Source organism: Brachypodium distachyon, chromosome 1 (genome assembly GCF_000005505.3).
Source record: "Brachypodium distachyon strain Bd21 chromosome 1, Brachypodium_distachyon_v3.0, whole genome shotgun sequence".
Classification (NCBI taxonomy): Eukaryota; Viridiplantae; Streptophyta; class Magnoliopsida; order Poales; family Poaceae; genus Brachypodium; species Brachypodium distachyon.
In genome coordinates this window covers 55,541,561-55,672,786 of record NC_016131.3, presented here as the reverse complement: position 1 = coordinate 55,672,786, position 131,226 = coordinate 55,541,561, and the positions used below count along the sequence as shown (strand labels likewise).

Here is a 131,226-nt window from a genome sequence, read left to right as displayed (position 1 = left end):
CACCATGTTACCTGTAGCAAAGATATATACCGTGTAGGTATCATGTAGAAATGTGGGCTGACATATACCATTTACTTGTCCCCTTCAGCTATGATATGTACATTTGAGGTATCCGTATGCCATGTGCCTTTCATACGATGCAGCATTGGGGGCATGTAACATGTGGCATTCGTGCAACATACCGTTGGTACCATGAAGTGATTCCATAAACGTATGACGTCACGTCGCCGTACACGTCATGGCAGTATAGGCAGATACCGTTGAAAATTAACCTATCATCGGCCGTAGATGAAGTGGTACCATTGACGCTATGCCATGTCCCATTAAGAGCATTTAGGTATCGTACCATACGGTATGTGGTATAAAATAGAGCACCGATATGACGTTACGTGAAGTACCGTTTAACAGTAGCATGTACTAATCACATACCATTCATACGATATGCCATTCATGCCATTTCTCATTGAAACGATATGGTATTCATACTAAATGCCATGTGCCATCCGTACGATGTACCAGTACGTGTTCTTCTATGTGGTATTCATACGATACACCAATAATACGTTATGACATATAGCAGTATAGCAAATACTGTTTGGACTTACTATTTCGAAATCATATGAGGCATGCGTATGCCATATGCCATTCAGACCATACCAGAACCATGTTCCATTGGTACCATAGGACATGACATACCATTCCGAAAGGTTCATATGCATGTTCTCAGGTCATTATTGCCGTGCATAGGACATTCAGAAACATGTACGTCGGAAGTACTCATAACATCGGAGAGGAAGCTTTGTACGGTAGAAACAAGTACAGCCATAACTTCAGTGCAAACACAGAAAATAGAGAGTTCCTATGATTACTAACATCATATGCACCTCCGAAATTCATCCTTCCCCATCACTGCAGTCAAGCGTCTAGATGTTCGCTGAATCCAGGCTGAAACTCATGCCTCAACGGGTTGTAGTCATTGTACCGATGGTACATGAGGGTATGACACAATTCCTTCCTGAGAGCAGGGCTTGACATCTGTGCAGGGTTATGTTGGAGTGTGCACGAATTCGGTGGGTGAATAAAACTGTACGGAATGGGAATCTGACAGTCATTGACATACTTGGCCGTGGCCAATAAGATTTTTGCCATTGTGGCATTGGAGCAATCTAATGACAATGAACCCACAGTCATGCCTGCAATTGCCAGCGATGGAAAATTAGAATGAGTCTTTCAAGAACAAGCGACTTTCATATTGGCGCAAAAGACATGAGAGGGCATGATAAAACAGTACATGTTCTTCTGCAGCAGAATCTGTTGATAATGCTTCTGGAAGCTGTCATGCAGTTCTCCTCTGGCAGCACAAAGAACGCGCTGCAGATTCTGGCCCTACACACAGAATTCAGTAGGTGATGTAAGTGAACGAAACTTGTGCTGTTGCGGTCAGGTTATTTAGGGGGTGTGGGGTGGGGGGTGGGGGCTTGCTGGTGTTGGAGGTTACAATGTTCTCCCATAAGACGATCTTCTCCTTTACGCACAGTCAGCAATGAATCAAATGTCTCAATAGTTTCCGGCGGGATGTTTACGATGATTAGGATCCAATGGTGGTCCTTGCATGTAGGTAGGTACAGCTGCATGCATCAATTAATTGATGAAAGTAGGATGAATAGTGATGTCTACTGCATCAATTATTAAAATATGACGTATGCAGAGAAATGTAATTACGGGGTTCGTGGCAATGGACAGCAATGGGAAAGAAGGTATCAATCAGATTGAACAGAAAATACCATTGGTTGAGTTCTCTAAAACTGTTTGTAGAATCATTGTGTGATTGTGTCTCCTTGATCTGTAAGCAAAATCATTACGCATTTGCAATACCTGTTCGAGGTCTCTGATCTGCCGATTCCTGAGACGCGCGACCAAGCATTCGTGGTTGCATTTGTTCACAGGTTTCATTAGCTCGTTCTGCAACATAAGACGAAAAGACCATGGTCAGGCATATGGCATTTGGTCGGCACATGAAATAAGTTTGTAGAAGGTATAGCTTACTATTGTTGGTTGATCAAGAATTAATTTTGTTTTTGATTCCCAATCTTCCATTATTGCTACACAGCGGTGTCGCACCAGTGGCACCCGAGGTACCATCGTTGCACGACGCGTGGGTCGCATCGCTTGGTCCCTGGGAGGATCGCACCCCGGGTAGCAACGTGCAAGCTGCCCGGCAAGCTACCAGCCCGGCGGCTAGCGGGGCTTCGAGGAATAATCTCGCCTGGGCGCTTCCCGGGAGGAGGCGTTCCCGGGCGCAGGTTCTTGCTGCGAAGGCGGGGCCGAGCAAGCAGGGCAGCAGCGCCACGTGGGCACGCGGCAGGCGCCCAGTGTGCAGGGCCGCCAGGACGAGGAGTGTAGCGCATGACGCATTTAATGAGCCGACAGGAGGGGGGTTATTCGTCTAGTCAGGCAAACAGTGGCTGCCTAGAGCTAGTTAATAGGGTATTAGACCCCTAGTCGCGGGGCTGGCGCTCTTGCATGTCCGCCAGCGCACCGAAGAGGAGCTGCCCAAGATCCCTGCTCGCCACTTGTAATTCATGCACCGTGGCACCTGTGGAATCCCCTTGGCTATAAAAGGAGGACCCCCACTAACGGTCAAAGGGTTCGGTTCAGTTCTGTTTTTTGGTTGGACCAACTCATAGTTCTGTACTAGCAGTAGCTCAGAGTAGCCAGGACCACTTAGCCAAAAAGAGAGCACCCGGGGACCCTCCCCCGGCAACTTGTAAACACTCAATCTTTCGATAATACGAGCTTAGACAAGATGGACGTAGGGTTTTACACCTCCGGGTGCCCCGAACCTGGGTAAAACGTACGTGCATGTGTTCATAGCGGTTTTTGTAGGCCACGCATCGGCCCGCCAGCGATCGCCGGAGCGATCCCCGTCGCCCTTTGCCAAACCTAAAAGGGGGTGCCCGCACACCCCCGGTGTCAAAGCCCCGTGCTGCGACATCTGGCGCGCCAGGTAGGGGGCGTGTGAGGAGACCTCGCCGGTGACCGCCGACGGCAACGTCTACACCAACATCGGCCTCGTCTTCCTCGACGACAGAGCCGGCCACCATGCCCCCCAAGCGGGCTGGTGACTCGAGGATCGACCCACGTGCGGCCCCAGCGGCGCACACGCGGTCGCACGACGTACCACGCGCGTCACAGGAGCAGGGTGATCCTGAGCCTGCCCGGGCGCAGCAGCCACCGTCGCAGCTGCCGCCACCGCCGCCGCCTCGACCGTCGGCTGACAACCGGCCGAGAGGACCGGCGGCTCCCAGCGCCCGCGCCCTACGACGGGCCGACGAATCGCCAGCGGCAGCAGCTGCACGAGGAGCACGGAGCGTCGCGGGCAACGCCAACCGGCTCGCGCCCGACTCATCCGAGGGCGTCCGGGGATAGAGCGGAGGGCAGCCGCTCGGGAAACCGGCAGCCCCCTGCGCAAACCCCGGCGGAGGCCATCATCACCGCGCGCGTCATGGTGCGCTACGAGCCGCCCCAGGGCACAAAGGCGCACGAGGCATGGAGTGCGGAACTGCAGGCGCTCCTGGCACTTGCCGCCCAGCAGCCGCAAGGTGAGGGCGTCCCGGTTGGCTCAAGCCGGGGATAGAACCCGGGACGCGGAGGCGTGCCAGGACCCGGGAGAGCGGGAGGATCCTCCCGTGGGTCTCGAGGACGGCTGCACCGCGTTCACGCGCGAGCTTCGGCGGGTGACATGGCCTCGGAAGTTCTGAGCGCCTGCGCTCGGTACGTACGACGGGACCATAAATCTCAAGGATTTCCTCCTGACCTACACGTTGGGGATGCATGCCATCGGCGCCGACGACAAGGTCAGAGCCAACTGGTTCCCGATGGTCCTCAAGGGATCAGCGAGGACGTGGCTGCTCAACCTGCCTGCCGGGTCCATCGCCACTTGGGCAGACCTGTGCGAGTAGTTCGTGAGCGCGTTCCAGGGCGGCTACAAGCGCTCGGGAACCATGACAGAGCTGCACACCATGGTGCAGAAGCCGGGAGAGACGTTGTGGATCTTCGTCAACCGCTTTTCCAAGCTCTCCTACTCCATCCCGGAGGCGGAGGCTGCTGCCATCGTCAACACCTTCGCCATCAACGTCCGCGACCCCAAGATGCGCGAGAAGCTGAGCACGCATCGGATCCGGACGACGCAGGATCTGTATGCCCTGGCGCACAAGTGTGCCATGGCCGAGGAAGGGCGCTTGGCGCCCGAGCTCGCAGCTAAAGCTGCCGCGAGCCCAGCTGAGGGCTCGCAGAAGAAGAGCTCCCGCAAGCGTAGCGGGAAGCAAGTTCTCGCCGCAGAGTCGGGGGCGACCGTGAGGCCTGCGAAAAAGGCCTCATCGGGTGGCAGGTCTGGCAGCAAGCCGGGCGACACGTCCCGCTGCCCCATCCACCCCAACGCCTCCCACGACGCGCAAAACTGCCGAGTCCTGCAGGGTATCAAGCAGCGGCAGGAGCAGCGCCACGAGGAGCGCCGAGCGGCCAGCGCTTGCTTCAACTGCGGGGACATCGGGCATCTCTCCCGGGATTGCCCGAACGAGCCCAGAGTGGGGCCAAAGCCTGTCGGCGACGGAGCCGGCAGGGAAGAAGCTCAGGGGGGACGCGGCCAGGCCCGTGCCGGCAAGGAGTGTCCTCCCCGGGGATGGGACAGGGCTCGTGCTGAGGAGCAGCGCGAGTCCGACTGCACTGGCGGCGACGAGCCGGGCTTCCAGGAGCCCCGCGGCATCGCCTGCATCCATGGTGGAGCTTACGCTCTCCCATCTCATGCCGCGGTGAAGCGCCTCACCTGCGGCGTGTGCGTGCTGTTGCCGAACGCGGAGCCGCAGCAGCCGCCGAGGTGGTCGCACGTGCCGATCACCTTCAGCGTCGACAATCACCCAGCGTGGCAGCTGGGTTCAGGGGTCATACCCTTCGTGGTCTCACCGATCATCAACAACGTGACGGTGACCAAGGTCCTGGTGGACAACGAAGCGGGGCTGAACCTCCTGTCCGCCAGGTTAGTGGAGAAACTCCAGTTGCCAGTGGAGCAGCTGAAGCCCATTGACCCGTTCCGGGGGGTAAACCCCGGTATCGTTCGCCCCTTGGGGCGCATCACGCTGCCGGTAACCTTCAGGTCCCGGGAAGCGTTCAGGACCGAGCACGTGGTGTTCGACATGGTGCACACCCCGTTGGCCTACAACGGATCCTTGGTCGGCCAGCGCTGATCAAATTCATGGCGGCGATGCATTGCGCCTACGACGTGATGAAGATGCCGTCCGTGTACGGAGTCCTCTCCATCAGGTGCGACCTCAAGGACGCAGCCTGGTGTGTGGGCGAGGTCACGAGGGCCGCCGCCGCAGCCGCCGCCGGTAACAAGGACGTTGCCAGAGACGAAGGCTCGCTGGGCGACGACCCGGCAACGAAGAAGGCCCGCGCTGCCCCGCAAGAGCTTGCCGGGGGAGGCGCCAGCTCAAGCTCGCGCCCCAACAAGGGCTAGAAGCTCAAGGAGGAGGCCACCAAGGTGAAGAGGCTGCCCCTCCAGGCCGGCGATGAGGAACGCACCGTCACTGTCGGTGCGAACCTCACCGCCAAATAGGAAAGCGCCCTCATCACTTTTCTCCGGAAGAATGCCGACGTGTTCGCTTGGGAGCCGTCGGACCTTACCGGAGTCCCTAGGGAGGTCATCGAGCATCGACTCGCGGTGCGTCTGGACGCCCGCCTCGTCAAGCAGAAGATTTGGCGGCAAGCACAGGACCGCATAGACTTCATCAAGCAGGAGGTGAACAAGCTCAAGGCTGCGGGGGCTATCAGGGAAGTTTTGTACCCCGCTTGGTTAGCTAACCCTGTAGTAGTACCCAAGGCGGGAAATAAACTTCGCATGTGTGTAGATTTTACTGATCTTAACCGTGCATGTCCCAAGGATCTTTTTCCTGTACCCCATATCGATCAAATAGTTGATTCCACTGCTGGGTGCGATTTGTTGTGCTTTTTGGATGCTTTTTCCAGCTACCATCAAATTAAGATGGCAGTCGAAAACGAGGAGAAAACGACATTCATCACCCCGGTTGGCTGCTACTGTTATGCATGCATGCCATTCGGGTTGAAGAACGCGGGCTCAACATTCCAGCACGCGCTGCGCGAGTGTTTGGGACCCCAGCTAGGCAGCAACGTGGAGGCCTACATGGACGATATAGTCATCAAGTCAAAGCACGGGGACTCACTGATTGATGACTTGCGGGAGACGTTTGATAACCTCCGCAGGACCAAACTCAAGTTGAACCCTGAGAAATGCACCTTCACTGTAGACTCGGGCCAGCTTCTGGGTTTCTTGGTTTCACACAGGGGGATACAAGCCAACCCACAGAAGATAGAAGCTATCGAGAAAATGGAGGCTCCCCGCAAGGTGAAGGATGTCCAGCGCCTCAACGGTTGCGTTGCCGCGCTGGGCCGCTTCATCTCAAGGTTGGACGAACGTGCCCTGCCTTTCTTCAAGGTGATGAAGAAGAGGGGTCCGATTGATTGGACCCCCGAGGCCGAGGCGGCGTTCCAGCATCTCAAGCAATACCTGAAGTCGCCGCCCGTCCTCGTCGCCCCCAAGCCGGGCGAGCCGCTGCTACTCTACCTAGCGGCGACTGACCAGGTGGTTAGCTCGGTGCTGGTTGCCGAGAGGGAGGAAGATGTTCCGGGGACTGAGGCTGCGGGGCAGGGGGCTGAACAGCCCTCGGCAACCGCCTCGGACCCAGGGACCACCCCCGAGCCGGCAGCGTCGGCACCGCACAAGCGGCTCGTGCAGCACCCGGTGTACATCGTCAGCACGGTGTTGCACAACGCCCGTACGAGGTATCCGCAGGTGCAGAAGCTCCTGCTGGGGATTCTGCTCACGTCCCGCAAGCTGCGCCACTACTTCCAGGCGCACCGCATCACAGTGGTGTCGGGGTTCTGCCTTGAGCGAGCCCTCACCAACCGTGAAGCCACTGGGAGGGTGGCCGAGTGGAGGATGGAGCTGTCGGAGTTCGATCTGCACTTCACACCCTCCAAGAGCATCAAGAGTGCGGCCCTGGCGGACTTCGTCGCGGAGTGGACACCGACGGGTGTAGAAGAGGAGGAGCCGAAGACCAGCCTGCCAGGCAAGCTGGACGAAGGCCATTGGGTCCTGTACTTCGACGGCACGTTCAGCCTTCAGGGAGCCGGCGTCGGGATCGTCATCGAGTCGCCGACGGGTGATCAGTTGAGGTTTGCCGTCCAACTCGATTTCCTGAACTCCACTAACAACATGGCAGAGTACGAGGGTTTGCTCGCCGGGTTGCGGGCAGCAATCGCCCTGGACATCAAGCGCCTGGTCGTTCGCGGGGACTCCCAACTCGTGATCAACCAGGTCAACAAGGACTATGACTGCCCGCAGATGGCACCGTACGTGGAGGAAGTCCGCAAGCTAGAACGCAGGTTCAAGGGTTTGCGATTCGAGCACGTCAAGCGGAAGGACAACTTCGCGGCTGACGAGCTATCCAAGATGGCAGCAGAACGCCAGAAGCCTCTGGCAGGGGTGTTCGGCCACAGGCAGGCGGCGCCTTCAGTCGCCCCCAAGCCGGTCGCCGGGGAAGCCCCTCCGGCAACCGAAGGAAACCCCGCAATAGCGGAGGTCCATGCCGCTGACGTAGCGGCATGCGTTCGCAGGGAGACCCCTCCCTGGGCGGTGGAAATCGCCCGTTACCTAAAGGGAGAGGCCCTCCCGGAAGACGACGTCACCACGGAACGAGTGGCCCGGCAAGCCAAAATGTACACCGTGATAGACGGGAACCTCTACCGCAGGCTTGCAAATGGAGTCAAGCTCCTCTGCGTGCCCCAAGACGAAGGGCGCGCACTGTTGGAGGAGATACATCGAGGCACATGCTCCCACTATGTGGCCTCCCGGGCGCTGGCCAGCAAGGCGTTACGGCACAGTTTCTATTGGCCCACGGCCCTGGCCGACGCGGAGCAGATGGTGAAGACGTGTGAGGAGTGCCAGTTCCACGCGAAGAAGAGCAACCGGCCGGCGCAGGCCCTGTAGGTCATCCCGTCCTCGTGGCCATTCACGGTCTGGGGGCTGAATATCGTCGGCAAGCTACCGAGAGAAGTTGGCGGCTGCGAGTATTTGCTCGTGGCCATCGACAAGTTCTCTAAGAGGGTGGAAGTGGAGCCAGTTCGAAAGGTGACTGCTCAGGCGGCCATCAAGTTTTTCAAGGGCATTGTGTGCCGGTTTGGTGTGCCTAACGGCATTATCAATGACAACGGCACACAATTGACGAGCGCGGTGTTTCAGGCCTACTGCGAGGGTATGGGCACCAAGATTCACTTCACGTCTGTTGCTCACCCGAGGAGCAAGGTGCAGGCGGAGAGGGCCAATGCAGAGGTGCTGCGGGGGCTCAAGACGAGAACCTTTGACAAGCTCAAAGGCCACGGGAAGCACTGGATCGAGGAGCTCCAGCCCGTGCTGTGGTCGATCAGGACCACACCTAGTCGGGCAACGGGCGAGACTCCTTTCGCCCTTGTCTACGGGGCAGAAGCGGTGCTGCCCCTCGAGCTCAAGCACGGATCTCCCCAGGTACGCGCGTACGGCAACTCCAGCCAACACGAGCAAAGGGTTGATGATCTGAACTTCATCTAAGAGCTTCGATGCCGGGCTGCTGTGCGAGCCGTGCACTACTAGCAAGGACTCCATCGTTATCACTACAGGCGAGTCCGTCTCTGGGGGCTCGAGAACGGAGACCTTGTCCTGCGCCGGATATAAGGAACGAAGGCCGGGAACAAGTTGACTTCGAAATGGGAGGGGCCCTTCCGGGTAGTGCAGGTGACCAGGCCGGGGGCTGTCCGGCTAGAAACTGAAGAAGCCTTGCCGGTGCAAAATAGCTAGAATATTGAGCACTTGTGCAAGTTCTACCCGTGAAGCGGCGGAGCCCGACCCTCAGGTGATGCCGCCGATGCATACCTCTCGAACTAGTGTGGCCGGGCAACCCCCGTTTGTAAACCACTAGTTGCTGTGAATAAAGATAAGTGCTTTTTCTCAAATTTCAAGATTGCCTCGTTTATTTGCATGTTCCTCCCCCTTCTGTCTCCTGCTCTAGGTGCACAGAAGTCTCTTTCCATACTTGGTTGTGAGCAGGGGGCTGATGGAGCCTCGAAAACGTTAACCTGTTGTCGGATCACTCCGGCACGGGGCATGCAGTTGCCGGGCTTCCCGCAACGTGCATCACGCAGTCACTGCGTCTGGGACATTCAGTTCCCGGGTTTCCCGCAACTTGCATCACGTAGTCGCTGCGTCTGGGAAATAAAAGTGCTCACATCCAAGTTTGGCATCGACCTTTCTATGCCCGGGGCCTGGGAGGCAAGAGAGTTATCCATACTGCTCTGTGTTTTTGTGAATTTCGAAAAAAAATTGCAGCATCTCAGGCTTGGTAAGAATCTAATGTGCAGGGTAAAGGAGGAATCTTGCGCACTGTAATGCTCGTGGACCGCCCACGGGCCGTGGTGTGGAGTGACCGCATCACGAGGGACTCGCCGCACTTCGAGGCCCCTGATTCAGGAGGAAGCCGCCACGTGTGCCGCGGCGACTTGGCATGCAGAGTGGTGAGGACCGTACCGCACTTCAAGGGGCGGGGAGCCGCGTGTGTTGCAGTGATTCGGCGTGCGCGGTGGCAAGCCCCTCCCCTGCGCCTATAAAGGGGGCGCCCCGGCCATGGAACAGCGCAGAGCGAAGCCAAAGAAGAGGCCGCGAAGGCGAGTGGTGCCGCCGAGGCGTGATGGTGGTGCATCCCACCAGCGCTCACCGCCGGCGGGTGCACTGCCATCGCGTCCTTGTCGCATCCCTCCACCGAGCCCATGCTAAGGTGTGCCGCAGAGACACGGTGGTGGTGCATCCCACCAGCACTCGGCGCCGGCGGGTGCACTGCCACCGTGTCCTTGCCACACCTCCTCAAGCGAGCGGCTCCAGGGTGAGGGTTGCCGCGGAGACACTATGGTGGTGCATTCCTCCAGCGCTTGGCGCCGATGGGTGCATTGCCGTAGTGTCTCTGCCGCATCCCTCCAGGGGGTATCTCCCCAAGCAGCGAGAGCTGCCGCGGGGACGCCGTGATGTCTTCGCCACCCGCGTCTGCCGGTGGTGGCGAGGATGTCATGGCGTCCCTATTGCACCCCTCGGAACAGGTTCCTCCGAAGGCAAGGGCTCTCCCGAAAGCGAGGGTTCCTGCGGAGACGCGGCGGTAGCATCGTCATCGGCGCTTGTCGCCGGCGGCGATCCTGCCGCAGCGTTCCTGCTGCATCCCTAAAACGGGCTCTCTCAAGGGCGGCGTTCCAAGCGCACCCCTCCGGCAAGCATACCGAGCACGGGACCGAACGAAAAGCTAAGTACTTGAACCTGAACGATAGACTCTCTGAAAACTAAACGTAACTGAACGTTGCCTCGCTAAGTGTGGTCCCGAAACCTGCGTGTGGCCGGGGTCTTAGAAGGATGCTTGCAGGGGGAGTGCGCTCCCGTGCGGCTTCCGGGTCCGTCCGGGAGGGCATGCCTGGGAGTAGTTATCCCGCAAGCGGAGTGGCTCGCCGTTGCTGCTTGGCCCCAGGTCGGCACTGCGGGTCCGTCCCGGGTCCCTGGTCCGGTTAAGTGTGTGGCGCGCGAGTCCCCGGCAACACAAAGCACAACACACAAGGGCGAAGGGATCCACCCCGCGAGGTAACCGCGGGAACAAGGAACAAGGATCAAGCAGAACTAAGGAACTGGATTAACAAAAGTAGCAAATGATTACATGGACTAATCAGACAGTAATAGTTCAAACGGCGCCAAGCGCCACACTTGCAGGGAACGAAAACAAAAGAAGATAACACAAGGAAACGGCAAGGGCCAGCAGGGGGCTGCGGCGACTAGTGGCCGGCGTCCTCCGCCGAGGACTCCGGGGACGGCTCGGGGTCCGTCTTCCGTTGCATCCGCTCGACCACCTCGTCGACGAACCCACTCACCGCCTGAGTGTGGGTGGGTTCGTCCTCGCTGTCCGACCAAGCGTCCAACAGTGTCTCGAAGGGGAACTCAGGGTGCCGGAGATGCACCCTCGGAAGGATCGTCCCGGCAACCTCCCGGGCGCAGTTGGCGATATCCTTGTTGCAGAACTTGGAGATCCACACGTCGAGCGTCGCGAGCTTCCCCACCAAGTCGGAGAAAAACGGGATCAGCGTGGAGACGTCCGTGCCGTCCACCTCTGTGACCTGCAACTCGAACCAAGGCAGCAGGTCGCGCAGCGCTTGGGCGATCTTGAGCAGCTTCTCAGTCTCCAGCTGCCGCTGCCCGATCACGTGCCGTGGTGGAGCCGGGCGTCGAGCGCGGCCTTCTTGGCCTTGCGGAGGCGGCCCGCCTGCGACACGAGTTCCGCGGCCTTGGCCGCATTGTCCTCACCAGCCTAGGTGAGCTCCTCCCGGAGAGCGGCCAGCTCGGTCTCGAGTCGGGCCACCTTGTCCTTGGTGGCGTTGAGCTGGATCTCGTGCCGGGCTGCCGCGGTCACCGCACTTTCGGTGGCCTTGGTCTGCACCTCCAGCTTGACGCGCAGGCCCTGGATCTGGCCGACGTAGCTGGTGATCAGGTCGCTCTTCTCGTCGAGGCGGGCCTGGACCGTGGCGAGCGCCTTTCTATGCACCTCCTCGGCCTTCGCCTACGCCGCCTTCAGCGAGTCCAGGGTTTCCTGGAGCTCGGCGCGCCGAGCCTCCAGTCGCCGGTAGAGCTGCTCTTCAGGAACGACTGGCGTGGTGGCCCCTTCCAGGGCTTCCCGGGCGAGGCGCGCTTTCTCCTGGGCGAGGCGTGTCTCCTCCCGCAGCTGGGAGAGTTCCTGCCGCTCCTCCTCCACGGCCAGTCGCACCTCGCTGACCTGGCTCGTGGTGCTCCCTCACCTGGTTGAAGGAGGTGACGAAGGCCAGCTGCTGGTCCTTGACAGTGTCAAGGAACCGGTGCCCCCGGTCGAAGACGCTCGGATCCCAAGTGATGGGATTCCAAGCCACCCCGGCAAGGGTGCCGAGGTCGGTGCTGAAGGTGGCGGCTGACGACGAAGAAGCCGCCGCCGCCACCGTCTGGCTGGGCGGGGGGGTCGTCCGCTTGCGGCACAGCATCCTGCTGATCCTCCTCCGCAACCTCCCCCTCACCCGCGCCTGGGGTCTGCGGGGCTGGTGGGGTTGCCGCGGCCCCGGCAGGGACCGCCCCCTGCTGGGGAGCAGAAGAATCCGCACCGGCAGCGTCTGCGGCCGCCGGCGCGTCGTCGGACGCCATTCCGGTGGCGGCGGTGGTCGCCGCTGCGGCTACGGCCGGCGCAGCAGGGCTTGGCGCGGGGATTGCCTCCGGCTCCTCCGCCATCCTCGTGACCTCGACGTCGAAGTCGAGGGCAATCACCGTAAAGCCCGCTTCCGGTGCGGGCGCGCTTGGGCCTGCAACAGCGGAAAGGGTGAGAATCGAGAAGCTAAATGAGTTGCCCGGAGGCAGACGCGGGTGGCTGGATGAGTACCTTGCGGGCCCACTGGGCTTGCGGGCGAAGCCTCCCCCTCCTCCTCCACCCCGGCAGGTGTCGCCAGGGGGTCTGTTGCGGGCGGAGCGTCGCCTGCGGAAAAAGAAGGTACAGTTGAATGATTAATTGGCAAATGGAAGTGCAGGTAAGGAAGCGGGGAGGGTGTCGTACCTGTTGCCGGCGCCACCTCCATCGGGGCTGGGTCGCCGGCAAGTGCAGCAGCGGCGCCACTGGTCCCCGTGTCGGACGGGTCGGCGCCGCTGCCGGCGTCCATACGCGCCTTTGTGCTTGGCGCAGCAGGCGGAGAATCGCCCCTCCCCCTCTTGCCGGCGTCTGCCGGCAAGTCGGCCTTCGGGGGGTTGCGCCGGAGCGCGAAGAGCCCTCACACGGGCGGGGCTGTTGGCGCCCGTGGGGTCGCCGCTGGAACCGTCGAAGGAGCCGCCACGGTGCCGGCAGCCACTGCGGGTGTGGCTGCCGCCGCGGCCCCGACGACTGCTGCTAGGGCAGTCGCCGCCAGGTCGCTGTGGTCGCTGCCGTGGCGCCGACGACCGCTGCGGGGGTGGTCGCTGCTAGGGTGCCGGCGACCGCCGCCGGGGTAGTCGCCGTCTTGGAGCCGGCGGCCGCCGCGGCGGTTGCCACCGCCACCGCCGCCATGGAGGTAGCCGCGGCCGCTGCGCGCGCCCTTGATCTGCACACGATCAGCAGCACGTCATCGTCCTCCTCCTCCTCCTCCTCCTCCTCGTCCACGGGCATGGCTTCCTGGGCGGCGGCGACCCGGCCTGTCTCGTCGTCGGAGGCCGAGTCATGGGGCTGGACGGCCTCTGACTCGGTCCCGCTCTCCCCCTGCGGCTGCTTCCCGCGGGGTACGGGCGGAGGGGAGCACAGGGACTGAGTGGGGGAATCGTCCATCAGCCCCCACTCATTGCAGGGTGCGAAGGAACCGATGATGCTGCTCAAGTCAGGGACGCCGCGCGTGGAGGGCGAAATCCCCCGACGGAAACTTCGCAAAGGGAGCATCCTCGCCGGAGATCCCCCTCACCCACACCTGGAGCGACTCCTTCTCCACGCCCTCCTCGTGGAGGCGCGTCCTGTCTCCAGCCCCCGTGTATGCCCACGCGAGGAGGGAACGCCGCTGAAGCGGCGCGATGCGCCGGGTGATGAAGACCCATGCCACATCGAAGTCGGAGAGCCCGGCTAGCCGAAGGGCCTTGATCTTCTCCACGATGGGGAGGAGGTCGACGTCACGGTGGTACCAGTCCCACCAGCCGGGGGCCCTCAGCGGCAACTCGGTGGGCGGAAAGATGAACTCTTCGGGCTCGTCCACACGGACCCAGCACCAGTCCGTGTGCCAGTCCTTCTCGATCTTCTTTTCTGACCGGACGATGAACTCGGACTTCATCCGGTCGCGGACACAGAACACCACCCCCGACGACATCGCTTTCTGGTTCTCGATGCGGGGGTAGAAGTAGTGCCGGAACAACGCCACCGATGGCATCACTCCAATGAATCCCTCGCAGAGGAAGGAGAAGATGGCAAGGAGGCAGAGGAACGTAGGGTGGAGCTGCGCCACCCGCAGTTGGTACGACTCCATGAGCGCATGGAGGAATAGAGAGAATGGAGGCACCAACCCGGCGAGGATGAAGCGCCCGAACACCCGGAAGTCGGTGGACTGGACGTCGGCGCCGGCGGGGAAGATCAGGGTCTTCCCGTGCTCGTTGAAGTCCGAGGCAACGGCGTGCTGGAGTTTGCCCAGCGCCTCGCCGTTGTAGCCGGGCCGGAATTAGGCAAGCGTGGCCCGCATCTCCTGCTTCTTCAGCTCTTTCTCTTCGGCGGCCTTGGCGGCCGCCACGCTCTTGCTTTTCGAGGGCTTCGCCTTCTTCCCTTTCTTGGTTGTGGGGGGGCCCATGAGAGCGTGGGTGGGAGATTGGCAAGGTTCTCGGGCGCAAGAGGCGAAAAGGTGGAAGAAGAAGGCTGGGAGGTTAAGTGTTTGCCCCTCAGCGCAGCGGTGAAGCTTTATAACACTCCGCCGTTCGGTAACGGTCGTTTCCGCACCCAGCAGGTGCGCTGGGATAACTACAGATCGTGGGGATAATGCGGTAAGTGGCCTTAACTTCCCTGTTTAAGGGGAGGTTACGGCGGAAATCTCACACCCACCCCTTCGCCCGTAACGGCGGGGTCACTAGAAAACGAAAAGACACGGTCCCGAGACGGATCGGGACCCACGCGTCGGTTGGGGCGTCGCCCGGCAACCGGCCAGGGAAGGGTTCGCCTGGGAACAGGTGTTGCCGGCCCACGCTCGGGGGCTACTGTCGCACCAGTGGCACCCGGGGTACCACCACTGCACGACGCGTGGGTCGCATCGCTTGGTCCCTGGGAGGATCACACCCCGGGTAGCAATGTGCAAGCTGCCCCGCAAGCTACTAGCCCGGCAGGGCTAGCGGAGCTTCGGGGAATAATCTCGCCTGGGCGCTTCCCGGGAGGTAACTTGCCGAGAGGAGGCGTTCCCGGGCGCAGGTTCCTACTGCGAAGGCGGCGTCGAGCAAGCAAGGCAGCAGCGCCACGTGGGCGCGCGGCAGGCGCCCAGTGTGCAGGGTCGCCAGGACGAGGAGTGTAGCGCACGGCGCATTTAATGAGCCGACAGGAGAGGGGTTACTCGTCTAGTCAGGCAAACAGTGGCTGTCCAGAGCTAGTTTATAGGATATTAGACCCCTAGTCGCGGGCTGGCGCTCTTGCATGTCCGCCAGCGCACCGAGGAGGAGCTGCCCAAGCTCCCTGCTCGCCACTTGTAATCCATGCATCGTGGCACCTGTGGTATCCCCTTGGCTATAAAAGGAGGATCCCCGCCAACGGTCAAAGGGTTCGGTTCGGTTCGATTTTTTGGTTGGACCAACTCATAGTTCTGTACTAGCAGTAGTTCAGAGTAGCGAGGAGCACTTAGCTAAAAAGAGAGCACCCGGGGACTCTCCCTCAGCAACTTGTAAACACTCAATCTTTCGATAATACGAGCTCAGACAAGCAGGACGTATGGTTTTACACCTCCGGGTGGCCCGAACCTGAGTAAAATGTGCGTGCATGTGTTCATAGCGTTTTTTGTAGGCCACACATCGGCCACGCTGACGATCACCGGAACGATCCCCGTCGCCCTCTGCCGAACCTAAAAGGGGGTGCCCGCACACCCCCGGTGTCAAAGCCCCATGCTGCGACAAGCAGAGCCACATGAAATTCAAGTCAACTTCGCCGTTTTGCTTCAAAGCATTGACAAATTCCTCTTCGGTAACATGGGCTCTCCTAATTCGTATCTTCACTGTCCCGGTGGTCATCTTACGCAAGTTACATGTTTGTCCGGTACCTCTAAACCGCGATGTCTCCACATGCTCATGGTAAGTCTTCACAGCAGAAGGGTTTGTTTTCGACGTGGACTTGACCAGTTCCTGTATACCTTCAAGCTTATCGTCAGTCTTCTTGTAACGCTTCATCCTATTCTTCACAGCAGTACTGACACTTCCAGGATCAACAAAGCTCTCCCCTCCTGTTACTGGCAGCGTGAGAGCAGGCAGATTGCAGACATCTAGGGCAGCGACAGTGCAGGGAGAGTCAGCTATTTGTATAGGCTGTTGAATCAGATCTGCAGTCGCTGTAAAGTAGACATGTAAAGATCAGTGATATTACTATGGCGTCCGGTACATAAGAAGTGCAATGAAATTAGATAATGGAGCAATGATCATATGTGACTTACTTGGAGTATAACCTGCGTAATGATCGTAGATAGCATCATCGAAACGGATCTGGGTGTCATCTTCAAATGTTCCCAGCGATGCTTCCAATTGGTCTTGTGAATCGACATGTAATCCTGTGAACGTGTCATCAACTGTGGAAGCGTTCAGGTCCAATGAAGCTGATGCGTTAGGCCCATCGTTTGATTCATGATTGGGCGGCAATACTGGGGATCGTGCGGACGAAATTCTTTCTATATAATCATCTGTGAGAGACAGCTGACATTGATCTGACACTGGAAATGGTGTCTGCATCCGTAGTTCTGGCTGCCCACTACGAAGCTGTCCAGCCAGGTGGGGTGGGATCAGATTTTGCAGCTGTGGTTCCGTAAGGACATCCATGGATGCCGTTGGAGCTGCTTGTCCCGCTGGGTCGGTGGCATGGACAGATGATGTGTGAATCTCTTGTTCGGACATCTCGTATAACTGTGATGATGAGTTTTCAGGATCTTGACGCTCAAATGTGTCAGCAACAAACATAGGTTGCATCCCTTGATCAGGTACATGCGGCTTTGGTGTGTTGTTGGTGACGGTTTCTGGTTGGACCATGTGTTGCTGCTCCCCATTTAGGTTTTGTCCGTGCGTCTCACTCGGAACAGGTGAAGTGTTCTGGGGCTCGCGTATGGCGGCAATCTTTTGCTGCAGGACAGCAGCATCCATGTCGTGAGCTGCATTTTGTTCTGCCTCTTTCGAAGCATCATCGGCAATGGACAGAACTTGTGCCATCAGTTCTGGGGTACCTAGATCCTGGAAAAAAGAACCCTCAGGGCCTCGATCAGTCTCCAGGTTCATTTTAGGTTGCTGCCCTTGTTCTCGTACAGTATTGTCGGATGACATATTGTTTGGGATAGGGGTCTTGTCAAAGTTAGGTGGATAGATCACAGCTGGATCGCTTGAACGTCGTAACGGGCATGCCGTCGGGGCGTCCGCAGGCGTGGCATCGAAATGCGGAGAGCTGCAGGGTGGCATTTGCTCCGTTCTGGGCGACTGTCGTAAATCTTCAGAACTGTACTGTGTGCGCACATCATCGTGAACACTACCCGATCCTCCTGGATCGTTGGTTCTGGTTGAAGCCTTCACTCTTCGCAGCAAAGACTCAATTGCAGCAGCTCTTGTAGCGTTGAGCTTCTGGATTCTTCTCTTCATATCGGTCATACATTCATCGATGATGTGCTCGCGGTCCCGTTTGTACTGCTGATCTATCCGCGTGAGCTGCAAGTTGGCACGGGGCAATTGAGAGATTAAAAACAATGGGTCAACATGAATGGTGGAAGACATGAGTTCTATGACATGGCATGTAGCATTGAATTGTCACGTCCTTATTGAATGGTACGGGGCATGGGTATCATGAAGTGGTGCATGAATGGTACAGGAAAAATAATGTGGAGGTACTGGAATGTGGAAATTTCATGAGGTCTGTGTAATGTACCCCCTGAGAAGTGTCATCGAGGGGAACAGAATCATGACGTCCAGGTTGACGGGACGCATGTTGTTGCGGTCCCGTGGTTTCCGGCAAGTCAGCTGACTGTTGCGTGAATTCGGGGCACGGCACAGGCTGCGCTCGGACAGGCACGTCCAAATCGGCCATGTCCATTCCATATAATGTGGTAAACTCGTTGAGCGACCGATATCGTGCCTGATGTCATGACGGAGTGATACAGAATGTTTGAAGCGTTCATATTAGTAACGCGTCTTCCGAGGAATGTATTTGAACGAGCATTGAGCAAGAAAATAGCACACCTGTGCTGTCGGGTGGATCGAATCCAACTGCTTCAGTACCTCGGGGGTACACGCTTGAATCCGTGGGAATTGGAGGGTATGGTCCGGAACAGGTCCTTCCAACAGATCAATGTACATGAGCTGTGTCACATATTTGGATTGAAACTTGGTTAGATTCATCAGAGGCAGACGAAAGGAGGGTTGCTTCGGATCAGTCTGTATGTACAAGTGTTTGGGGATACCGGATAATTTGCTTACCACAAGGATGTGTACACACCCATGCACAAAAATGTTAGCAGCGCCTGACTCGTGGTAGTCCCGGATCCCCTGGATCAGGAAGTCCGCAACATAATCACACCAATTCATGTCGGCTACTAATGCCATGTTTTTCAGGCATTCCAGGTAGGTCCGGTTGAGCAGGTATCCACTTCTCGGCGCCAGGTATATAGAGAGCGCAACAACAATGAACTTTTTCTGGAATTTCAATTCTTCGTGACAGTTGACGAGCTCATCGAGCACCTCATGTATTGGCCTGCCCCGACCACCTTTCAGATCTGTGAATTCCTTGTGCTCAGCTGTAGGCTTCATGACCTTTGTCTTGCCCCGGACAGTGAACAGAGGAGCCGTGACTGGGCTCTTACCATTTGGAATGCCTAACAGCTTTCTGACGAATGGTTTCATTGGGACGGAGACACCATCTATTTCTAGCGCACCAGTATGATGATTAACCTTGTTGATGAGCATAAGCGTCAGTTCTCTTGGCAGCTGGCTGTCACATACGTAGTACAGCACTCCAAAACCAGTGCTGTTGACCCACTTCTTCTGCTCATCATCGAAGCGCAAGAGAAGCTTCTTGAGCATGGAAGGCGAAAATTTCCATCCGACAACCTGAGAATGGACTTTAATTTCGGTTAAGTCCGGACACCATGAACTCAGCTCTACAAGCAGTAAGTCTATTACGTATGGAAGCTACAAAAGTGGATGCTGTAAAGAATTAGCACCTGCTTTGGCGTTGCATCGTTCCGAGGCTTCTTCCTCTTCGTCCCGGTTCTGCGATGTTCCATCTTATCGTGTGCGGTCGAAGAAGAAGAACTGACATCCTGGAATGAACGTCCGTTCTGAGTTAGGTGTACATGTGAGGACCATCCTATGAAATGGGCAGGTTGAAAACGTGAGGACTGGCTTATGAAATGATAAGCACCTGTTTCCGCTTTCGACACTTCTTGTTCTTCGGTGGTGTTCCCTGCTTCTCCGTATCCTCTTCTGAGCTGAAGGAAGCAAAACTTGCATGATACCAGGTTTTGATACCAGCGGCTTTTTTCCGTTGGAACCCCATGGTACATTGGTTCTTGTTCCTCCGTGCTAATACCTTCTTCACGCGGCTCCGCGGCGCATCGTCGTTATCAGTATCCGTTAGGGCTCCTGTGGCAATAATTAAGAAAATCATGAAAGTGAGGATTCATTACACTGTCTGTGATACCCTTGATTGGGCTCATGACATTCGGGCATGAGGTCAGGTACCATTCGGACGAACGAAACAAAACTTAGAACAACACGCGGCGCCACATCTAATACCAGGGGCGATTTCACCAGGTGGGCTTCGTCAAGCTCTAGCCTACCCTCCATTTTTGACAAAAAAAATGTCAAATATAGGTGCAGGGATGCAGGATCGCTTCAACAAAGGAGTTCATCAGCCAGGGAAGAAGAGAACTCCCGTAACAAAACAATACCGACTAATATACTTAACTGGGCCTTGTGGAGGTTAACTTGAGGCCTTATAGCGGCCCAAGAGGGGGGGTTACGGGAGGAATCGTGGTCAGATCGATCAATTCCCAATTTACGAGCCGCAGACGAACAACAGATTCGATCGATTCCTCTGGTCTCGCTCGCGCAGCCGCCGCGGCACACACCAGCCAGGATCGCTAATTCGCCACTTCGCCGGTCAGATCGTGAGCCTGAACGGAAGTTGAAGGCAGAGGCGGCCGACGGCCAGCTTCCAGGAAAAGTCGTGGTACAAAAAGCATGCAAACGCTAGTAAACTAGCGACTACTGATGTCTGCTGGTGTATGTAATTACAGTTTATTTCGTACTAGCTTGTTTGATCAATGATGTAGTATATTTTTTATTTTTTGAAATAGATTTTCAAATGAAGAAACGTTCTGTGTCATCTGGTGATCGCAGTACAGGCGATTTGCGTCGGGATTTGACGAAAAAATCAAGTGCTCCACCAACTGATGGTGGCGTCGATGAGACTGAGAGAACAATTCCAAATCCCCCGAGAAATGAGAGCGGTCCAATTCCACCAATCAGCGAGAGCACAAATCCTGCAACCAATGTGAGCACAAATTCCACAGTTGATGAGAGCACACATCGACCTAAGAGGCTTCGGCTGGAATTTGATCCTAATCACATTATTCCTGACCCCGCTCTTCGGATACCCATCGAAGATTATGCTAATGAAATTAGAGATGAAGTGAGGAGGGCATATTTATTGAAGGGTCGAACAGAAACAAATGGGCATGTCTTTGAGCAGACACTTGATGGTAAAGTATGGAGATCGTTTTCAAGAAAACAGCACAACCCAACACATTTGGAAATGATGTGTTCTCAAGAGATGGGTATAGTCGTTGGAAGACCGCTACTGCTGCTTTTAAAAAACATGTTGGTGGTCCAAATAGTGTCCATAACATTGCAAGGGGTAAATGTGAAGATTTCATAAATCAACGATCAAGTGTGTCTAGTAAAATACATACTTACTCTAAAGAGTCTGAAATAGAGTACAAAATCCGTTTGACGCCTTCTTTAGATTGTGCAAGATATCTCATAGCACAGGGGGAAGCTTTTCGTGGACACGACGAATCTTCTACTTCCATCAACAAGGGAAATTTCAAAGAGTTGTTAGAGTGGTACAAAGATAAGAATAGTGAAGTGAAGGAAGCATTTGAGAAGGGGCCAGGAAATGCACTTATGGTTTGTTCAGATATTCAAAAGCAACTTGCAAAATGTTGCGCTCAAGAAGTCACATCTGTAATTAAGAGTGAAATTGGAGATAGGAACTTTGCAGTGCTTATTGACGAGGCTAGAGATTCATCAATAAAAGAGCAAATGGCTGTGATTGTGAGGTTAGCTTCACATATTTTGTCTATCTTTTATAAAATTATTATGCCATGAGTTCTCCTAACACTTAAATTTTGTGGCACATGTAGGTTCGTGAACAATCAAGGGAAGGTTATGGAAAGGTTTCTTGCAATGAAGCATATTTCAGATTGTACATCTGCCGCGTTAAAGGAAGCTCTGCTACACCTTCTTGCATTACATGATTTACCTATTTCTAGGCTACGTGGACAGGGATATGACGGAGCTTCAAATATGAGGGGGGAATTTAATGGTTTGCAGAAACTGATTTGAGACGATAGTCCACATGCCTTCTATGTCCATTGCTTTGCTCATCAATTACAACTGGTGGTTGTAACCGTTGCTAAGTGCAGTAAGTGTATTTCTGATTTCTTCAACCACGTTCCATTGATAGTTACTCAAGTGAGTGCATCTTGCAAGAGAAAAGATACACTAATTGCAAAGCACCAAGATGTCTTGTTGGAAAAGTTAGAAAATGGTAAGATCTCATCTGGAAAAGGGCTGCATCAGGAATCTGGCCTAGCAAGACCTGGAGATACTCGATGGGGCTCACACCTAAAAACCTTGCTCCGTATATATCAGATGTGGGAGTCGGTAGTAGATGTGCTAACAATTGTAAGTACCGATGCTCGTGAACACTCTAGTGTAGGTGGAGCTGGTGGTTTGGTAAAGAAGATGGAATGTATGAATTTGTTTTCATTCCGAACTTTTTAATAGGCCTGTTGACCATCACAAATGATCTCTCACAAGCTTTGCAGAGGAAGGATCAAGATATTGTTGAAGCTATGGGTTTAATCTCAGATGTGAAAACACGCTTGCAAGATGTCAGGGACAATGGGTGGGAACCATTACTTGACCAAGTGAAAAGTTTTTGTGAGGAGTATGGCATAAATCTGCCAAATATGGATGATATTACTGTACCAATGGGTGAATCTGTTCGGTCGAAGAATAAAGTGACTTGCGCCATTATTACAAGGTCGATATATTCAATGTTGCTATTGATGCGACTATGACTGAGATAAATCATCGCTTCAATGAAGTTTCCTCAGAGTTATTGGTATGCATGTCTTGTCTTAATCCAAGCAACTCCTTCGCTATGTTTAATGTTGATAAACTTGTTCGACTTGCTGAGATCTATGAAGCGGATTTCACCATCTCCGATCGGTTAATGTTAAGAAGTCAGCTACAAATCTTCATTCTTAATATCGGGAGAAGTGAGAAATTCCATGGATGTTCTGATATTTCCAAACTTTCTCAATTGATGGTTGAAACAAAAAAAGATAAAACATTCCCATTGGTTTATCGGCTTATTGAGCTTACATTGATCCTTCCTGTGGCTACGGCATCTGTTGAGCGAATATTTTCAGCAATGAGTATCATCAAGACAGATTTGCGAAACAAGCTATCAGATGGGTGGCTCAATGACTTGATGGTGTGCTACATCGAGCAGGAGATATTCAAAAGTATTGATGATGCTAAAATTACGAAGCGATTCCAATCGATGAAAGATCGCAGAGGACATTTGCCGAAAGAAAGAAACGTAATAACTTAGAGATATACATAATTATTTTGAATTTAATATAATTTGGAGCCTAGCTAGTATTCACTGATTTTGCTTATTTTGACGTGCAGGTCACTTGATAGCCGATGCATACTGTTATGTGGGGACTAATTCTCGTTATATTAGCAACTTAGCAAGGTATCTAATTGTATTTTTGTGTTTTTCAATACTATCACACATTGATGTATAAATCTGAATCACATTAGACGATAGTCCCTCTTTCGAAGTCAATTTAGTACAGTGTTTTGTCATTTTGAGCCCACCCTCATTTGAGGTTCTAGAATCGCCACTGGTACTAAAGGAACGAATCACATTCCAGCGAGACCGGTATAGCGCTTCGTACATACAGGTTCGTACCGCGAAGGGGCATGTATACCTGCGCGGAAATTGAAATACCGAAATCCCGAGCTCGGATCCCCTTGCGGAAATGGACGGCTGAATCGGTGCCGGTACGGTGCCGGTACATACCGGCACCGTTATATTCGCCGCTTTGTATATAAGACGGCTCCAGGTTGCTAGTAAACATCATCAACAACATATCCTTTCCTTCCTTGCCTCTCAGAGCACCCTACGCCTAAGATCCGGACATGCCAACCATGCCGGCCGCCGGCGAGAGCCCGCGCGACGATGACGTAGTCGTGGAGAACCTCTTCGGCCTCCTCCGCGTCCTCAGCGACGGCACCATCGTCCGGTCGCCGGACCCGCCGGCGTTCTGCCCCAAGACGTTCCCCTCCGAGCACCCCTCGGTGCAGTGGAAGGAGGCCGTCTACGACAAGGCCCGCAACCTCCGCGTCCGCATCTACAAGCCCACCATGGCGGCCCATGCCGAGAAGCAGAAGCAGAAGCTCCCCGTGCTGGTCTACTTCCACGGCGGTGGCTTCTGCCTGGGCTGCTGCACGTGGGCCAACACCCACAGCTTCTGCCTCCGCCTCGCCGCCGGCGCCGGCGCCCTCGTGCTCTCCGCCTGCTACCGCCTCGCCCCCGAGCACCCCCTCCCCGCTGCGCTCTACGACGCCGCCGCCCTCCTCACATGGCTCTCCGCCCAACAACTACACTCCTCCGCCGCCGCCGGAGACGACAACGCGGACACGTGGAGCCTCGCGGAGGTCGCCGACTTCGGCCGAGTGTTCGTCACGGGCGACTCCGCCGGCGGCACCCTGGCGCACCACCTGGCCGTGAGCTCCGGCCCCGGCGGAAAAGCCGCCCTCGTCGTCAGAGACGACGTCACGGTCAACGTCAAGGGCTACGTGCTGCTGATGCCGTTCTTCGGCGGCGAGAGGCGGCTGCCGTCGGAGGAGGCGGAGTCAACCCGGCTGATGAACCGGGACACGCTGGACCGGTTCTGGCGGCTCGCGCTGCCGGCGGGGGCCACCAGGGACCACCCGCTGGCGAACCCGTTCGGGCCCGACAGCCCCGGGCTGGAGCCCGTGGCGCTCCCGCCGGTGCTCGTCGTGGCCGCCGGCCAAGACATGCTGCGCGACCGCGTCGTCGACTATGGCGAGCGGTTGAAGGCCATGGGCAAGCCCGTGAAGCTCGTCGAGTTCGCCGGCGAGCCGCACGGGTTCTTCACGCTCGACCCCTGGAACCACGCCACCGGCGAGCTCACCCGCCTCGTCCGCCGCTTCGTCCACGACGACGACGACGTCGCGCCCATGGCCAAGGCCGCCGCTTGATTAATTCCTCGGTTGTACGCGCGACGACACGTATGCATGTTGGATCCAACGAGACGGTCAACGGCCGAGACCGTCTACAGTGTTTTCAGAAGTAGAACTGCGTCAAGATCCGGGTTATCTGCGTTGTTTTGTTTAGTTTTATTTTGTCGAGTAAAACTAGCTTCCTGCTATGGTATGTCTATGTGTAAATTACGTGCAATGACGTTGGCCATTGATATATGATCTTCAGGTTATAACTTTGGCAGCTAAGTTTTCACTGTATTATTATTATGTGTATAATATCTATAATAAAGGTACAATATTCTAAAAATACGTTTTGAGACAGGTTTATACTGTACATGTGATTTCTGAGTCTTCAATCAACTTTTATAATGATGTCGACAGTCAAAGTTTTAAAGGTTGACAAAGAGGATAGACATGTGTCAAACGTCACTTTTTTCGCGCTTTTTTGTGAACCGGAGCGAGTAGCTTCTGTAGCTTCTTGTGTCTTGTTCTTTCGCGTGTATTTTATTATAAAAATTTTGGTATACTTCTTGATAATAAATGCCACTATATCTCTCTAAGCCCAAGTGGCACAGAAATAAGTCCAAGCTGAAAGACCGCGTCCATCTTGTGTCACGTGAGAAATTCACTGCATTATAATCATGATTATTATTTTTTCACTCCTGATGCTTTGAGATTTGTTTAAAGGCTAATCAGTCCACATGGCATAACATGCAGAGGGCCTCTCGAGAGACCAGGTCTCTTAAGATTATTTTCCGGAAGAACCCTCGCCTCATCGGCAACAGAGGTTGCAATGCTGGCAGAAATGGAGCCATGGGCGGAGGAAAATGGCGACGTTGCCGCAATGGAAAAGAAAAAAAATGTTTTCCTTTTTAGGAATTGCCATGTGACAATATTTATACAGTCTTGCTATTTCTAAGACAACTGAGAAATAACTGTACTTCGTCCGACCCATATTACTTGCCGTTTATTTAGTACAACTTTTTACTAAATTTGCGACAATTAATATGGGTTGGAGGGGAAAAAAATAGAAAAGGAGAAAACTCCTCAGCCTCTGCACACGGTTATACTGTAACTCTGTAACTACTAGTAGAGAAAAGTCAAGAGCAGGTTATCAAATAGTACTCCGTAACATTAACATATATGAAGAAAATTTATTTATTTTGCAATCACTGCAACAATTCTGCTCCTGGATCAACGGTCCAACAATTTAGTTCTTTACTGGAATAGTTCTTTTTTTTATCGGGAAAATAAAGTTCTTAATTGCAGGGGTAACATGGATCTGGTGTCCTCCACATTCTTTTTTTATAGAATACTTGTGTCCTCCGTATTTACCCTGTTCTTCAGTGATCTTCGTGGCCGCACCTAGTCCCTTCGATTTACATTTGTTTGTCCACAACTTGAGGTAAAATAACTCTGTAAGTACTAGTAGAGGTTGACTTCTCAATCCGGACGCAATGTTCATGTCAAGACAATTCTGCTCCTGGGTCAACACTCCACACTAAGTGACGAACTGAAGATTGATTCTTTGTCCCTAGACTAGCAGAGTCCAATTTCTTTTGACTTGTACCATGTAAAGACAAAGCAAGTGTTACTTTAAAACAACAGGTAAGAGTGCTGACTTGGCTAATTAATCTTGATTAACTATTTCCATATTACTCGTGTGATCAGTGCACATGCCAGACTGCCAGTGAGTTGAACCTTAGCAAGGGAGTAAGTATATATGTTACCCAATGAGGACATGCACCGATTTCCATTTTCCATTTGACAATGTCACTAGAGTAGCTATAGAAGATCTCTTCAGAGACAAACGGTGGATATGTCGGCAGGGAATCAGCAATAACTAATTAAGCTAGCAGACGAGACAAGTACATGTATATATATGTTGAAGGGCAATCCCTCTCGCTATGTCGAAGAATGAAGACAGCGTATGTATGTATACACAATAGTACATGAGCCAAAATTCCTGCTTATCTTTTTTTTTTTAGAGTTCCAACTCCAACATCCTGCTTACCTGGGGTTACTTGATCACACGGTTGGGCTCGGCAGGCTCGCAAAGCTTCATTAAAGCTCAGTTGGGCCTTTCAGGGCCCATTTTGAGGTTTTTTTCCTTTTCTGAAGGGAACCCCATTTCGAGGTTGGTGCGCTTGAGGAGGCCTGTTTAGCCTGACGTCTCGATAATGCGTCTGCCTCTATCCTTCGTTGGCTCTCCGGTCGGACAATCAGTCGCAGCAATCAAGGCAAGAATCAATAATCAGCTCAATGGCCACGCCCTCGACGATCTCCTCTCTAGCATAAAACTAAACTCTTTTGTGTTGAATTCCAGTGAAATATCTGCGTTCCAACGCAAGCCTTCAAACAGTTCTAAGTTGTAACCATACACGGATCGAACCGAGCACCGTCACCTGCTCAAACCAACAAGGCATACGCAAAAAAAAGGACGGCACCGTCACGCGCCCCTCGGCCTCCCTCCTTACCATAACATGATTTGCTCAGTTCACTTCAAACCTGCAATACCTGGATTCGTTTATCCATTCCGCAGCAAACAGGGCCTGCTCAAACCAAACAAGGCATACGCAATATAGGTTTCTTCACAAAGGGTACTCTAGTAAACAAAAAAGAAACGAGTCCGTAAATTGGGGGTTTTAGCAGTTGGGATGTACGAGTATATATACTCTGTTTTCTAATTGTCAAAAAAGATAGTACTCTGTTTTGTTTCTAAAAAATACACCTAAATAAGAGCTCTACTTAGCACGCCTTTTCCTCGCCTGGAAGGCAACAAACTCGATCGTACTCGTACCGATTTCCCAGCAAATTAGGCTCGTTCTCCTCCAACAAATCAGATGAGCGAGCCGATAGAAATACGGCGCGATCCCCAACAAATCGAACCTGCGGGACATGAAAACCCGACCGGATCACCAGGAACCACCACCCGATGGCGATCCTTGGCCGGCCGCTTCTGCTCGAGCAGTACCGGCGGTGCGATGATCCCGACGCCCGCGTCTCCAGCGGCCACCTCGCCCGGGTCTCCGCCGGCGCTGTCGTCGACTACCCGCACGGGATCAAGGTCGAAACGCTCGTCTTGGCGGCCCACGGCGACTCCGTCCTCCTCCAGACATGGGCTGCACGGTCGATTTCTTCGTGTACAGCGCCCGCTCGGCCGCCGTCGCTGTCGTTGTTGCCCCCTTGCTACCACGCCGAGCGAGAGGACCAGTGGGGGCGGAAGAAGAAGGAGCAGCGCTACATGGATTCGAGATCCACGACGCTCCTGCGCCGCGAACAAGACAAGATGGCGGCGGCGCTCGATCGCTGTTTCAGGGACGACGACGACGGGGAGGAAGGGGAAAGGGCGGCGATGGAGGCCCAGCTCTGCCTCCTCCCACGACGAACGCATTTCAACGCCTTCTCCCACGACGAACGTACGGCGGCGAGCCAAAGGCAATGGCGACGTGAAGACGATACTCTTGGAGCACCAAAGAAACCAAGCTCATCAGGCTTGACGCCCATGGCCTCCCCTGAAGAGGCGTTGGCGTCGACGCTACATGAGATGCCTGACTTGGCGCGTGACGACATGCTGCAGAGAGCATACAACATTCTTGGGCCTGGCGAGGAATGGTTGAAGTTCAGATCTCTTTATTTGGCCCTTCCCATCGACTTGCGCAAGGATTAAAAAGCTGTGCTGTCGTTCCAATATGTGATCTTTTGTAGCTGGTCGCGGAGCCAAAGAAGGGCGGCGGCGGGGGACGGACGATTGTGCCGTCGCTGAGCACCTGCGGCATGCCGGCGCTGCGTTGTCCGGATGAGAGGAGGGAGCTGGAGGCATTGATGCCATGGTTTTCTCGATCTCGAATTCTCGACCTCGTCGTGCTAAATTTCTTGCTTGGACTCTGGAGTCTGTACTGTGCTGCTTTGCGCTCTCCTCGTGGCAATGGCTTGTGCAAGTAAAAGCAGATTACTGACTTGTCAACGGAAGGACGTCGAGAACTATCGAGGGCATTGGGCCATCGGACATTACTAGTAAAGATACCCTTGCGTTGCCACGGCCTAGGTATTATACTCCAACAGTACACCATGAGCTAACATAGTACACCACCATGCAACAAACACTCCACAGTACACCATGAGACTAACATAGTACACCACCATGCAACAAACAGAGATCAAGAAAACTTCTTGCTAGTTATTATACTTCAGCTAATTAACAGAGGACAAAAACGGTGCAATCCATAATGACATAACGATACAAGCTTAGTTTACTCTAGTGGATTGAACCAATTATCAATCATGTCTTAGGATTTCCTGGCCACAGATTACACAAGTAAGCAAAATATCAGATTTCGGCAAATTAAGACAGAGCAGCCATTCAATTTAAAAACAGTGAATAACCAGTAAAGCTAGGTGTGCATTGTGAGATTATTGCACTCCTCTCGACGTGCAAGTGCATCCAAATCAACACCGTCAGAGACAGTTTTTTTCTCAGCATGTGCATTCCCATCAGCACAAGGTAAAAGGAACAAAATGCTTCTTCCCAAATCTACCAGGTCCTAGAACAGCCTCATCTATATCATCAATGCTGCACCAGAAAGGTGGTTGTGGTATCAATCTTCACCTCAGGTATAAGTATGTAAAAGGAGCAATGCTGACAATACCTTGCTATGTTGCTGTAAATAAGTCAAATGCTGACAATAAGCTATGTTCCTATGCCGCACCATAGGACAGCCAAACTGCAAACCCTCACCTTATCCACCTCGGCGCCCTCCTGCTCCAGCGACGCTGTGCCTCCAGATCCAGGACGGCCGCTGGCTGCAGCGAGGAGGACGACAGCAGAGGCGGCTGCATAAGCTTCGGCGGCGGGTCGGGATGCACGAGGCAGTACAGGACGTGCACCACCTCATGCATCGTCGGCCGGTCCGTCGACTGCGTCTCTGTCTGCAACGCCAGCTGGAACACCGCGACCGGAGGATGCGAGAGGAGGGGGGAGGACCGGATGAGGGGTGCGGGGTGGCTCGCGGACGTACCAGGCGGACGGACGACGGAAACAATCCTGGCAATCCAGACGACGATGCGGTCGTCGGCGCCGTCAATGCAGAGAGGCAGGAAGCTGGTTGGCTTGGCGATGCAGAGAGAGGAAGGAGGCGCAGGAGGTGGACTTGGCCCGGAAAGAAAAGGCCGGCCCAAAAAACGGACGAAAACCAACTACTGCTTTTATTATTAGGTACAGAAGTACAGCTCCTACTTGTTTTTTTTTAAAAAAAACAGAGTATTTTTAGAAAAACAGAGTTTGTTGTTGGGCAGGGGCACGCCTTCTTCGTCTACGAGCCGTGGGGCAAGGCCGCCGACGAGCTGCTCCGAGTCCTGCGGCAGTTCGTGTATGGCACGCGCGGCGGCGCGACGCTCACCGCCGGCTGATCTGTAGCGGATGAGTACTCCACGCGGGCCGCCCTGTCCATAACCAGGGCCGTCCCTAGGGAACAAGGCCGCCAGACTTGCCTGGGCCGCTTGTTTGGTGCAGCCCAATTCGTGCATCTGAATTTTTCTAAATCTATCGCTGCCTCCGTTCCGTAATAAGTTCTAGATTTGTATGAAGTCACCTTCTTAAAGTTTGATCGAGATTATAGGAAAATAAACCAACATGAAGTCTTAACTGCTCCTTGGCATTAGAGTTTTTTATTCAGAAACCGGTCCTGGATCCGAAACTTATCCAATGAGATGCCCCTGAACCTAAAGTTCAGACTCCAGAATCATGAGCCCATCCAGAAATACACATTGCATCTCTCGAGTCGAACATTTACATATCTTTTTGTTTCCAAAACGCCCATTAGTGGCATAACGGAATAGCAGTCTGTAAGTTGAACATTTGTATTTCCCGAGGTGATTTACAGTCAAAGACAGAGCGAAAGAAGAAACACGACCATTCATGTGTCATCAAAGATTTTTTTTTTCAAACCGGAGTCTGAAGACTCAATCCATTGATCAAGAAGAAATAAATTGGCCAGTTAATTAAACGGAAAAACCGAGCGAAAACCGTTACAATGTTCATGGCGCAAATAAAAAGACCGCACACAGACACGCTGGCCGACCCGGCCACGCACTCCACGCGCTACAAAAAGGAGATTTATTAAAGGAGACAGAAATAAGCTCATCAAAGATTTATTTGCCTGGATACAACGCATACAATCAAACTGCATCAACACGCAGCAGCAGCAAGATGAGATGCAAACGCCATCTCCCCGGCGAACACAAAGGAGATCAACATCACAACAACCAAACCCTCTTGCCTACCTGAAAGGAACAACAAACTACCAAGAGCCAAGAAGTGACTAGAGCCAAGAAGTGAGAATGGGGGAACTCCATGCGAGACGACAGCCTGATCTCCTCCTACAGCTCAGGGAAGAATGGCATCATCATCCTGGCTTTCAGAGATGATGCTTCTACAAAGCTACTTATACCCTCCCAAATATCCAGATGCCCTTTCAGAGGCTCAAAGCTCCGTTACCTGACCTGCTCTGGAACTTGTCATCTGGGTCTTCAGCTTTGAACGGTGTCCTTCAACGACCGGGATCGCGTGCATTGAACCTGGACACCTTCCAGTGCCTTTTGCTCGATCGTGTGGTGGTAGGAGTTGCCATCAGTGCCCCCAACTTTTCTCCTGGCTTTATGCGGCCTGCCCATACAGTCACGCGGAATGACACAACTAGCCCATTGGGTTGCACAGATTCTCTGATGGAAAATGCCAGATTAGGTAGCATCGTTTGTGGGCATGGTTGCTAAATGTATCTGTGTCACTACTTGCTGTCATCTGGTGATTCCTTTCGTTACATAATTTTGTCGAAATATTACGTTTTTAAAAAATAAATATATATAAGAATTATGAAACCTAGTGAGGAAGTAATAAACACTGCTGGACATGCAAGCTCCACCGACTACCGACATGCGGAAAAGTTGAATGGCACATGGTACCACTGCACCACGGGGTGGATGCCGTCGGTCGCCTCGGAGGAGATTGGTGCTAGTCAATGCTTAAGCAACAGCATGCATCATTACATTAAAGGTAATCTTGGTACAGGTTCTTCCTGGCCTTGAATGGACGGATGTAAAAGTAATAATAACTGGGCTTGTACAGTAGGCTTGTGTCAGAAAGCAATGAAGCATGCATGCATGGTGATGGGATGCATATTTTAATGCAGGTTCGTCACATGCATGTATGGATGGGTGTTTAAGTTTTATTCTAATTTTAAACGTCTGAATCTTTTGAAGCACGTATATCTATTTGAATCTTCATGTTCCGAATGGTGAGATCTTGAAAACAAGACCGATACTGAATATATTTTGACAATTTGAATTTTAAAAATTCAAACTCTTTTGATTATTTTGGTGAAACTGTAATGAAACATATTGATATTTCATTATTATTATTTTGCCTTTTTTCAATTACACTAAGATTTCACAACATACGTATTCCATTGAGGTTACAAAATTAAAAAAAATCAAAATATATTCAATAATGGTCTTATTTTAAATACCATGCCACAAGAAAAACTTAGGTCCAAACAACTGTAAATTGGATTTTTGGTTCAAAAGTTTTTGAGTTTTTAAATTCAAAAGGATTGATGTATTCTTGCGAGAAAAAGATTGATGTCTTCTCGCGAGAAGGTAGTTGCAGGTGCACGCATGCTGGAGAGAGAGAGGTGCATGAAGAGAGGGAGAGAGAGAGAGAGAGGGGAGAGAGGGGGGGAGGGAGGGAGCGAGATTGAGGCTGGTCCGCTGGTGTCACGCATGATGGAGAGAAAGGAATTGAGAAACAATTCTGTACCACGCAACTAGGGTAGGGGAGATTAGCCCCGTCCAAATCACCTTGCATTAGCGAATAGCGCAGCATTGAATTTGGGTCAGACATCTGGCATCTTTTTGGATCCAACGGGAGCTACCCCTGGTGCACTGGTACCACTGAGCTCTCCATCTGCGGGTGATAAGGAATTTGCATGCAACCACCCTTGCTCCATCACCTCCATGAGCTTTTTTGCGATTCGGAGCTGCAAATCTAGCTGAGTAGTGCCGTCAACAAAGGCCAAGATTCCCTTAGCTCTCTAGCTAGCTCCGTCTAACCTAGGCTGCATCACGGCTAGGTGCACTGCCCAGGTTCATCAATCCAGCGGCCAAGAGGTGTCCACAGGAGGAAACAAGCTTGTTGCGACTAGATATTTCGTCTAGACTTATAAATAGCTGCCGCCGATGCGCTCATCATCTGCAGCCATATTAAACAAGTGAAGTTGGTCCACAGAACATGAACAGGAGTCTTAGACTCCTAGCTTTGGTTGGTTGTCACCTGGAGTTCTCCTCAAATCACTTCAGTAGCTAGCTAGCTTGTGACTCATTGTTACATTGTCACTGTTTTATAAGTGTGCTTGGGGCAGAGAGTTATGCATAGTGAAGTGTTTGGGGGAATTCTAGGTCACAATCAGCATTTTCGGTAGGTTTGCAAGTGCTTGTGCTTTCAAAATTATAATGCTAGGTCTAATAGTGAATCACGTTTGGTGATGTCCGGAGTTTCCCGCAGACACTTCACGAGTGCCTATTTTCATGGGTTGTTGTGAAGTGTTTGGGGAACTCTTGGTTCTACCAAGCTTTTAGTCGTGATGCCACTCAAAACTTGAACATGCATGAGACCTATACAAACCACACTTGCCTTTGCCAAGAGTTTCTACCAATTAAGCACTTCATGTGGCACTATTAATTTCGAGGCCTGGCATTGAGTGTTTGGGGAAACTCTTGGTGTCACCAAGTATTTAGTAGATGTTGGTCACACAACACAAGTGATATATTGATTGATGGCAGATCATGTTTGGTATTATCATGAATTCCCTACAAGCACTTCACAAGAAGCTATTCCTAGGGCTATTGTGAAGTGTTTGGGGGAACTCTTGATGTCACCAAGCTTCCATTTGTAGATGTTTCTCTCAAGCCAAAAGAGATACATCAGCCGGCATCGGACCACGTTTGGTATTACCATGAGTTCCCTGCAAGCACTTCACGAGGCCCAATTATGATGGCTACTGTGAAGTGTTTGGGGGAACTCTTGGTGTCACCAAGCTTACACAAATAAAAAGAGATACATCGGCCGATGGCAGATGACATTTGGTATTACCATGAGTTCCTGGCAAGCACTTCACGAGGCCCAATTCTAAGGACTAATGTGAAGTGTTTGGGGGAGCTTTTGGTGTCATCACCAAGCTTTCGCAAGCAAAAGGAGATTCGTTGGCCAACGACAGACCATGTTTGGTATTACCATGAGTTCCTTGCAAGTCACTTCACGAGGCACTATCCTAAGGGCTATTGTGAAATGTTTGGGGGAACTCTTGGTGTTACCAAGCTTTCACAAACAAAAGAGATACATTGGCCAGCGACAGACCATTTTTGGTATTACCATGAGTTCCTTTGCAAGCATTTCACGTACGAGGCACTATCCCAAGGGCTATTGTGAAGTGTTTGGGGGAACTCTTGGTGTCACCAAGATTTCACAAACAAAAAGAGATACATTGGCTACCGACAGGTCATGTTTGGTACTGCCATGAATTCCCTGCAAGCACTTCCATGAGGACTGTCCCAAGGGCTACTGTGAAGTGTTTGGGGAAACTCTTGGTAATGTCACAAACGAAAGGAGATACCTCGCCCGGTGGCAAACCACATTTGGTGCTACCATGAGTTCACTGCAAGCATTTCACGAGGCACTGTTCCGAGGGCTAGTGTGAAGTGTTTGGGGAAAATCTTGGTGTCACCATTCTTTTTGTCAAACGATCGATGCTCATCAAACTTGAGAGACAAACGGTAAAAAACGGTTGGTATTATCTTCCAACAAGCACTTCATAAGGTATGTATTCATAATGATGTCAGGGGTAACCGTGAGTTGTTTAGGGTTAACTTTGGGTGCCTCCAAATCAACTGACTAATGTTTGATCGAGCACATTAAATAAATATTCAAGCACTTGAATATTTACTTGAATATTTACGTGAGTAGCATGATACTTAATGTCAACCACTTCATCATATGACACCAACAAAACAACTGTTGATGAGTTTAGGTGCAATGTGAAGTGTCTGGAACAACTCATGGTGACCACCAGGCCAACATTTGTGAGGGGTTTAAAAAATAAGTATCACTACTACAGAAAACCCCATCCGTGATCCCCCTCTAGTGGCGGTTAAAACGGACCAAAAAACACACCGCCACTGGAGGCCTCTCGAGGCATCCACGAGGACTACCAGTGGCGGTACCGCCACTGGTGCTACACCAGCAGTGATTTGTTTCGGTGAACAAAATCACCGCCACTACTGCTGTATCACCGCCACTGGCGCTGCTCGTGGATGCCCCATATGTTAGCAATGGCGGGCACCTGAAAAAACCGCCATTGGTGAGTCCGCACCTGATGGGTTAGCTACTCGGCCAACCGTGACCTTCCCTTGACCGCTGCAGCACCAAACTGATCGCGTTTCGTACTCCAGCGGCCTGGGAAGTCACTGTTGACTGGTTAGCCATCGATAGGATGGACGGCCGAATCCATTTTATGTTGGTCAGATCGTTTGTAAACAAGCGAGGTGGGACTAAATTTCTCAACAGTGGCGGTTGTTTCTTTGTCACTGCCACTGGCTGTCTTCCATTTAAATGACCGCCACTGGTGAGTCGGCACGTTATGGGACTACCCGGTCAACAGTGATCTTTCCTTAGCCGCTGGAGCACCAAACTGATCGCGTTTGGTACTCCAGCACAAGGGGAAGACACTGTTGACTGGATAGCCACCGATAGGATGGGCGACCGAATCCCTTTTATGCTGGTCAGATCGTTTGTAAACAAGCGAGGTGAGACTAAAGTTGGGGAACTGGTGGGAGATCACCAGTGGCGGGTATAATCTTACCCGCCACTGGTGAGGCCTCCAGTGGCGGTTTATTTGTCCGCCCGCCGCTGGAGGTCACCAGTGGCGTTATTCAGTTTGCCCGCCACTGGAGACCTCACTATATATAACCCCTGTGCGAGCCCGAAGCTGTTCGAGCTCGCGCATCTGTTTTCGACCAGCTGCGGCTCTGCTTCTCACCGGTGGCGAAGCCCTGCCAAAATTTGATGGCGGCGGCCGGAAGGTAGCTCTCCCCCCCTTCTCCTCCCTCTTCCTCTCCCTTCTTCCTCCTCCTATTCTTCTCCAATTTTGCAAAATGGCCATTAATGGTGCCTTGGTCGCCAGCGGGAAATTCGGCCCCGATCTCTCTCTGGCGGCTCTCCCGGGCTGCCCCCGCTGTCTCTCAAGCTCCCCCTCACCCTAGTGATGATCCTCCCTCTCTCTCTTGCTTTAATTTTGCTCGGATGAGCTCCCTCTCTCTCTAGATCTCTCTCTCTAGCTCTCTTTCTCTGCAGCTCTCTCTCTAGCTCTCTCTCTATATATAGCTGGTATGGAGGAGCTTAGCCCCTGGGGGTTAGCCCTAGGGTTAAGCTTAACCTCGGGACCGGTGTACGTGCATGTTCAAACATATTAAATGTGTATTGACACTGGCCTTCGTGCCGTGTATTTATTATGTGATGTGATACCGGCCGTCGTGCCGATGTGGATGGGGTAATTTGTTTTTGATGCAGGCATCGAATTTCGTAGTGCAAAATGCTATTTTTTTAGCAAAGGTCATGCCGAAATTTTTCATTTTTGTCGAGCAAGCTGATTTGTTTATTTAAAAAAAAATTATTGTGTAGCTCGATGGGCCGTGCTTGGATGTACGACGACAGGTTACGTGTTGAGTGGATAGAGCGGCTGAAGACTTTTATTGATGCCGGCGTGGAAGATATGCATAGGAAAGGGGGTGATAAGATGTGTTGTCCCTGTGTGAGATGTCGGAACAGCAAGCTATACGAGGCAGAGGATGTGGAGAGGCACTTGCTCATGCGGGGATTTGTGTCAGGTTATTCAAGGTGGACTTCTCACGGGGAGGATGGCATTGAAGCCGATGGCGGCATTGAGATGGAAAACAAGGAGTCTGACGACCAGCCTGGTGAAGAAGCATACCGTGGCCTGGATCCAGTACAGGACGTTCCAACCGGCAGGATGGTTGAAATGCTGGACGATCAGCATCTGCAGAATCAGTTGGATGACCCCGAGGATGAGAGGGTGTCCCGTAAGTTCGAGAAGCTGAGGGAGGATGCCGAGACACCGTTATATGAAAATGCCGGCGTGGATAACAGTGTGCTAGAAGTAACGCTCGAGCTTTTGCGTATAAAGGCAAAATACAACATCGTGGACTCTGGATTCACGGAGATTCTAAGTTACCTACGTACGGTATTTCCTCCGGGCAACAAGTTGGCTAAGAGCACGTACGAGGCGAAGAAAGTTACATGCCCACTCGGGTTAGAGGTCATCAGATACCATGCTTGTCCGCTGGACTGCATCATATATAAGGGCGACTACAAAGACATGCACAGCTGTCCAGTATGCAAAACATCCCGATGCAAACCTGCGTGTTACAGTCTGAGCAAAGCCGAGCTGCATAAAATGTGTGAGTGTCTCCATGGCATCAAAGTTCCATCGAACTACTCATCCAGCATCAAGAAACTCGTTGACATGAAGAGCCACAAGCTGGTTGGCATGAAGTCTCATGACTGCCACGTGATTCTCACGCAGCTACTTCCGGTTGCAATAAGAGGCTGCATGGAGCCATGGGTGAGAGAGACGGTCATGAAGCTCTGTGACTTCTTCGACACGATCGGCCAGAAGTCCATCACGGTGGTTCGTTGCTTGCAACTGAGGGACGCAATGATACATATATTGTGCGAATGTGAGATGTTCTTTCCCCCAACGTTCTTCGACATTATGGTCCATCTGATTCTCCACGTCACCGATGAGATCTTGTTGTTAGGGCCATCGTTCCTGCACAACATGTTTGGGCCCGAACGGTACAACGGGGTGCTGAAGCGATATGTTCGTAACAGAGGGCGTCCCGAAAGAAGCATCATGGAAGGCTATCATGCAGAAGAGTGCGTTGAGTTCTGCACTGATTGGTTGGTGGACCGCAAACCCATAGGGGTCCCCGAATCACGACATAAGGGGAAGCTAGAAGGTGAAGGTGGGCTTGGCCGGAAGGAGCTTGATGTGCATGCCCGACAAAGAATGGACGACTTTATAAGAGCACACACAATGGTGCTGCAACTCACGCCAGAGGTCGAGCCGTTCATCGACATGCACATCGAAGAACTTCGAAACCTCAACCCTAACAGGAATGATGATTGGATCCAGCAAAAACACAATTCTACATTCGCCATGTGGCTGAAGGATCTTTGGTATCCGAGGGCTGCGGCGAATGAAGATAAGAAGATTGTCCAGAAGTTGTCACGGCTTCCCGACCGCAACGTCGTGACATACTAGTCATACGCAATGAATGGGTATACGTACTACACCAAGGCTCAAGACCGTAAGAGTACGTACCAAAACAACGGTATAGTGCTCGTAGCTGAGACGGGGACCGACAGCGAAGGCCAGACTGAAGCATACTACGGCGTGGTCGAAGAGATCTGGGAGCTTGACTACACCTTCACCACCATCGCCATGTTTTGCATCAGATGGGCTTGCGATGTCAGGCATGAAGATCATAGGTTCACAACAATGATTCTGCCAAAAGAGTTTCCTCGTCATCAGGTGAACGTCAAAAGAATCTCGGCACTGCATGAACCATGGCAGTTTGCTTCCAAATGCAAACAAGTCTTCTTCGTAGAAGACCCGAAAGCGAAAAACCGCGTAGTCATGAGAAGAGATAAAAGGAGCATCGTTGGGGTCGACGGAGTAACTTCACAACAAGACTATGAAGGTTTTCCCGATCCCACGACCAGGCAAGAAGAAGAGGTGGCAAGATGAACGATCCAGACAAGAAAGAAGTCAAAATTACCCACACAAGACGGGGCCTACGCCAGAAGCAGCCACGATGAGATCCAAACGTATAAGAGGAAAGAGAAGACAACAAAGAAGAAAGACAAGATTGTCCAATAGTTCACTATTTGTGTAATTTTCAATGTAATTTGAATTCTAACAAAGTTCGAATCTTAACTTGTTCAAATTTGAAAACAAATGCCGTAAATTTGTTCGCTATGCTCGTTGATGATTTTCAATGTAATTTCAATTCTAACGAGGTTCGAATCTTAACTTGTTCAAATTTGAAAACAAATTTATAAAAGTTTTTAAGCCCGCCCAGGTCAACTAGGCTGTTCGGGTTCGGGCCCAGCCAGGCGAACCCGGGAGCAGCCTACTACCTACTAGGCCAGAGCGGACACGAGCCCACGAGGTAGTTATCCGAGCCCACAAGGAACAGTACAGGCACCGGGCCGACAGGCCAGGCGAGGAGCACAGGAGACAGGCGAGATGATTAATAGGAAGCTGATGGGAGAAGGGAGGAAAGCTTATATGCTGGTCGAACCGCATGTAAACTAGCGAGGTGGGACTAAACTCCCACCTCTCCTCGCGCGGAGCCCGCAGAAGGACACCAGTGGCGGTTATTACAAGGAAGACCGCCACTGGAAGGGGACCAGTGGCGGTTATTACTAGGAAAACCGCCACTGGACGGAACAGCAGTGGCGGTGATTTCCGTGAAACCCGCCACTGTTGCGTTCTACCAGAAAAGGAGGCAAAAAAGTTTTTTAGCCCGCCCGGTCAACTAGGCTGTTTCAGGTTCGGGCCCAGCCAAGCGAACCCGGGAGCTGCCTACTACCTACTAGGCCAGAAGAGCACGGACCCATAGGGTTATAATCCGTGCCCACCAGTGCACACAGAGGGTACCGGGCCCACAGGCCAGGCGAACGGGAGTAGAGGAGAGAGCGGCATTTGTTTTTATTCGGAATCTACAAAGGTAAGGGGAGGAAGCTATTTATGCTGGTCGAACCGCTCGTAAACTAGCGAGGTGGGACTAAACTCCCACCTCGCCTCTTCTGGCAGCCCGCAGAAGGGGATCCAGTGGCAGTGATTACAGGTAAACCCGCCACCGGAAGCATCCACCAGTGGCGGTGATTTTGCTGAAACCCGCCACTGGTGTCTGCTACAGGACTTGGGATTTCTCAAATCTTCTCCAACTCACTAGTGGCGGTTATTTTCTTGAAACCCGCCACTGGTAATTATTTCAGAATGCACTATTATAATCCTATTATATTCTCTGCGTTCCCAAAAAATATAACAGTTGTACTTGTGGGTGTATAGTAATATTGTTTGTTCCTAATACTAGTTTTAGACATTAATTCATAGTATTTCATACAAATTTATGTGATTATGTGTGGCTTTGTTGCTAATTTAATTCCATAAAATTCAATTTTCATCAAAATGAGCTGAAACTTGGCATGGGAACACCTCTCAGTCCAATGAATCCACATGGAAAAAATCAAGCCCAAAGTTGTTATAATGTTACCATTTGGATGTTGGCTTAGAAGGTATCAGAGATATCTACCTAGATGATCCCAATATGTTATTCTTATGGGTTTCATTTGGAATTTTGACACTAAACTTCATATACAGGCATATTGTTGTGTGAGTAGCCTCCATGCCAAATATCAGATCATTCTGAGCAATTTTGTAATTTATAACAATTTTTAACCATAGTAAACACTACAAAAGCATAAATACTTGAATTTCAGCAATGGATTTAGCATTGAAATATTTAGTGAGACAAGAAATAATCATTATACACTTGAAAGTACAGGTGGCATAATTTTCAGAGAGACACAGAATATGATAAGAATATAATACTAGAGCCAAGATAATAGCCAGTGACGGGAATATCCAATACCACCGCCACTGGTGCGTGTAACAGGGATGTGGCTAACCCTCACTTCTGTTGCAATTACCAGTGGCGGGGATTTCACATACATGCCACTGGTGGTTCAACAATGTCGGGTATCCGGAAATACCCGCCACCGGTGGTTTCCCGCCACCGGTGGTTTCCCGCACCGGTAACCCTAGGAAGGGTCTCCAGTGGCGGGTATCCGCGAAATACCCGCCACTGGAAACCCTCCCCATATATATTACAGGGGGAGACTTCACGAAATTTTTATATCCAAGACGCACGTCTTTCTCACAGACCAGCAGCGCTCATCCCTGAAACCCTAGGCGAAGCCCTGCCGGATTCGAGCGTCGCCGCCGCCGCCGCTGCCGCAGCCCTCCCTCGCCGAAACCCTAGCCGCCGCCACCACCATGTTTGAGTCGCAGAAGGGCACGAGCGCGGGGTCGCAACGGACGACGAGGAGCAGGAAGCCCCTCGCCCCGCAGGCCCCCCCGCCGGCCGCCGGATCCGGCAGCCCCACCTTGCCGCCGCCCGACCCGCATCGCCGGGGGCATGGCCGGGCCGCCTCGACGCCGCCGCCTCCACCAGCCGCCTCCGCCCTCGGCCGGGTCTCCGTTGCCCCGACCGTCTCCGTCGTCGTGACCCCCGCTCCCGCGGACCCCACGGCCGCGACCCCCGCGGCCGCCGACCCTGCCCCGACCGACGCCGCCACCACCATGCCCGCTACCCCGACTCCTCCGCCGGCTGACGAAGCCCCTGTCCCGGTGAGTCAAATTAGTTCTATAGTTAATTAGGGTTGAATCTTGCTGTTTTCTTAATTAGGATTGAATCTTATTGTTTATGTTTACTTAGTGTTTAAATATTGTTGTTTATGTTTACTGTTTAGTTCTATAGTTAGTTAGGGTTGAATCTTGCTGGGTTTTTTTAATTAGGGTTGTTGTTTATGTTTAGTAGCCGTTTAAATATTGTTGTTTATGGTTAAGTATTGATGTTATTGCTGTTTATGGTTTAATGATACGTGCATGTGATCCAGACCATCGTGTCGGTTGATACGAGGAATGTGGGCCCGGCCATCATGCTGGGTCGTTGAGAAGGGTCCGGCCATCGTGCCGAGGGGGTATATGTGGGTGGGAGTTTTTTTTATGCAGGTATAACATTCGGGTAGACTCATTTGTTGTTTTACAGCAATGGTCATGCCGAAATTTTCTTGTTTTACAGCATAGGTCATGCCGAATTTTTCTGTTTTTTTAAATTACTTTTATAAGTGTTGGATAGGAAGCTCAGGCTCGCGTTGAAGAGGGGGCATATTCCTCGGGCTCGGAAATTGCCATGAGTGAGGAGCAGCTGTTCCTGGAAGGAGCCGAGGAGCAGCTGCTCCTTGGAGGAAGCCCAGGCTACGGAGGCAACTACTCAGTTGAAGTCCAAACCCATTGTTGGCCGAAAGTAGAAGGTTGGCGATTGAATACCTCACTTAATTCATCTTGAAGCACAGAGACTGCCATTTCGTATTGATATTGTATCATCTACAGTAAGTTGTTTTCAATTCGCGTGAATACATAAATCTTTCTCCGTCGGAAGACATGCTTGTTATATTATTTGGCTAATACAATGTGCGTCTTTTTGTGAAACAGCGGCCATTGGGTGACAATCGACATCTGCCTCGATATGGAAGGGGTCACATATTTTGATCCACTAAGACACAAGGGGAATGAACCACAACGCGACTTTGAGCCCATCAAATATGTCATCGACTCAGCCTATCGCGACGCGGTGAAATGGTACGGGATGACTGGCTTCAGCCGCAATCCTGACGCTCCTCTCAGGCACAATTTCAACTTCCCCTGCGAGCAACAGCCTCAAGGATCCGTCTACTGCGGTTACTACTGCGCGCACACTATTCAGCAGTTCATCAACGACTTCCAGCCGAAGGGGAAGAAGACCTTCGAAGAAGTGAGGAATTGGTTTCTGGCCAACGCCGAGCTAGGGCACAACTCTAAAATTCTCGTGTACGAGATCCAAAAGGACATCGGCGAAATCCTCAACAAGGAGGTCCTCAAATCGAGCGGGGATTACTACGGCGGCGGGATTGTCGCCAAAAGTGGCTAAATTGTGTGGAATACTTTTATTTGTGGCTCATTCTTTCAAACACTTTGTATACACATGCATGTGACTTGAATGTTTAACTCGTGTGGAACTTTGTAATATATTTGCTGCTATTTATGTTTCTTTGGTGTTGTATATTGTGCTGCTGTTATTATCTGTGCTGTGCTGTATTCCTGCTATTTTTGTGCTACAGGAATATTTATTTTTATAAATAACTCATTTTTTTTCGGGAAAAAATAATACCAGTGGTGGTTAAGAACCACCGCCATTGAACACATAGCATTGGCGGTTAGGATGGACCGCCACTGGAAAATGTCCAGTGGCGGGTACTTCGCCCGCCACTGATGTACTCCACGCACTTTTCAGGTGGTGCCGGAGGGATTTACAGTGGCGGTTTGTGAATATTCGGTGGCGGGTATTTTATCCGCCATTGTTGATCTCAGAGCGGCAGTGGCGGGTATTTTACCCGCCACCGGTGCCGAAATCTCCAGTGACACAGAGTTGGTGGCGGGCGTGATCACCGCCACCAATCCCATTTTTTGACCGCCACTGGAAGGGTTTTCTGGAGTAGTGTATATTATAAAAATATATATCATGATGAATACTACCTAGAATCCAAAATGTTGGTATATTTTTCTATAAATTTGCTCAAATTTTAAAAGGTTTGAATTATAACAAAGTTATGGCTTCTTAAATTAGGAAAGGAGGGAGTACATCTGGGTAGGCCTGGCAATGGTTCGATAACTGAACTGAACCCAAACCAAATCCATCCGGATATTTTTTGCCAGCCAAGTTCAACCAAACCCACCGTGCATAGCTTCCAACCAAACCAAACCCCACTATGATGCTATCTCCAACTGAACCGAACAGGAACTTAAGTTACAACCCATTCTTCGTTATGGGTGCAGACCAGTTCTCACCCGTGAGATGTGGATCTCGGCCGTCTGGACCTGAACCGATCTCCACCTACACTGCAAACCTCGCCCCCATGCTCACCAACGGCCGCCGCCACTGCAACACCTCCTTGGTGAGTTGGTGTGGTCATCTTCCTCTCGCCACCAGCCCCGTTCAGCGCGGGCATCGCCGCCGGCGAGCCGGACGACGCGGCGGAGATCCGTGCAGCCGTCGCCCGCGCCGCCGGGATCCCGGTGCCGCGCCTCGACGGCGGCGAAGACGTTCGAACAGCTGGTCCGCCATAGCAGCCGCGCCTCGGGCTCCGACATCAGCACATGCGGGCCACCGGCCTGCGTCCCCATCTCCTTGCTGCGCGCCCGGCCCGCATCCATGTCTCCTCGCGGTGCGGCCACGAGGAGCGCGACGAGCTCGCGATCCGCCCACAGTTGGATCTCCCACGCGCCTGCTCCTCTCCTCTCCTCGCACTGCCGCCACCGCGTCCGCAGCTCGCCGACGACGAACCCCTTGCCGCCTCCTCCGTCCAGCAATCCGACGAACCATGAGAGAGCTCTAATCCTCGACAGCAAATCGGCGGAGCGCAGAAAGATCAGACTTCTGAGGAGGTGGTCAGCGCTGGCCTCGAGCCCTCGAGTGCGAGAAGCGTCGGGCGGCGTCGCCGCCCTCGTCTCCCCCCTCCCCTTCTCGGCGGCCACATCGAAAACTGCCCTTTTCTTTAGCGAATCGAGAACTGCCAGAACTGACTGTTTCCAGGAACCGGATAATACCCATGGGCTAAACCATTTTTAACTGGTTCATTTTAAAACTGGAACCAAACTGTTCCAATCTATTCATGCTTCACAACCAAACCAAACTAATCCATTCGGTGGCCCAGCCCCGTTTGCATCCGAACCAAGTCGGTCTAAATGAAAAACCAAACTATTCCAACCGGTTAAACCTAAACTATTGCCAGGCCTACATCTGGGTACTGAAGAAATTGTAGGACGACATGGTCGGAATAACATGTCTAGTGTTAGGCACCTCTAGTTTTTGTTGGCCGCACGCAAGCTTCAATCTCTAGCGATGACGATGCGAAAGGGGTGGAAGAAGGGTGTCGTTGTGGTGGCGACTAGGGTTTAGCGCTCGCGATTACCTCCGAGAAGACACGTGAATCAAATTTGTTTTCTGTGGTGCGAGAGATCTGTGAGACTGCATTTTTTTTCTTTCTTTTCTCGGCACAATACACAACTAGCATGCTGCAAAATGTAGTCCAATTTCAAACCATAATTTGATAGCTTATGATTTCCTTATTTCTTTGTTGAGGCCTAGATCATTTTTTTATAAGACAACACAATGTGTTATTATATTGCCAAGAAGGTTGAAACGAGTTCAGCCTGCAGAGTTCAAAGTAAATTGGATTTGAAGTTTCGTGCCACGGTAGAAACGTGTTGTGTCAGTGTTGTTAAAAAAATAATCCGAAGACTTCCCTTAGTTTGTTTAGTGATGAATATTGATTTTTAATCAAAATTCAAATGGGCATTCATCTTCTCTTCAAAAATAAACCCTGATCATCTTCTTTCTCACACGAAGCAAAATACGTCCATGTGTGTTGCACGTTGTAGCTCTCTGGCAGGCCCCGTCCCAACAGTAAAGATCGTGCCAGCTCACTTAGGCCCCCCTATTGGTAGTGGAATACCATTCGTAGTAGGGTAGAGTACGTGACAGATTTATTGGCCTATCATTGTCTCACTGTGGAATCTGGATTTTAAGCGAGCATCGCAGTAAGACAGGGACGAAAGATATGCATGACAAAGTGGCTACGCAAATTGGATGACAAAGTGACTAATTTAAAGTGGAATCAGAGCATAAAGTCTATGCAAATTGGAGACGGTATACGTGCACTAATTCCTGCCAACAGATCGAGCTGTATACCAGTATAAAAAAAAACTTCCATTGCTTGCTTGGCCATTGCTACTTGAAGAAGAGATCAAGCAGTACAATTAAACGAAGAGATCGAGCTCGATCGAGCCGACCAATGGCATCAATGCCAGCTCCCTTCACTCATCCGGACGACGCAGCGCCGTACGTCGTGGAGGACTGCGGGCCCGACCTGCAGGTGCTGAGCGACGACACCGTCGTCCGTCCCCCGCCGCCGCCCATCCCGCCCAACGACGACGACCTCGTCGAGTGGAAGGACGCCGTCTACGACGCCGGCCGCGGCCTCGGCCTCCGCATGTACAGGCCTTGCCGCAGCATCGCGGCGGCCGTCAAAGAAGAAGACGAGGAGAAGAAGCCGCTGCTGCCGATCTTGGTGTACTTCCACGGCGGCGGCTTCTGCGTGGGCTCCTACGCCTGGCCCAAGACCCACGCCGTCTGCCTCCGCCTCGCCGCCGACCTCCCCGCCGTCGTGCTCTCCTTCGACTACCGCCTCGGGCCAGAACACCGCGTCCCCGCCGCCCACGACGACGCCGCCGCCGCCCTCCTCTGGCTCCTCGACCAGCTCCAATCCTCCTCGGACCCGTGGCTCCACGTCTCAGCCGTCGATGCACACAAGGTGTTCGTCTCCGGGACGTCGGCCGGGGGCGGCCTGGCGCACCACATGGCCGTGCGGTTCGGCACGGCGGCGGGGCTCTCGCCGGCCATCGCCATCGAAGGGTACATCCTGCTGATGCCGGGGTTCTTCTCGGGGCAGCCGACGCGGTCGGAGCTGGAGACGCCGGAGACGGCGTGGCTGACGCGGGACATGTTCGACCGGTTCTTCCGGCTCGGGATGCCCGCGGGGGCCACCAGGGTTCGGCCCGAACAGCCCGAGCCTCGGGCCCGTGCAAGTGGGCCGGATGCTCGTCGTCGTCGCGGGCCGGGATCTGTTCAGGGACGCCAACGTGGAGTACGCGGAGCGGTTGAAGGCCATGGGGAAAGACGTCGAGCTCGTCGTCTTCCCCGGCGAGGAGCACGGCTTCTTCGGTGCCTCGGACGCTTCCGACGGCGAGGTAGTGAGGCTCATCAAGCGTTTCGTTGAGCGGGATCATCCGTGATGGGTCTACCGGCCGGTCCGAGTGTTCTTATGTTGTCGCTCCGTCTCATATTAACTCACAAAATATCACAAAATATTACATGTATCTAAATGTTTTTTTATATAAATACATTCATATTTGGACAAATTTGAGTCACTTAATATGTGACGGAGGGAGTAGTACTCTCTCCGTCCTGAAATAAATGACGTGGATTTGCATTGAAATACATGTCTCTTATTTCAGGACGCGGAAGTGCTACTATTAACTATACGTATGTATATCGTGCCATTTCTAAAGACGAAATTTAAATCTTTAAGTTCAGAAATAAAGATGAAATGTTCGTATCGATCAAAAGACGAAAAGAAAAATCATATAGTTTCATTTGGGGTTCTACGATAAATTTACGTTCTGGATTGAACACGAACGTCTCAATCTCATTCTGTCCGATAAATATTGAATTTCGTGTCTATAAATGTTTCCTTGAGTCAGGAACTGTTGTTTTGAAAGTGGGAATGTACAAAAAAAATGCCATATGTTGGAGACGTAGTGCTATATAAACGTGCAAATTTTCAAGTTAATAATCAAATTCATTTGGAAAAAATTAAAAATAGAAATCTACGACTAAATAGTGTAAAACAGTGAAGGTCTAGTACCGATGCTGGATTTATTCTTTTGCTGCCACCAAACACAACTGAGTTTGGACTTCAAAGTTTACACATATCTAACACAATTGATTTTGCTGCCACCAAACATCACTTCTCTAACATATCTAATTTTAGAGAAACGTGTGAAGTTTTTCGATGGAGTTTGTACTGTAGATGTGATTTTCACCGGATACGCCGCCAACTTGTTTAATCGGCTCGGTTGATAGAGATCGATTGCCTCAAAAATTTATTGGAAAGACTTACGACTCATTTGGCTACCATCATTTGATCCTGCAATCTTCGATTTCAATTTGGATTTCAGAAGTCAATTCGTCTGGCTAGCATGGAATTGAGTGCAGGAAATCTATATGAAATTTTATGGAATCACACTTGCACACAAGGGTGACTTGACCGGGGCAACCCATTTCGTCCGTATGCGTCTGCTTCTGCCCGCCCAACACTTATACACAAGGGTGACTTGACCGGGGCAACCCATTTCGTCCTGATGCGTCTGCTTCTGCCGGCGGACAAAACACATGGCCCAACGCGATGACCCATTTTCTAGCCTGTCCATTTTGTTGTCCCCTTGGACCCAAATTTGGGCCTGGATTGCGTCTTTCGTCCTACAATCCATTTGCCGGACGAACATTATTTTGATACGTAGAATTCAAATCCCGTGAGATGAAAACTCTAGAATTCAAATCCTGTCAGATGAAATCGTATCACGTATGAAATAAAATTAAGAGTAAAATACACCATTAGTCCATGGACTCGGCAGAAATGAACACTTTAGTCCACGAACTCGGAAAACGCACACTTAAACCCCTAAACTGGGACTACTGTGTCACTTTAGTCCAAAAACGGTTCGTCAAGACTTAAATACGCCACGTGGCCACCACGTCAGTTTCGGCCAAGACCGTGGGCAGTTACTCGATTTTCTCAGGATTTTTTTGCAAAATCACCATGCCCGAACTGCGCCCATAACAGGGATCCTGGGGCCCTGAGAACCGCACCGTTGCAGCCGCCGCCTCGCCTAAGGTTGCTATCATTTCCACAATGCTCAATTTTGATGAGAGGACGCAGGTGAAGGGGTCACCCAAGCTGACGTGACGGCCACGTGGCGAGATTAAATCTCGCCGAACCGTTTTTGACTAAAGTGACACACTAGTCCCGGTTTAGGGATTTAAGCGTGTGTTTTTCGAGTTCGTAGTAGATTAAAGTGTTCATTTTTACTGAGTTTTTTACTGAGTTCATCGACTAATTGTGTATTTACACTAAAATTAATTAAGTGCTACCAAACGTGGGCGGCCCAAACGTAGTCCTCGGTAGTTGGATTTGGATTGGACTGACATGCATGAACGTGCGACTTTCATTTTCTCGGTGGTTGGATTGGACTGACATAAACGTGTGACTTTCATTCTCTCCGATAACAACAAGCCATTAAGTATGCATAAAATTATGCATAAATGCACGAGGCATTTTTACTCGAGACAGGGCACCACGAAACGAAGAACAGACAGCACACCCAAACGGCACCTCGTACGCGCAGCTGCAGCGCAATGGCGTCCTCGGCTGATCCGCACGTCGTGGAGGACTGCCGCGGCATGCTGCAGGTGCTCAGCGACGGCACCGTCGCGCGCTTCGAGCCGCCGCCCATCCCCGCCGGCGACGACGACGGGCGCGTGGAGTGGAAGGACGCCGTGTACGACGCCGGCCGCGGCCTCGGCCTCCGCATGTACAAGCCCGCCGCGGCCGAGAAGAAGCTCCCCGTGCTCGTCTACTTCCATGGCGGGGGATTCTGCGTGGGCTCCTACGCGTGGCCCAACTTCCACGCCGGCTGCCTCCGCCTCGCCGCCGAGCTCCCCGCCGTCGTACTCTCCTTCGACTACCGCCTCGCCCCCGAGCACCGCTTCCCCGCCGCCCACGACGACGCCGCCACCGCCCTCCTTTGGCTCCGCGACCAGCTCGCCTCTGGCACCACCAACCCGTGGCTCGCCGACGCGGCGGACGCACGCAGGGTGTTCGTGTCCGGAGAGTCGGCCGGCGGCAACCTCACGCACCACCTGGCCCTCCGCTTCGGCAGCACCCCGGGGCTGCTCGACCCCATAAACATCGCCGGGTACGTCATGCTGATGCCGGGGTTCCTCTCGGAGCGGCGGACGCGGTCGGAGCTGGAGTCCCCGGCGACGGCGTTCCTGACCAGGGACATGTGCGACACGCTCTCCCGCCTCTTCCTGCCCGCCGGAGCCGACAAGGACCACCCGCTGATCAACCCGCTGGGGCCGGAGAGCCCGAGCCTGGACCCGCTACTGGACGTTCCGGTGCTCGTGGTGGCGGCCGAGCGCGACTTGCTGCGGGACAAGAACGTGGAGTACGCGGAGCGGCTCAGGGCGTTGGCCGCCGCGGGGAAGGGGAAGAAGAAGGAGGAGGAGAACGTGGAGCTCGTCGTGTTCCCCGGCGAGGAGCACGCCTTCTTCGGGGTCAAGCCGGAGTCCGAGGCCGCCGGCGAGGTTGTCCGGCTCATCGGGCGGTTGGTAGCTAGGTCGTCGGTCAGCCGAATGAGTTGAGCCGTCCAGTCGTCCGTCCGTTGGGCCATTGGGTGGAAGTGGAGGTCGTCAGATTCCACTCCTTTTTTACCTCTCTGCATACAATAATTGATCGAACACGATTTGCTGATTTGCCATTTGCAGCCAGACATTGCTCGGAATTTGCTACAGAAAAGGTGAATAAAGCCAATTTGCTTTTTGCGAAAATGACATTTTAGAGAGTGATAAACAATGCAACTACAATCCTGGTACTAGCAGGTTTCATTTAGGAGTGATAAACAAAGCAACCTAATTCTTAAGGTTCAATAGAATATTGAATAGCTCTAAATCGAGAAGGCACGGGCTTCTCAATGTTCTACTACTGTACTGTAATTCTTAAGGTTCAATAGAATATTGAGAAATGGCGGGTCTAAATTCTTCAACGGCATGTGTTACGAGATCCGGATAAACAATAATTAAAGAAACCAGTTGAAACAGTGACCAATCCCGTGTTTCATAATTGCATATCACCAAACAAGGACTGGACTATAATGTAATCATTTCTGTCTTGTTAATTTGCTACAAGGTTCTCCTCATTTAAATTTTAAACAGGACTACCACATCGAACGAGTCCAACTATCGAACTGTTCTCATTTGCCAATTGTCTGATTAATCATCGCAAGAACAGGAAAAAAAAAACTACTGGTATGTAAGAGCTAGGGCACTGCCGGCTTGGTGCGTAACTCTTTGGCTCTCACTCAGGTGGTAGCTGGAGGAGTTCACGGATACCTTCACATACCTGCCCATAAATCACCACAAACATGTAAGAGCTAGGGCAGAGTGGCATATAAATGTAAGGAGATGATGCCAGGGGTGTATCATTTATCTCATCTAGTATTCCATAAAGGGAACATATAGTTTTGTTGTACATACCAACTTGATCTGTGCTTTTATGCTCGCGATGAGGTGTGTGTACTCATCTATTTGTCTGCAAAAACATGCAAAGTTTGCAGCATTAACATGTGAATGAATGTTAACTGCAGAGTCAAGAGCATCAAAAGAAGATAACTACAGAGTCAAGACTCAAAGAGCATCAAAGAAGAAGGGCCATGTTAAAGCATAAAAGTAAAAATTGTAACAAGCTGTGGATGATATTACAGGGAACCCAACCATAGCAAGAATAACAAGACCAGGCAGGTGGCGAGTGGCGGCGCTCTACGGTAGAAACTTCAGTGGACTATATATACTATCTCCATTCAGGCTTTTATTCAATTGCAGAACTAGATGTTGATGCTTCTATTCTATTAGATTAGATCCAGGCAATCAGTACAGGCAGGTCAACCTATTTCTCCCAAGTTCCCAGCATCAACAATGACTATCACCGTGGTACAAGTACCTGGCAACCAAGCATGCCAGCCTTACATATCCCACGCACAGAATAGACAGGATTGAGCCCTTACTGGTATAACCAGGCTTATACAGCGATAAGCATAAACACATTAAAGAGTTGAAACATCTATTATAATATAGAAATGGTATCAGCTACAAGTGAGTTGAAACATCTATTATAATATATAAATGGTATCAGCTACAAGTGAAGTTCATCACTCTACGGTCTGAAGTGTCAATAACAACACTTTATAGTGCTAACAAATGCTTTCTCTTAATAAAAAAAACTGTCTGGAATATTACATGCAGACCAGTAGCATGCCAGAATCAGCTTTAGCTTTGTACAATACCCGTAATAGCTTATGTCAAATAAGAGAGATCTATTCTGCATTTCACGCTTGACGGCTGAGCGAGCATTAAACTCCAACAACAATATATGGATAATAGGTGAAAATCAAACTCTGTAAAAAACTAAGAGCCAGTACATGGCTCGAATATCATCTCTTTGACTCTGATAAGTGTTCCTTGCTCACAAGGAAAATCAATTGAACCAGAATTTCCACCACAAGTATAGTAACAAGGGAAAACAAAATAGATGATCTCTATGCTAACTGTGTTTAACAGAAGCATAAAACATCAGAATTTCCCTCAACCATCCACAACCCTTTTGCATATCTACAACAAAAAATAATGCTGCAGGGAAGCAAGATCTCATATTCAAATGCTGGAATTGAGTTACCTGGCCAACCTTGCCTCTCTCACAGATATAAACTGCAATGCTTCTTGCCAAGTAAATTCCACATGAAAACCTAGACCAATATCCACAAAAATGTGCCTCGTATCTGGCCTGTGGTAATCATCACAGAAAAGAAACTAAATCTCAACACTTAAAGAAATCTGACTAGGTGTGAATCCTCTCTTCCAAATAGGCAATTTTTGTTAGTACTTTATAGTAATGCAGCGGTCTGCAACTATTTGAACTTTAATGCGAAGCTAACAGCTTGTTGAAGAATGGTAATTAAGATGCATTTCAAATAAAGAAGCAGCATAAGGATTTGTGATGGAAGCAAAATGAAAGTCATCTGCAAAGTGCAAACGCATTTTTATGTCTATCCTAGTGCAGAAGCTCCATCAAACACAAAGCTACTCCAATTGAAATAAATGATCACCACACCCACATAATTTGATTGAGTAATGCTGATGTAGTGTCTAATGGCCCCTAAATGGTGATGATAAACATCAGAGCAAAGCCATAAGAACTTCAGATTATTATTTCGCTTGGACAGGGGGAGTGAGGGGCAAAGGGATGTTTACACTTCTGCCTGCATGTACACCTCTGATCCAAGATTGACCATGGAGCGCATGCTGGTTACACCATTCTTTTCCAAATTCTCAATGTTCATCTTCAAATCCAAGCTGCCATCATCCAACAAAAAGTTCTATCAGAAGACCGAGCAAACAAATTTGAACAGTTAGAAGTGAGAGACCAAAGTGTTTAACACATGGGTGAAGACAGGGAGTAGTAACTTACAAAGTCTTCTGCTGATGGAACAAGGTATCACGCTGGGCAATGGCATTTAAGAGGTCGGGCTTGAGTCGGCGGTCGACAAAATCCTCGAACTTCTTCACCTTCTCCTGCCGGAGCCGCGCCTCCACTGCAGCCATAGCCATAGCACCTGCCGGTTTCCTTTGGGATTTGTGAACTGTGAGATATTATCTTGCCGTGCCAGACAACGTGTGCAGCCGATTCCTGTGTCATTTGCAATGAAAATGAAATCTTAAGCTCTGTTTGGTTGCAAGAAATGGAACTGATCCATGGATTTGAGGTGTAAATTCCAATTCAACCTAAAATGGAAATATGCTATGATTGCAATTCTGTTGTTTTGTTAACCATTGGAATTGCTTGGTGGAATCCATTCATCTTTTTCCGGTCAAAAAAAAAATTCCATTCATCTTGGCAATTACAATTCCTAATTGGATGCACAAATAGTTGCTTGTTTAAAATTTAGACATATATGAGAGAACGATGTTATGCACCTTCCTTTTCGATGAACTCGAAGAATTAATAGTTACACACTTATTCATTTCTTTACGATAATAGATGCATATTTTTATCACTTAAAAATCCAAAACAATGTAGTTACCAATGAATTCCAGACTAATATTTTGCACCGACAACAACACAATAATATACAGCATCAACAAGTACATGAACACGAACCATCACCTGCACGGTGCATATAAGAAGGTGCATAGTTCAATGTTCCAGCCAAGGTAAAAGTTCATATTTAAACTCTATATAGAGATATAGTCCAGAACAAAACTATCGCTTAAAAGAGTTAAATCTAAAGACCATTTCGACTTGGTCCAGCTACACATACTCACGGGCGGAGGACCCGGTAGGGCAAGGTAGGGCGGTCGCCCTACCTTGATTTTTGCCTCAGTTACGAATTGGGGTGATTAAGGAGATGAAACGGGGGGCTAAAGGGCGTAATTCATTCGTGAGGTGATGGGAGGAGAAACGGCCGGGAACGAGAGAATCCGAGAGATCAACCTGGTGGCGAGCGCTTGCGCGAGGAGGAAGACGAGCGACGGAGCAGGGGCGCTCGTCAGTGGGATGGGGAGGGAGGGGTGGCGGCGCTAGCTCGAGGAGGGAGACGAGCTACGGGGCTGGGGCGCTCGGCATCGGTAAGGGGAGGGAGGGGTGGCCGCGCTCGCTCGTTGAGGAAGACGAGCGACGGAGCGACGGGGTTGGGGCGGTCGGCAGCGAGACGGGCCAGGGCCGAGGGTTGCCGAGGAAAAAAAAAAGTCTCGTGGTGAATTGGTGATAGTCGTAAAGCTCTCTGCAGTTTGCATTCAAGCAAGATGACTCTCTTTATTTTCATGCAAACTATAATAGCGCTACAGTTAATAAGGTCGACTGACTATTTGATATACACATATTCACAACACATTTGAAGAACAAATTTTATCAGAAACTGTATGTTGAGAAAAAATCTGTTTATTATGTCAAATATCTATGGTGTGTTTATATATCAGATGTCAAGTTTTAAACAAAAGTTTTAAATCTGAGTTGATAGTATAAAAGCCGTTGGATCAGTATCTGAACGTCATCCCTACTCTCCTCTCTCCAAAGTTCGCTCTGTATCTTGAAGCACAATCTAAATCCAATAGCTAAAAAATCTACTTATCCCTAAATAAAAATCAGATGACTTGGATCTAACAAATCCGAATATCGATTTGATCTTTTAAGTATGTAAGTATAGAGATATTTCTAGATATAAAAATATAACTATATACTTACTCTTATAAAGTCCTGACTTTATAATCAACCTTTATGTGTTTTACTCTCGTGTGAAACATACGATTCTTTAAAAGGTACATGTCAACAAGATTATTACACAGTTTATACTTGTATGTGCTGCGACCTTATACTTGCATGGGACGTAGAAAATATAAGAGAAAACATTTCAAATATCAAGTGAATCCCAAAAAACAAAACAAATCTATGTATTGAAATATTAAATGTTTCAAAAACAACGTTAAACACATTAAAATGCATTTTTGAATGAAATAATATTGAATGTTATATTTGTGCTATACAAATTTGCACTACTTCAAAATATTTTCATCTTTCGCCCATACACATACTTGAAGAAGTTGAGTGATCACGGGAATTTTGTATAACTATGCAGAACAGTTTTACTGGCAAAGAAGATAACACAAGGGAACAACAGTAGCAGAGAAAAAAAAATCCTGCCCAAAAATGATTTATTTTTTCATGCAGATTACCTAAACCTTGATACGGTGACACCCAGATTTTCCCTAAAGCTCCAAATCGATATGAAGGCAGCATGGAATCAGAGTTCTTACTGCCGAGAACGTGATTTGGGGTTTAAAAGAGATTGGCCAATTTCTAGGGTTCCCAAGGGAAGGTCAGTAGAGCCGCCATAGGGGTGTGGAAGAGAGGAGCCATGGGAGGGATAGGTAGAGCCGCCATGGAAGGAGAGGGGTCATGGGTGGAGGAGGCGGAGCTCACCTGCAGGCTGCGTCGCAGGTAACATATATGCAGAGATCAAATTTCGGCCCAGATGGAGGGCCGGACCGAGGAAACGGGCCAAACAGCTCGCACGTGCGCGCCCAGGCCCAGGACCAGCCCATACCGTGCGGAATTTGACCGTGTTTGCATTTCCAGATTTCCAGCTCGAAGTGTATCCAAACGCTGGTTGCAGTCGGCCGATTCTAATTCCAGAATTTCAAGTTGAACTCTTGCAAACAAAAGAAGCTTACAAAAATACAAAAAACCTAAAGAGGCCACTCAGAGGAAATAGAAGGGATTACTCTCGTGGCAAGATCAGCCCTAAGTGTCGAGCACTCACATAAGCCCAAAAGTTTGCCTCCTGCTTGATTTTTGCTACAATGAAAGCCGGCAAAGTTAAAGCATTGCTGAAGACACATGCATTTCTCTCCATCCGCAGCTCCCGAACCAGAAGCATGATAATTAAAGTTGCCATTTAGCAACGGAAATTTGTAACAGAATCTAGAAACTGACAAGTTGCTGATGATCGGTCTGACATGAGATTCTGTGCTAAGAGCCAATTGGAACATTTAATACACCAAGATTATGAAACCAGCCGTGCAGCAGAGGCAGGTTTCCTCAAAGAAATTGTCTTTTGGGTTCGTCTAGGTAAGTACCTTGGCAGATCCATGTTTTCAATATTAGACGGAGACAAACACACTTCAGTACTACTTCTTTTTTAATAATTTGTATTAACAAAAAGAATTTCGAAGTGAACCGTGCCCCACCCAAACACACGGCTCGATGCGGCAGAGCCAGAATTTTTTTAGATAATCATGCTTCTGGCGGAGCCAGAAATTGCTCACGCCTCAGGCTTCCAAGACAATTGACAAAAATTTGGACACAATTCAATTATTCGGTTTCCAAGACAAATGAGTCATCTTTCTCTTACTCATGTTGTGCTACTGTAAAATTAAATTGAAACAACAACAAATTACGGAAGGGTAATAAGATCAAACAACAGGGTATTGAGAGAGAAAAGAGGGAGCAACAGAGGGAGGCAGGGGGGCTACCGCTTGGGGATTTCAGTATTTGGGGGCAGAGGCAGACGGTCGCCTGTCGGGGTAAAGAGACGGTCGCCGGTCGGGGCAGAGGCGGACGGCGAGTTCCTGACGCCCAGCCCAGCGTCTGCTGACGCCTGACGAGACGAGCTGGGACGAGTTCCTGACCTAGCACTAGCAGGCGGCGGGACGGGGCAGCGGGCGCTGGGCAGCCGGCCAGCAGCGGGGGAGGCAAGGCTGGGAGGAGGCGGACAGAGGGAGGCAGCCAGGGCCTAGGCGGCCAGCAGCCCACGTCCGGCGGCGGAGCTCCGTGCGCTTCCTCTCTGGCTCTGTCGACGTCTCCCCCTCTCCCCCTCTCCGTGCGCTCCCTCGTAACGTGCGTTCTTCGGCCAAGGCGAACCTGGGCTGGCAGACTGGGCTAAGCCCAGGCTGGTAGCCTGTGACTTTCCAGGCCGAACCGTTTTTTTTCCCTTATACGGGCTAAAAAAATTGCCCGTGGGCCTGGATCCGCTCCCCGTGCGGCGGCGGTCGTAGCTGTAGTGTTGACAATGTCCGTTTGGCGATACCACCACGATGGACGCATTGGGTGTCTCTTGTGCAAGGCAGTGATGTCGATGTGCGGCAACCTCCAGTGCAAGGCCTCGATGAGAGTCCAAGATGTTACTACTGTCGAAGCTCAGTCCTGATAGTCTGATACCAACTTGAGTTGCACATGTAGCCATCGATTTACCAAAAAGCCAAGTTAATAAAAAAAAGGGAAAACCATAGTTGAACATCTCACGTGTTTAAGCATAAATTCCAACGAAAAGAACAAAAAATGCTGCGACGACACAAATCACAGCTTGCTCTGCTCTACTTATTATTGAACCACCAAAGCAGTGAAATGATCGATCACGCACGACGTTCATAAAAATGAACAGAGAGCCACGCTGCGCTAAGCAATGCCGCCGTTGACCCGGATGACCTGCCCGTTGACCCACTCGGCGGCGTCGGTGCAGAGGAACCCGACGACGGGCGCGATGTCCTGGACCTCGCCGAGCCGGCCCATGGGGTGGCCCTTCCGGAACCTTTCCACGGCCTCCTCGCTCTTCCCCTCGAAGAAGAGCTCCGTCGCCACTGGGCCGGGCGCCACGCAGTTCACCGTCACCCTCGCGCCGCCCAGCTCCTTGGCGGCCACCCGGACCATGGCCTCCACGGCCGCCTTGGACGCCGCGTACGCCGCGTACCCCGGGAGCAGCGTGGCCGCCAGCGTCGACGACACGGCCACGATCCGGCCCCCGCCGCCGCGCGCCAGCCGGTTCGCCGCCTCGCGGATGCAGAGGAACGCGCCCCGGGTGTTCACGGAGAAGACGGCGTCGAAGTCTAAGGTGGAGGTGGTGGCCAGGGAAGGGTATGTGCCGATGCCGAGGCCCGCGCAGGCCACGAGGATGTGGGCCGGGCCGTGGAAGGCGGACTCGGCGGCGTCGAAGAGGGCCCGGACGCCGGCCTCGGAGGAGACGTCGGCCCGCACCGCCACGGCCCGCGGGATCAGCTCGGCGGCCAGCGCGTCGGCGAGGGATGAGCTCGAGGCGTAGCCGATGACGAGGCTGGCGCCGAGGGAGGCCAGCTGGGTGGCGATGGCGCGGCCGATGCCGCGCGACGCGCCGGTCACGATCGCCACGCGGCCGGCCAGAGGGAGCGTCGCCGTCGCGGCCGGCGTCGGGGCTTGAGCGGAGGGCGTGGCCATTGCGCTGGTTCTTCTTGCTCGGTGATCACCTTGAATGCTGCGAGTGATTGTACTGTATAATATTGTTGCGACTGATTGTATGGAGTTCACGGTATAAATAAGGCGGAGGAGCGGGGTGAGCGTCATTGGTGACGAAAGCAATCACCCTTTCCCCTTGACAATCTAATCGAGAGATGTCAGCAAGCATAAAATGAATTTAAGTCCACCTCCCTGCATACTCTGAAAGGGGAGAATTGAAGCCTGTTCGTGCAGTTACGTGGGCTAATGTGTGCCGTTGTTTGCAGCGGCGGATGTAGGATTAAATCACGAGGGTTGCCATGACGACACCCCCCTCCCGCGTCCCCCGTTCCATAGAACTCCCGATTCCCCTTTCTGAACACGCCTCTCCCCCCCCCCCCCACCCCCCACTCCCCCCATATACCGTTCCTATCTTCTCTCTGTCAAACCATAGGGTTTGCTCACTGCTGCTGCCACTGCCCAGCTCCACGCCTTCACCGGTCGCCTCCCTTACTCCCCCACCTGCCGACATCTCCCCAGCTTTGCTTCTGCCTGCCTTCGTTCGAGGAATCGCTTTTGATCCCCACCTTTGACCGTGGCTGCCTTCAGCGTTTCCCTAATCGAGGGTGGAACTATTTTATCCTCTGAATTTCAAAAAATGGGTAACTAATCTTTAAACTTTGTAAAATGAAACAAATCACCCATAAGATCAATTTAAGCAGTTTTTGGAGGCAATTTTGATGACGAGGCGACTGTTAAATGTCATGTTGTCAATTTACGGGCCAGAATCCCTTCGTTTAGGCGGGAAAACCGTCCAAACATTCCCCTTCCCCTCCCCCTCCCCACACGGTCCATACCAAATGCTAGGGTTCATACTCATTGGCAAAAATTGACAGCGGTGGTAACTCGAACTCATCACGGGGCTCAACGGTATCTAGTTTCTGTGTAAAGATGCATTGCAATGGCCCTATCCAATCCTATACAAGGTGATTCCCGAGCCGGCCTATGGGGTTACCCCCTCCTCATGCCACCCTCTTATCATCGATTCATACCAGTGATCATCCAGTCAACACAACGTCGTCATCGTGATAGGGAGAGAAAGACGAAGTGAACGGGGGAGAAGAGCGGTAGCTCAAAGAGTTAAAGTGCTAATAACCCCAAACTCGAGTCTAGCATGTCACAGATGAGTTCTTTTTCTTTAACTACCGGTTGGCACGTCAGCAAAACCGCCTCCTAAAACAACTTAAGTTGGTCTTAGGGGTAATTTGTCTGAATTTGCAACGTTCCATGGATTAAGTACCCGGTTATGAAAGATAGAACAGTCCCACCATCGTAGTTCCGAGGTTATATGAACCTAACTCAGCATAGAATGTTTGCACAAAACAAAACAAAAACTCAGCATAGAATGAACTGACATAGTGGTTAGTCATTTCAATTATCTTCTTAATAGTATTCTCTTCATTCTCTCTTACAACATATATTCTAGCTTTGTCTTATCAGAGTACATCAAGCCAACACTCTTGTGCAGTATTCAGATTTAGCGCTACAGATTCATGCTCCCTCCGTCCCATATACCTTCTATTACATGTATCTATACACATTTTAAGCATAGATACATACATTTTTAACAAATTTGAATCACTTAATATGGGACGGAAGGAGTATATACTTGTAAAAAAAAGGTTCGAGCTGAAAGATCAGTGGTCGGAAATGGACAAACCGCGGGAGACCTTTGGCAAAAATCAAATCTCAAAATAAAATAAAATCAAACATCCTACGTCTTAGAAAATAGCAGAGGGGTACTCAGATAGTACAATACAAATCTGTCAAAAGAACGCACCACTATATCATCACTGGAGTTACAAATACCATGTGACCATCAAACAAGATAAAGACTTGTACACTTCACATCAATAATATACAGGAAATGTATCTCTGACACCTAGCACCAACTGCAGAACAAAGTCATACACTAAAACTTCGGCTATTCGACTGTATAGAGCACCTAATAGAAAAAAGACAGCCTTATCTACTGAAAGGTGATTGTTCGTTGGGTCATCTCTGCACAAACTTCATATATCCAGGGCAGAGTGGGGGAAAGATGAGGGGGAGCCCAGATGGTACTGAAAAGGTCTCCTCCGATTTCTGAAACTAGCTGACCGGCTCCGTCATGAACCTGAGCAACCAGTCTTTGCCACCAAATTATGGTACACAATTTATTCAAGCCAGCATTTTCAGTTTCAGCCACTTGCTAGGTATTGCATGGCAGGACGTCACTTGTATTTCTGATAACAGCCTAGTTATAGATCTTTACAGGTCTCTCAAATGAATGGCGGTTCTGCAAGGAGAACATGCAATTAGAAAAATTCCACAAAAAGAACAACGTGGGCATTATTAGGAGATCCAAAGACCATTTAGAAAAATGTGCCGTGAGTACCTGATTAGCAGTGTGTGCCTTTCTTGGAGCTGTGTCCGCGTGCTCCAGTCCAAGATACTGCTCCCAAGCTCCATACATGTTTCTCTAAACATGTTTATACAATGTAAAGTTCAAATGCAAGCAAAATTAAGCGCCAAGAAAACTTGCTTCAACATGTAAATAACAAGATTAACAGTACCTGAAATCTTGTGGCTACAGTATCCGAATCTTCAAAATAGTCTGGGCGACCAAGTGATATGTATGCAAATTTCCACTATCCAAAGAAAACATTGGTTAGTATTTCATAGTTACATTAACCGGCATCATATCATCACCTCGTTAGGCATGTTTGGATTCAAGATTGTAATGCACTGCAATAGATTTCAGCTCCACATGCAAAAAGCAAGAGAACACCTCGTAGAATAGACCCAATGCTGCGATTACAACAACTACTTCCAATGGCCATAATTATCACGCCGTATTTAACATGTTTAAAGCAGCTTCCCAGATTATAATGGAAGAAGGGTGGTTTGGCTCAAAATTATCGCCGAGCATAGACCAACGCAGTAGCATTATGGTCAAGTCATATGTGTTGGTAACTTTGCGTGCAAGGCCCTAGCCAGTTACAAGGGGAAATCCCTGCTATCTGTCAGTGAATAGTATCTTTAAAATCATATAGGTACCGCTCCAGCAATTTTCTTAGCAGTATATACCCCTCATGAACCAATGTTTAGGACAATTCGTGTTACAGTAATATCTAGAAATAATGGTACTTTGGCACACTGCTCGCACAAAAGTATCAGGCTGCACAGCATCTAGAAAGAGCAGATCCATTGAAGATATGCTAGGAAAATATTAGACATCAAGCTGATATATTATCTGATAAAAAGTACGCCTTACAGTTTATTCTTTTCATAATCTTATAATAAGCGCCGACCAAAACAAATGACAATACAACCTAGTAAGGGGCAAAAACGCCACAGAAGGCTCTACTTGATGTTTGAATGGTGTTAAATATTCTGGTAACTAGCAAACATAACACTGCACTATGCTGCTATAGTAAAAGTATAACATCAAAAATTTACCTACAGATATATAAACAATATAATAAAGAGCATTACCTTGGAGAAATCCTCATCCGACACCTTAAGCTTTTTCTGTAGACGTTCTTTAATAGAAGATAACGTCTCATCCTCACGAATAACCATAAAGAAAGGTTCTCCAAAATTCTGAACTTGCTGCGCAAATCAAGATAAATATTAAGGATATGGTTAACTAGATATCCAGCACGCTATTGTATCCACAACAAAGGACATCTTGCTTAAAAGTATTGCCATGTGACCAGTCACCAGTGTCATGACTTATGCTGGGCAGTAGGTGGAACGCACCCCATATCAGATATTTGAGCATAAGAGACACATCTAAACTAAATGACACAGCAACTTGAAACTAAAAGCAATACATTGGTGAATTATGTTTTCCCAGCTGCTTTATTGGACTTACTCGTAGACGCAAGGCTTTATTTTTGTTATATTTTGCACAATAAAACTTAATCAATAGATTGAGTAATTCAGTCAAATGTTAGACAAAACTTCCATTACCGTTTGATTCTGAGTGTCTTTGGTAAAATGGTATACATGAATCAAGCGGTCAAAAGGACCAAGGTTTTTCTCCTCCTCCGGAACCTAGAAGAAAATGTAGTGTCATCAATCAAACACATGGGGAACTCTAAACCTAAAAAAAAATTGAGATCGATTTTGCTATAAAGCATGACATAACAACATTGCATACCTCCTCTGCACGCAGTGTCCAGTACTGATCATTGATGTTTTCTATCTTTTCACTGGGTGCGAAAATCTGCAGCAAATACCAGGTAAAAAAAATGATGTTTTGGGTTACTAAATGCAACTAAGAGGTGTTATGTTAAACTAGCACTTGCATCACCTTGTATATCTTGTGGTAGAAAACTTCGAGTAACCTAAGTTCAGCATCAGGATGAGACAGATCAACCTGATTTGACAAATGACAAAAACCATACATATGGCATGAGTTAATAGCATAAAACCAACGATTATTTAGAACTATCAGAGAATCAGACATACATAGACCGCAGAGAAAGGAATTAGAAAATTTACCTTTGATTTGATATCATTTAGGACATCACCAACAGTGCTATTTTTCGGCAATCTGATACTGTGAACTGACACCTGATAAAATATGTTTGAGACTACTAAAGATAAACAGTCAACTGCAAACATTTAGAGCATTGATCAAAATAACCTCATCCTTGGTGGCATGATGATATGTAACTTTCAATGTCTTCAACGCTTGTAATTCAGGAAGGGGTATATCCAATACTTCGTAGTATAGAATATCAGAAGTCTGATACATGAAAAATTAATAAATATGTCACTCTTCACTTCAGTTGTTAAGCAACTAATGATCACATAGACGAGTTAGTTGCAAACCTGGTTATAGTGAATCAGCATATCTAGCAAGCGTTCAACGCCTCTGTACTTAATTGGTTGAGGCTTAGGCTGTTGAGAATAACAATTATGTGATGTAAGACGAATTTTTGATGGGTCATCAACACCAAGTTTTTGAGCGACTTTCTCTACAACTTCGTCGTATGTGAAAATCTTTGACCTATACAGGAAGGGAGAAAAGAAGAGAAATCAGTAACTACAGTATTATCCATATCTGCAAAGTCATATGTTCAAACGCTTACATCTCTAGGCAAAAATCATCGTCCTTGGGCTTCTCCAAAGACCGGAAGTGGACTACCTAAACAATTACAACAGAAATTATAGCATGTAAACTAGTACAATATTGTATGCTGTCAAGAATACACGACATGCAAACACACAAAGTGGGATAAAAAAGACAACAGAATATTAGGCAGGTTTCCCTTTTCCTTTTTACAAAAGTGTAGAAACTACTAATACGACCAATCGCGATCAATCATCGACTTGTTTAATGTTTAGTGTAAATCAGTGAGGCAACAAAACTCCTATAATTGCAGCAAGGAAAATGTGTGTAAATATATCAAATAACAACAATATAACACACGACTCGGTTACCAAGTTGGTCACTCTTAGGTACCTGTCTGTTACGTATATACACCAGAAAGGATGGGACATCAGGGTATCTGTATTGGTCAGCATTATCTGGCTTTGGGGATTTTTGAAAGCAGACAATATCGCCGTCTTCAAGCTGCAAAACCAAAGATTCCAGGTAAGAAATCATCACAAAACAAACACGACAACTGTTCCAAAAATTGACATCAGGATCTTACCTGGCAAGATCGAAATATAACCCTATTATCAATGTATTCACACATCACATTGGGCTCAAACTTAATTTCCTAGCATCGGTAAAAGAAAAGGTAAGATACTTCACCAAAATAATATGCATGCCACATACATCAGGAAAATTAAGTTAAAAAGAAATAAGCTAACCTCATAAAGTTCAATATCATCATCTTGAGAAAGTTAAAAAGAAATAAGCTAACCTCATAAAGTTCAATATCATCATCTTGAGAAAAACCAGCCATTTTTCTCAATTTTGGCAGAATATCCAGTGGCCTTCCAGAAGCCTTCACGAAGAACCTACCAACATACCTGAAGAATTCACCCACGAAACAAATAAGATTCATTGCCTAATCACAAGTGAAATACGATGATACGAAGGTTCGGAAGTATGGTACCGGAGCTGTTCCTTTTCAGGATCATAAAGTTTGAAGAAAAGCAATATGTCCTCCCTGGTCTTGTCTGGCAGAGCGATAGTTTTTAAATCCTATATCACCGTAAAAATTGTGAACAGGCTAAGTGAATTGAACATTGAAAAAAAAGTGGTGGGACAAAAATGTGAAAGTGAACACAAGAAATAGAACAAGAGCAGACAAGGAGAACACTATTACCAGTCCAAGTTCAACTTCCAGGAACAATTTCAGTTCTGCATTGTGGGCCTTGTTTGCTGCTTCCTTTAACAGCCCAACCTACATAAAATGTTTTCCTTTAGAATTAGCATTTTTACCATAAGCAGAACTAGATTACAACTATCGATATGATGAAGACACATAGAAGTACTGATGAGAGATCAAAGCAAATATGTAGTCAGGCTAGATCTTTACTACATCTACAGGTAACAGAACAGAATCATATTATTCTAGTTGCCAATTGAAACCAAATAAGTAAACTTCTGTTGACTGATCAAAATTTGCTTTACACAATAGTTGTACACATGATGATACTAGTGGGTGACAGGCAGTAACATGGAAAAATACAAGTGCGACTACACTAATGCAATATTTTCTCCAGGTTACATATATTACATTTATACTAGTTGTATAGCGGATAATAATTATCACCTGTCAAGTGAGGTCTGCAACCATAATCAATTCAAAAATGATATAAGAGGAACTGAGCTCAACAAGTGCTAGCATTGGCCATTGAGTTAATCAATTAAAAGCAAATACTTAAAATCCAAAAGTACTAAACTATTACCAATACAAAGCGATTCCAATTATAAAAAGCACAAGATATCCCCGGTCAAAAAAAAAGCACAAGATATCATAACGCACTATAATTTCTGCACACAACAAAGTGACCCAGAAACCACAGGTACCAAACAGGCGATAAACAAAGTATAGAGGGTCTTCTGTTGATTAAATTCTTCACCAGAATAATGCAGCACATGCGGATGCACAAAGGAGAACTAGAAAACAAAAACAAAATCAATATCCAATGAATGTGTAATGAAATCAGCTTACAGTGAGTGCTTCTTCTTGAGGAGTTAATGGTCGGTTGGGTCGGTAAGTATGGTTTTGCCGCTTGGCCCACAACCAAAATCGTTGAAACTGCGTAGGAATACCTAAGTCTTTTGCTACCTCCTCCTGTAAAGCACTTCATAGATGAGTGATCAGTATGGCAACTGCGAAGCTCTACTAATATTTGTACTAATAGTCCTAAATAGCAGTGCACATAAGCTATGGCAAGCAAGACATAGTCCTCTTTAACCATCGTATTAGTAAATTCAAATTTGAATCCATGATTCACATGCTCAGCATGTAATGACCATAGGCTACAACTTTATAATGTTAAAGAGGGCATACAAAGCTAATGATTAAAGACAAAACATTACAACACCATTTTAAGCCTGTGTACTGTGTTTGCAGTGCATCCTTCGGTGAAAACAGCAGTGAGTCTATCCAAGATACACAAGAATGTTGTTTATACCAAACAGTACTGGGACACTGGTAGGCCCACATGAATCGTTGAACCATAGTCCTTGATCTTTATGGACATAACCACTAATAAGGAACAGCCTGATTCAAAATTCCTACTACTGGTATATGCACAGGGACACCATCACAGCAAACATTGTTTTTGACTCGTGTAATTACCTTGAATTGGGTAAAAGGCATCTGCTTCTGAATACGGAAGCTCGGGACTTTATCATGATCAACAAGATCAAAATATATGTCTTTTCCTATCTGAGCAGTCAAGTCATCATCCCTAGCAACCTATACCAGAGGCAAATATGTAAGGTACGTAAGTGAAAGTTAATACAAAGCTGCTGGAGATAAAATAATTGATGCTCTATGCTAATCTGGTTGACTAAGACACCTTAATGATGGTATATAGGTGGGCCTCAGCTTTCTCCTTTTTCCGGCGCTCCTTTTCTTCACGGTCCTTCTCCAGTCTAATCTGGGAGCAGATGGAGACATTAGACTACTAGAATAGAAGATTCTCAGTAGATATAAAACTTAGGTGAGAGCTTACTCGAAGGTGCTCAGCTATGTCTTTCTCATCCACATTACAAATTATCTTGTCCTTGTCGCTTTCACGAATGTATACCAACATGTATGCGTTCGAATATTTAGTGAACTTAAAAGGAGTGTTGTTTAACCCAGGATTAGTCTGTGGCAGCTGCAAAATGAAATTGCTCAGCTCAAATTTTTACGCCAATATTTAAGAATTGTAGCTTTGAGGATGGCAACTAACCTCCTCCTCACCACCATATTGCTCCTCTAATGCCCTTTTTGGGTCTTCTTTTGTTACACGTTCATCATCAAACTTGAACCTGGAATGTTTTTGTTTCATGAGTAACTGAACATGACCAAAACAAACTAGCCTCCAAGATTCATATCATATGACTATCCGGTCAAAAGGACATAATGACTGTGAACAGCAAAGGTGGTCGGCATGCATGCCACTACCAGTTCCACTTCACATTAGATCCATCCAGTTCAGATAAAAATTAACTTTCGCAACAGATGAGAAAAAATAATTGAAAGAACATTGTTGACTCTGTGCATTTATTGCCAAAACAAAAAATAAACTCCCGAGAACAACGCTATTGAAAACTTAAGCATCACCAAGCTGTCCAGATGCAAGCAGCAACTGGCCGATTACAACAAAGGTTGAAAACCCAAGCATGGCCAAGATGGTCCCAACTCCCAAGAATCTGCTATATTTGTCCGGAGGCAGAGCCAATCATAAATAAAAACTCAAGCGAACAGACGTACCACTGATCAGAAAGAGTAGGTCGTATGAAAGCATAGTAATGTCCACCATGAACGCCACCGCTGTGGACAAGAACACTGCAAGAGATAAACTGTTACCAGCTGCAGTTACATAATATATCATTGTGGATTGCAGCCATTATAAACTTTTGTGGATTGCAAGAGATAAACTTTTAGGGTTAGGGTTTAGTGTAAGCATTCTTGATAAAAGGCATTTCCATTTATTGTGTAGCATGTCATAAGGGCAATTGACACCCAACCTGGTATTATGATTGCTTGTCTGATCAACAATCATGAAATTTGTTACTCGGATTTAGCTCAACTATGTGACACAAGGATGTCAATAGCAAGCAACAATTAATAGAATTACTATGATCTTGACAGGATCTTCTAAGTGGTCATCAAAGTTCAGGCAAGGCGAAATGGGAAGGCCAGAAATTCACCTCGATCACTTTTGGCTATTCAACTATGATATGTGGCCTCAACTACTAAAATTTAAAACCTTAAAGCATGAAACTGAACGCAAGACACAATTTGAGAATATCCAACTGACGGTACTGACCTGTGAAGAGTGTAAAGATTTCTCACATTCCTATCTGCATCAGGAGATAAATACTTCCCATCATCTCTGTCGAGATCCAACTGAAGTGGGAACTCATAACGATCATTTATCTGCAGGTCACAACAGAATGTTAAGCACTCGTAATAGGCTAATAAAAGTAGAAGATAAAAGACAAAGATCGAAACTTATGCAAAGGACATGAATTTCATGAACTTAAGTTCAGATCTGCAGTCTGCACTTCGATGAACTAAAGCAGTATTTAAGTCAAGTCATGTTGTTGCACTTGAACTTCCTGTGTACCACTTTATTTAAGGCACCTGCATATATTGTACCTGTGCTAGATATCTAACAAGACGCCAAAAAAGCAGCAAACTAAAGAGAGTTGTTAGATATTTTTCCAAGTTTCTACATGTGGCTAGAGTGAACCCTACATGTGTCAGTATTATGTTCAGACAGTAACTCAGTCTAGATCGCTCCACGGAAGTTCATTAACTATCCTAGAAGATTCAGTGTTACTAATAAATCACGAGGTTCCTGGAGATCAACATTACCATCCCAGATAATAGTAATAGTTACACATTCTTGATAATAGGCATTTCTACAGCTGCCTATATCTGGCCCAACCAAATTCATATTTTTACATGGAATTATCATGCAAGTATCTTGAAAATAATAATTGCACTCCGGTAATAACTTGCCGAACAAATAGCCTTTAATCCAATATTTGCATCGGTTTAAATAGATAGTCAGAGAAACTACATCAGAATGCTAGAGATACTGAATTAATGCCAAGGTGAACAAAGAACGAAATGCTATATTGTGTGAACTGAAGCCAGGCATCCATTACAGCCAAAAATGCTAGTGTCCTGCCACCAAAGGTTTCCAAATGCATAACCCTTCAAAATACCAAATATGAACCAAGAGAAGGAAGACTTCTTTTTTGTTTTTTTTACAGCGAGAAGGAAGACTTCTTAGTGGGTAATGCTGATACAAACCTTCACCATTGTGTCCCGCATGAAATCATATTCAAAACGTTTAAGCTGAAGTTGCAGAACAGGAGGGAAGTCAATGAAAAGAACACCTTTCTTTGCATCCTGAAACAACAAATATGTCTAATAAATCAGTTTTCTTTTGGCAGATATTGACTACAGGTCATGAGCCATAACTGGTGACCACTGACCACAGCTTATATACAACAACTGAGTATGCCGATAAGAGTGCGTCAGGGTGTGGTTTTTGTGCAGCGGTGGGGATTCTTGGGGTATTTAGATCAAGTTCAAGGAACCCAAGAAAGGGATAAGTGTCACATGGGCACATAGCAAATAGGTGTGTGCATGAGCAGGTCCGCACGCACGAGAGGGGGGTGGGGGTGGGGGTTGTTTGCAGTCCGTTGGTAAAATGGGTTGAGCTACCACAAGCTCCTGAAAACTAACCTGCAAACCATGCTGTTCTGCATGGTACTTATTGTCACCTTCCAGACGCTCTACCTCCACGTACTTATCAAATGAAGCATATACATCCTGACAACCTTTGACATCAAGCTGCAAATCTGCAGTGGAATATACTACAATTAGATTAAACAAGGATGCAGAGTTTAATCATTATTAGCCATGTCTCCATAGCAGTATCACTTGCCATAGAAGGATTCCTTCCTTGTTGATTTAAAATCCACATTTATACACTCGATATAGTTCATGTGATGCCCTTCAAATAATTGCTGTATTGTGCCCTCCACAACAGTACCCTTGAATCAACATATACAAGCATAATTCAGTCAGAGCTAGATGATTCAATGAACAACACCAGGGGAAAAAAAAGAAAGACCTTACAGATGTCAAACCTTCATCTTATCTTCCAACTTCTCAGAAAGAACTCTATTTAGTTCTTGCACATCATGTTGCATAAATGAATCATGCATGTCCCACCCAAATGATTTTGTGAGCTCCTTTGTCGAGACACTGCTGTCATTATACTGCAACTTATAAAAGAGACTTTGAAGAGCTAATGGAATGCTCCCTGAGGGCATATCATTCTCGGTAGTGGGCATATGATATACAGCCTGCCAAGTGATACACAGGGTTACCACCATCCAAATAGGATGAGCAGAAAAGCAAAAAATCTGAATATGTGTAGTCTTTACCTTTCTGAAATAAGGAATGTGATAGAGAGTCTGAAGGAGAGAATTCATATAGCAAGTGGCACCTTGATTTTTAAGACCCACATAGCCAGTTTCCTTTTTGGAGTCATAACTCCAATAATCAACAACCTTACAGACAGCAACCTCTGCTTCCACTATACAAGTATCATTTACAAGATAACCTCTACTAGGGTTGTAGAGTTCACCCAAAGGCATAAATGAGGTGAAACCCCAGTCGCTTTCTCGCGCAGAGAATTGGTGTTGGGTTTCTGCAAACATTTCAAGTCAAACACTTGTTAAAGAAAACATTATAACTATAGATCAAGACATCAGCTCCATTTTTTTAAGATGGTACATAGAGCTTTTAGTCACACCCCTCCTAATAAATTACAGTCCCACTTGCGGGATAACTTGATGGTGAGGAAGGTGCACGTAAAATGCATAATTAGAAATGAATGTACCAAGATCAATCTTTTAATAATAGAATATTAAACACACAAGGGCATAAGAAAAAAAGATGTACCTTTTCTTATTGTAAACTTGTTGTGGATTTGATTAACCACTGAGAGACTGAACTGTGCATATCTACTCCATCCATAGGGCAAGACTGCTGAATCGGCAACGTCCAAATACATAGACAAGAATTCAACATTATTTCCCCTTGGGAAAATCAAAACACGCCTGCAAACAGAAAAAAGGTGCCATAAACATCCAACCCGAACTCCTTGAGTAACAGTGTTAACCAAAATATGCTAACTCGGAGAAAAAGAGCTGTGGGCACTTACCACTTGTAGCCTCCGACAACAAAAGTTTCAGAGTAGAGCTTCTTTGTGTTCACTCTTGATAGGTTATCAATTGTCCAAGTAAATCTCGAGATCGGTGGATCCTCTATCTGCTGGTTTTCTACTGTAGCAGCTGGCTCAGCAGGCACAACTGGATTCGAAATAAAGTCAACATGAATACGTCTTAACCTCCCACGTTTATCTCATAAGGATGACAGCAACACTAAACACACAGACCTAACTAAAAGCTGCATTTAGAAAGAAAAAAAGGCACTATTGAACTATCTACTTAACATACTGCACAGGGAAGACAGGAAGTGCAAACCAACAAAACAATTAGAGAAGTTTTCACGTCATCTCGGTTACACAAACAAACATGGTTAAAACAAACAATTGAAACTATAAAAACTAAAATGGCGTACAAATTTTCATGCGTGCACAAAAGCTCAGAGTTACCACAAATTAACCACTCGAGAAACCTCGACACAACATATACATATCAGATCAGTAACCCAACCTAAGGCAGGGGAATAATGTTGCAAGTGAAGCAATCAATTTCTAACTGGAAACACTGATAGGTAGATTACTGAATAAAACTCTACACACAAGGCAATGAATATAGCAAAACTAACAAATCACATGAATAAGCACTGATGAATCGCCATTCTGAACAATAAGTATGACATTAATAGAGGCAAAAAAAAGGAGCAAAATGCAACCTATCAGGGTAGCTAATCAGTTCCAACACACGACAATCAGTTTCGACAACACACAGACAACTCCGAGAGCGTCAACAGCCAATTAAATGGTGAGCCATAGCAGAAAAAGGCGATGCGGGGGTGACAGAGGCAAACCTTCCATTGGCTGCGCTCCATTGGGCAGCTCCTGGTGTGGCACGAGCACCTCCTCTTCCTCCTGCTGTGGCTGCGGCTGCGGCTGCTGCGCAAAAATTCACGAGAGGCACAGTCTCAGATCCAAACCCCATGAAAGCGACGCAAAACCCCAAACCCTAGAATCCATTCCGCCCCACACGGGACGCGCACCCAGCCCGAGCACGCCACGCGCGAGAACCCCGACCCGGAGAACCAACTCGTACACCTAGGGCAACGGAACCCCGCACCGGCGGCAGGCCGAAACGCGTGCGGCGTCGCAGCTTCCCGGCGCGGCAGCAAGGGCCCGCTCGAGGAGGGAGGCAGAGGGGGAGGGGAAAGCGGATGCTGCCGGGGGTGGGGGCGCGTCCGGCCACCCCACGCGCGCTTACCTCGGTAGGCGCCGGGGGCGGTTGCGAGATCGTCATGTCGCGGGCGGGCGGAAGGGGAGGATGGGGTCGCCGGCGGCGATGTGGGACCCGCCCCGGGAGTAGTGGGTTGCGGGGGGGGCGTGGAGATCGCGAGGTGGGGTGTGTGCGGGGGGAGGTGGAGGAGAGAGAAAGCGGGGGGAGGTTTTGGGTGTCGTGGAAAGTTCCAGGGTCTTGTGCGAAGGCTTGCGGGGCAAGAACGGTGGGTCAGTGGACGGAGGGGATGAGGGGATTGGTGAGCAGCGGACGGCCGAGATTTTATGGGCTCGGCACGTGCGCGCGTGAATGTGCTGAGGGAGACGGACCACAGCATCGTTCGGTAAACTTGCTTCCTTTTTTTTCGTAGCAGTCTCCAACGGAACAGATAAAATACAGAGGTTTTTCAAAAAAAAAAATACAGAGTATCACGGTGATCGATAATACAGCTTTCTCTTATATGTTCCACGTTATTTGGATAAAATAAAAAAACATCTTGTACAATAGGTTATCTTTTATTGGCACGTCTTACAATTAATGCCTAGATGAATAAAATTAATCGAATACTCCCTCCGGTCCATATTAATTGTCGAAATATTACATGCATCTAGACGCTTTTTAGTCATAAATACGTCCATATTTTAGCAAATTTGAGACAATATGAATCGGAGCGAGTAAATATTAAGAAAAGGTGAAATCTAGTACAGTAGTGGGAAATTTGTCTTTTCTTTGTTTTATTTTTCTTGTGAAGAGATCATCTCTAACTAAGAGCATGCTCATACTTTTCTTCACCCCTCTCTCTTCCACATCTTACGTGGCAGCTTTAAGAAAAGGACGACATCACCCAATTGTATACGTCCCGAGTGTATGGAAAGATCAAATTAAATATAGAGTGTGAATTTGTTTAGTAAATGTACAAAAATTTTATGCACGGTGAGGTAAAGCCCACAATTTTTATGCCTTGACGGGAAACATGTACTCCCTCCGTCCAACAAAAGATGTCTCAAGTTTGTTAAAATTTGGATGTATCTAGACATGACTTAGTATATAGATGCGTCAAATTTAGTTAAAATTGAGACATACTTTGTTGCACGGAGGGAGTATGTGGCTTCTTCTTTTTTGAGTAATCAACCGCGGGGCTACAAACCAAACCATTCAAAAGCTCTAAGCTTGAATTAATATAGTACTCCCTCCGTACTAAAACCACAACAAGTATTTAAAAACGGAGGGAGTACTCACTTGAGATTGCCCTCCAATATGTTTCGGTCAACACGGGTAATTCCATAACAATGGACATACGTTAATGATGACTGTTGTTGTGGACACCGTGGCTAAGGTGACATTGACGCCCTTTTGGACTGCCTTAGCTCCTAGTGTTTATGTGCTTTAGCGTTGAGCGATTTTGGCCTATGCCACTGAGGTTTTGGTTGTGATGTTATGGAGATATTTCTTTTTGATGTTGTATCTTTCTCTTTTACAAATATTGTGCTTTATCAATGAATGGGCGATCCACGATCCACTTGTTTTTCATTGTAAAAGTTCGTAGGCGGATGTCAACGGAGACGAATAGACCAATAATAGACAATACTAGAAAAGTTGTTTGGGTTCAATGTGCCTGCTACGAAACTAAGCACATATTTGGTTTGTGCCTTGTGGTCTAAAGTCGCCATGTCTGATTATTTTTGGGAAAAATTGGCTGGAGGACACCGTTATTTTGTGACCTTTGCCGAAACACACCGTCGGTATGTATCTTTGTCCAGTACCACCAGAACACATTGTATGGTCCAAAACGGAAATTTTGACTTTTTTTCACATTGAATTATCATTCTACCATTTAGCAAATGTGTCTAGAATCTTTAAAAAAATTGTTCAAAACGTTTTTCTCTCCTGCAGAGTGCGGCAACAAAAGGGATGAATGTCCACATCGACCAACAATGGATCTTAGTAGATGTAAAAAATCGATTCGTACAAAGGAAATTGTTTTCAAAATCGGATTTACGATAGTAGTCCCAAGTAAAAATGTCAAATTCTCAATTTTAGTCGATACAATGTGGTCTAGCAAATGTCCACGAAATTGTAATGGTACTGGGCAAAGACACGTTCCAGCGAAGCGTTTCGGCAAAGTCCACAAAATAACGGTGTCCTCCAGCAAATTTCCCCTTATTTTTTTGGTTGCGCCATAGCCCTTCATGCATCCTTTTGATTCAATATCATAACTGTCGTGCTTTGTCACTTCTATGATCCAAATCGAAGGTTTGCCACATTTTCAGTGACCTTGTTACACAAACTTTTTTTGGCATGCTACAATTTAATTAAGTTTAGTCACACCGATATTAGAATATCGCCAAACATGCCTCAAATAAGGTACAAGATTGAAGGCAATTTAGTGCACATATAAAACCTTGACAGAGTGGCGATGACTATGAGCTAAACAGCTAATTATAGCATTTGATTGGACGTTTTTGGAACATTATTACTATATAGTTGAAACAATATTTTTCCCGGGTTATTTTTGTGACAGAATTTTATTTTATGTATTAAAAAACATTTCCCATTGTTCGATGAATCTTTCCCCTAAAAATACTAGGTCCGGCCTCTCTTCATAAGTGTTTGCGTTCCATTGCTTCGTGAACCTGTGAAGGTCACAAGCGGTTTCACCAAAACAGCTCGACAAAAACTACTTTTAGATTTACACAATAGTTAAGCTATGAAAATTATGTGGCAAAGCATGCAATGCTGGTTATCAACAACTAATGGGCCACACAAGTTCAAGTTATACACATTGATCTTTGAGAGGCTGTGAGGCTAAGTTTAGCAAATGTGGTAGAGTATGACAATCCTATTTGGTTGAATAACTTTTTTTTGTTGGCTACCTACTAGGAGAGTCACTTGGTTGCTTGACCAAACAATATTGTTCTAACCACAAATGAAATATCCTCCTTTAGGTACATCAGGCCTCAAATTTAATTTTAAACAATCAATGGATGCCCCAAAACTTATTTAATCATTTTTTTTCTCTTCCCAGACTTCGAACATCTCTTTCCTGCAACACATATCTATCTCTGATTTCATTGTGTGGATCATCATTGGCCTGCCATCACAAGTAAACATTGTAGTTCCATGCCCCGTCCTGGAGATAGACCAATGAAACTCAAAGCAGAAACTGAATATATAGAATTTTCTGTGCATAATTAAACATGTCCAGCTGCATCAAGTTTAGAGAAACCCACTCTACACAGTTACAGCTTACAGCTGAACAAGGATATTGCAACCGGATGGACGCATGTTGTGAACAATGTTCTGAAAACATCAATTTATAAATTTATTTCAAAATTGTCAGAGTAAATACAATTTGACTGTATTACAGCAGGTATGCTGTTGAGTTTGTGAGCAGTGATCTATTTACCTCTCGAAGTTCTTTCATCCATTTTTTCAGTATATAAGATAATAATTGAAAGGACTCTTACAACAAAAGGAACATATTAAATTGCGCTGTCTTAAGTTTCTTGCCTGTTGCATATAGCTCATTTCTGCCAGTGTTTTGCCTTGCCTGTGTCCTGTGGTCCTGCCTTTGCGCATGGAATGACTTATTCTTTAAAATTCAAAGTGCATAGTCACAGGAGGTAATAATCATAGTCTGAGGAGGAAACAATCTACAACATTCAGAAAAAAATTGGTTATTCTTTAAAACAATGCACATTCCAGATTTGGTTGGTCTAGATAAAAGAATGATCAAAGAATGCAGCAATAATATTTACATCAGAAAAAATTGACCATATTATGGTGCCGTGAAGACCCAGTACTCCAAATATATGGCAGAAATACTTTAATTTCTCAAAAGAATCGGTAAGGTCGAAGGAGGACCATCCAGGTCAGCTTTTGGGGGTTATGTTCTATCTCTAGATCAAGAAGTTTGCTACTTGTCCTTCGCTAGATATCCTATTAGATTAAAATATATCATTAGCACCACACCATGAAGAATTGAGCCTTTTTCTATACCTTGAGCTGAAGGTACCTCTTGCTTAAGAGATTGTGTTAAAAAATATCATCCGTAGGACTGAAGCCGCCTGAGCAGACAACAAAAAAGGAGAACTGAATGCAAAGGCTTCTCCAATAAATACATTTTACTATCAGGATAAACTGATTGTAAACTTAACTGTAGTCTGTAGAAGTGTAGAAAGATAAAAAAAATGTGTCTTACCAGTCGAAGACTTGAGCAGAAGGAGGCCACCAATGTCATATGAATTGGACTTGCTGGAAACCAGGCCATTGTTTACAGACCCAACTATTTGATTTCAGAGAATGATGCGCTAAATTCAATGCGTTCCGTTGATAAGAAACTGATCAGCCGATAACTACCAATAGTCAAGGCAAGAACATTTCCCTTCTTTCATATGATGGAACCTACTACCATCTCTCACAATAATCTCCCTATTGAAAACCTTTGTCACCATCTTACTGAATTCATGACAATCCCCACACACTTGGAGGTTCTTAACAATGCGGATTGGGCTGCCAACTTCCGTAACAATGAACCCATAAGCAATTGCCAGCCGCTCACTATGCACCTTGATTGCATGCACCTTCTCCTCATCCCCAATGTCATGCAATACAGATGACACGTCTGGTACATACCCTGCATCTGCCAACCTTCTGTTTATCATGTCAAGCATGTTATATATCTGAACAGAATCCTTGTGATCCATATCTCCGACTAGAAATTTATGCAGGTTCCCTTGTGCCTCCATCAAGCTCCAACCAGCTGACTTGCCAGTACCCCGACTAGACATCAATTTCCTGACTTCCCTGACTTCGTCCCATTTCTTTGCCTTGGCATATATACTTGCGAGGAGGACATAGTGGCCATCATGAGCTGGCTCCAGTTCAATTAGCTTGTTACCAACCGTGATCCCCAAGTCCACCAGGTTATGTGTCTTGCAAGCGGAGAGGACTGTGCCCCAAAGAACAGGGTCAGGTGCGATGTGCATGCCTTCAATCAATTCAATGGCTTCTGAAACAAGACCGGCCCGACCAAGAAGATCAACCATGCAGCCATAATGCTCCATCTCTGGCTCAATGCGATATTTGTCCACCATCAATTTAAAATACCGCCGCCCCTCAGCAACAAGGCCACATCGGCTGCAGGCATTCAGCACACCAACAAACGTAATGTCTGTTGGCCACAAACCCTCGTCGAGAAACCTCCAAAAGAGTTCCACTGCATCCTGTCCCAATCCATGAGAAGCAAGCCCACAGATCATGGCATTCCATGCAAAAACATCCCTCCTCGGCATCCCATCGAAAACTTCCCTCGCCACTGCCACACACCCGCACTTGGAAAACATATCCACCAGTGCAGCCCCTACATTCACACTCACCGGCATCCCGGTCCTCTGGACAACCTCATGCACAAATCTCCCATGCTCAAGCAATCCCATCTGTGCAGCCGCCGACAATGCTGTCACCACCGCAGCCTCATTCACTCTCACCCCCTTCTCCACCATATCCCTAAACACCCCCAGGGCAACGTCGAGCTCCCCTTCCTTGACATATCCGCCCACCAGTGTGCTCCAAGAAACTTCATCCCTGACCGGCATTTCCTCAAACACCTCGCGTGCAGCCCTCACCATGCCCGCTCGGACGTACCCAGCAAGCACCGCATTCCAGGTCACCACGTCACGCACGCGCGGCAGCTCGTCGAACACCGTCCGCATGGCCCCCACGTCGCCACAGACGCCGTAGAAGTGTGTCAGCGCGTTCCGCACGTAGAGGTCGCCGGCCGCGCCCGCCTTCACGGCAAGCGCGTGCACGTGGGAGCCCAGGAAGGAGGAGGCGCGATGATCGGTGGCGTCGAGGTGGTTGGAGATGGAGGCGAGGAGGAAGGTGAAGGAGTGGAGGTTGCGGCGCGGGAGGTTGGGGAAGAGGCGGAGCGGGAGCGGGTGCGGGAGCACGCGGAGGAGGTGGTTGGACGCGAAGGCGGAGGCGGAGGCGGAGTGGCGGAACAGGGATAGCGGGTAGGAGGAGGAGGAGGCCTCGTCGGGCGGCGGGGGGTGCGGGAGGCGGGGGAGGGCGGCGAGGAGGTGCGGGAGGACGCTCGCGGTGGCGAGGCCGAGGACGGCGAGGCGGGCGTGAGCCTGCTGGACGTGGCGGCCGGTGGCCGCTCGCCGCGGCAGGAGCTCACCGAGGAGCTGCCTCGTGTCAGCGTCGGGGAGGGCGTGGAAGGTGGGGGCGAGCCGGGTGGACGGCGGCGGTTCGAACTGCATTGGAGATTTGGGGGCAGCGGCGCGGTCGCTGACCACCGAGGCGGCCAGCGGCTTTCAGCTGCGGTGCTTTCAAGTTTTCGACTTCAGTTCAGAACAACAGGCAACGAGCGCTCATCGATTCATTTTTTTTTACGAATTTTGGAGTAATGAAATAATTATCTCTTTTGTCCCGTACCTCTTTTACATTCCTTACAGACCAAATATGCCGCTCTCTTCTGTTTTGCACATCCTCTAGTTCCACTGCAGTGGCATCTTTCAAAGATTATGTAGATTTGCAGTTGTATTTTTCAAGAAAAGAAAATTGCAGTGATATGTTTTCAATACGTAAGAATCATGATGGCATATACCAAATTACCACATTTAGATAACCAAACATATTTCCTCGTCACCGTCCAGCATTGCACGACGGCTCCCGGTACACGCGGCTTGCCTGAGCCCTGAGCCCGTCGACGTTCAAGCGCTGTTGTCCGATAAAACATCTAGTCATAATATTGCTTAAAACAGCCATTGTGGTTATTTCTCATGAAAAAGCACGCTGCAACGAATAGCCATTTGCTTGCGACGGAGTATTTGAAGAATTTTACAGGGATATAAACCATCGTAAGGGATAGGCACCGCAACTATTTAGTTCAACGTATCGAGGGTTGTTCATATCCAGAGACACGGTTTGAGTGGAGTTCCATAATGAAAGTTAGTACTACCAAACAGTCTGATCGCCTCAGTTAGGAGCACGGCGAGGAGTCAGGTATATCAAACCCTCCACCAGTAATCAGTGGGACGGTATTGACGTGGTAGGCCATTCCCAGAGAGTCTCATAAGGTCGAGGTGGATCATCTTCGTCCGGGACTGTCTCCACTTGATCTCGTGCCATTCTTCTGAAAACAGCAATCTGGGAAGCGTAGCCGGGTTCCTCGCCTGAGCCGCCAACACCGCTGAACTCCACGCTGTAGTTATGGTTCGCTGCAAGGCCAGTAGCCCAGCGCTGGAACTGGGACCTTGTCCACTCAAACTTGTGGTCATGGTTGCGGAACTTGCAAGGTCCAGCGTTTTCTTCTGGCTCCTCGTCCTTGGTGGGCATAGCTGACCTCTGGAGGATAGGGTTGTATTCATAGTTGGGCGTGGAAACAATGAGCACTGCCGGACAGAATGAACTCAGGACGACGTGGCCAAATAAGCTTGCTTGGTCCTCCTCCACGTGCTCAATCACCTGCAGTTTAGTTAGGTTAGTTGAAAATTGTCAAGAAATAAAATAAGTCATCCAAGATATAAGTACAAAAGAAAATACTATTTGAGCATTTCAATGGGTCACTGTGTAGAGCTACCAAGTTCACAGCTTAGATCACATCCATGTTAACCAAGGACATTGATTACCAATTGTGTCTCCAGGTATGTTGTCTAACAGACACATCAGGATATAGCACTCACACGGTCACGTATAGAGTGATTCTAGATCAAATCAAAATCAGAAATAGCAACTCATGCTTAGAGTAATTCTAGATCAAAACAAAGTGCCCTATTTAGGACCAATACCTCATGTAATAGAACCAAATGAGAAGATAACAAACAGTTCAAAGGGAGTACTAAGCTACCTCAAGGCAGGTGCCAATGTCAAACCCATATAAGCGAGAATCAAAATCTGTTATGGATCCATGATAGAGTACAGCTGTTGGAACAGCAGTCTGCATCAAGGACTTCTTGCTAAGCTTCTGATGAAGGCTCTGCGAGGTGAAATAAATCCAAGTGTAAATCACTGGAAAGGAAAAAATGGTCCAAAGAATACACTGAATGTGAGCAATTATAAGAGCAAGTTCTGTACCTTGGCTGCTCTTGTAAGGCCCTTTCGAGAAATATCAACACCAACAATTTTGTCAAGGGTTGTGGGATGCTCTAACAATGAATCAAGAAGACTACCAGATCCACAGCCAAAATCAACCTGAAAATTACAGCTTTGTCAGTAATTAAAAAAATACATTGTGTAAATACAGAACTAGGATGAGAAAAAAATTCACCAGTGTCGTAGCATGCAGCTGATTGATATGCCGAACAGCAAATTCAACCCTTTGTTTAGATAAAGGAGGATTGAACAAGGCCTTCTCCATTCTATCTTCTAAAGGTTCAGTTACTTGCAACACCTTTACAGAGAACTCCAAGACGCAGCTGTCTACAAGGATGTTTAAAATACAGGAATGGTTTTAAAGCCCAATTCAACAGTTATATATAATTATCAGATTGAGTTATCGATATTGGTAGCTAACCTCTAGATATCTTGGAAAGGTCAGGTGACAGCTCACTAGCTGCAGCCAGGAATAAATCCCTATCAGACAGTTCATCTACAAAACGTGCACTTTGATTAACTGACAGCTGAGTTACACATGATTCAAGCTGATTCCTAACAGCTCCAGCACCTATCTCAAACTCAAACTCATTATTAACTTCTAGGATATATCTCTTCCTTTTGTCCTTCATAAACAAGTAAACAATATAGTCTATGCAAGTCAACGATCCATGGGATGGGAAAACACCAGAGTCTTGACCATCAACATCTGTTAAAAATGCACTGTTTTCAAGCTGCTGATGTGATGGATCCATAGGAAACAGTCCAACTGTGCTGCAAGTTATTGAATTACCACCATTGGTCTTGCCATAGACAGATAAGCACATAGCGAATTCTTGAGAAAAAGTATTTGGATATATCGTGAAGCCATCAGTGCTCTTAGGAAGATATATCTTCTCCAAGAGTGTATTCAGTTGCTTGAAATAATGATTAAACCAAACCAAGACCTTCAACGCCGAATTCTGAATAGCATCAGATTCCTTGCTCCAGTCATCATCTGTAGAATACTCTAGTAAAAGTTCCCGCTTCTTTGAATATATCTTGACATCACACTCGAACACATCTGGGTTTTCCTTGTCAATCCTGCCATCATTACCGTACTGACTTCCTGTAGCTGGTTTTGGCGATCCGATCTTTTCAGAGCACACAGCTGATCCAAGGGTGTTACAGGATGCCCTTACTCTATTAGCAGCGAAATGGGGCTCTGATAGCCTCTGGAGGCGACAGAACGAACAAAGGAGATCTCGTGGAGAGGGGCCTTTCCAACTAGTACGAGAATAAACACATGGAAGCTCTGCCACAAGAATCGACTCCTTCGAGATCTTGTAAATTCCATCAGGTAATTTGCCCAGAAGAATCCTGAGCATCAAAAAGTCTGTTACGGAAAAATTAAATAGAAATTAAGAAAAATTAGTGCCTAAACCACAGAGAAAAGCAGTCCCCAAATGAAGATGAGTTGATAATAATAGAGAGAAAGGGAACAAAACTAGCATATACCGCTAGACATGCTTCATATAGTTTGCGCATCACTTATTCGTAAGAGAGTGTATATTTGTTGCAAACACATAGCATACAAATGAAATAGTCAACAAGCATGTACCTATAATAGGTGCATAGAGTGACACGTTCAGTTTGAAGTTCTGTGTCTCTCCTTGTGTATCCAACATTTACCAAAATTGCATCTCCATAAATTGTTTGACCAGAAATGTAGGAAGCTCGCTTATTTATTACACGGTTCATATTGCCATCTCCACGATGACTAGCCACATTGTTTGATAAATCAGAAACAAGCTGTACATTCGGAGCTGGGAAATAAAACCTTATCTCAGAAGATGTTTTGCCAACTGTTCTGCAGTAAGACAAATGCTTTAAATTGTCAGCATAACTAAATTACTGTAAAGACTTAGAGGCCAATCACTAAATGTTTGCTGACCTTGAGACAAGGACATGGGAGGAGTCAGTCGCAGAGAGCATAGATGCTATATCACCCATGTAATGTTCATTCTGTGATATATTAAGTCTTACTGTCTTAGGTTCATCCTCCATCACACAGGGAACAAAAACCGCTTCTACACTTATGGGATCTGAAATACCAGACCAACGCTGAAAAGCCAAATCAACGGCCTCAGGCGAATAAGGCCTTTGACTCTGAATCCAGAAGTCGCTGTCACTAACAGAGACACCAGGAGATTGTTTGGCAGCATTATAGATCATTGACAAAACTAAGAGAGGGTCAAATTCTGCCTTAGGGTCAATAATTTTACACAATGTATGGACCTTCACATCGCACGCAACAATAGCTGAAATAGGAATCCTTCCAAGGAGATCCCCAGTTCTTCTGAGTGACACACTCAAGTGGCCAACAAGAGGATGAGATGACGCGGGAAAGTTCTGAAATTTAATAATAGGAGTGTGTCCATGTTACAATAGGTAGACTGGGACAAAAAGAAATTTAATAATTGAAACACAGAAAGATAACATGAATAGATAAGTGCCTGCTTCAATCAACATCTTAAAATTCATGAGGATAGTGCAGACTTTAATACCTATATCTAATAATCATATGGAAACATGTATTACAAGTTTACAACATGATAGAACTTGGGGTAGAGTAGAGAGAGACTGGAAAATGAATAGAGAATGCCCAAAGAAAATTTTGACAGATAGCCATGAAGGGCCAATTCTTTTAATGAAACAGTCCTCACTTTTTCACTCCTACCAAAAGATTCAAAATAGTTACTAATCACGTACTACAACAACAGAGACAACCTAGCCATCGAACACAAGGATACTAGTGCAATCATCTATTGCAAGGGGAGCATAGCATTCCCCAGAAATGGGCAACATCATGAATAAAGATCCTTTTTCCTCGCTATGGAGTTACAGAACTCAAATATTGAGGTTTGGCGACACAATACCAAGATTGGGCAAGAATACTGACCTCATCTGCAAAAAAGTAAGATATACGACCAATAAGTTCCTCCCAAGCTTCTTCAGGTGTAGCAGGAGTATTTGCTGTGGGCTGAATACCAAGCTACAATGGGGAAACAAATGATAATCACCATTGGAGCATAGCATGAAGAACATTTGACATCATGAGAATATCTCAAACATGCCAGATAGCTAGGCTATCTATACTTCTATAGAAAGGAACTAGGAAATGATGCATCTTACTCACGCATTATCAGTTGCAAGGGTAGAGAAAGACAGGCAAAACAGCTCGTTCACAAAAAAAAAGATGGATTATACTGAGTTTGACCTCACAAGGCAAATGTGCATATCTAAAATAAAGATATAATTGCTGCCCAAACACAATGTGTCACTTCATGCCACAGAGCAACATTCTAACCGAGAGAATTGCAACTAGTCCTCGTCCCCCTTTTTAGAAAAGATCACAGGAGGGAGAGACGCAGTACCCAAATCATGTACCATGATCTTTGATCCCTGGAAGCTGAACTGGAAATCTTGGGCCCCACCACGGGTGAAATTCTTCATTTGGTTGGCCTGCCAGGATCGTTGCTGGACCGCTGAGCGACGGGCACGTCATGGCTTGTCCCACGCGCCACGCTGCTTGCTTTGCGACCAGACCTTGGAGACCATGAACCACCTTTTTGTGGATTGCCCGTTCTCCCGCGCCCTTTGGCATGAAGTACTCTCGTGGATCCGCTCCACCTGCGTCCCGCCGACCGCCGGCGTTCCTTTTGCGACTTGGTGGCAGGAGTCCATCCGCTTCCCCTCGTACCACGCGAAAGGGTGCGACGTCCCTGATCATGCTAACGGCATGGTCTATTTGGAAGCACCGCAACGCCGCTGTCTTCGACAATGCAACCCCCAACGTCGCCTCCCTCTTTGACCAGCTCAAGGCTAATGCTAGGTGCTGGGCGACTGCGGGCGCTGCTAGCCTCGGGGCGTTGCTACCGGATGTCTCTAGTTAGGCGCGTCGCGTTGTAATTCGGGTGTGGCCCTCTGTGGTCTTGTACATAAACTTCTTTCTATCTATGCATCGAGACGCAAAGCTTTTGCGTTTTCTCGAAAAAAATCATGTACCATGAATTTCACTGTACAGAATCACAGCCTAATGTCCTCTAAACCAAAAACGCCATCGATGTCTACACCTCAGTGCCAGCTGCAGTTAATTTCACAACCGAAAAACAGCAATCATAATCGGCGCACCATATGAATACCTTGTCGAGGGCGATCTGCGCGGCGGCCTGCTCGGCGTCCTTCTTCCTGACGAAATTCCCGGGGGTGGCGACGCGGAGCACCCCGGCGATGTCGAGCTCGCAGCGGTAGACGCACCTGGTGCCCTGCTGCGGCAGCGCGAGGCCCGGGCAGCCGCCGCCGTCGACGGCCTCCCGCACCTCCTCCACCCTGTAGACGGCCTTGGCGCCGTACCGCTGGTGGATCACCGCCTTGGGTGTCGGCGCCGGTGTCGCCGTCGGCATTGCGGCTAGGCTTGGTTTAAGTCGAAGCCCCGCGGCGCCGCCTCACCGCGACAACAGCATCCAACGCCGGAAGCGACCGCACCCCAAACAATCCCCAATGCTCGCGCACTGCTACGAATCGACCCTGCAAGCAGGATCAATCGATCGACGAAGGGGATTTGCGATTGAGGCGTCGGGGGAGAGTGGGTGGAGATGGAATCGATGCGGCGACGGAGGGGAAGGACGGCTCACGAATTTGTGGAGTTAAACCCCCAACAGAGAAGAGGAGTCGTGGCTCGTGGGAGTTGGGCGAGCGAGGCGGCGCTTCCGTTCCGTGCGGCGGGATTTAATGTTCAGTGCTACCGCAAGGTCTGCGAAGCTGAATTAGTACCACCTCGGCAGTTATGACCGCGGTGTCTCTGCTTAAATACCACGGTTTGTGTCGTTCTTTCGCCGACGGGCGAGTGCTGGAAACTAAGGGGATTTGCTAATTGATTTCGAGAAATAGCAATCAATCATGGTAACCGCATTTCTGACCGGTGGGGATCACATGTCAGCCGGCATTTGTTATAAAAAAACACAACTTGAAAAACCATAATTTCGCAACCAAGCATGTTAATCGCAGATCTGACCGGTGGGGCTGTCCCGTTACATACTCAAGGACATGTCACCCCAATTTGGAGGTAGACTTGTTCCGTCCATATGATGGACATACATTTATCTGTGATGGTCAATCATGTTGCTTTAATTCAATGCATAAAAGTGTGATATAATCCATATGATGGCCATACATTTATCTGTGATGGTCAATCATGTTGCTTTAATTCAATGCATAAAAGTGTGATAGAAAAAAGACGATCCCTCCGAGAAATGCCAAGAAAATGATGGTCTCCCATTTTATTTTTATTTTGACCAAGAGATGGCCTCCCAATTAGCTACACCATCTTAAGTATGCCTTGTAATTGTGATGGTGGACCTACGAAATTAGGGTATCATTCACTTTTCCAATTAGCTTACTTTTCTTCTTTTTTGACTTTAGAGTTGGTATATCTTACATCCTACTTTATTCGTTTGTGAGTTACTTGCAACTGATCTAAAGTGTATATCTGTTTTTTTTTCTGTCCTGCAGTAGTGAACTGTGTTTACCAAACAAATCATGACATATGCTGCTTCTTTTCAAATAATTGATGCAGTTTTTGCTGCACGTATTTCAAACGCTCCACGTTTTGTTCCCGAAATTGGACGGTACATCTTTCTGGAAAGATTCAAGGTATGAAATTAGTGAGGGCTTCCAAATTTCAACTCATGGTCTTCTATGGCTGTAAAGTGTTTAAGGTGAACCAATTATACTTGCCAGCAGTGATTTTTTTCCTTCAAAGTCTTTGAAGTCAACTGGTTAGTTAGTGTTCAATGCAGGATGTCAAAATTATTAAATAACTCCATAAAAAGAAGGTAAAGGTGTGCATCTGATCATCTCAAAATCAACTAGCAGAGAATTTTGGCTGACGATGTTTACCAAACAAATCATGACATATGCTGCTTCTTTTCAAATAATTGATGCAGTTTTTGCTGCACGTATTTCAAACGCTCCACGTTTTGTTCCCGAAATTGGACGGTACATCTTTCTGGAAAGATTCAAGGTATGAAATTAGTGAGGGCTTCCAAATTTCAACTCATGGTCTTCTATGGCTGTAAAGTGTTTAAGGTGAACCAATTATACTTGCCAGCAGTGATTTTTTTCCTTCAAAGTCTTTGAAGTCAACTGGTTAGTTAGTGTTCAATGCAGGATGTCAAAATTATTAAATAACTCCATAAAAAGAAGGTAAAGGTGTGCATCTGATCATCTCAAAATCAACTAGCAGAGAATTTTGGCTGACGAAGGTTGGCATATTCAGTAGGTACACTGATAGAATTCAAAAGATGACCACGATAACCTGTTATAAGCTGCTATGGCTATCAACCGTTTGGTTGCAAATTTTTCCGAGGCGTGGAACTAGTCAAATAGAAGAGTGCCATCCATCAAATACCACATCCAGGCGTGTGGTTCAACTCAATACGGACGCAAAGATCTCGATGTTTTGTGTGATTGGTTCGTCCGCCTGATTTTATTTCGCCAATACTGGTAGACGATGTAGCAGCCTCTGATGTAGTATAAAAATTATGTTTCCTGCAAGAACAAAAACACCAAAGGATTTTTAGGATTTCTTCCAGTGACCTATGTACAAGAACTACGGATTTCTTCCAGTAACCTATGTACAAGAACTATAGATATTATGGTAATCCAGTTACATGGAATTGACGGATCGTCGGAGCTTAAGAATTGGCATGTTACAATAGATGGATTAAGGCAAGAGTAATCCAGTTGACTCCAATCCAGTTCAAGAGAGAGTGTAGAACACAAAGTAATCCAGTTGACTCCAATCCAGTGCAAGGGATTTATAGATGTATTACCTCTCAAGCTGCTGGCCGCCGTTCTGCTCATCCATCATCCAATTTGGGTACCTCAATTTGGGTACCTCTGACTTTGGTAGCTACGGGTGTCCGTTACTTTGAAGATCCTCCAGTGGGCAAAGACCCTCAAGTACCTCCTCTTGAACTTCTGGTGTGCAAGTCGTAGGATATTTCCAGGACAATCATAGTCCAAGCAGTTGCTTTTTTTGACAGGAATGACAGGTGCACTGTCGTTTCATTTAGCAGAATTGAGAGAACAAACTACATCACAGACCTGAGTCTCAACTTACAGCATGCTTCGATTGACTGATTACTCACAGTAGAAGAGAGGTCCCCGCAGGACATTCCCATGCCTAGCGAGTCTTGAACCCATCGTTTCCTGGAGTGTATAACCGATAGGAACAAATGGCAGTCTTCATGTTGATTGCAATGAATACCTTCAGAGAAAATTTATTGTTATTTGAACTCTATTGTACACGAACATACACCCTCGATTGAATTAATAATAATATGTCGGAAACTCGGAATAACCATGTCATGTTACACATACTTTCTTGCCCTCTCTACAATCCAATCTGGCGCACCATCTATTTCATCTTTGTCCATACATGCACGAGTTTGTTTCAACTTAGAGATGCATGCAGTCTCTAAGAACACAATTTCACCTGACCTGACTTGTAGAACTTCTTTGCCACTTATGCAATGTATGTAAGCATTGATGACCTACAGTTTCATCTATACTCGGTACTTGTTAGTATGAGACTATACAAATACTCAAATTCAAATAAGATTTTTAATGAAACTAGATATACTTATATCGTCGCCAACTAATTCTCTGGGGTTAAAATACGTAGTAAATCCTTCGTTTTAAGAAATGAGTCCTCGATGGACACTATTTTTTTGGTCGTTTGGCTCGGATTTGATACGTTCAATCACGAAAAAATCATCGAGGGCCTACGCATAATCTGACATGATAGAACTCATAGAAGTGTTGAAGTTAGTAATGAATAAATAAATAATGTAGGAAAAAAAGGACATAAAACGTTAGTGATATGCCTTCTGGAGTCATCAAATAGTATTGTGCCTTCCTAGGTTTGTCATGCCGTCACATAGATTTCTCCATCAACACGGGCATTGTCAGCTCGGCATCTATAGTTTTGTTGCCCTTTCCGTGTGTGGTACATGTGTGCTACTTCTTCGTCCTATATACTTTTCGATATTTGTTACTTGTTTGGTTGTCTGCTAGTTTCTGAGAATAACAAGATAAAAAAAGAGTTAAACTTTATGCAGGATAGAATATAATTAGAATTACCATTTATCTAATAATAAGAAATTCGAGTTTGTCAGCACGGAATATTCCAGGCCCTCGATTCTATTCGTTTCTTCTACTTCATATATGCCAGTTATTTCACTTGATCGTTCCTGATTCTGCAACTGAAACCCATATAGTATAAAGAGATTGTAGGGTTAGAATTATATTGTATTTATTATATATATCTATAAAAAAAAGTACAAGTCTTAGAATAATATATACCACTTCTTGCATATTTTTAAATCATTCGTAATGACTTCTTCTCGTATCTCCTTTGCCGACTCTGAGTTTGTATCATCATATTTGTGAATCCCCTCTGCAGTCTGCATATATCCTGTCGTAATTTAGTTTTGTAATTCAGGATCTCTACATTTCATAGTTTACAAAATTTGTTCCTTTGCTCTGTGGTAGACGTCTTCCTCTAACCGCCGCACGTCATAGCACTTTACATACGAAACCTTACATATGAAGTTATAGGCATATATATATATATATCAATACCATGTAAATAGGGTGGGCAATACCACTGGGCAGAGATGATCCCCGGTTGCCTCTGCGAATCGCTCTCCGCCCAGGTTCGGTGGTATTACCCACCCTATCGACATGGTAATTATATATGTGTGTGTGTGTGTGTGTGTGCGTGTAGTTACTCCCATGTTGAATATTCTACCATATGATAGAATATATTCTACTTTATCGCTTTTAATAAATTCCAATACTACTTATTGCAAGTTGGCACGTAGTTTTTACCATGTTTTAGAAATGTCTTCATATTTGTATATACAATAGAGTATGTTAAAAAACTGCATATTCTACCTAAAAAGTAGACTATATTCTATGTTCTACATACTACATACTACCCATATACTACATTCTACATTCTACATTCTCCTGATACCAAATTTGTGTGAAACGTATGTGGGAGTAACTACACCCGGTAGTACGAAAAAGTCATCCTATGCATGTAACTTTATATGAAAGGTTTCGTACATAAAACTGCTATGATGCGCGGTTTCAGGAAGATGTTGACCACATAGCAAACGAACAAACTTTTGTCAGGTGCGAAATCTAGAGGTCATGAACTACAAAAGAAAATATGACAGAATAAATGCAGACTAAAGAGGCGGTTCCTAAATATGACGATACAACTAAGAGTCGGCAAAGGAGATACAAGAATACGTAATTACGAATGATTCAGAAAATATGCAACAAGAGGTAAATATTACTCCAAGACTTGTACTCTCTTTTTATAAATAATACATATAATATAAGTCTAATCCTACAGTCACTTCTAGGGTGCGTTTGGTTAGGGTGCTTTTCTGCTTTTGCTTTCAAAAAGCAAAAAAAGCTAACCAAAGGGCTCTTTTCCACAGCAAAAAGCAAAAAAGCAATCTGCTTTTCGTATTACAATTCTCAAAGTAGGTCCAGAGGTATTTTTGGGTTGCTTTAGTTTGCCAACTTTAGGTTAATTACCCACCTTGCCACCGATAAGTGAAAACGATTCGCGTGCACCCTTCCCTGCCCCGACCGAAACAGAAGGCACGGCCGTTCTTCTCCCGCATCGAGCAAGGCTGCTAGAACCCTACCCGGTGCTCCTCGCCGCCAGCCCTTCCCCCCACTGGCGAACCCTACCGGCGGCGGCGCGCCCCGACGCTCGTCCCCACCCGCCTCCTTACCCACCGACGGCCTTCCTTGCCCGACCACCGTCCCAGGCCGCCCTGTCCCGACGCCCGACGTCGGCCCGGCCTGTCCCCCGCTTCCTCTCCAGCGCCCGACCCCAGGGAGGCGCAGCAGAGCCGCCACCGCTGCCCCCGCTTCAGGTATTACAAAGGCTGCAGATCCTGAGGTATGCCTCCGACCGGCGCTTCCTCTCCAAATCCTCACCCCGTTCCCCTCCAACCTGCAGACACCGACGGCGGCCCGCCCCTGCTCCCCATCGGCGCTTCCTCTCCTCAGGTATGCCTCCTCATCCCCTCCAAATCCTCACCCCAATCCCCTCCATATCCCCCTGCGCATCATCCTCCAAATCCTCACGCCGGTGTCTGCAGTACAATCGTCTGGCTATGATTATGGATCGTTACAATAATGTATGGATCGTTACAATAATGGAATTGTGCTGGTATAGATTGTTGCATTGTCACTGAAGTAATGTTTGTCCCAAACTTTTTTATTGAAGTATGGGCGAGAAGGCAGTTTGGGATGAGGCAAATGTCAAACATTTTGTTGATATTTGCAAGGAGGAGGTACTTGCTGGAAATAGGCCTACTACCTATTAGAACAACAAAGGTTGGAAGAACCTTGAGGATAAATTTGCTGCAAAAACGGGAAAGAAACTAACCAAGACACAATTTAAGAACAAATGGGACAACATGAAACAGTCCTATACATGGTTTATGGAGCTGAAAAATGCCGCTACTGGTCTGGGATGGACCGATGCAACGAATACTGTTGATGCATCAAAGGAATGGTGGGATGAGCATCTTCGGGTAAGAATAGTTGTATTTTTATGTTTTCTGCACAAACCATGCTAATCCGTATGCACTAGTTAAATTGCTCATATTCTTGAATTGTAGAAATGCAACAATCCAGAAAAAGGAATCAAGTGCAACCATGTGAGGTTCAGGAAACGTGGTCCCAGTCAGCTGCATGATTTGGACATCTTGTTTTCTAATGCACATGTCACTGGGGTTACTGCAGCATGTCCTGGGGATTTATCTTTTGATGATTCCGGAGATGATTATATTATGGAGGTAGAGAAAGATGATGACATCGATTCACCGAAGTTGCCTTCAGTGAAGAAAGGAAAAGAAACCAGGAAGTGCAAAATTGAGCAAGATAAGGAAGAGAAGAGCCCTTTCCTTCGTTTGTACAAGACCACTTGTGCACAAATAGGAGATGCATCAAAGAAGATATCTGATAGTGTTTCATCATCATCAGGTCCTTCTTCAGTCAACCAAATTCCTACCACTGCCGAGGCTATGAAGTTGGTAAAAGAATGTGGAGTGAAAGAGAAGACTGCTTTGATGCATACGGCTACCTTTCTGATAGTGAAGCCAGAATTTAGCGAGATCTTTATCTTGCTGGAAACAAAAGAAGGAAGATTGGTTTGCTGGAGAGGGAGCATGAGAAGCAGTCTGAGGCACATGTACCTGGCCCCATGTTATCTTCTCTTGTGTTATGAACTACCTATTTGCTAGTTGTGTGTTGTGAACCATTAATTTTTTTCCTGAACCGTGTTATCTTCTATTGTGTTATGAGTTATTGTCCCTGTCATATTTTTGTCAGGAATTATTGTCCCTGTCATATTTGCCAGGAGTTATTGTCCCTGTCATATTTTTGTCTTGTCATTTCTTTCATTTTTTGCCATCGTATTGATGTGAAGTTATATTTGTCCGATGTAGATGGATGAAAGCATGTTGGATGTGGCCAAAAAAGGGCAGGATGGACTAGCACGCCTAGCTGAACTTGCTCATCATGATGCTATCCTTGGAGAGATGGGTAACAACTACACTGAAAAGTACTTGAAGAAAGATTCGTATAGATCAACTCCTGAAACTGGTTTGCAGTGGGTCATGAGGTGCTTTCAGCGTCCTAGATATTTTTATAAGATGTTTCAGGTGAGCCCTGAGGTTTTTATGGCACTTCATGATCTGTTGGTGCCGTCCTGTGGTTTGAGGTCCACTAGCCATGTCTCATCAATTCAGTCATTAGCTATGTTCTTATGGATTGTTGGAGGCCCGCAATCATTTGCACAAGTTGAAAACCGTTTTACATGGTCGCTATGGACAGTTCACACAAAGTTCAAGGAAGTATTGAGATGTCTGTGCAAGTTATCGAAACACAACATCAAGCCGAGAGATCCTACTTTCAGTGTCGACCATGATAAGGTCAAAGAAGAACGTTTTTGGCCTCATTTCAGGGGAGCTATTGGCGCTATTGATGGAACACATATCCCTGTTATTGTCCCAACCGATGAAACGGTGAACTACACATGTCGACATGGATATACATCTCAGAATGTGCTAGCAATGTGTGACTTCGACATGAGGTTTATCTTTGCGGTTGCTGGTTGGCCCGGATCTGTACCTGATACAAGGGTCCTCAATCATGCACCGGCAAATTTTCCTTCTTTTCCCGTCCCTCCCAAAGGTACAAACTTATTCTTGATGATATTCTTTTTCTTCATTTTTTAAAGCTAACTTGTTGTTTACTTGTAGATAAGTACTATCTCGTGGATTCTGGTTATCCTAACCGAACTGGATACATTTCACCGATCAAGGGGAGTACATACCATCTACCGGAGTTCCGTCTTCGTCCTGGCCGTGCACTTCAAAGGAGGGATGAGATATTCAACTTCTTGCACTCATCCCTTCGCAATGTCATTGAGCGTTCATCGGCGATTCTTAAGCAAAAGTGGCGCATATTAAAATCTATGCCAAGTTTCAAGCCTCGAGCACAAACGAGGATCATTCTAGCTTGCATTGCCTTGCACAATTTCATTCGTCATAGCAAGTTGCCCGATGTGGAATTCGATAGCTGTGATGCAGATGAAGAGTACATGCCTGAAGGGGCCGAGGTTGGAACGACACAAGGGGATGACGGTCCAGAAGGAGAGAACGGATATGTCGTTCCCGAGGGACCTGGCGTGGTTACCATGAACATCATTCGTGATAGGATCGCCAATGCTTTGTTTGCTGCGAGAACGAGGTAGTTTAGCTATGTCCATGGCATACATTATCACGTGAACCATATATATTTTGTGTTATACTATAGAGCGAAGGTCTTTATTTCTTATGTAAACAATAATTAGAATCAAAATAAATTTTTTCTTCGTCATCACAATCAATGCAAAGATCATAAATTTACGATCAATTCGCATATAAACAGTCTTCACATAATTACAAAAGCAAAAGCAGTTGTCCTAACCAAACACACTTCCTGCTTTTCCACAGCAGGAAAAGCAAAGCAGAACCAAACGCACCCTTATACTATGTGGTTTTCAATTACAGAGTTACAGAGTCTGAAATAACTGCCATAAATTTAGTAGAAGGAACGAATAGGATCTAGGGCCCAGAATATTCCGAGCTGACAACTATGAATTTCTAATTATCAAATAAATTCTAATTGTAATTATATTCTATACTACATAAAGCTCAAGTCTTCTTTATCTTGTTATTCTCAAAAACTAGCAGACAAAAAAACAAGTCAACAAATATCGAAAACCATAGAGGACGAAGAAGTAGCACACACGTACAACACGAAAGGGCAACAACTACAGATTACGAGCTGACAATGCCCGTGTTGATGGAGAAACCTATGCGACGGCATAACAAACCTAAGAAGGCAAAAGACTATGTGGTGACTCTAGAAGGCATGTCACGAACCTTTATGTCTTTTTTTGCTACATTATTTATTTATTTTTCTTCATTACTAACTTTAGCACTTCTATGTGTCAGACTATGAATGCCCCTCGATGATTTGTTTGTGATTTAACGTGTCAAATCCGAGCTAAACGAAAAAAAAATAGTTTGCATCGAGGACTCATTTGAAAAAAAAAGAATTTTTTACATATTTTAACACTCGAAGGATTCGTTGGCGATGAAGCAAGTATATATAGTTTCACGGAAAATATTATTTGAATTTGAGTATCTATATTATCTTGTAATAACCACTGAGTATACATGAAACTGTTTAGATCATAAATGCATACATATAATGCAAAACTAGCAAAGAAGCTCTACAAGTGAGGTCAGGTGGAAGGGTGTTCTTATAGAAGAACTACAAGTTGATACACGCAACAAAGATGAACAGAAGGTACGCCAGATTGGATTCTTTCACTCATGCTCTCATAGAAATTCCCACGTACTCCCTCCGTCTCATAATAAATGACGAAATATTACATGTATCTAGACGCTTTTTGGGTATAGATACATACATATTTGGGTAAACTTGAGTCGGTTAATTGGGAGTATTAAAATTGAAACAGCTTGCTTTCTACCGGATAAGGATTATATGTAGCATCACCGTATCTATCTACCACTCCCTCCATTTCATAAAGATTGGCATGAATTTGAACTAAGCTAGTTCAAATCCGTCCCAATCTTTATGAAACGGAGGTATTAATGTGCAAAACAAAATTAAGAAAAAAAAAGTGACTTTGAACTTACCAACAAGGCCAAACGATCGGTCTCTGCATTTTCTTTGGCGAAATTTAATGTGGAACTGGGGCAAAAAGAAAGCACACATGAAAAAACTATGACACATCCAAAATTTTGCACAGAGATTAAACTGTTGATCACCTGTCGTACCTACGTGGCGGTTGCCGTAGAACAGATGCCCGAAGCTTCTGACTGGAATTCGGTTTCGATCGCCGGATCGGAGTTTCGCTGAGCAGCATCAGAAACGTCGATCGAACTTGTATCGGAGACGCCGCAACGGAGGCTTGTACCGGAGAGCGCGGCCTGCGCAGGCGATGGAGGGAGCGGAGGAAGCTGCGCCTGCGGCTATTGTGCGCGAGATCTGCTCCGAAGAAGTGAGGCCGGAATCAACCGGGCGGATCGCTGCCGCCGGTAGATCGAGCGCAGGTGCGCTGCGGCGCTGCCTCGGGGGTGGAGGCGGCGGCACCGGTTCCTTTTATGGCACGTCTTCAGTGGGCCGACCATTAACGGAGTACAAACAGTTTTGAGGCCCAATACGAAACTAAACTATATAAAGCCTAGGCCACCCACACTGCCTCGTCTTCCTTGTTCTTGCGCGGGGGGATTTTCCTCCCTCCCTCCAGTAGAGATTCTTCTTCGTCATCCCTGTCTCCCTCATCTCTCCCCACCGATGTTTCTTGGCGCGGTATGCCGGTACAGGAGACCGGAGACGCACTTGGGGTAGAGCGAGAGGAGGCGACGGCGAAATACCTTGCTTCCCTTCCCTAACAGTAAAATACCAGAGCAATTGTTTTTTTTTTACCAGTACCAGAGCAATTGTTTACCAGGGTGCAAGCTTATAAGTCTCCCAAGCGGGGCCTAAAACATTTCAGAGTCAAGTAGTGGAATGAATATGCAGTAGCATATGCAACATCTGACCAATGTGATAAGAGACTCATGTAAAACTAGCTTGAAATTATTTTCAATTTCTTCTCTTCAGATGGGTTATATTAATCGCTGAACCTGGTGATCACCGAAGTGCAAAATCCTACCAGGCTTGCTTGCTACTGCCAGAGTTAAGATCCAGATTGGAAATTTCTAACATTTGCTGTGAACCAAAAAACCCAGCTGCCGTGCATGGCATGATCACACAATGAACGGAGGATAGTAAATTTTTGATGCATTGCTAGCACAGCTGCTACATGTCGACAGAACAGAACTGCTGTCAAACTTCGCTAACACATGTCAACAGAACATGTGAAATTTCATCTACAATCAATCAACGACGGCGATGATTGAATTGTTCAGTCAAAAACTGGCTCAGCATGTGAAATCTAATCTGCTTCATGAACCTCCAGTCAGCAAACTATGCAAACTATACTATTCATGTCAAGAAGACCAGCAAGGCCGCTTAGCATCCCTTCACAACCTAGGATTCTGTTTCGTCAGTCGATTTCCAGTTTCCTCTCAGTTTGATCTTTCTTGGACCACGACCCTCGAACAGTACTTCGTAGAGAAGCCTCTTGCTTCCCCATTTCCACCAGACTGGCCTTGGTCCTCCTGAAAGCATCCTTCTCTTCAGCTTGCTTCCCCCGTTAACTGGACAAAAAACATACGTATGTCGATTTACAGGGAAAAAAACATAGTCGAACAACTAATCCTCAGATAGCTTCTATGTCATATGCAGAGATAAATTTATATGGAAGTATGTTGTGATAGGGGTTCACATCCGACCCTAAATCGAGACAAAATATAACACTGCATCTGCCATACTTGTACTCTCACCTCTTGAGTGTCTACTGCGCACCCTAGGTCCTTAGCCAAAAACCAGCCCCCAAAGGCTGCAAGACATGTTATATCACGAAGTCCGCGAAGCTTCAAGACATGTTGCAGCATTAAGACAGGAAGCTACAAGACATGGTCCACGAGGTTACACGATTGTTACAGGAGTACAGGACCACGTCCACAATGCTGCGAAACATGCTATAGCACCAAGTTGGTAGAGCCACAATAAATGCTACAGCAAGACCGCAAAGCTACAAGTTATGGTCTGTGAAGGAATTGGCGTATCAAAGTTCTCACCAGGGCAAAACAGGATCTACGCATGAAGGTAGAAACAAAAGGACCCTCCTGGGCCACAGCATGAACTTTTAGAGATGCAGACTGTAAGCTAAGGTACCAACAGCACACCTGCGGTGTCGACCCAGGCCGGTTGAAAATGGCATCAAGTGGAGCAGCACCAGACGACGTACAAGCGAGGAGTCACGGAACAACAGAAGAGCTGCACAGCCTGCACATATCTGAGTCCCTTCTTCCGCTTGTCCCACACTCAAGAGAGGAACCCTGAGATATCAGTCGCAACCTGATGGTAGACGTTGGCAACCACTGGCATCGGTTCCCTGCTGTCCGGGGACACCGCGGTGTCAGGGAAGGAAAAGGCTCACGGCGCCATCCCACGAAAAAGTTCTTGCGACACATCCCACGACGAAGCTCTCGCGACACACATTCTGCGATAAAGGTCCACGACTAATTACTCACGGCGCACATTCCAGTACAAAGGTCTCCCAACATTCTGCGACGAAGGTCTTGCGCAGCGGTTGTTTGAAAAGAACTCCTGTCTCGATCCCGTGTGCGCTTTTGGCTGGTCCTTGTAAGTAGTAACCAAATCAGGGTGTCATATATTTACTGTTTGGGGTTTACCCGCCAGCAAAATACAAGTCAGATCGACGAGATCAAACATCCTACTACCTGTATCAACAATAACCAGTATGTGACGATGTCCCACAGCCACAATTCAACAGCAAGGTTGCCTACGAATCCATACTAAAGCTTGACTGCATCCCACCTGTGCCCTCTCTATTTGCATAGTGCATCGTAACAACAAATGTCATAATTCATGGACCCCTCGCGTCCATCTTCTTCCCGCAATCCTCTGTAGCACCCCCCAGGGTGCACAAAAGTCTAGTTTACTAATTCAATTAGATGCAATGCTGTTTGAGTTTCCTTACCGTATTTGGACAAAGCCAGCCCCTGCTGTGCCTGAAGTGATGCTAATATTGGAACCAAAACTGGCCAATATTGTTGCTGGATCTCCAGGACTTGTAAAACAGTCTGCATGCCCTCCTTTGATGGTGCAGCTGCTCCTTTACCGTAACATGGACCATCACCAAGTAGGACCTGCATGTGTTAAAGTATCCTCGGGACTTAGGGTCAATGAACACTACCTTAACATCATATAAATCACAAATGATCTCTCAGCTGTAACGGTAGAAGCAGATATATGCATTATACATGCATTCAACAACAAACAGAGGATGATAATGTGAAAGCACTTAAGTATCAACGATATACAATTCCCATTTCTATCTTGGCATTCTTGTCAGACTATAAGTCTATACTGAAACAATTGCAAAAGCGTGGTTCTTGAACTTTGGATGCCAATGGGCACAACATTTTGATTTCTTGAAGGAACTATTTGATGTCCATACGCACAGAAAGGTTTGATTTGTTGACGAACTATGAAGATGCTAGGTGATGCCTAAGGCTGATTCCAATTAAACATATTTCTGATATTTGTACACCCCATCTTACAAGAACTGGATTTTGTTGCAAAGAATGCAAACCTTAACAACTTCAGTAGCCGATGAGGATATAGACCTTAGATTGTACCTGTACATCAACGACAGCAAAGAAAATGTAAGTATGGATGGGGACTTTTCAAATAAATAAACCTGCACTGAATTTGCTTTATTTGTGCAACAAAATGGAAAAAGAAAGAAGAAAAAAGAAAAAAGTTTAAATCTAAGCATGATGCTAAGCATATCAGTTTCCACCACAGCCCGATACTAGTTAAGGAAGCATCCAGGCAATCATCTCCTGTGAATTTTGATCCAGCACAAGTACATCTGTCTCACTAACATTAGATAGACAGAAAAACCCGTCCTGGTGATATTACAAATTTTGTCTGCCATGTCAACACGAATGAGACCAAAAAAAATCATGGCCATGACGGTGACAGCAGGTTTGGTCTGTAACTTAAAGGGTAGAAGTTACATATCATAAATCCAGCTTTAAATTCCAAACGGTTTTTACATATTTTTTGAGAAATTCCGCAGAAATTCCATATTTACATAAGGTAAGAAATTTTTTTGGTACGTACCCTCCCTCGAGTATAATCAACAATCTTCCTTCTGAGCAAGTAGTTAACATGGATGTCATCTGAGAGTACCCAGCAGGAGTAACCTATTAATGATGAAGTTAAATCAAAACTCCCATTGGGTTGATGATTTGGTGTGCATTTGCATATCAACAGAAGAAAGAAGTACCTAGAAGGACTCAATTGGCAGATAAGCATGAAAAAGCTGACGTTGGGGATTTATTAAAAGTTTACTGCCCAATCTATCTTTTGGGAAATTCAGCAGAGCTATAAATTTCTTATTTGAGTAAGCTCTACTATTTATAACAAACTATGAAAAAACAAACTAAACAGCAATCATGCCATCCATACAAATGAGCTCATCCCTTAAGAAGCAAAAGTGATATATAGGCTGAGACCTACTGACATAGTTCGGCAGTTCAATGCAGTCTTAAATAAAATACATACAAGCATAACCTACGAGTTTCAAATCTAGCTTCTGCAAGTGAAAGAGGCCAAAGTCTGTAGCATGACATAATAAAAGCCTGAAGTCTGTAGCATCTACAAGCATAACAATTTTCATATATAATATAATGGGAACATAAAAGGTTCTAACAGGAGAAAGCCCTCTGCATAAGTCTGAAGTCTGAACATCAATTTCTAATCAGAAGGAAGAAATCTTACATCACAACAACCCAGAGGATCACCCCTTGCTGCATCAAATCCCGCAGATACAATTGTGATGTCTGGGGCAAATTCTGCAGCTGCATCAAAAAAGAAAACACACTAAAATGAGAAAATGCATTGTGGACTCAAATATCCATATAAAACAAAAGAATGGGGGTTAACAAAAGAAAATAAATCAGGTGCCCATGATGCTCACAAAAATCGGAAAGCAGAAAAGGAGATAGATGCCATACCAAACAAGAAAGTCTTCATTCCAATGGGTGCATATATTTGGTACGTGCTAGATTTAAAAATGACAAGTTTTGAAGCACACAAAGAACAGAATACTATAATTACAAAAACAAAAATAGCATGGGCTGATCTCTAATTGGAAATTTAATGAAACTAACTACCAATATCTTAATGCCACATTTTCAGTATTTACCTATTGGAAGCACCACGTGCTGAAAAGCAAAGATATAGTCGTCATCTCCAACACCACCACAGCTCCAAGGTATATTGACCGAGAAACCTTGACCATCCAGAACTCCCACCTGAAGTGATATACGTGCAAGATATGAGAAATAAAAAATAAACTATCATGAAGTACAAGTATTAAAACTTGAACAAATCTTTGATAAGAATGGAGTCATGACAACTGTCAAAAGAGACAACACAAAGCAGTGGTGCTGCCAGACCTGAAACCCTGTGAGGTCAATTCATTCAAACTCTTCATAATTATATGGATGTCTGCTTAAATACTTAAAAAAACTCGGGTGTAGAATGGCGCCTGCCGCCTGTCCCAAAAAGTCCAAATTTAGTTAACAACGTATCGTTGGGTCCAATTGGAATGGTACGAATATGTTTATCTTTACTCTTATAAAAATCTGAGTTGGTGGTCATTCATTCTATGTGGTAAGTATCACGATTTTCAGATTACAGTTGATTCGAGATATAATAAGAAATGGTTGGTATTTAACACAATATTGGGGAATATGAGGGCACAAGCATTTTAAAAACTCATTGTAATGTAATACATAATTTTATTTCCGTGCTTTACGTGCACGCTAAATGCACGTGCTTTTCTACGCTAAATGCACGTGCTTTTCTACGTGCACGTGCTTTTCTACACTAAATGCACGTGCTTCTCTACGTGCACACTAGATATCCATCGTTCTAACTTTTTAATAATGCTGATAGCTACTGACCCACTGTGCGACATAGTACAAGTATTCAAACCCATGCTCAAATTCCCAACCGTCGGACAGTGCTGGATTCACTAAATCTTGTCAGGGCATCTCACTTACAAACAGACAAGCAAAGTTGGATCCTAATACAGTGGTTAGCTAGAACATGTAAGTACAGTCGATAAGTGAAAATAGCTGTCTATATTGGATATTTATTCGTTATTCGTTAGAACAAATAGCCACAAATGCATTTGTTTGTTCCAGTTGTTCAAAATTGTCCTAAAACATAAAAGATGGCCACCTCATGTGCTGCTCCAGTTCCAGGGTAGAAGTTTCCATCCTCATGGCGATGTAATGATATATACAAGACCTGAGTAAACAAAAGAAAAGCTTCCATATAAGAACTGCAAATCTGGAAACCAACAAGCTCATTGTAGTCAGCAATCAGCTATGACATGCAAATGGAAATATATTAATAAGTACAGATAATAGCAGTACCATGAGAGAGAGAGAGAGAGAGAGATGAGAAACTCACTGATTTATTCCCTTCAAATATCTCTTGTGTGCCATTGCCATGGTGCACATCCTGCAGTAACAGTTACGAATATGAGAATGATTTACAGCCTTTTGTATCTGTTGGCATTAAAGGGGGTATATTATATGCAAATTTGTAGCTAGCATTACCCAGTCAACTATTAAGACTTTCTTGGCACCTGCTTTTTGTGCTGCTAACGCAGCCACTGCTGCATTGTTGTGAAGACAGAAGCCCATGGCTTGCTTCACCCCTGCATGATGCCCAGGAGGTCTCACCTGTCCTCCAGTATACAAGGTCAGTAACATGTACAACAGACAAGCAGAGTAGATCCATAAATAACTCACGAGTGTGTCATGCTGTACTGTGCAATTAGAGAAGAAAAATTGGATATGTGATCATCGGACAGTACCAGTGCAAAGCCATTGTTGACACGCCCAGACACTATCAAACTGGCAAGATCAGCACACAAGCCTGCTGCAAGTTTGGCGGCACGTGCTGACTCTTTGTTTGCGTAAGTATCCGAAGTGAAGTAGCTACACATTGACACCAGAATGATGTTATGACAAGGAAACTTTCCAGGAATGCTAGAACGCAAAAATGTCAAACAAGCTGAACATGCATTTATTCATTCATAAAAGGTAAAATACAAAACTAGAGACTGTAATTACAATGCCACTTCAAACAACAAGTAAACAAGCAGTACCTGTAAAGCATGTTCTTTGTCTGCTCGACACTTTCAACATGATCTGAAGTATGGACCTACAGTTACCACAGTTTGAATGTACCAAGATTATCAGGAAGACTGAAGTGAACAATCTATACTGCGGGTACAAATGGCAACAAAAATAATCAATCTGTAAAATAAGTTGCCAGTCTCTTACCATTAGGAGTTCCTTCTTTGTGATTTCTCGAGGAGGTACCAAAGCACATTTTGAGGGAAATATTCCTGAAAAATTGAAATACAGGTTATTGTTTAACTTGATAAGTACTAGAATAGAAGGTCCATTCATCAAGCCAATTTAGTCAATATGGTTGACAGGATAATAATGTTTTCTTTTTGGATTACACTGAAGCCTGATAAAACAGGCTATTCATCAAATCATAAGATCTAGGTAAACGTTTGCACAAGGCTAGATATATGACAGAACTTCTGCGTTTTCACAAGGCTAGATATATGACAGAACTTCTGCTCGGAAGTGTTCTTTTTTTAAGTAGCTTTTTCTGAATGTACAAAACTGACACTCGCCTAAATTAGTAAACTAGTAATTAATCAAATGAAAGAATAAATGGCATAGTTAATGAGAATGGGCACCTGCAGCAGCAAGACTAGCCGCGATTGCACGAAGGCGGTTGGGTCTTTCTGGATGTGGGTTTGGTTTAATTTCTACCTGATAGCATATACAAATATGAGAAATCAGTTCAACAGAAATTAAATAAGCCAAATGATGATAGAAAGAAATACAGTGGGACAGAAGAACAGAACTCAAGAGGAATCAATGTCTCAAATTAACTAGTTTGTGAAAGAATATTGGTAATCCTACGGAAGAGAAATCATGTACTTTGGCTAACTGGATGCAAACAGAGAAACCGATGCCCCATATTGCAATATTAAGTACTCTTTAAAAAGAAATGAGTATTTTTGGAGTTGCTTTAAACGAAATGAAGTAATGAACCAAGTTGATTAATTGCAAAATTAGTAATATAAAGTGTGCTTATTCATGTTCTTTAACTAGCACAACACCCGTATGTTGCTATAGACTAGAAAATACATTGCATATTTAAAATGTTGGACTTCCATTTATTGTCTCAGATCAGATAATTCATATCCATTCTCATCTCAATGCTTTGTGCCAAATCAACAGGAAGCACGGTCTAAAGGTGACAGACCGCTGCCACCAATTGAGATCATTATTAACTAGCACAATGGCCATACGTTGTTAGGGACTAAAAATGTTCATTACATATTTAAAGAATGCTGTGCTATCATTTTGTTGTCTCAGATCAGATAATTCATATCCCTTCTCATCTAAATAGTTTGTAACAAATCAACAGGTGGCACGGTCTGAATGTGACAAACCGATGCCACCAATCGAGATGTCTATAGGAGTAAAGATGTGTTACGAATAACTGTTTCCCAGACACAAGAAGCAATCAAATGAAAAGGTTTTCACTGTCACCACAACTAAGAGCAGATGAGATTTATTCCCATCATAGAGATAGAAAAAGGACGGTCACCTTTGATGCAGGACCACAGATCCAAACATTAAATCATACAATCAGCTAGCTCAAATCACATAAATCATAAATTGATAAATTACCTCACTGTGGAGCAACATCTGTTCATCAAAACCAATTGCTGTAGAACCTGGTGGCAATGCTGCATAAACAGCACCACCAGTCAACAAGTCGTTCAATACACATATGCACATGAAAAATTGATGCAGTGGCACACATTCAGTTGCTTTAAACTACCGTGCTAGGCATAAATATATTGCATGAGTGTGAATGGCACAACATTACACCTCCTTCTCCATCATCATTCAAATGTTTCACAATTTCCTTATGGTTGTGCATTCAGTTAGTTTGGTTCACTTCAGCAAGTACGCTATGGTAGCACTTTGGTAAATACGGTATGATACCAAAATATGGTTTGGTTTCAGTAAATACCTAAGTATTTCATTAAGGTTTCAGTAAATACCAAACTAACCAGAATTGGTGAGGTTTTAAAAGTAAAGCGTCAATATTTTCATTGTTTCTATATCTATGCAGTGTAAATGTGCAATGTTGACTGACTAATCAATCAATAGCGTGAATATTCCCTCCATTCCCTAAAGGGGGACATTTTAGTTTTGTCCTAAGTCAGCTTTGTTACATCTGACTGTGTTTATTGATAAAAATATTAACATCCACGATATCAAATCAATACCAAGCAACCGATAGATCCACCATAAATATGTTTTCATAGTGTGTTTATTTGGTGTTGTAGTTGTTGATATTTTTTTCAACAAACGTGGTCAAATATAAGAAAGTTTGACTTTAAGACAAAACTATGCCGTATTTCCAGAAATGGAGGGAGTATGATTCATTAACAGCGGTCAGTCTATTACCAGTTGACCACACACCGACACACCAGGCAACAGCTGAACAGCCATGAGCCATCGGTGTTAAAAGTTGTCAAGTTTAGCACATTGAACCTACAAGTCCAAGTTAGTTAGCTAGTAGCTACAAGCCTACAACTTACTGCGTCATCACTAGCTCAACCAGTATATTCTTGACAGCAACTAGTTCAGCTAATAGCATCATTCAGTGTCTGTCTCTTGTGACTTAGTGAGGATATGCCAGGCGAGCAGCGAGCCAGGCCTTCACGAGCTGTGTGGTGTGCGCCTGTGAAGATATGCTGAGCGAGCCACTATTGGCTGTTGGACTGGGCCAACACGTGAGTAAATTACATGAATTGGTAGCTGAGCCCAAGAGCACGGTAAATCAATTTATCCCCAAAATAACCAATCCTAATCGGTTTGGAATTTTCATACCACAACGAATACCATATACACTGATTAATTAGCTTTGGTTCAGTACTAATATGCACAGCTCTAAATTTCATTTAATATTGCCATTAAAAAGGGGAGCTTTCATGTAAGCAAGAGCAAATTGCACTGCATTATGAAGTCTGCTAATTATACAAGAGGAGGATTCAGATTGGAAGGCAAGTTTTTACAGCCAGGGCCCAGGGGAGAAGGATGCAGCTGGCTTAACAACCAGTTGACCACGTATTTGGATAGGGATAAGGAGTACGTTCTGTTTGCATTTAACCATGACACTGTTCCAAAGTGTAAACAAGTCGTCAGTCAGATCTATGGATCAAAAGATGCTCCCTTGGAAAGAAATTGTGACAGAGAGTATTGTCACTATGTTGCTATTTCAATCAGTATCTTGCATGGCCATCCTTTATCCACAAACAGAAGTCATGCATAAGACATTTCTTATTTCTATTTATTCTTTTTAGCTGAGTCCAGGGAAGCTACAACTCAATTCAAATTAGTTGTAGCTGATCTTATTATATAGGGTGTACTAGGGATCTTTTCTATGTTAGAATTTGGTTTCTTAGTCTAATTATGTATTAAGGTGTCAAAAGCATTACATGGTCCAGTTGTAGTTATGCTATTTCAGTAAAACTTCAGCTAGCCTTATTGTCCTTGGTATGAGATTGTGAAGGTGAATTTCATCTAGATTCTAGAACTCCCTAGATATGTTCATGGTCTAGTAGCAAAGCCAGCTACAACCTACAAATTCAATAAGAGGTTATTGTCATAAGTTTCAGGGACGGGATACTACAATAGGCAAAGAACATAGGAGTTCTATTGGGCAAAAACAAAAACAAAAATTGCACGAACAAGAAATAAAGGTATATATGATACTTGATGATAGGCGGTAGTAATTAATAAACATTGCTAAAGTGGAATAAATACCTGTGTCAGCAGATATCAAAGCTGCCTGTGCAAAACTAGCTTGGAATACATCATATCCAGCTAATACCTCAGATCCCTTATGATCATTGCAATTCTAGGGTATGAGACCAAGAAACAAGTAAAAAAATGTTATTTGATGCACTCAAATACAATTTCTAATTATCTATATATGCCATGGCTCATCACACACACAAAAAAAAAATTACCTGGCAATGTGTAACCTCATCCATGTTGGGCATTGTACAGTTCGTGCAAAACCATCTGTTCTCAACTATGCGAGCAGAAGGCTCCCAGTCAATATCATCCTCCTCTTCATCGTCAAAGAAAAACAGATCATCAAGGGTATGTCCAGCTTGGTCTCTGTCAGACTCTTGCTGTAAATCGCAAGCCATGGGACTTCCATTTTCTCCATGAAGACAACCAGCACAATCATAGTCTGCACTGTCAACATGCCCCGATTGTGCTATAGAACCTTTGGCTCCATCTACCAAAACAGCACCAGCATGATCAGGATTAGAACTGCACGTTCCATGGTTTTCTTTCACGGAAACACCATTCACTGCAGCACGAGATGGTTTTCCATCACCATCGCAGCTTTGAAATTTGTCATGGCAAGCTTGGTCAGATACACGAGCATGGGAAGGTACCCCACCCTTTTTGCTGTTAGGTGGTCTCATATCGGATGCCATCAAAACGCATCCAATGAACGCTCAAACCTGTAACTTGAAATACAACAAAGATTAACAGACAAATACATTGAGCTGAGAAAGAGGAACCGAGCATTATTATTCATTAAGACGCCAATTAGTACGGGTCACCTGATCTCAAAGGCAAACAAGAATAACTAATCGTAACGCCATAATTAATTATGAACTGCTGATTCGACATAACCACAAAGCACAGCAACAGCCCAGCAATACTTCCATCGCGGACGTACTTCTAAAAATGCTGCTGCTGCTGCTTGTTACCAAATGTATCCAAAGATACGAATAAATCGCATCTACAAACATTACCGTGCGATCTCGCTAAAACCTTCCGAAAACCACACCTCTCTCGAGTCTATTAAAGTCAATCAATTACACAGCATGATCAGCTCGCGCCTTGCCAACCGCAACACCCCCCAGATATTATAAATAATCCTTGCAAGGTTCCCTCTGGAACACGGGCGGAGGACCCAGTAGGGCAAGGTAGGGCGGCCGCCCTACCTTGATTTTTGCCTCAGTTACGAATTGGGGAAGATTATGAAACGGGGATCTAAAGGGCGGAATCCGTTCGTGGGGCGATGAGAGGAGAAACGGTCGGGAGCGAGAGAATCGAAGGGAGATTAACCTGCGGTGGAGGCGCTCGGAGGAAGACGAGCTAGGGGGCTCGGGCGCTCGGCAGCGTGATGAGTGGCGGCGCTTGCCACCCAAAGTCAGCCAGGTCCGATCCGCGGTGCGAGGGTCTGGGTCGCTCGGCAAGGAGATAAGGATTAATTCTAAGAGAAATTATTAAATCGTTACCGGATGTACGTTTGGGTGGTCCTTTTTGCATTTGTGTTTCTATGTAAAATAAATCTGTAAAATTTTAATTAATTTAACTCTGAATGCGGTGATAACGATGACTTGCCAAGCTATGCATTTGAATGGGGTCTGAGAAAGACGTCGTAGGAGGCAGTGACGACGGGTCAATTGTCGTTTACATCGGCGGCCAGTTTTCAACGACCGTGTGAGGTGGTGTGTGTGGCGTTCCAACGTGATTTTGCGCAATCGACAACGATATAGCCTGCAAAGACGGGTTCTCCGGAAGACGCAACGTCTGCACTCTTAGTTATTTTGGCTATCTACTGTTGATGTCCATGTATAATTACTCATTGGTGTCTTAATTGTCATATATTTACTCGTATTTCTTACTTAATGAAAGTTGATAGAGAAATCATCTTACTTAATGACATTTGATATGATGATCATGCCCACGTGGTGTATTATTGTTTTATGAGTTCTGATTTTGACAGACTCACATGACTATGTTTCAGATTGTGTGGCTATTTCACATAAGATAGCATATCTCTCGAAGTATGGAGAAAAGGCGTTGTTTATAAGTCAAATATCTACTTGATATTTTTAAGTCGGCATATATGAAGATATCTTTGGAATCAAAATATAAATATAGTTTTACTCTTATAAAGATTTGAGTTAATCATCTGTTCACCCCACCGAAGAACTGTTTGCAAATCATAATAATTGTTGTATATTCTATGTTATAGATATTTGTATTACGATCTTTCAATTATGATTGATTTCACATAATATGATGAAAATTAATAATTAACATAAATATCAGTAGACGATATATCATAATATGTAACAATAAAAAAATGCATTATAAAAACTCTAAGAAAACCAAATTTATTAAAATATATTTTGTAAACTTAGAAAAATATTAAATTTAATATCTATATTAACTCATGGAGTTAGGATAGGAATTCGCCCTACCTCAAAATTTGTCCGTCCTCTGCCAATGCTCTGGAATCAGACACTACCCAGCACCACTACCCCGCTCCCCAGCCCACCCACTAGCTGCAGGGACCTCGCAACCACGGAACTGAACACCGGCAAGGCGGCCACGAAATCACCGGAGACCAAGCGTGAATCGCGCAACTGACTAGTGTAAATCAAATCAAGTAAAACCCTAATCCCCGGACGCGTGGAATGGCGGAACCGCGACAGAAATTGAAGGACTCCTCGGGAGATTACCGGAGGAATTGCATGGAGAGAGCAACCTGGAGCTGGAGGCGATCCGTCGGTCCGGGCCGGAGGCGGCTGCTCTCGCGGGGTTTGGGGGGTTTTGGAGAGTCGCCTCGCGACGCTCGGTGGGTAGCTCCTCCGTGCCCGTGCTCCGCTCGGATCGAATGGTCGGGTCAGATCAACCCCACCTGCAATATCTGAAACTGTTTTCCTGAGCCCACCTGTCAGTGGAGCTCCTGGGAGTTCCTTTATTTTCACAGGAGCTCTTGGGAATTTCTTTAACCTTTTTCCTTTTTACAGGAGCTATTTGGGATTACGGCTCATTGAGCGGGGTTTCTTTTTTAACCTAGGTAAATGCATAGTCAGTCTTATTAACTTGAGGTGCATGTGCAGATCCGTTGTGAATACATGTTAAAACTTGGTAAATATGTGCATTGGTGGTCAAAAATACGAATCCGTAAGATTTGTACGATGACGTGGACGTCCACATAGACTTGATGACCATCAAAATTTTGCAAATAACCCCCTCCTTCTCTTCTGGTCTCAACATGGAACCCATTCTCTACACCACATCCTCAAACACGAGGCCGCCCGTGGCCATGATAGGCTCGTCGGACACCTTGCCAGCGTTGAAGTGGCGGATCACGGCGCCGTCGTCCTCGTACTCCATGACTATCTGTAGAGCCTTGTGGAGTGCATCGTGGAGCTTATCGAGTGCGGAGGCCACCGCCGGGTGCTTCGCCGCCTTCGTCGAACAAGGGTAGGTAGGTCGCTTGCGCCACGATGTCCCGGCAGCCCTCTCTGTTTCGCTTCGCCTTGCTCGACGCGGCACTGATGGCGATGACGAGGCTGAACATGGGCCTCATCACCACGGTCACCGCCACATTGGGAACCATCGATCTCGGTCGATCGGACCTCTCTGCTGCTTGCAATATCCTCCTTGCAGCAAAGAGGGGGAACGAGTAGGATAAATTAGTTTGCTTGATTGAAGTTTCCGACAGCGCCGCGCTGACGCATATGCCCGAGTTCGGATAAAGGTGGAAGTGGAGATGGCCAGAAACCTAGCCACTGTCGTCGGCAGGCAGCACGAGCCTCCGCCGCTAGAACCCTCATCTTCACTCGGGCATAGAAAGAGCCGGTCGAGAGGTATCTAGCCAGCGCACGGGCCGGTTGGTCGTGTGGGGAGAGGAGCAGCCGGAGTCGGAGCGACGGCACGGCCGCCGATCGAGGCAGCAACATTGGCGGCGCGGGGGTTAGGCTGGAAGGGGGATTTTTTATGCATACGTACTCTTTGCAGTTTAGTCCTAGGAAAATAGAAGGGAGGGGCTATTTGCAAACATTACATGGCCGCATTTCTGTGTGGGCGTCCACATCATCGCACAAATTTACGGATTCGTATTTTTACCACGAGTGCACAAATTTGCCAAGTCGTAACACGCATTCACTGCGTTTTGCATGTACAATGACTAATCTGCACATACGCGCCAAGTTAATAGATTGACAGTACATTTATCTCTTTTTAATTTTACAGGAGCTATTTGGAAGGGTCGGCTTAGCAGAGAGAAGGCGGTGGCCGGAGGATTGGGGACATAACCTCTGCTTCTTTTTTTTATCTATTGGGACCTAATTTTTCTGGTTTGATGTAAATCGACAATGATTCTAAAATGGTTAGATGAGCCATGATCTTTTGATTTGGTACTATTGATAACATGATTTGTATTTTTGCTTCTCAGGGTTAGAATCAAACTTTGGAGATAAAAGTTTACATGTGATGGCGCAAGGATGATTCGAACGCACGGTTGCAACGCCTCTTCATACATTGCAGATACTAGACAGGAGATGGAACCATGGTAAGGACCGATTTGATAGGAACAACGCCTCTTCGTACATTGCAGATGCTAGACAGGACACAGGCGCAATGGACCAAATTGCGAAACCATCCTCACGCATTCTGCTTCAGCTTTTGATACTTCTAGCCCTCTAAAGAATACTTCTTCCGTTTTACACGTGAAGCTGAGAAACACATCGGAGGTGCTTTCAGCACAAGGCCAAAGGGCTTGTTCACCTGGCAGGCAGCAGGCACAACGCCCCTTATCTCTATCTGTTTTTATAAAAACACCCCTTATCTCTTATCTCCTCTCAGCGAGCCAGGATGCTACTACGCCCAGTGCCAGCAGCAGGAGCGGCGGCCGTATCCTCACCATCCAGCCGCGTCTCGCCGCCGGGAACCCCAGCCTCCCAGCTCCGACGACGTCGTCCGTTTACCGTCCAGTGCGCGCCGGGCGGAGCCAACAGCGGCGCGCCTGACGCTGCCGCCGCCGCCGCGAAGGCGAAGCTCAAGATCGGCTCGCCGATCGTCATCGTGGAGGAGCCGCCGATGCTCAAGACCGCCGCGTCGGTGCCGTCGCTCAGGCAGAACGACGGCCGCGTCAAGCCCGGGGACGTCGGGAGGTAGGCAGCACTCCAATTCAAATCCACTTAATTCCTCCCTGCAGCAGACGCTCAAAATCGTTGTCTACCCTGCGATGCGTGGCTCAGGATCATGGCGCGGAGGCCCAAGGACGTGTGGGCCGTGCGGCTCGCCGTCGGCACCTACCTGCTGGACGGCAAGCACTTCAAGCCCCTGGATGTCGTCCAAGACCAAGGCGTCAGCGATGACCAGACCCAGGACCAATGAGCTTCTTCTATACCGGCAACAAACGGCAAAATGTTTTTTACATGTTGCCATTACTGGTTGCACAACTGCAATAGAAAGATGTTAAGATTCGGGATTCAGGATGCACAATCGCGTTTTCTCATTCGCCAGTTTCGACCGCTGTCAAAGTTAGAGCATACGAAACTCGAAAACGAATAGCAGCGCCCTGTCAGGGGCAAAACGAACGATATGGGCTTTGTCTTGTCGAAACAGACTCCATCCTGTTCTTTCGCTTCCGATCCGAGGAAAAAGTATGTCGAAGAAAGAAGTTTCCTATCCCCCTTGGTAGAACAGAAAAAGAAAGGAGAGTGGGACAAAATGGAAACTATATCTTACATGGCCTCCAGCTGTGGGTCGTCTCATTTTCCATGAACAATTAACTGGTGTCGCAACCGAAGCGAAGAAAACAAAGTAAACACAGATCAAGTAGAGTAGTACTAGAAAACAAAGCAAGCATCCCGAGTAGAGTAGCATTGCAGAGATTAGACTTCCTCCTAAGTAATCAGTCATGGCGGACGGTCTCGCCGCAGCGGTGGAATCCGGCCCTGACCACAAGACGACGCTCGACGCGGAGTGGTTGCGAGTGCTAATCTCCGGCGACAAGGCCCGCGTGGAGGAGCTATTGCGCAGAGAAGAAGAACAAGACGAGCATGGTGCCGACGATGGGCTCCAGCAGCAAACCGATGATGGCCAGGTCGCCATAAACGTCCCTGGCGCGGGCTCCTTTCCGATTCTCGGCGTGACGAGCAACGGGAGCACGGCGCTGCATCTCGCCGCCGGCCGCGGCCACGTGGAGCTCGCCACGCTCCTCTGCGACAGGGCGCCGTCGCTGGCCGCCGCGCGCGACAAGCGCCTCGACACGCCGCTACACTGCGCGGCCAAGGCCGGGCACGCGGGCGTGGCGGCCGTCCTCTTGCCCAGGGCCGGAGCAGCGCTGCTGGCGAGGAACCAGACGGGGGCCACCGCCTTGTACGAAGCGGTCCGGCACGGCCGTGCAAGCTTGGTAGATCTGCTAATGGCGGAGGCTCCCGAGATGGCATCGCTCGCTACCAATGATGGCTTCTCGCCGTTATACTTGGCGGCCATGACTGGCTCGGCGCCGACGGTCCGGGCGTTGCTTCGCCCGTCGGCTGAAGGAACACCGTCGCCGGCGTCCTTCTCTGGCCCCGCGGGACGCACTGCTTTGCACGTCGCGGCCAGTGTCAGCAAAGGTATCCATGGTTTTCAGTTTCGATTTCAGAAATATTTTGGCCGCAGCTGTAGTTACTGAAATTCAGTGAATTTTGATTTTCATTTCAGCGAAATTCTCACATGAAATTGGCTCCAAATTTGAGATTTTTTGACATAAAGATGTGAAATTGATTTGAATTTGTGTGTATGGTCGAAATACTTTGACCAAAAGATAATTATTTCGGCATCCACTATGACCACTGAAATTTTTGAAATTTCATTGAAAGTGAAAACCATGCCGTACTAGCACCACCGAATAAGAACCTTTGGACTTGAGTTATGATAGTTGTTTTCAGCATACAGACTCCTAAATTCAGTAATTTTCTCTTATTCAACGAATGGAATGCATCCTCCTTTCACCTGCTGACAAACTACAGCCTTCAAGCAGAAATAGCTCAAGCTATACTGGGCTGGGAGCCACAAGGCCTAACTTTGCTAACCAGAGCTGATTCGTCAGGGAGAACGCCTCTCCATTTCGCAGCGCTATATGGAAAACTTGATATTGTTGAGTTATTCCTACAGCATTGCCATGCTTCTTCCCTCGAGCTAGCCAGTATTTCTGATAACAGCGGATCATCTCCTCTGCATATTGCTGCTATGGTGGCGGAAACCGGAATAATTGATGAGCTCACAAAAGGATGGCCCAACTACTATGAACTGGTCGACGATAAAGGAAGAAACTTTCTTCATCGTGCTGTCGAGCATGGTCAGGAAACGGTGGTTCGCCACATTTGCCGAAATGACATGTTTACCATGCTGTTAAATGCCACGGATTCTCAAGGAAATACCCCGCTCCATCTGGCTGCCGAAAGTGGAAATCCAGGGATTGCCAGCTTAATATTGGCGACAACAAGTGTGGATATGGGCATTACCAACAAGGATGGCCTAACTGCTGGAGATCTTGCTCGTCGTGCAAGAGCAATCGGCCTTCGGCGCTATTTCCTGGTAAAAGAGAACTCATTGCGTTATCACTATTATTTTTTGTCCTTTATGCTTAGTTCTAACATCTGATATTAGTACTAGTATATTTCTTATTTTCTCATAAACTTAGCTTTAATTTTTTTGACTAAGGACAAAGCTATAACATCCATATTTAGAAGAGTATATTTTCCTTCCCTCAACATCAAATGATCTCTCAACTTTATTCATATACTGTTTCTCCCTCAACTATTAAAACCAGACATCAATGGTTCCTTACCCCTGTCTAAAGTGTTTTTGGTGCCAACATGGTGTCAGCGTGTCATGTTGGCTTAGATTTCTTTTTAGCTCTGAGTCAATTTGTTTTCGCTTCAAAAATCAAGAAAAAACTGCATTAGACCCATGCCGGCAGGAGGAAATGTGACAGTGATCGTCAGCACACCCTCTGTCAGCTATCAGGGGTTGGGGTTCAACCGGACACTCAACCAAATGCCAACATGGCAAGTCGGGTGCAAAATCACGACACATCGGCACTAAAACCCGTTTCGTACGTGATGATAAATTATTGGTTTCCTGCTTCGACAGTTGAGTGACGAAAAGTATTAAAAAAGGTTACTCCCTCCGATTCATATTAGTTGTTTCAAATTTGTCCAAATATGAATATATCTATACCTAAAAAACGTCTAGATACATGTAATATTTCTATAATTAATATGGATGTAAAGAACTATTTGCATATTTTTTAATAAGCTGAGCGACGAAAGATTCAGAATCAGAGGTACTGTTTGTACAGTACTACTAATTATCTTTCTTACCTTGTCCTCCACAGAATCCGCAGACTGTTTTGTACAATTGTCTACGTTGGTCGAGAGCGCCCTTTACTTTAGAAGGAGATCTTGGTCTTCAGGTGGACAGAGAAAAGGACAAGATTGCCCGTGCCAAGAAAGAAGAAGAAAATGATAACATTGCCCCCGCAGAAGAAGAAGAAGAAGAAAAGGATAACATTGGGGAAGCCAGAGCAATTGCATCGGTTCTGATCGCCACCGTGGCATTCGCGGCAGCTTTCACCGTGCCGGGGGGGTTTATCGCCGACGACCGCGCGCGTGCCGGGACAGCGGTACTGGGCAGCAGTTTCGCGTTCAGGGCATTCGCGGTGTCGGACACCATAGCTTTCCTCTGCTCCATCGTGGCCACATGCTTCCTCATATACAGCGGCGACGCGAGAAGGATTCCACGCAGCAAACATAGCTGGTACAGGCGCTGGACCTCAGGGCTGGTGCAGGCGGGGGCGCAGTTTCTGATTGCCGCGTTCGCGTTTCAGCTCGTGCTGGGTGTCGCCGTCAACCGCTGGCTCATCGTCTTTGTGTACGTCGCGTGCCTGGCTTCAGTGCTCATCTGCTTCCCTTCCGCTTGGGTTCCATTGAACTTTGGCGTGGGGAAAGCGATATGGCGTCGAGCCGGATGGAGGGGCCTTGTCAACATACACGAGCGCCCGTCGACACTGCCAGAATTCTTTCATCTTTTCACCGACAGCGTCTTGTATAAAGCTCTTAGGAGGCCATTGTTTGCTTTGCTCATCTCTGCTATGTTTGTCGCCGCAATCGTACTCAGTATTGCTCTGCCAAACTACTGAGCAGGAAATGTCATATGCCAATCCGTCAAGAACTAGCACAGTACTCATGTATTGGTACGGACCAGAAAATACATTACATTTTTTTTTGAAAGAAGAAAGAAAATACATTACATGTTCGAAAAGAATGTTGCCCTATTATTTATTACGTATCATAGGTTGTATAATTTCATATCCGTTCTCGTCTCAACTATTGAGGTGCCAAAATCAATGAGTGACACGGTCTAAAAGTGACCGCCACCACTAATAGTTGCATTGGAATTTTTTGGTACTATATATCCATAACTAGATTTTTTCCTTTTCTTTCTCAATGTTTTAACTAAATTTGGATATGAGACATTATATGACTATGGTAGAAAGATGAGTTGAAAGAACAACCAAGTTGCTCATAACCGTCGGCACCCTACCTGACTGTGCATCCTGATTCCTTCTGCACGAAGTACTTTAAGCCCCTGGATGTCGTTCAAGAGCAAGGCGTCAGCAATGATCAGACCCAGGACGAATGTGCTTGTCTAAAACCAGCAACAAATGGCAAAATGTTCTTGCACGTTGTCATTATTGGTGCACAACTGCAATAGAAAGATGTCAAGATTCAGGAATCAGGATGCACAATCGCGTTTCACATTCACCAGTTTTGACCAATTAGAGCATATGAAACTCGCAAACCAATAGCAGCGCCCAGTCAGGGGGCAAACAATATGGGCTTTGTCTTGTTGAAACATACGTACAGGCGACAAAGGAGTGTAAATCGGCCACAGAACTACACACATTGCACAAACAGATAAAGAAAAGAAAAAAGCGATATATATATATATATCCCGAGAAGATCTTCGGTTTCTGTCCGTGCTCAGGCGTTACTTCTTCCATGGCTGGATAACCGCGAGGATAATGATGGCCACAATGACAAGGAGAAGGATGATGGCATAGCACATCCACTTCCTCGAGTTCTTCTGCAGCTTCTTTGCGTTCTGGAGAGCACCCACACCTTGCTGTATGTGGTTGGTGGCATTTGAAACCTTGGAACAAGACAATGAGATGTTAGCAACATTCAGTTTGCTTGCTTCAAATAACTGTTTGTAACAGCAGCGACTCATACATGTGTCTCTATGTGGTTGATCATATCTCCTTGAGCCTCAACCAATACTGCCATATCCAGGAATATCTACATGGCAGAACAAAGCAAATAGGGAATTATTAAGACATTCTATCTCATTGTATTCACATGTCTGTGAAGTAAACTATAGGATTACGTAAGAGCTAATGCAAATAAAGGTAACCTGCTGCAACTCCAGAAGCTTCCTCTCTAGATCCCTTACAGCATCATGTCGTTCCTGTATCTCAGCTACGGTATCCAATACCTGGAAAAGAAAAGATCATCCTGATGAGATTTTGATGCATCCTCCCACAATTAGTAATGACCATGTCATAATACAAACCTGGCCTCTCCCCTGCTGTTGGACCGCATCTTTGAAAATTTGTTCACTTCTCCCAGTCTCTATTAAATCGTCAATTGTCTGCAGGTTCCAAAGCAACAACATGAGGCACAGTATAAAAAAATCATAGCGAAGCAACATACAAATGTTAACCATAGATCGAAGTTGTCGCAACTATTTACCTCCTCATCAGGGCGATTACCAGTTACTGTAAACACCCTTCTTTCAACAACTTCACGGTACTCCTGACGGATTGATTCTCTCAAAACCTGTGTCAGAGAGTAACACGATATCACTCACAGAGTGCAACATGTTAAATGTAATCCACAACTTCCTCCAAGACATCTGAATGATAGCAGGTACTCATACTATCATAGCAAATAAGAAACACATGGCTCTTCTAGAATCTTAACATCGAGGGGTTAATGAAAGTGGGATCATTAGCTAAACATATTTTTTAACTTTAAGAAAAACATACAGGTACCAATGAAGCCACTTCCTCTTTAATAAAAAGCTAGGTGTTGATTGTGAAGGCCAGATTGTCCTTGAGTTCCTCTTGGAGGAGCATGCATCGTTTGATGAATAAAGAGGTACTTTACGTGGTAAAAAAAAAGCTAGATGAGTAGATATTCAGACTTATTATACTTGGATGGTCCATATGCATGCGAAAACAGAGTGATTTCTCCCTGCTGCTCGAAGAAGCATATAAAAATAGCCAAAATGGAAATATGGACTAGTTTTAAATCTTCATTGTCTGCTGTATTGAAGGACCATTTTGGAAAATATTTAATCACAGAGCAGGAGAATCATCACAAACATGGTATATTCGGTAATCCAGCTAGGGGAGCACAGTACCTGAAAATCATCCATCCGTTCCTTCAATTTCTTTTTCACTGCTCTGTAGAGATCAGCAAGTGTGGTTGGTCAGGAACAACTAATTCAAGCAGGCTCCCAATCAAACACACAAATCAACAGTAAATTACCCAGTGGTCTGCTCTCTTGATCGATCTACCGCAGACCCTTTACCGCATCCAGGTTTCTGCCTATTTGATAAGTTCTGTTTCACAGGGGCATTAAACAATAAGGATGCCTATCTTTTAACTTATGCAGATATTACTAAGAGAGAATGCCATCCATAAACACAGTCAAGTGAAAGCATACATCTTTTTCCAGTTCATCAACTTTGGTCTTTGCCGTACGAGCAATTTTCCCCACTTCATCGATATCTTTCTCCATCCGTTGCTTAATTGCTATAAAAAAGTATCGTTGCATCTGACCATAAGTAATAGTGGAATTTTCAAGAGAGTGCACATTCATTTTGGATAAGGTTTAGCTCTGCTAAAGTACGCAAGTTCTCACCTTTCATGGCGCTTGCTTTTGTAACTGCTTTTGATTCCTCATTTGCAGTCTGCAAGCAACAACGAGGTGTACATATTATATAAATTGTATGGCTTTGATAAATTCATCAAGGAACTTATTACTGGGACACAAGATTACATTGTTGCAACAAAAATCTACATCAACATAGGATAAGGACCAGAGACAGAGATAAATGAACAAGATTGGAGTATAAATGAATGGACCTGGAGCTTAGTCAAGAGATTCGTCAGCTTAGCAATTAGGCCCTCGATTCCATCAACCTGTGTATGAAAGCATCATATCATTAATCTGAAGTGCGAAACTGGAAACACAGAGCTGTTACACAAGGCAAAGACACGTAGACTAAAGAATTTCATAAGCAGCACCTTTTTTAAGAAACCTTTTAAATTATCTGAAGCATCAGCCTGATGCATTCCCATTTCAATGTCCCCATCTCTTGAGGAATCCCGCCGAGGAAGCTCAAAGGAATCCTACAAAATTGGAATGTTTAGAATAGGTAACACATGTACTGCAGCACTTGTACCGAAGAAGGCAAGATTTTTGTGAATCCAATCTGACAAGCCAAATGTGCTAGTTTCACCAGCTCAAACTAACAGGATTGTGCCCCAGGTGACATTATTATAACCATAAGCCTACATTCATAACAGAACAGATAAACTGCCAAAGATATTCGAGCTGTCATTTTCCAAATTCAAACACTTCCTTCCCGTCGCAAATCATCCATAATTTATGACATAGTGCACAAAGAACCAAAGATCCCCAGAAGACCGTTCTGGAGTTTTCCGGCACATCAAAGTCACAGAAATTCATAACTAGTTATTTTGACTGTTCCAATAACTACTGTCAGCTTGACCATTATGAGTGTTGAACCCAACAATCAATGGAACCGTAACCATAAAATCAAACCAAAATTTACTCCAGGCTAAGCAGAAAGCTCAGATAAAATCAGAACGACCGTCCTTGAACTGCTGCACATCCCGGTGAGTTACAAAAACAACAACCAGCCCACAGCTCCTCACACAACACAAACAAGCAGATCAAGCGCAGCCGACTTCGAGCTCCTAGCGGCAGACCAGCGTCCTTCCCCGAATTCGAAGCCCCGTGCTGGAGGGGGGAACGGCGAGAGGCCCCGCTCAGATCTCGAGCTGGCGCGCTGGATCCCCCGCCACTCGGCGAAGCAATTAAGGGAACCCGCGCGAGAAGATCAGAGGAGAGGGAGGGAGGCAGAGAGAGAGAGGGAGGGGGGCGTGGGGGGACTTACAGTGAGGAGGTTGTTCATGGCGGCGCGGCGAGGAGAGAGAAACAGGCAGACGGCAAGGAGAGAGAGAGAAAGAGAGAGGTGGCCGTTGTGCCGTGAGAGATACTTTTAAGGGCACCAGGCAGACTTAAGCCGGACGCCCTCGTGTGCTGCGGCTGACAGGTGGGTCCATTGGCGACCGCTGTCTCCCTGCAGGTGGGGCCAGGACGTCTTACTGGCCGTCGTGCGGGAGAGGTGATTCTTCTAGGATAAGAAAAAGGCACACCCACCTTTATATGTCCCTTCATTTGTGCAGAAAATTTCTGGTTGCAATGTATACAAAAATTCCTGTTCTAAAGTTATTTTGGTATTTTTCTCTGGAACGTTTTCTTTTTTTTTGCAGAAATTTCTGAAACATTATTGTCACAAAGACTGGTGGGTGTCGTTCGTGAGGTAGAATTCGCATTCGGAGATTGGCCATGAAACTTAAACACTGATATTCAGGACATAGGATAGGTCAATGAGGGGCTCCGAGAGAAGCCGTAGAAAACATTTTTTGGGTACATTGGGTATATAGCTTCTCCTCTATGCAATTCGAGTTTATTGAACAACCGGTAGAAAACAGGTGTCTCCTCCTGAAAACCAAAAATCCCTCGGTTCCTTATATGTCATCTATGAAGGGAAGCTCATTGAGCTCCGAAAGTGTCTTTTTACATTTCGAGTCTGGCTGGACAGGCGGCAGGGAGAAACAAATAAGCGCTTGAAAAATCTATTGGGTTTATTCAGCTGGTGTCCCTCGGCCTGAGAGCGAGAGTCCACTGTCTCGTGTGGCCATAGCGGATCTGTTGCGATTTTTCTATGCTTCATTCCTGTGACAGGAGTGCGCCGCGCAGCGCGTCTGCAGCTGGAACAACGCGTCGGGTCGGCCGCCAGAACCAGCGAGCGGCCGCTGTCGCGGGCCCACCTGAGGCCGAACTTCACGGGCGCTTGATTGGGCCCACCTGTCTGCGTTAGTGCGAGGATTCCGGGGTGCGTGCACGAAAGGCCACGGGAGCGAGGCTCTCTGGAAGCGGGGCCCGGGAGGCGTTGAGTGGTCCCAGCTGGAGGAGCAGCGGTGTGGTTGGCACGACCGACTGGCAGGCCCGACCAATCAATCATGGTGCGGCCCCACCATTTTTCGAGTATTATTGTTTGTAGAACCAAAAAATTGTGTGGTACCGTTAAAAACGAATAATTATTGGACGACGACATACTGGAGTAGTGTAGTGTTACCGGCTAAACTAAAATTGCGCGTGTACATCAAATCCTCTTTTCTCTTGAACAAAAAAGCGACTGCGACATGAAAAATCCACCCACACTCACCACCTTTCCGAGCTCGGTGGCGTGTAAACTTCTGACTTGAGCTCCAACTCGATCTCCAGTGAAATGATACAGTATGGCCGAGCTCTGTAAGCTCCACCTAGCGGCTAGCGCAGAGGAATGGCAAAGGATCGGAGAAGAAAGGAGAAGAGGAAGGGAGACGGCAATTTTTTGCACCAAAGTGAAACGCCATGGGAAAAGGGAGATCAACTAAAAGAAGGTGTCGGCTCAATCGATCGATCGATAGATATCGTTTCACATATAGAAAGCCTAATTGTGGAGAAAGTGCATACGTGAATTCTACAACGAGATCTTGTAATGCTAAAACTTGGTTGTTTGTTTCTACATGCTCAAACTAAATTGTAAACATGAACAGTTCGCTCCCCTCCCTCTCCCTCCATCCCAATTTAGATGTTGTTTTAGAAAAATCACTCATACTCGTGTAGTTAAAAAACGGATGGGAGAGGACCCGTTATATTATTATTTTTGTGTGTAGGGGGCTTCTGTTTGAGAAAGCTAAGGACATGTTTGGTTAGACATGGTTTGAGAAGGATCCGCAAGGATTTAGTGGAATTTAACCTATAATCTTGATAATCCCGTTGATCCCTGCAGGGATGGAATGAAACGAACGGCCCTTACATGGTTTCTAATCCAATCTGGAGCAGATGGGCAAAGGAGCAAAGAAAGCAGATTAGTGTAGGATACATTCTGCTCATCGGTGGAGCTGCAAGTAGAGTCATCCGGTGGGCTGGGAAGCGGCGGAGTACCTGCTGTGGTGGCAATGGTCGAACAAGAATCAAATCGTGGGTACAGCTGTGATGCGTCGTTCTGTTGTGTTGGATGGACTTCTAGGAGGTGGCTTCGCAGTTGGTGTCAGGTTTATTATTTCTCAATTTAACTATTCACTCCATTCCATGATTCTTGTCAAAATATTACATGTATCTATACTTTTTTTAGGAATAGATACATTCATTTTTGAACAAATTTGAAACAAGAATGATGAAACGGAGGGAGTACCATGTAAGGAAACTGTTTTGTGCTACGTGTGAGATATATATTCTTCCTTCAAAACCATTTTCTAACGGGAATCGTGGTCCCGATTAGGAAAGCGCTTCTGCATCCGTGTCCATTAATTGTTTCCAAAAGCAGAAATCCTAACGCGAGCGCGGGCTTCTTTTGTGGTTTTGCCCCCGTCAAAGCTGCTCCGTGGCTGCGTTTCATTACTAGAGCAAAGCAAGCCCAGCGTTGGTCAAGAAGCATAGCTAAGAGGGTAAAAAGTACTACTGCGAGCTAAGAAAAAATTTGGGACATCGATACTAGTACATGATCCGGTTCCAACTTTCGTTTGACTTTTGTGGGGCCTAGGAAAAGTTCGGCACTTGGGCTCAGCTGATGCATTCAAAAGAAAAATACCATTGCCGCTAGCCGTTGGCTAATTCAGAATTTTAGAAACAACACACATCCAAAAAATGGAGCCCAATCGTCCACCATCCAGAAAATCAAAATAGCCTATACCAACAACACATCCAAGCTGCTGCCATGAACTTACTCTCATCCTCTCAATATCCCTCCAACATGCATCCTTGTCATCATCCAAGCATCAACCCCTTTGGTCAGCACCGGGGCATCCACCAGATCCATGCATACAACCTAGGAAACATGCAAGCTCCATACCGAACCAATTTCAGGCCACCCACACATCTTACCTATGGAGGAGGTCAACCTAGGCATTCATCGTCACCGGTCGAATCCGGCGCCTTCTTTGAAGCTAACGGAGCAGGCATTTCAACATTGTCGGTTGAATCCGGCGCCTTCTTTAGAGCTTACGGAGCTGGCCTTTCTTCATCGCTGGTCGATTCCACCTCTCCAATGTCTGCTGCACAAAATACACATCATGAAGGAGACCATGAAGAAAGCAATCCAGATGAAGAACAAAGAAGAGGCTACACCAATAGGACAAAAAAGGAGAATGAGCAATGGATCAACTCTTGGATTAAAAATTCAGTTGATTCAATTGAAGGCAATGGAAAGAAGTCGTGTGCCTCACCCCATGGAAAGGGAGAAGCTCCTAGAGGTGGAAGCGCCGGCAGTCGTCTCGCCGATGCGGTTGAAGACAAAGAGGAGCTAGGTGCAGATCCCTATAGAAGATTGAGCTAGGTGCAGATCCCTGGAGAAGATTTGGGGGTATCAGGGATTTTCGTGGGAAAGGATTGGGGATTTCGCGGGAGAGGAATGAGCAAGACAGAGTATTTTTTTTATTCGGTCTGTGGGTCCCATAAGTGAGTCTAGCACGCTGGAGAAGTTTTCCTTTCTTAGCATCCCTTCACTTGGAAATTTTCTAGCACGCCCACATTGGGTTGCTTCCTTCATGCGATTTGAAAAACTTTACACGCCCAAGAAAAATCGGCAGAAACTTACTTTAGCAATAGGAATGGAACACTTTGCAAAAATTACAAAGTAAGAAAGAAAAACTTTACACGCCCAAAAAAGTAACTTTTAACATCACAATTACATCTTAAAAAGTCAACAAAGTAACTTTTAACATTTATAGTTACATCTAAAACATATGATAAATAATTTCTTAACATTAAAACTACATCTATTAACTCATAAAAGTAATTGCCATACATTGAAACTACATCCAGCAAAATCATAGAGTAATTCTCAACACAAACTTACACGAAACACCAGACAAAGTTCAATCCAACACAGAATGAAAAATATTGTGAGAAGTAAGAACACACATGATGCACGGTAGAAAAAGAGATTTGACATTTTCTACTCCCTCCGTCCTAAAATAAGACTTATACAAATTCATGTCACTTATTTCCGGACGGAGGGAGTAATACACTTCCTTTTTTTTGGGTACATTACATTTCTATAGATCACAATATCCTATATGCACACGACAGGCATTCAATTACAAGTCACTTCAGCCCTTCAAACTAGAATATTGTGCTTTTGCTGGTCTGTCGCTCAAGAAGATGATCCAAACTTAACTGTCCTGTATATTCTTCAGCATGGCCTAGTCATATTCAAAGATGCACTTTCCAGCATTCTTATAAGTCAATAGATACAAGTGCGCAATTGATGAGCTGAGTAGAAACACGGGAAAACATTGCTGTCTATTGTGTTTCAGAGTGCTGTTTGGATATTAACTTTAATTTTTCTTCCCATGCCATGCAGAAAACGTTGTTGTTCTGGGGACCAGCTATATTGATTGTGTCTTATATTGCCGGAAGATATCCACACAGTTTGGTTGGAAAAGCTGCATTTGCTACAATTCTACATTGTTGTGCTAACCATCTATTGCATATAGCAGCTATGATTCAAGAGCACACGGCTGTCATCAAATTAGCACCTAATCGTGCCACATGTTGCCTGCACAGCGACTGGCTTATCCCTAACAAATTTCAAGACCACAATAACACATGTTCACATGGGACTAATTTATACGTCCAGGACAATATTTGTGCCTGGTCAAAGTCAAATGAACACATGTGTTGCAGGTTTTTTTAGCCCTATGAGGGCTTCAGGCACACTCTAATGTTCGAAAAGATATTAAAACAAAGTTAGTCAGTACTAAAAGTATAGTTGCAAACTTAATATATATATATATATATATATATATATATACAAAAAATTACAAACATGATACATTAATGATAATGAACAAACTGATACTCCCTCCTTTTCACAAAGAATGGGGCACGCATTTTGAGATTTTAATTTGATCAACAATTAAACTAATGATACGAGGATTTGGTGCTACAAAAATTATATCATTGGATTCATATTGAAAAAATGTTTCCAACGATATAAAATTTATAACATATAATGTGCATAATGGTGGTCTAATTGTTGGTCAAATTTCGATCTCGAAATGCGTGTGCGCCATTCTTTGTGAAAAGCAGGAAGTATTAAACAACATATATTACTAAACGATGAAAGATCGAGTACGTCACAGATGGAGGATGAATGTGACCAGTTTTAATTCTTTCTTCAAAATATGAAGACTGAAGACAGTCACAGTACTTCAACAATAGGAATTACACTTAGCAATTTAAGAGTAGCAGCGGAAGGAAGAAAAATTGAATAAGCTTATAGCAGCAACAATGAAGACATAACACAATGAATCAGTTATACTTCAACAGAGAGTAAAAGGTTGAGGAACGAAATCACCAGGACTGAAAACATAGGGATTTGTTTTCCGAAGTTCAAATTGTTGGCACAATCTTACGTCTCCGTTGAGGGGACTGAGTCACAAAGACTCGCGGACACACAAGTCCACCCAAACCTCTTGAGCTAAGACCTAAGTCTCGCCCAGTTACTCGTGGTAGATCTGAAGATGATCTCCGGACCTTCACAGACTGGTTGATGGCAAATCACAATCTTCGATTGCTCTTCAACACTGACTCCTAGCCGTCTAGGTGATGCCAATCACCAAGAGTAACAAGCTTCAAGTGATCGGCTAGAGAGCGGATCCCATTCTTCACGCTCAGTTCAGATCTAAGGGTTTTATCAAGTGTTCTTCAAAACAATTCACCAGGGATCACCACCGAACTCCTTCGGAGTGGGTCATCTTATATAGCCTTGGCCACGGCTGATCTAGCCGTTGTGACTCGTTGGATAAAGTGATTCCTAAGACTCCAGCTCACACTTCATCGCTTTGTCTCACAACGGTTAGATTAGGTGGTCAAGCACGAAAGCGACAGTTTTTTAAACACATTTGAAATCAGAGTGAAGACTTCACGCGGAAGTTTCTGTGAAGTCTGAAATGCTTCATTCTTCACTCCGACGAAAAACACTCACACAGAAAATGGTTTTCGCCTAAGCTGAACATGAAGAATAGATTTCACCTGAACCAGCTCCACACTTCAAATCCCCCTTAATAGTACGGCGTTCCTATACTCAAGTGAAGGAAAAGCTACGAAAAGACCTATGAAGAATGGTACTCTTCATGTTCTTCACCGTTCTTCATACTTCAAGCCAGTACCAATACTTCAATTTTTAGGGGTCATAACTGCTGGTTAAACCAACTCTTATGAGAAACTAAAACCTGAAACACTCCGTGTAACTCATTAGTTCCTCAACCATGTTGTCATCATTCATCAAAACCCATACAGGGGCAATGTTTCCCTTTCAAACGGCCGCCTTACTAAACAGCTCTAAAGACAACAACAAATACTGAAACGATAGCCATCACCACAGAAAATGCCAGAATGAAGTAGCTAAACAAGGAGTTGTTTCTCTGCAAAAGTGAAATAACAATAAGATACAATATACAATTCCGATTAGCTTTTTACATATTGAAGATAGATTATTCATTGTGAGTAATTCAAATTGGTATGTGTGTATGTGTATATATTATATTAGGTTATTAGTCTATGAGTGTGTAGACACAATTAAAAGACATGAATACATTATGAAACATCAAAAATATTTATATTAAAAAAACTAGGTTTAACCAGTATCTATACCAAAAATGTAGCACTAAATTCCATACTAAATAAACAAAATGAAGTAATGTACATGAATAAAAAAATTAAAATTACTTAAAAGTCAAGATTTTACATGGTCTTCACTGTAACTTAGAGGTTACGATGAATGAATATATAAGATCCACATCTCACAATTTATTGAAAGTATTTTGTAGTAACTTTCTCAACATGATAATCATAATTATTTTACAAAAACTAGTGTAATTGAAGGCGATATATTAGGTGAAAACCTCTATTCAGTGCAAACACGAAAACTTTCAATACGATCCACTAGACCTTAAATAAACAGATGAGGTAAAAACATCCACTTAAATGCATTTTATGAAAATCCCTTAAGAGAATCCTAACTCAGAATACTAGCTCACGTTTTTTTTAATGTCCATAAGTGAATATAGATTCCACTTTTCATGTAAGATGTTAAATCCATACATATAATGTATGGATTGTATTCATGAAAAAAAATAGAAGATAACATTAAATGTATTAAAGAATAATCAAAGAAATGGTTGTATTGTCTCTTACCTGTATACCGGTGGCAGCAGCCACATTAATTTCATCATGCTTGACCCGGTGTGCAGTAAATGATCCGTGCTACAGATAAAATCCACAATTATTGTAATATAAATGATTTATGTAACCTTTTTAGGATTCATAAAATCAGAATTAATAATCATAACTTCAGAAAAATCAATTAAATTTATGTACTTACGTTAGTTTTGATCCCAATTTCTGAAAGGCTATTAGCCATGGCTTGAAGTACGGCCGCCACGGCACCTGAGGCGGCAGCAGAAACGTACATATCAGCGTCACTACGGCTCATAGTGGTAAGCTGACCAGCTACTGCGTCATCAATGAGGCCAAGCCTTGCGCCATCAGTCACAGCATTCGCTACAACCTCAGCACCGAGAATGTTTTCATACTGATAGAGAGCGAGGATCAGCCTCTTGGCCCTATCGGCAGCGTCTTCCGCCATAACGGCAACCGAGAGACGCTCGTTCTCCGACGCCATTATCTGAAAGGTAGATACTACAATGCAACGGGATAAACTAACTGTTCATTTCAGGTTTATGTTATAGCAGATCTACCTGTACAATCTAGAAATTGAAATTCTAAAAACAAATGAGATTTAAACTAATCGCTGGATCAAAACAAGGTCATACCTTCAAATATGATGGCCAACGATTGCAGAAGAGTAGAATTACAGTGGCAAAGATGCTAACAGAGGACGACAAACCGAAGCCGTCTGCCTGGGTCGTCCCGTCAGCCGCCGGGGCCCGAGAGATGAAGACAGGGGCTCGTGAGCTGTGACTTTGACGAAGGGGAGAGATCCGGGGGAGGAGGGTTCTTCCCGCCGGGTGCCGGCCGACGATTCCTGCAAGAGACGCCGACCTGGCGGCTAGGGATCGTCGAACCGGGAGAGAATGAAGCTCGGGGTCAGAGGGAACGGCCGTCTGCGTGGCGCCACCGGCGGTTGCTGGAGTTGGCGAGGCGGCGTCGCGCTGTCGTCCGTCGGAGTGGCTGGCGGCTAGGGTTCTTTCAGAAGAAGAATTTGGGAATTTGGGAATCGGGAGAGGACGCAGACGCGAGACTGCGCGCGCGAGAGAGAGGTGCTCGTGGTTGCGGGAATCGGACGGGGGTACGATATTTATTTATTTTTGAGAAAATTGGCTGGGCTATTGGGCTGTGGCCTGTGGTGTGTTCGGAAGCCTCCCAGCTTCCAACTTCCCCAAGTCCGTTTTGAGACAGGAACGGCTGGTTGTACATACTTCTATCGTATTCGTATACCAATTAGCAAGCCGTCTAGCAATCAAGTAAAGGTGGCCAGGTGGCAATAAAACTAAGCAAAGCCCGTACTTGGATTTGGTCTACTATCGCGCGATCGATGGCGGCCGCCGTAGAGGTGAGCTCACGGCCGGACCGCGCCCCTGCGGTCTCCGACTCCGACAACGATGACCGCCCGGATAAAGAGCCCGAGTTCGTCATCCACATCGTCGACGACCAACCGCCGGCGCCGGCGCCGGCGCCGACCCCTCTCTGGCCACCACCCGTGCTCCGGCGGCCCGCGGTTCCTCCGGCTCTGCCAGCAGCTCCTCAGGTGGATGATCTTGACGGCCCCCAGGTCGTCCATTGTGGCAGAACCGGCTTGATCATCAAGGTACGTATATACGGTATTCGGCTGCAGCTTCTAGACATACAGTGGCCGGCCGGGCATGTGTGTGTATATATATATTCATGTGAATCCCATACAGTATAATCAACCATGAGCGTACTCGTATTTTGCAGCTCCTTATCTCGGTTGTGGTGATGGTCCTCCCCGTCGTGACGGTGGCCTTGGTGGCGGGCGTGCACGAGGAGTTCGCTGGTCGCCTTCTCGTATACGCGTGCCAGTTCTTCATTTGTTGGGTCGCCTTCGGCTGGATCTTCTTCGACGACGGCCTCTACATGGAGTGTGGACCTATAGATATCTAAGTTTTCTTATTTATTTTCTCTTTTTCTTAAAACAAAGATCCAGCTGCTTTTGTACGGTTTAGCGATAAAAAAAATACAAGTAGAAGATCGACACACTTGAGGGCCTCTTTTATTCGTAGCACTGGAAAAGCAAAAGAATAGGAAAAATGTAGAATTGCAATGTCATGTCCACTTGAGCTCTGTAGGAATTTGTTTGCATCAAAATTTGTTTGATTGGACCAAAGGATTTTTTCCAAGAGGTTGGAGTGGATGTAAATTTTCCTATGGAATGTAGTACAAATGAATCCTTAGAAAAAGTTCATATTTGATTTAATTCTACGAATAGGAAAAGTTTCTAAGGATTTCAAGCTTTCAAAATTCATATGAAAATCCTTTGAATCAAAGGAGGCCTGAAACGGAAAGCTGCCATGGGTTTTACACCGATAGACCTATTGTTTTTCGGTTGTAATGGACTCAAGATAATATGCAATTGATTGAGACTATTGCTAGATGATGGGCCCTCTGCTACTACGCGGGGCCGCGCTGTTTTCAATGATTGTTGTGTTCTTGCTGCAGGTTTGAGAAGGTTTTGTTCATATCTTGTCCACGTTTTTTTAAGAGATCAACGGAGAAAACCCTCGCCTGAACAATACACCTTGCCGGAGCAAAAACATAGGAAAACCAAAAAACACAGTACATGATTACAACACAACGTCACTGAAACCACTAAACAGGAATTAAGCTATGCAGCATAGGTTATGTCATAATCAACGCACAGGTTATCACGAGCAATAGGAGGAGGACTGCCACAGTCTCGCAGACAGCACCAGAGTGCGGGAGGGTCATAACCAGATATCTCAAACCAAAGCATCATCACCAAGAAGCCGCATCGATGCCATCGTTGGGGAAACAATAGACGACGGGGCTCGTCGAGCATGCATAAATGTCACACAATATTTTTATTTATCAAAGCTGTATCTAGGTAATCCTTAGATGTAATTTTAACATGGACATTCTTATCTGTGGGTACCCGTTTACCCTGACGGATGATGGATATGGGAAAAATACATGTTGGTAGGTATGAGTACGGGCAACGGACAAGGATATGGGGAGTTTTTGCCCATTGCCATACTCAGTGGGCCGGTGTCATTCCTAATCTAAGATGATTATAAATGGTGTAGCTATTTTAATTGATAAATAAAAATAGCCAAATGGCATTAAGAAAAGGTTCCGAGTTTGGCTCGAAAATATGATATAGCTATTTTAATTGATACATAACTTTTGTGTGGACCAAGTGGGAAAACGAGGGTGGTCAATGGTCCACTATGGACCATATGCCTCAACCCTCCACCTTTTACCTTTCTTGCTTGTAGCCCCCTCATCTCTTTTCCTGTCTCCCACTCAGGCCCTTCTACTACTTTGATCATGGCATGAAGGCTTGACTTTTTGACTTCCTTTGAACGGAGCCTTGCAGTCTTGACCAAACCTTGTTAGCATGTTGACCGGAGTAAAAAAATGTTGAATTGTTATCCCCTACGTAGGATTTACGGCCCAACCCATTTAGTGGATTTTTTAGTACAATAGTAACCCCCTTGAGATGGAGGCATCTGGAATGCCTCCGGGTCAACCTTCACTCGAAAACTTATCGTCTTCATGTCACTCTTTAGGCTTCGAGTAATTCTCTTGTAAGAACCGGTGATTTTGATAGGGTTCTCTACGAGAAACAGAGACCCTCGATAATTTTCTCACGGAAATCTCGAGCCTTGGAGGTTTTTCAGGGGAAAACCATCTTGGAATGTTTCCTTGCGGGAAACTGAGATTCTCGAAACTTTTCTTGTGGAAAATCAAAGCCTTAGAGGGTTTTAAAAAAAAATCTTGGTAGGTTTCCTTGCGGGAAACTGAAACTCCCGATAATTTTCTTGAGGAAAACTTGAGCTTAGAGGTTTTTCAAGAAAAAAACATCTTGGTAGGTTTCTTTGCGGGAAACTGATACTCTCGGTTGTTTTTCTTGCGGAAAACTGGAGTTTTAGAGGTTTTTCGGGGAAAAACCATGCCTTTTAAGAGTAACTATGCGAGAAAGTGAGTGTCGGGGGTATTTAGCAAAACCCGAGACACTTGGGGCCTCTCTACGAGAAACAGGTCCTTGTCTGACCTAAGTCTGTTCGGGTTGTAGAGTGCGCCGGGGCGACCCAAATGGGAACCATGGCAAGCTAAAATTTGACGAACTTGCTACAATTCTTCATTGATGAAATATGATAAAATTGCTAAAATTTATTGATAGTAAACTTGCTACAATACTCCGATAGCCCCAAAACCTACCTTCCGTACACACTTTGTGAACAACCACCTTTCCCACTTCTCTTCGCCTGCTGCTGAAACACCAAATTGATCCCACCAAAATGATGCAAGGCGTGGTTGATGTGCTATCAATTTAGTGCTTCGGCGGGAGGAGAAGAGCAGTACATGGGCCTGCCAGCTACAACGCGCACCGGCTTAACCAGCCTCCTGGTTGGAGCCGGGACGAGCGTCTGGAGCAGCGCCAGTCCCCTATCTTCCCCCCGTGCTCCTTCTCAGCGTCGAATCCCCGCACGAGCTCCTCCGCGCCGAATGCCACCTGTCGGGCGTCCTTCTCGGATCTGGTCTTCAGCGACTCCTTACATGCGTAGGCGATCAAGTGCTCCTCCTCTTTCTCGTCAGATACACGCGCACGAAAATGGGGGCAGGTGATGGCAGCGCGGGAGCTCTCTGAGAACTCGATCTCCATCTTCTCCTTGATCTCCATCGCCTCTTCGTCCTCCATCTCGGGTTCCGGGTCCCGACGCACGAGCAAGCCGGCGACGCTGCACCTCGGGGCTGCACGAGTCCGACAGCCCGAAGCCACAGCTCCCCGGCCAACTGGCAGTGTTGCCCAGCCGGGATGGGGAATCCAGTGGCCGCCCACATTCGTGGAGAACACAAAAGGAGCCGACGGCGACGGGTTCATGACCGCGGATCTGCTCATCAGTAAAAGGGGGTGCCGAACCCTAGGGTTTTAGGGACTAAGAGCGAGTGGTGTGGGGTGGGGTAATGGGGACGATGAGGTCCCCATTTAATAAAACCGAAGTGGGGGTCGATGTGCTACTGGCGGGTAGTCAGGTGCCAGGGAAGCTAAAAAGTTTTGACTTGTTCGTTGTCCGTGGAGACGCATACCCAGCCCAGATTTGGTTTGGGAATGGTCCCGCCGACGTTTGGTCTGTCCGCCTTGAAACAGATCTGTCCGGCCTAGCGCTAGAATCGCCCTAATCCACCGTTCCTTCGCTGCTTGGATATCCAAGGGACTTAGGGCATCTCCAAGGGCACCCCAAACCCTCTCAATTTGTCAATTTGAGTATCCATGGACATACAATGCAATGAGGATCCTCATTTGTCTAAAAGGTGTCCACATCCTCCATTTCTTCCATAAATTTGGGGAGAGAAGGAGTCCCCATTTGTGTAAAACTTATTTAAAACTTGTCCACTTGTCTATTTGACCCATGTGTCAAAAATTCAATAGATGGACAAATGGGGATTCCCATTAGACAATATGATACTCCCTCCGTTTCATAATTCTTGTCTCAAATTTGCTCAAAAATGAATGTATCTATTTTTAAAAAGCGTCTAGATACATGTAATATTTCGACAAGAAATATGAAACGGATGGAGTATTTTTTTCACCCCCGTTTGTCCAAACACTACTCAAATGGACAAATGGGGTAGACAAATGAAAGCTCGCTCTTGGAGTCTTGGTCTTGGAGATGCCCTTATGTACCTTGGCTTCTCGCGAATATTCTGTGTGAGTCCCGGGATCCTTGGTGGACCAAATCTAGGCCATCGTTTTCGCCATCCACTGGACCTGGTGGGCTGCACACTATTAGTATCGGGATGGAGGCCTATTTGTATCGGTCCAAATCCTGCCCACCAATCCATGCGACACGGGCCAATTATTGCGACCGCCCCGGAAATGGCCCAGGATTTGGTGTACACTTCATGAACCATT

At 46.6% G+C, this 131,226-nt stretch overlaps 16 protein-coding genes, 1 long non-coding RNA gene, 3 other non-coding genes and 2 pseudogenes across 37 annotated transcripts; 10 read left to right on the top strand and 12 right to left on the bottom strand.

Moving 5' to 3' along the window:
• Positions 1-11,441: 11,441 nt before the first annotated feature.
• On the bottom strand, positions 11,442-12,723 carry LOC104582302 (skin secretory protein xP2-like). The gene is made up of 4 exons (XM_010231754.1): positions 12,702-12,723; positions 12,531-12,623; positions 12,077-12,453; positions 11,442-11,690 (listed from the first exon to the last, which is right to left on the bottom strand). The coding sequence occupies exons 1-4, from the start codon at positions 12,721-12,723 to the stop codon at positions 11,442-11,444; spliced, it is 741 nt and encodes a 246-aa protein (XP_010230056.1).
• A 765-nt stretch (positions 12,724-13,488) lies between these two features.
• On the bottom strand, positions 13,489-19,593 carry LOC104582301. The gene is made up of 8 exons (XM_024458535.1): positions 19,224-19,593; positions 19,024-19,122; positions 18,281-18,910; positions 18,044-18,163; positions 17,733-17,939; positions 16,267-17,515; positions 15,655-16,164; positions 13,489-13,901 (listed from the first exon to the last, which is right to left on the bottom strand). The coding sequence occupies exons 1-8, from the start codon at positions 19,467-19,469 to the stop codon at positions 13,489-13,491; spliced, it is 3,474 nt and encodes a 1,157-aa protein (XP_024314303.1). The 5' UTR covers positions 19,470-19,593.
• A 575-nt stretch (positions 19,594-20,168) lies between these two features.
• Positions 20,169-22,782, top strand: LOC100831305 (annotated as a pseudogene).
• Positions 22,783-23,123: 341 nt separating this feature from the next.
• LOC100833426 (probable carboxylesterase 15) lies at positions 23,124-24,655 on the top strand. The gene has a single exon (XM_014901632.2). The coding sequence runs from the start codon at positions 23,306-23,308 to the stop codon at positions 24,389-24,391; it is 1,086 nt and encodes a 361-aa protein (XP_014757118.1). The 5' UTR covers positions 23,124-23,305; the 3' UTR covers positions 24,392-24,655.
• A 2,481-nt stretch (positions 24,656-27,136) lies between these two features.
• LOC112270193 lies at positions 27,137-28,266 on the top strand. Its single transcript, XM_024458050.1, has 2 exons — positions 27,137-28,009; positions 28,103-28,266. Exons 1-2 carry the CDS (start codon positions 27,330-27,332, stop codon positions 28,158-28,160), a joined length of 738 nt encoding a protein of 245 aa, XP_024313818.1. The 5' UTR covers positions 27,137-27,329; the 3' UTR covers positions 28,161-28,266.
• A 286-nt stretch (positions 28,267-28,552) lies between these two features.
• On the bottom strand, positions 28,553-40,895 carry LOC106865693. Its single transcript, XM_014896302.2, has 3 exons — positions 40,569-40,895; positions 29,133-29,590; positions 28,553-28,967 (listed from the first exon to the last, which is right to left on the bottom strand). Exons 1-3 carry the CDS (start codon positions 40,893-40,895, stop codon positions 28,889-28,891), a joined length of 864 nt encoding a protein of 287 aa, XP_014751788.1. The 3' UTR covers positions 28,553-28,888.
• MIR395O (microRNA MIR395o) lies at positions 33,241-33,326 on the top strand. The gene has a single exon (NR_126968.1). It is a non-coding gene; the product is annotated as a microRNA MIR395o (primary transcript).
• MIR395B (microRNA MIR395b) lies at positions 33,382-33,502 on the top strand. The gene has a single exon (NR_126864.1). It is a non-coding gene; the product is annotated as a microRNA MIR395b (primary transcript).
• On the top strand, positions 33,810-33,904 carry MIR395M (microRNA MIR395m). The gene has a single exon (NR_126939.1). It is a non-coding gene; the product is annotated as a microRNA MIR395m (primary transcript).
• A 4,146-nt stretch (positions 40,896-45,041) lies between the features above and the next one.
• LOC100830999 lies at positions 45,042-46,334 on the top strand (annotated as a pseudogene).
• Positions 46,335-48,282: 1,948 nt separating this feature from the next.
• On the top strand, positions 48,283-49,585 carry LOC100830690 (probable carboxylesterase 15). The gene has a single exon (XM_003561350.4). The coding sequence runs from the start codon at positions 48,296-48,298 to the stop codon at positions 49,394-49,396; it is 1,101 nt and encodes a 366-aa protein (XP_003561398.3). The 5' UTR covers positions 48,283-48,295; the 3' UTR covers positions 49,397-49,585.
• A 258-nt stretch (positions 49,586-49,843) lies between these two features.
• On the bottom strand, positions 49,844-56,186 carry LOC100833112 (protein UXT homolog). 2 transcript variants are annotated; one of them, XM_010230051.3, is made up of 6 exons: positions 55,835-56,186; positions 52,275-52,493; positions 52,058-52,159; positions 51,483-51,590; positions 50,288-50,342; positions 49,844-50,153 (listed from the first exon to the last, which is right to left on the bottom strand). In XM_010230051.3, exons 2-6 carry the CDS (start codon positions 52,412-52,414, stop codon positions 50,109-50,111), a joined length of 450 nt encoding a protein of 149 aa, XP_010228353.1. In that variant the 5' UTR covers positions 52,415-52,493; positions 55,835-56,186; the 3' UTR covers positions 49,844-50,108. The 2 variants fall into 2 exon arrangements, with proteins under 2 accessions (XP_010228353.1, XP_003557562.1); XM_003557514.4 differs by lacking the exon at positions 55,835-56,186 and adding an exon at positions 53,298-53,539.
• Positions 56,187-56,547: 361 nt separating this feature from the next.
• On the bottom strand, positions 56,548-57,641 carry LOC100832802 (NADPH-dependent aldehyde reductase-like protein, chloroplastic). The gene has a single exon (XM_003557513.4). The coding sequence runs from the start codon at positions 57,546-57,548 to the stop codon at positions 56,757-56,759; it is 792 nt and encodes a 263-aa protein (XP_003557561.2). The 5' UTR covers positions 57,549-57,641; the 3' UTR covers positions 56,548-56,756.
• A 1,714-nt stretch (positions 57,642-59,355) lies between these two features.
• LOC100832490 (ubiquitin carboxyl-terminal hydrolase 12) lies at positions 59,356-71,400 on the bottom strand. Of its 2 annotated transcripts, none has more exons than XM_010230050.3 (32): positions 71,230-71,400; positions 70,823-70,907; positions 69,972-70,119; positions 69,710-69,867; positions 69,190-69,455; positions 68,890-69,108; positions 68,685-68,793; positions 68,483-68,598; positions 68,045-68,143; positions 67,050-67,159; positions 66,491-66,565; positions 65,967-66,045; positions 65,745-65,891; positions 65,589-65,669; positions 65,366-65,485; positions 64,733-64,855; positions 63,881-63,958; positions 63,668-63,756; positions 63,473-63,581; positions 63,257-63,325; positions 63,064-63,174; positions 62,690-62,745; positions 62,430-62,607; positions 62,242-62,343; positions 62,097-62,168; positions 61,906-61,971; positions 61,753-61,818; positions 61,563-61,646; positions 61,083-61,199; positions 60,161-60,235; positions 59,983-60,066; positions 59,356-59,883 (listed from the first exon to the last, which is right to left on the bottom strand). In XM_010230050.3, exons 1-32 carry the CDS (start codon positions 71,263-71,265, stop codon positions 59,842-59,844), a joined length of 3,369 nt encoding a protein of 1,122 aa, XP_010228352.1. In that variant the 5' UTR covers positions 71,266-71,400; the 3' UTR covers positions 59,356-59,841. The 2 variants fall into 2 exon arrangements, with proteins under 2 accessions (XP_010228352.1, XP_014752771.1); XM_014897285.2 differs by having other exon boundaries at positions 70,823-70,904.
• Positions 71,401-73,908: 2,508 nt separating this feature from the next.
• Positions 73,909-77,602, bottom strand: LOC100830382 (pentatricopeptide repeat-containing protein At3g62890). 2 transcript variants are annotated; one of them, XM_024457131.1, is made up of 3 exons: positions 75,443-77,602; positions 75,000-75,308; positions 73,909-74,894 (listed from the first exon to the last, which is right to left on the bottom strand). In XM_024457131.1, the coding sequence occupies exon 1, from the start codon at positions 77,502-77,504 to the stop codon at positions 75,597-75,599; it is 1,908 nt and encodes a 635-aa protein (XP_024312899.1). In that variant the 5' UTR covers positions 77,505-77,602; the 3' UTR covers positions 73,909-74,894; positions 75,000-75,308; positions 75,443-75,596. The 2 variants fall into 2 exon arrangements, with proteins under 2 accessions (XP_024312899.1, XP_003561397.1); XM_003561349.4 differs by having other exon boundaries at positions 75,241-75,308.
• Positions 77,603-77,995: 393 nt separating this feature from the next.
• Positions 77,996-84,147, bottom strand: LOC100832180 (small RNA 2'-O-methyltransferase). The gene is made up of 9 exons (XM_003557511.4): positions 83,523-84,147; positions 82,280-82,372; positions 81,272-81,729; positions 80,939-81,187; positions 79,760-80,697; positions 79,514-79,665; positions 79,321-79,437; positions 79,094-79,222; positions 77,996-78,711 (listed from the first exon to the last, which is right to left on the bottom strand). Exons 1-9 carry the CDS (start codon positions 83,781-83,783, stop codon positions 78,274-78,276), a joined length of 2,835 nt encoding a protein of 944 aa, XP_003557559.1. The 5' UTR covers positions 83,784-84,147; the 3' UTR covers positions 77,996-78,273.
• Positions 84,148-85,555: 1,408 nt separating this feature from the next.
• LOC112272520 lies at positions 85,556-92,075 on the bottom strand. 4 transcript variants are annotated; one of them, XR_002966479.1, is made up of 5 exons: positions 91,817-92,075; positions 87,748-87,859; positions 87,526-87,647; positions 86,214-86,650; positions 85,556-85,929 (listed from the first exon to the last, which is right to left on the bottom strand). It is a non-coding gene; the product is annotated as an uncharacterized LOC112272520 (long non-coding RNA). The 4 variants fall into 4 exon arrangements; XR_002966480.1 differs by having other exon boundaries at positions 87,748-87,848; XR_002966482.1 differs by lacking the exons at positions 87,526-87,647; positions 87,748-87,859 and adding an exon at positions 86,764-86,948.
• A 2,730-nt stretch (positions 92,076-94,805) lies between these two features.
• LOC100831369 (histone deacetylase 15) lies at positions 94,806-106,179 on the bottom strand. 10 transcript variants are annotated; one of them, XR_729829.3, is made up of 18 exons: positions 105,984-106,179; positions 104,861-105,370; positions 104,655-104,748; positions 102,504-102,562; positions 101,498-101,573; positions 101,067-101,131; positions 100,889-100,944; positions 100,595-100,718; positions 100,335-100,460; positions 100,186-100,236; positions 99,952-100,020; positions 98,909-99,017; positions 98,482-98,561; positions 97,822-97,904; positions 97,286-97,331; positions 96,671-96,839; positions 95,853-96,169; positions 95,125-95,261 (listed from the first exon to the last, which is right to left on the bottom strand). XR_729829.3 is itself a non-coding variant. In XM_024463596.1 (18 exons), exons 2-17 carry the CDS (start codon positions 105,341-105,343, stop codon positions 96,457-96,459), a joined length of 1,752 nt encoding a protein of 583 aa, XP_024319364.1. In that variant the 5' UTR covers positions 105,344-105,370; positions 105,984-106,179; the 3' UTR covers positions 96,175-96,303; positions 96,411-96,456. The 10 variants fall into 10 exon arrangements, 8 of the variants coding, with proteins under 8 accessions (XP_003557557.1, XP_024319365.1, XP_010228343.1 ...); XR_001405274.2 differs by lacking the exon at positions 95,125-95,261 and adding an exon at positions 95,479-95,570; XM_024463596.1 differs by lacking the exons at positions 95,125-95,261; positions 95,853-96,169 and adding exons at positions 96,175-96,303; positions 96,411-96,518.
• A 3,300-nt stretch (positions 106,180-109,479) lies between these two features.
• LOC100829764 lies at positions 109,480-110,178 on the top strand. The gene is made up of 2 exons (XM_003561348.4): positions 109,480-109,831; positions 109,919-110,178. Exons 1-2 carry the CDS (start codon positions 109,533-109,535, stop codon positions 110,055-110,057), a joined length of 438 nt encoding a protein of 145 aa, XP_003561396.1. The 5' UTR covers positions 109,480-109,532; the 3' UTR covers positions 110,058-110,178.
• A 215-nt stretch (positions 110,179-110,393) lies between these two features.
• On the top strand, positions 110,394-114,164 carry LOC100829455 (ankyrin repeat-containing protein At5g02620). The gene is made up of 3 exons (XM_003561347.3): positions 110,394-111,286; positions 111,694-112,250; positions 113,053-114,164. Exons 1-3 carry the CDS (start codon positions 110,584-110,586, stop codon positions 113,854-113,856), a joined length of 2,064 nt encoding a protein of 687 aa, XP_003561395.1. The 5' UTR covers positions 110,394-110,583; the 3' UTR covers positions 113,857-114,164.
• Positions 114,165-114,444: 280 nt separating this feature from the next.
• LOC100830762 (syntaxin-132) lies at positions 114,445-118,080 on the bottom strand. Its single transcript, XM_003557507.4, has 12 exons — positions 117,928-118,080; positions 117,032-117,136; positions 116,870-116,926; positions 116,646-116,694; positions 116,448-116,536; positions 116,270-116,343; positions 116,142-116,184; positions 115,469-115,555; positions 115,290-115,367; positions 115,131-115,211; positions 114,950-115,015; positions 114,445-114,869 (listed from the first exon to the last, which is right to left on the bottom strand). Exons 1-12 carry the CDS (start codon positions 117,943-117,945, stop codon positions 114,708-114,710), a joined length of 909 nt encoding a protein of 302 aa, XP_003557555.1. The 5' UTR covers positions 117,946-118,080; the 3' UTR covers positions 114,445-114,707.
• Positions 118,081-124,309: 6,229 nt separating this feature from the next.
• Positions 124,310-126,397, bottom strand: LOC100829157. 3 transcript variants are annotated; one of them, XM_010230038.3, is made up of 4 exons: positions 125,924-126,397; positions 125,473-125,789; positions 125,286-125,354; positions 124,310-124,513 (listed from the first exon to the last, which is right to left on the bottom strand). In XM_010230038.3, exons 2-4 carry the CDS (start codon positions 125,770-125,772, stop codon positions 124,421-124,423), a joined length of 462 nt encoding a protein of 153 aa, XP_010228340.1. In that variant the 5' UTR covers positions 125,773-125,789; positions 125,924-126,397; the 3' UTR covers positions 124,310-124,420. The 3 variants fall into 3 exon arrangements, with proteins under 3 accessions (XP_010228340.1, XP_010228341.1, XP_003561394.1); XM_010230039.3 differs by having other exon boundaries at positions 125,473-125,775; XM_003561346.4 differs by having other exon boundaries at positions 125,473-126,397.
• Positions 126,398-131,226: the final 4,829 nt, after the last annotated feature.

Coding starts and splice junctions, on each gene's coding strand:
- LOC100829764 (XM_003561348.4), top strand. CDS start 109,533: ATGCTACTACGCCCAGTGCCAGCAGCAGGAGCGGCGGCCGTATCCTCA. Junction 109,832..109,918: donor AAGCCCGGGGACGTCGGGAG/GTAGGCAGCACT, acceptor TGCGTGGCTCAG/GATCATGGCGCGGAGGCCCA.
- LOC104582302 (XM_010231754.1), bottom strand. CDS start 12,723: ATGGAGGTGGCGCCGGCAACAG. Junction 12,624..12,701: donor GGAGGTGGCGCCGGCAACAG/GTACGACACCCT, acceptor CTTTTTCCGCAG/GCGACGCTCCGCCCGCAACA. Junction 11,691..12,076: donor GCGGCGGCGGCTTCTTCGTC/GTCAGCCGCCAC, acceptor AAGGCGGCGTAG/GCGAAGGCCGAGGAGGTGCA.
- LOC112270193 (XM_024458050.1), top strand. CDS start 27,330: ATGGCGATCCTTGGCCGGCCGCTTCTGCTCGAGCAGTACCGGCGGTGC. Junction 28,010..28,102: donor CTTGGGCCTGGCGAGGAATG/GTTGAAGTTCAG, acceptor GATCTTTTGTAG/CTGGTCGCGGAGCCAAAGAA.
- LOC100831369 (XM_003557509.3), bottom strand. CDS start 105,343: ATGGCATCCGATATGAGACCACCTAACAGCAAAAAGGGTGGGGTACCT. Junction 104,749..104,860: donor ATGAGGTTACACATTGCCAG/GTAATTTTTTTT, acceptor CTCATACCCTAG/AATTGCAATGATCATAAGGG. Junction 100,461..100,594: donor TCAACAATGGCTTTGCACTG/GTACTGTCCGAT, acceptor ACTGGAGGACAG/GTGAGACCTCCTGGGCATCA.
- LOC100829455 (XM_003561347.3), top strand. CDS start 110,584: ATGGCGGACGGTCTCGCCGCAGCGGTGGAATCCGGCCCTGACCACAAG. Junction 111,287..111,693: donor CGCGGCCAGTGTCAGCAAAG/GTATCCATGGTT, acceptor GCCTTCAAGCAG/AAATAGCTCAAGCTATACTG. Junction 112,251..113,052: donor GCCTTCGGCGCTATTTCCTG/GTAAAAGAGAAC, acceptor TGTCCTCCACAG/AATCCGCAGACTGTTTTGTA.
- LOC100833112 (XM_010230051.3), bottom strand. CDS start 52,414: ATGGCTATGGCTGCAGTGGAGGCGCGGCTCCGGCAGGAGAAGGTGAAG. Junction 52,160..52,274: donor TTCCATCAGCAGAAGACTTT/GTAAGTTACTAC, acceptor GGATGATGGCAG/CTTGGATTTGAAGATGAACA. Junction 50,154..50,287: donor TAAAAGCACAGATCAAGTTG/GTATGTACAACA, acceptor ATTTATGGGCAG/GTATGTGAAGGTATCCGTGA.
- LOC100830690 (XM_003561350.4), top strand. CDS start 48,296: ATGCACGAGGCATTTTTACTCGAGACAGGGCACCACGAAACGAAGAAC.
- LOC100833426 (XM_014901632.2), top strand. CDS start 23,306: ATGCCAACCATGCCGGCCGCCGGCGAGAGCCCGCGCGACGATGACGTA.
- LOC100830762 (XM_003557507.4), bottom strand. Junction 116,185..116,269: donor TCAAGAGAGCAGACCACTGG/GTAATTTACTGT, acceptor TGATCTCTACAG/AGCAGTGAAAAAGAAATTGA. Junction 115,016..115,130: donor AGCTTCTGGAGTTGCAGCAG/GTTACCTTTATT, acceptor TCTGCCATGTAG/ATATTCCTGGATATGGCAGT.
- LOC100832180 (XM_003557511.4), bottom strand. CDS start 83,783: ATGCCGACGGCGACACCGGCGCCGACACCCAAGGCGGTGATCCACCAG. Junction 81,188..81,271: donor TCCCATGTCCTTGTCTCAAG/GTCAGCAAACAT, acceptor GTCTTACTGCAG/AACAGTTGGCAAAACATCTT. Junction 79,666..79,759: donor CCTTTCCAAGATATCTAGAG/GTTAGCTACCAA, acceptor ACATCCTTGTAG/ACAGCTGCGTCTTGGAGTTC.
- LOC104582301 (XM_024458535.1), bottom strand. CDS start 19,469: ATGATTTTCTTAATTATTGCCACAGGAGCCCTAACGGATACTGATAAC. Junction 17,516..17,732: donor TCGATGACACTTCTCAGGGG/GTACATTACACA, acceptor GCCAACTTGCAG/CTCACGCGGATAGATCAGCA. Junction 16,165..16,266: donor TTACGCAGGTTATACTCCAA/GTAAGTCACATA, acceptor TCTACTTTACAG/CGACTGCAGATCTGATTCAA.
- LOC100829157 (XM_003561346.4), bottom strand. CDS start 125,772: ATGGCGTCGGAGAACGAGCGTCTCTCGGTTGCCGTTATGGCGGAAGAC. Junction 125,355..125,472: donor AAATTGGGATCAAAACTAAC/GTAAGTACATAA, acceptor TTTTATCTGTAG/CACGGATCATTTACTGCACA. Junction 124,514..125,285: donor CTGCTGCCACCGGTATACAG/GTAAGAGACAAT, acceptor TCACTTTTGCAG/AGAAACAACTCCTTGTTTAG.
- LOC100830382 (XM_024457131.1), bottom strand. CDS start 77,504: ATGCAGTTCGAACCGCCGCCGTCCACCCGGCTCGCCCCCACCTTCCAC.
- LOC100832490 (XM_010230050.3), bottom strand. CDS start 71,265: ATGACGATCTCGCAACCGCCCCCGGCGCCTACCGAG. Junction 63,959..64,732: donor CTCAAGAAGAAGCACTCACT/GTAAGCTGATTT, acceptor CATTTTATGTAG/GTTGGGCTGTTAAAGGAAGC. Junction 63,326..63,472: donor ATGATATTGAACTTTATGAG/GTTAGCTTATTT, acceptor TACCGATGCTAG/GAAATTAAGTTTGAGCCCAA.
- LOC100832802 (XM_003557513.4), bottom strand. CDS start 57,548: ATGGCCACGCCCTCCGCTCAAGCCCCGACGCCGGCCGCGACGGCGACG.
- LOC106865693 (XM_014896302.2), bottom strand. CDS start 40,895: ATGGTGGTGGCGGCGTCGGTCGGGGCAGGGTCGGCGGCCGCGGGGGTC. Junction 29,591..40,568: donor TGGTGGTGGCGGCGGCTAGG/GTTTCGGCGAGG, acceptor TAAAAGCAGTAG/TTGGTTTTCGTCCGTTTTTT. Junction 28,968..29,132: donor AGGGCGCCGAGGTGGATAAG/GTGAGGGTTTGC, acceptor TTTCTGGTGCAG/CATTGATGATATAGATGAGG.